At 61.4% G+C, this 121,896-nt stretch overlaps 2 protein-coding genes across 2 annotated transcripts; one reads left to right on the forward strand and one right to left on the reverse strand.

Annotated features, from left to right (window-relative positions):
- Positions 1-19,561: 19,561 nt before the first annotated feature.
- SOX8 (SRY-box transcription factor 8) lies at positions 19,562-22,964 on the reverse strand. Its single transcript, XM_047097962.1, has 3 exons — positions 22,543-22,964; positions 21,035-21,264; positions 19,562-20,298 (listed from the first exon to the last, which is right to left on the reverse strand). Exons 1-3 carry the CDS (start codon positions 22,962-22,964, stop codon positions 19,562-19,564), a joined length of 1,389 nt encoding a protein of 462 aa, XP_046953918.1.
- A 10,486-nt stretch (positions 22,965-33,450) lies between these two features.
- Positions 33,451-121,530, forward strand: LMF1 (lipase maturation factor 1). The gene is made up of 11 exons (XM_047097961.1): positions 33,451-33,622; positions 47,424-47,733; positions 54,260-54,270; positions 82,838-82,986; positions 97,781-97,846; positions 108,450-108,617; positions 119,303-119,486; positions 119,692-119,845; positions 120,161-120,344; positions 120,875-120,987; positions 121,306-121,530. Exons 1-11 carry the CDS (start codon positions 33,451-33,453, stop codon positions 121,478-121,480), a joined length of 1,686 nt encoding a protein of 561 aa, XP_046953917.1. The 3' UTR covers positions 121,481-121,530.
- The last annotated feature ends 366 nt before the right edge of the window (positions 121,531-121,896 follow it).

Below are 121,896 nucleotides of genomic sequence, written 5' to 3' on the forward strand. Positions count from 1 at the left end.
CTGGAGGAGGATGTGGAGGCCCGGGGGAGGGGGGCTGCCCCCCCAGCTTTGCGCCCGGGCCAGAGGGGTGTCCCCGGGCCAGGCTCTGGTTACCTGGCCTGGCACCCATGCTCGCGGCTACCGGCGCGTCCGTCCTGCTGGCGTCCACACCCTCCTCCCGCTGCTGGACGCCCCGAGAGTTATTTCAGGCGCCTGCCGGAGACTCGGCCCGTCTGGCCAGACAGGGGCACGGCCCCCGCCCACCGGGCCCTCCCTGCCAGGCCACCCTGGCCCTGCCTGCCCGTGATGACTCACGCCCTTGTGGGGCCGCTGGCCGCCTCAGTGCAGGGCAGCCCCCGGGGACTCTGCTCCCCCAGCCCCTGTGGCGAGGAGGCTCTGCCCTACGGAGAGCAGGTCGGGGCCAGGCCTTGGGGGAGCCTCCTCCAGCCCCATAGCAGCCCCCCCTGACGCCCCACCTAAGCATCATCACACGTCTGTTCCCCGCTAGGCGTGAGACCCCACCAGGAAGGTCCCCTGGAGGCCCGGGGCGTGATGTGGTGGCTCAGCCCCCCGACCTCTCTGGCCTCCCGGGCCCAGGCTGCTGCCCGGGCACCATGGCGTGTCCCCACTCGGATGGGGGAGATCACAGTGGCACCAGTCCCCCTGGCTGGCCCCCTCGGGGTCTCTACCACCCTCCCCTCTTGGTCCATGCCATCTGCTCTGGGCCACGGTCTCAAAGTCCCCTTATGACTGGTGATTGAGCAAAGGGCCCAGGGAGCTTTGGGGAACCACCCCGCCAAGTCTAGAATGCCGGGACAGCCCAGGGGGACGTTTTCTGTGTAGATGGGGACAGGAGTGGCCAGCTCAGGAGGCGACTCACGTCCTGCCCGGGGAGGCCGGCCACTCTTGCCACAGGGACAAGAACACCATCCAAGGTCCTGTGTCACTTGGGCGGGGGCATGTTCGCATCAGGAGTCCCGGGACCCGGGCCCTCCGCAGGCACCCGGGGCTGGGCAGTGGGTGCGGGAAGCCGCTCCCTGGCCACCCTACACGCCAAGCCCTTCGCGCCACCCGTGCCTGCGCCCTTCAGGGTGACCCCACACCCAGCTAGAGCCCCATCCATCCCGTATGTGGTTCACCAATGCCCCCCATTCCCATGGAGGGCAGGGGTCAGGTCAGCCGGGCTCACCGGGCAGTGGGCTGGGCACAGACCCCCCCCCCCAGGGCCACCCCCTTCCCTCCCCACACCGTCTTCCAAAAATTCAAATCAGCACAGAATCAAGAAAATAAAAGTACCACTGCCCATTTCAACTAGCAATTCCCAGCCTACCCTCTGATTTACTGGTTACTGGAAAGTAAGTTTTACAAACGGGTTTCTGTAAAGGACTTGTTTTTGGCGAGTTTATATAGCTACCTTTGTTCCATAAAAATCTGGAAGCCGCCTTCTGCGTGCTGGGCCCCTGCCTCCTCCAACACTTAAGGGAGGTATTTCTGCATGAAATACGTCTCCTTCGGCAGGGCCCCGCCGAAGCAGAAGCCAGCGCAGTAAATTCTGAGGAGGGATTTGTTTAACCTTTCACCCCGAGGCAGTAAGTGCGTCGATGAGCGCTCTGGCGCTCGGCTGTATTTTTATAACACTTGGCAGGGCCACTTTGGAGACGAGAAAATCCGCCAATAGGAGTTGCCGCAGGGGTGGGCTCGATCGCCGGCTGGCCCCCTCTCAGAAGACATTGTGAAGCCTCTCGGGTCTCCGCAGCAAACCCATTCATTCATTCATTCATTCGTTCACTCGATCATTCGAGGCTGACTTCCCTCTCTAACCAGGGGTGGTTGCTTCTGCACTAGACCACGAAAGATACTGCCCCGAGCCCCCAGCCCTGCCCCTGCCACCAGCCCTCAGCCTCCAGCCCCTGCCCCCAGCCCCTGTCCCCAGCCCCCCGCCCCTGCCTCCAGACCCTGCCCCATTCTCAGCCCCTGCCCCCAGCCCCTGCCTCCGGCCCCCAGCTCCAGCCCCTGCCCCTGCCCCCAGCCCCAGCACCTGCCCCCAGCCCTGCCCCTGCCCCTGCCCCCAGCCCCTGCCTCCAGACCCTCCCCCCAGACCCTGCCCCATTCCCAGCCCCTGCCCCCAGCCCCTGCCTCCAGCCCCCAGCTCCAGCCCCTGCCCCTGTCCCCAGCCCCAGCACCTGCCCCCAGCCCTGCCCCTGCCCCCAGCCCCTGTCTCCAGACCCCAGCTCCAGCCCCTGCCCCTGTCCCCAGCCCCAGCACCTGCCCCCAGCCCTGCCCCTGCCCCCAGCCCCTGTCTCCAGACCCCAGCTCCAGCCCCTGCCCCTGTCCCCAGCCCCAGCACCTGCCGCCAGCCCTGCCCCAGTCCCAGCCCCTGCCCCCAGCCCCTGCCTCCAGCCCCCAGCCCCAGCCCCTGCCCCTGTCCCCAGTCCCAGCCCCTGCCCCCCAGCCCCTGCCCACCATGGCACTGCGGGCAGGCGAAGGAGAGTGGGGGGCTTTGTAACACGCTCAGCTCCGTTGCCCCCAGAAAGCAGGAGGAAGGAAGGTGGGAACAGACACTTTGCCTCACTTCAGGCCATCCTACTAAGCTTGGGCCACCCTCACAGGGAGCAAGCCCTCCGTCTCCATAAGTAAGCAAGGGGAACTGAGAAGCTGTTGGGTTCAGGAGGCCCCAGGGAGCAGGGGGAGCCGGGTGAACCTGGGGCCTCTCCAGGAGGCACTCCTCCCCCTGCTCTGAGACGCCTGGGTCTGCAGCCTCGGGCCACGGCCCGCCGCCTCCCGCCCATGGCAAAGATGTGCAAGCAGGAGGTGGAGAGACCCAGGAAGCTGGGAACTTGACCGGACACACACGTCCACCCTGAAGACCCAGCGCCCACCCGGAGGCCCGGCCGGCCACCCCACGACCCTGGGTTGTAACTGATTTCTCAGCTCCAACGCACACTTCGGGCCCGGATGACCACCCCCTAGAGAGGCCGTCCCTCCACAGCCGTCAGGGGCTGCTGCAGGGGCAGGGTCCGGACCAGCGGGGCACCCTTCGGGCTGGGCCCCTGGAGGCAGCGGGGAGGAGGCCACCCTCCGCTTACACACCTGAAAAGCATATTCTACAAACTGAGCCTTAGGCAAATAAGGTAGGAAAATTCTCCCCCCTTGACTTTGGCAAAACCAGGTGTGGGGGGCGGCAGGGCGCTCACCCAGGCCCCCCAGCCTTACTTCTGCCTGCGGTTCCCACCGCAGCCCCCACCTCTGCCCTCAGCCCCCACCTCTGGCCTCAGCCCCCACCTCTGCCCCCAGCCCCCCCTCTGCCCCCAGCCTCTACTCTGCCCCCAGCCCCCACCTCTGCCCCAGCCCCCACCTCTGCCCCCAGCCCCCCTCTACCCCCAGCCCCCACCCCTGCCCCCAGCCCCCACCTCTGCCCCAGCCCCCACCTCTGCCCCCAGCCCCCCTCTACCCCCAGCCCCCACCCCTGCCCCCAGCCCCCACCTCTGCCCTCAGCCCCCACCTCTGCCCCCAGGCTCCACCTCTGCCCTCAGCCCCCACCTCTGCCCCAGCCCCCACCTCTGCCCTCAGCCCCCACCCCTGCCCCCAGCCCCCACCTCTGCCCCCAACCCCCTCTACCCCCAGCCCCCACCTCTGCCCTCATCCCCCCCTCTGCCCTCAGCCCCCACCTCTGCCTCCAGGCCCCCCCCGGCCCCAGCCCCCCTCTACCCCCAGCTCCCACCTCTGCCCCCAGCCCCCACCTCTGCCCTCAGCCCCCACCTCTGCCCCAGTCCCCACCTGTGCCCCCAGCCCTCACCTCTGCCTCCAGCCCCCCCTCTGCCCCCAGCCTCTACTCTGCCCCCAGCCCCCACCCCTGCACCCAGCCCCTCCTCTGCCCCCAGCCCCCCTCTACCCCCAGCTCCCACCCCTGCCCCCAGCCCCCACCTCTGCCCCAGCCCCCCTCTACCCCCAGCCCCCACCCCTGCCCCCAGCCCCCACCTCTGCCCTCAACCTCCACCTCTGCCCCCAGCCCCCCCTCTGCCCCAGCCCCCCCTCTGTCCCCAGCCCCCACCCCTGCCCCCAGCCCCCACCTCTGCCCCAGCCCCCCTCTACCCCCAGCCCCCACCCCTGCCCCCAGCCCCCACCTCTGCCCCAGCCCCCCTCTGCCCCCAGCCCCCACCTCTGCCCCAGCCCCCCTCTGCCCCCAGCCCCCACCCCTGCCCCCAGCCCCCCCTCTGCCCCCAGCCCCCACCCCTGCCCCAGCCTGAGAGCTCTGTCCAGCCCAGGTGCCAGAGCCTCTAGCAGCAGCCCTGGGGTAGCTCCGCACGCTCCTTACTCGTGGCCTGGCGCCACCTTTGCTCTGCATCGATATTGACCCAGCCTGGGGGGCAGGGGCCTGCTGGCCCGCAGGGGGCTTGCAGTGTTGTTCACACACGCCTGCCGCACTCCCGGGCCCCTGAGATGTTTGTGGAGGGCTGTGAGCCACCCTGGAGCCCACGCAGAGCGGCCACATTTACATGGGGAAAAATAATGGGGCCTTTCTCCGTGAAACGTCCATTCATGGCTTCTGGGGGGGAGAGAAGCCTTGGGACCAAAACCTCCCAGGAGTGTGAAACTCACCTTGTGCTCGCCTCGCTGCCGGGCAGGCGCGGAGCCAAAGGCGGAACATTCCGGGGCCACCTCTCCCTGGCGGCTCCTCCTCCCCGCGGCCGTTCGCCCGGGGTTCCCGTGCCAAGGCCTGGACTGGGGGAGGGCCGGTCGTGGGACCGGCCACTGTGTATGTCCACGCTGTGCTCCGTGTAGACGGCGGTGTGGAGCCCTGATGGGCCACCCCCCCCCCGGCCCCACCCCGGGAAGGGGCTACTGGGTAGACATCCAGGGACACAGAAGCTTCTGGAATCTCTCCCGGAGCAGGGCCACGGGCTGCCTTAAGTCACACTGCACTTGACCTGCAAATATGTTAATAAAATATTTAGTGGCTTCTGTCTGCTCAGGCAGCCAGACAAAGCACTACAGACGAGGGGCTTAAATAACAACCAATGTATTTCCCTACTCTTCTGGAGGCGGGGAGTCCGAGATCCAGGTGTGGGCAGGGCCGGCTCCTTCCGAGTCCCTGCGTGGTCTTCCCTGTGTGCCTGTCCCCGAATCTCCTACAGACACCCCAGTGACCTCTTTTACCTTACTTGCCCCTTTAAAGGCCCTGTCTTCAAATGCAGTTCTGTTCGAGGAACCCTAACTAGGGGTTAGGGATTCTACATGGGGTTTGGGGGACACACTCGACCCATGAGAGCGCCTAGTCCCTGACCATCACCCCGAGGTGTTGTGGGAATAATAATCACCCCCTGGGTGCTAGAGCTTTGCAATTGGCAAACACCTCCAGATCCATTACCCCTTTGCCCTGATTTTCTCCCCCTGTCCCCAGGCCCAGAGATGGGGCAGGCAGATGGGACCTGGGACCTCCTGTCTGTTTGAATGCTGGGTTGCGGGGGGGGGGGGGGGTGGGGGGGGGAATGCATGCAAGATGCAGAGACGAGTTTTTAAAATTTTTTTTTAATGTTTATTTATGTTTGAAAGAGAGACACAGAGTGTGAGCAGGGGAGGGGCAGAGAGGGAGGGAGACACAGAATCTGAAGCAGCTCCAGGCTCCGAGCTGTCAGCACAGAGCCTGACATGGGGCTCAAACTCACGAACCGTGAGATCATGACCTGAGCCAAAGTCGGATGCTTAACCGACTGAGCCACCCAGGCGCCCCTAGAGAGATGATTCTTAACTCTTTCCACCGCACAGGAGTCCTGATGCAGCACCTCTCTGAGCCTCAGTTTCCCCACCTATAAAATGGACTCGACCAGAGTCCCCGCCTGGAGATCAGAAGCCTGTGCCTGAGCAGAATGAGTGTCCTTCCTGTGGGTGGCCGCTGTCATCAGTGCCTGCAAGGTGACAGGGCGAGAAATCACACCCAGGGAGCAAAGGCGAGCAGAGGCTGTGTGGCCCCCGCCAGAGGCAGCCCCCCTCCACCGCGAGAGGCCTGAGTGACCAGTGCCGTCCCCTCGCCCCCCGCGAGCTTCTTCTCCTCCCCCGCCTTCCCCCTCAAGGGCCCACCCTGTGCCTGCCGGGCCCCCAGTCCCAGACACTCACCCGGGGAAAGCTGGGGACGGGGAAGCCTGCCTGAGACACCACGGCCTCCCAGGGCACCAGGGGCTGCTGCTCAGGCTGGCGCCTTGCTGGGGAACCGCGGACTCCCCACTCCCCCTGGGGATCCACCAGCCTCTGGAGAAATGGCCCTCGGTCGGCTGCTGGTTAACGAGGCGCGATCGCCAAGGAAGAGTGAAAAGGGATATTATGTGGGTGGACTTTCCAGAGGCTGTTTCCCTTGTGAGGCGTCCAGGTGTTGCTGTCTGGGGCGTGTGAGACTCTGGGTGACCGGCGGGCACGCCAGCCCCTTCTGGGGGCTGTGTCTGGGCTCCCGGCCCCGCCTGGCCCCTCCCAGACTCTGGCCCTGGACACGCTTTCTTTCCATGGAGCCTGGAAAATCTCTCCGGGGCCTGCCCCTTGCTCGCAGAGTGGTAAGTGATTCTGGGGGGAGGAACGAACCCCTGGGCCACACAGGCCACCGTGGGGGAGTGTGGGGGCGTGTCTGCACTGCTCACACAGTGCACGGGGCCCTAGAGTGAGGGCGAAGGGTCCCCAGGACGCCCACTGGGCTGTCACCCATGTCCCCAGGGAGGCCACCTGGCCTCCCACCGCCTCTTCTCCAAGCCAGCTTCTCCAGGAAAGGAGAGGGCCGTCCCCGCTCCTCACCGTGCACCCCCAGCATGGTCCAGGCCCTTGGACTCCACCTGCCGGGACTTGACAACGGCCTTTGTTTCTCCAAACCCAAAGCGCCCCCCCCTCCCCGACCCAGCAGGGTGAGCCGGCCTCCACCGCTCGGCAGAGGGAGGGTCTGAGCTTCAGGCCCTTCTCTGCCCTCACACGAAGTCTGCCTGCAGCCCTCCGGGGCCCTTGGGACCTCACTCTGGCCTTTCCACTTTCTGGAAAAGGTCAGATTTGTCTTCAAGTGACCACCATGCAAACGGTCTGGATGAGTCACCCCAAACCGGAGTCATCTGCTGCGAACCGTTCTATTTTGATTCCTTTTCTTCGTGGAGGTGAGATCCGCCGTTTTCAAGTGAGTGGTGCTGTGGCAGTTAGTACTTTCACAGTGTCTGTGGCCATCGGGTGCATCAGGTTCCGGGACGTTTTCATCCCCCCTAAATACGACTCCGCCCCCATCCTCAGTCACCGGCCCACCCCTCCGCACCCGCGGCAGCTGGAAATCTGCTCTCTGTCTCCAGTCGCACACCGTGTGGCCTTTGGGGACTGGCCTCTGTCACCGAGCACGGTGTTGTCGAGGTGTATCCAGGCTCTCCCACCCCTGAGGTCCAGGTGACAGCGCCTCGCCCTATTCTGAGTGCGTGTGGCCAAGCCCCGTCCCTCTGTGTGGATGGGCCACACGCCTTCACCCCCCAGCCTGACCTCCGTCACCCTGCTCTCCCAGGACCACACACGAGCGAGCCCGCGCCAGCCTCCACACTTGGCCCCGGCCCACACGTGGCCACCTCACACCCGGCCGTCGATCTCGTAGTGGTTCGTCGTGGAGGCATCGCCGGGCAGCCACGGCGGGGGTGATATCTGAGGACTGTGTGTATTTTACTAATTTTTAACAGCCCAGGTGTGGGGTGTCACAGGGTCCTGGGGAGGCTGTACCGGCTCTGTCCAGGGACCCTGATTTCCCATCCAGGGAGGTTGGCCCACATCTGTTGTCCTTCCCTTTGACGGGCACCGTCCCCCCTCGTCCCCCGTCACTCCGGAAGCTGGCTGAGCCGGGTGCGAAGGGGCCGTCTGTGTCCCCTCACCGAATTCGTCCAGGGCCCCGCGCGCGGGTGACGCACAGCCACCGGCCAGTGGCACGGAGAGGTGCGCCCAAGGCTTCGTGGAGGTGGGCAGAGCCAGGGAGGCCGTGCCCCCGGCCGGCTCCAGGGCCCAAGCCCGGTCTCTGCGTCCCCTCCCCCGCCACCCCTCACTCCACTTGAAGCTGATGTTTCTGCCGGCATTCCAGGGAAAATCAAATCCTCCCGGGTAGAAACGGCATCTGTCCAAATGAGTTTTCTGAGTCTGCTTTGACACACTTTGGGAAGCTCCAGGACAGAAAATATGGTTTTGATTTCGTGGAGCCGGCGCAGACCCCCGAAACCTGGCCCACGTGGTCCGAGAGCTGGTCTCTCAGATTCTCCCCCAGACACGGCGCGTCGCAGAGCGCGGCCCAGAGAGAGCTGAGCGGGAGCGTGCTGACAAGGGGCCTCTCTCCAGGGCCTGGAGCTCCTGTCGGAGGGCACTGCCCACTCTGGTCCCGGCCTCGGAGAGAGTCAGCCCTCTGAACGTGCACAGGCACTTGTCAAGGTCACGAGAAACTTGGGTGGGGTGGGGTGGGCACCCCGGCCAGTGCAGCTCCCTTCTCTCAAACCCCACAGCCTGGCAGCAGGCTGGGCCTGGGACTGCCCGTGAGACGGGGAGCTCCCTGGGTAAGAAGGCTTCCAGGGAGGAACAGGGATGGAAGTGAGGCCCTCATGAGCACCTGGGCTTGTTTCTTGTCTGGCCCGAGGTCAGAGGTGTGGGTCATGCCCACCCGCGGTTGGGGGTCCCAAGCCGACCGGCAGGGAGAGTCTGGCCGTGGTGAGAGGTCACCTGCTGGTGGGAGGCTCCTGCTGACCGTCCCAGGCTGGGTTCTCGGAAGCCTGGGGCGGCACACGTGGGGAGGCCCGCCAGCCTCCCAGCTCTGGGGGTGTGGGGAAAAGGCCCTCCTGGAGGTCCCTGGACGTCTACACAGCTCCCTGGACCCCACGTTGGCAGACGACAACGTGAGAGGCCTCACCAGTCTCTGAAGCCTTGTGACCCAGGAGACCCCGGCTCCCCAGCGGCAGAACAGGAGCGACCCCTGCCCGGGCACGGGATCGGGGAGATACCACATGCGCAGCTTGGGGAGTGAGGCCCCCCATTCCTCTGTTTGCTTGAAGCCCCTCGGCTGCTCACAGCTGCTGATGGGCAGCTCCATGCGCCTGGCAAGAGGCGCTGGGGTCAGCAGGAACAAGAACGAACCCGCTGCTGCTCTCGTGGGACTTGCGATGTGCAGGTGGGGCGACCGGGCCCCATGTGGTCCCGCCTGTTGTGGTGATCGCCGACAGAGACCTGAGCTGCAGAGGAAATAATCCGATGGGTTCGTCGTTTGGGGCAGTCGAGGAAGGCTTCTCGAAGGAGGTGGCAAGTGAGCTGAGGATGAGAGGTGCTGGCCGGGGAGTGGCAGAGAAGCTTTGGACCCCCGGGCCCAAGGGGCAGGGTCTCCAGGCAATGGCTGGGAGCGTGGCGGGCCCACGGGGCACACGTGTCCTTCATTTCACGGGCGTCTTCCGGGGGCCGCCCCGCCTCAGAGCGGGCCACCAGCACTCATCACTCTAGCTTGCCTGCCCTTGGCTGCAAGGGACAGCGTTTTAATCCCTCTCCTCCGGCTCTCCTGGGTCCAAGCCTCTCCTCACTCAGGCAGACCCCCTGGCCGCCCGCCCTGCACCTCCTTCCCTGTTGGCGCCCTTATCCTCGAGGGCCCAGACAGGCAGCACACGAGTGCCTGTTTCTCAGGTGGGTAAACTGAGTCTGTGCCTTCCCTGATGCACCCAGCCGGGGGCAGCCAGCAGGGACCACGGAAGCTGCTTCTAGCTGGGGCCCTTCCATCCCTCTGACCCGGCGTCCAGGAGCGGCAGGCTGCGTCTTGCAAACCCGAGCTTCAGAAACTCGAAATCAAGGAGGATCTGGCTGGGGACTCTTGGGGGCTCCGTGGGCTGTTTTGTAACGACAGAGGGAGCGCCTCGCCCACACTCCGGATCTGCCGCGCCCGCTGCCGCCCACGGACCCTGCGGAATTAGCTCGCAAATGGGAGGAACAGGTGACGGGCGCCTGCTCTGGGGACGTCAGCCCTCCCATCTCACACCCGAGGTGTGTGAAGCAGGAGGCGGGGGCGAGGGCCCCGAGACCCCATTGCAAATTAAGATGTACTGTGTCTCCTTTCCAAAGGCACCGAGCTGGCCGCGTCCCCGCTTTGCAAGAAAATGACTTCCCTGCCAGATGGGAGCAGGACGCCCACCTCCCCGCAGCTCCGGCGACAGAGCCCGCAGGATCCCACACGGCATGCATTCCTGAAGCGGTGAGAGCCCCCCTCAGCCTCGGCTGCCTGCAGCAGCGGGCCTGTGACATCCATTTCCCTGGGCGGGCAGGCGGGGCTGGGGCTGGGCCTGGGGCTGGGGAAGGAAATACTCCCGCCAGCACTTCCTGCTCAGGTCGCCTGGCGTCCCTGCAGCTCCCGCGGGGCCAGGCGATCACGGTGGCAGGGGCTGGGCCAGCCGTGGTGTTCAGCAGCCCCCCGCCCCCCGCCCCCTGCACCCTAAGGGGGCCTGCGGGCCCTTCCCGGCCTCGGGGCTGCCCTGGGCGTCCCAGTGCGCCCTCTGCCCTCCCAGGGGGTCCAGCAGGAGTCCAGAGCCTCAGGTGCAGTCAACCTCAGGAACAGCCAAGAATGCTTCCTCTGTGGGCACGGCCAGTGTGCTCTTGCGGGCTGGCCACTGGCGGATGGGACCACTGGGGAGACAGAGCCCGGGAGGAAGTTCCCTTCCGGTCGGCGGACACGGCAAGGGTCCCTTCTCCTTCCCAGAGAGAGCCAGACCCTGCGCCGTGCAGAGGGCGGACAGGTGTGGGGCGCCCCGGTTACTGCAGCGGAGCCCCCAGCCCATCTCGCCGCCCGGGGCCTTGCCCTGCCCTGTCCTCTTCCCGGGGCTCGGCCTGGGGTCTCAGCCAGCAGGGGCACTGTGGAGAAAGCACAGACCTGTCAGGCCGTGTCCCCTCATGTATTAAATAGGGCAAAGACTGGCGCCAGCCCAGCAAGCCTCCGAGCCCTTGCTGAGATCACGGCGGCTGGGCAGGGGCCCGGCCGGAAGCCCTCCGTGCTCGGCTCGGCACCGAGGTCAGCCCGGCCCCAGCCCCCCGCACACCTGTCTGCCCCCAGCCCAGACGCTGGGGTGCTCATGGCCTCCGGAGGAGTGGATGACTTTCCAGCTCCTGGAGGATCTGGGGGCAGCCGCGAGTGGGTCCGTCTCCCTGTCCCCTCCTCCCCCTCAGGGGACGACAAGCGCTCCCGGTGCCCCAGGAATTAACAGAAGGCCATCGTCGCTGCCGTGCACCTGCTTCAGGACGTTTTCTTCCCGTGTGCTGAATAGAGAGGGACATTCCAGAATGTGAAACCCGGGGCACCTGGACCTCAAGTCTGTGGAGAGACATTCTAGGGACGCAGCTTTCCACGTGGCAGATCCGCATAACTCCGGACCGATTCGGGGAGAAATCTCCCAGAAGCGTTTTTCTCACTGCCCTGCCTTAAAAAACAAAATCAAAACCCGAACAAAACTTTACGACTTCCCGTAAACGGAGTCTCGAAACGTCCTGTGTCTACGGGAGCCTCCACGTTGCCTCCACTCTCCTCACTGCTGAGTCGGATCCCGATGCGTGAGAGGTCATAGTTCGTCGATTTCACTTGAAGGGCAGTCTACAAGGAACGTTCCAGTTCTGCCCATTTTGGATGAGTGTATACACGCCCGGGAGGAACCTGCAGCTTATAGGGCACCTGCGTGCCAGCCCGTTTGGAAACTGCCCTGAAGGGCGAGGCCCACGTCCTCTGCAGAGCTCCACACTCTCCCTCCCCCTCTCAGCTCTGGCGACCCTAGCAGGTACCGCACCTTGTGCGGGAGAGTTCGACAAACACCTCAGCTGCTTCTTGGTACCTGGAGGTCACGTTCGTCAGCGTTAGCCACTGCCGCCTGACGGGGACGTCATAACCCCGAGCTTCCTGCCACGCGGCTGCTCTGCCCGCCTCTGTCTGTGTGGTTCTAGTTCTTTGAGAGGAGCGGCGCTGGACCCCATCTGGAGCACGCACACCGTGGCGGCGCCTTCGTGCGCTCACGGGTTTGCTCATCCAGCAAACACTCACCGAGTGCCTGGCTGTGTCCAGGATGGCCCAGGTCGTGGATGCAAGTTAGGTCCAGCCACGGCCCTGACTTGGGGGGCACGCTGCCCATGTGGGGATGGGGTTGCCCTCCACTGGCTCCCCACCCACACCACAGACAGGCGCGAACCGTGTGGAACGTTCCACGCCCGTTTACCAGGTGACTACCGTCCCGGCTCTCTGTGACTGCCGGGGCCAGAACTGGAAACGCCCGGGCAAATTTTGTGTCAGTTGGGCACACTGCTCGCCAAGCCCTGGGACCCAGAGCTGTGAGGGGCTGCACCCGGGTCCAAGCCCACCAGCTCTGCCTGCCCGGCGCATGGCTCAGACCTGCCCTTGCGGCCCCTCGGTGCTGCCGCTCGCTCAGGACCAGAGAGAAAGGAACTGGCCCCAGGGGTCCAGATGGATCCTGGGGACTGAATGAAGAGCAAAGGATGATGCCGTTTGCCAGGACCGACACTGGACGAGGGCCGAGGTCACAGGCCGCTGCTCAAGGACAAGCCTCTGTGGGAACATCTCACGAGACGCAGCTTCCACCGGAAGCCTCCCTGGCGGCCCGCAGAGCAGGCTGGGTCCCTGTATGGATTCCCAGTCTCTGCACTTGTCCTACGTGACCCTTTATTGCTCTCCAGGTCAGTCTCCCTCTCCTTTGAACCCTGTGCCTGCTGTATGGTGATCACTGGGCGGATGAAAGGATGGACGGACAGATGAATAGACTGATGGATGGATGGAGGATAGACGGATGGGTGCATGGATAGATGGGTGGATGGATGGATGGATGGAAGGACAGATAGAGCTGGTTGTCGTGGCTGGCAGGCCAACTCCCTGCAGAAGTGTGAGCCCTATCGGTTTAGCTCAACGTCAGTGTTGGGTGATGTGCTACATACACCCGTGTGCATCCCCTGTCTCCCTGAGCACCGTTTCTGGGGAGGTGGGCGTTCTTCTTCTCATTTTACAGATGGACCACGGAGGCCGGAGAGGCCAGTAACCTGCCCAAAGCTGAGCATCCCGGGAAGCCCAGGCTCCAGGCATCAGGCAGCGTGCGTCAGGGTAAACTTTGACTCTGCCTTGACCCTCTGTCCCCGTTGGGAAAAGGTGGGAGACTCGGGCTTCTAGAGCCAGAGTCACCCAGGCCCTCTGGCCACCGGCATCTCTCCCCCATTAGTGAATGGGTTCCTCAAAGGACTTGAGTGGCCTCAGGAAGTGGGTAGGAGGGGGGGGCTCCCCTCTTCAGGGGTGATGCCCGTGGCATCCTGCCCCGCCCAGGCTCACTCACAAGTTTGAGAGGGGACATCAGGCGGTGAGTTGCAAAGACAGTGACAGTGCTTCCCAGTGGTGAAGACAGACACTTGTCACCTGGAAACCAGTGTGGCCTCTGCTCCATGCAGCCTGACTTGGGGTAGAGCCCCCTCCACCCAGGGACGCCCAGCACTTGCCCTCTGCTGCCCGAGAGGCTGTCCTCTGGTCTCAGCGGCCCAGGGACAGCACTGGGACCCAGCCTGGCCGCCCAACCCTATGTTCAAGTCCTGGAACAAGGGACTCATCTGTCAGTCGGGCCCCTCCAGGATGTCGTGCGGGCCAGAGGAGAGGATGCGGGCACAGCCCTGCTGAAGGCACTCCAGGTGTCGCGGCCCCGTCCTTTCACATCCCGCACGGGAAGGGTTGCTGACCGACTCAGCGACAAACGTTGCTTTTTCTCTGACGTTCTCATCACCCCTGGGGCGAGGGAGACCTCTCCCCACCTGTCTGGGATTTCTACCCCCCCACCCCCATCCATCCCGCGAGGACCCTGAGACCACAACCGAAGGGGGTCAGACGAGCTGCAAAGCAGCAGGAAACCAGGGAGGGGGCTCCGGCCGGTTTTCGAATCCAGCCCCCACCCCGTGGGCCAGGCGTTGTGGGCAGCGGGAGCCCCGATGAACTCCTACTTCACCGTCGCTCCTCTCTTGCCCTCCACCCGCCGAGGAACCCAGTTTTTCGGGGGGGGGGGGAGAGCCGGATCTGTGGGTGGTACTTTTCTCCTGGTGACGTCTGAATAACCATGACAGCAGCTAAGTGTGGCTGAGCCTGGCTCCGGGAAGAGCTTCTTCTGGGTCTCCCCCTCTTTCCTCTCCCATTCCTCTCCTCCCCCCACCCCTGCCTTCTGCGTCTCTGGTCTCACAGTGTGGGGAGCACCCCCTGCCACCCTCCACCCCCGCCCCCCGAGCCAGGAAGGAAGTAGGGTCTGAGGAGCAGAACACCCATCCCCAAGTCCCCGCGCATCCAAATATTTACCGCTGTGTCTGCCCACAAAAATTAATACGGCAATTTTGTCGTAGGTTCCCACTGCCCGCTTCGCCTCTGGGGACTCGGGCCGGCCCGGCCCGCCCCGTGGGCCACAATGGCAGCGCCCACAATGCCCGCACAGGGGCCGGCTGGTCGCGCATACAAAGCACCCGGCCCGGCCATTATCATTCCGGAGCCGAAGTCCACCCCAGCCCGCACCTCATCGGTCATTCAGCAGCCCTTAATGACTTGTCAGTTCCTTGCCCTGCCATTTTCTGTCTAATTAATTCTTTTATTGTGCACCGGATAAAGAAAGACAAAGGCCTCCCCGGCAATAATGATTCATTAAAATGCAGCGCCTTCGCCCGCTGCTCTTGGCCGCGCACCAGCCCGGCTGCTCTGCCCGGCCCGCAGGCGCTACCGCCGCACTCCCACCGGGCCGCGCGCCCCTTAACCCTTTGCAGGGACCGGCGGGCCTGGCGACCGGCCGGGCGTGTGGCCCCGCCTCGGCTTTGGGGGACCTGGTGAGCGGGGCTCCCGCAGCCGCCCAGGCTGTTCCCGCTCCTGTCCTGTCGGGGAGCCTCTCGGAAAGGCCTCGGGGAGTGTCCTGCGCTTTCCCACGGCAGCCAGCCTCGGCGGGACTGAATTCTGGCCCCGGCCCCTCTGGGAAGGCTGGGGCTGGTGGGGGTGCTGGTGGGGGGGTGCGCACGGGCCCCCCCCCCACAGGGCAGCCCAGCGTGGGTGGGGGAGGCAGGGGGGCTGCGCTAGGGGCAGCCAAGGCAACAGGTCACCGCGAGGGAAGGGAGCGAGGACCCCAGGGCTCCAGGGACAAGCCCGCCAGCAGGACGGGGCAGGGAGGGACCTGTCACGTGTCTGTGTGCTGGCCACGGCCATGCCAGCTTCATCCTCGGCACCTCGGCGAGGCCGTCACTGTCACATGGTCACGGGAGGAGGCACGTAGACATCAGTGGCGAGTGGCAGAACCTCCAGCCACTGGGTCACAGCCAGGTCCTGACCTCACGGAGCGCCCCCAAACACCGCCGGGCAGCCAGGACCCCCCAGGCCAGCAGGGAACGCAGGAGACGGGGAAACCCTCAGGGCCCCGATCCCCACTCTTCCTGGGACAGAAATGGGCTGGGGGTGGGCAGTGCTGAGCTCGCAGCTCCAGGAGGACCCTCACCTGAAGGCAGGGCCACGCCTCGCGTGTCTCCCCCTTTTGCTCCTTCCCTTCCCAACTTTTCTCCTCGGAAGGCTCCTGCGGCCCCCGGGGCGCCCCAGGGCCTCTATGGCCCCGTCCTGGGAGGACTTGGTCTGCACATCTGCTGTCTCCAGGATGTAGGACGCCAAACGCAGGCACGCTTTGGCCCAGAGGGAGACAGAAGAGCAGACACCGGGGTGGTTATACACTGCCCTCCCGTGGGAATGGGTCCTTACCGAGTCCCGGGGCGCAGCAGCTCTGACCCCCAGCCTTGGGGTGTGCACCTGGGGTCTCCCTAGGGGTGGGAGGAGGGGATCCTGCAGCACCGGCTCATGGTCAGCCCCAGTTTTCCATGAAGCCTGGTGGAATGTATCCCAGACGGGTGTCCACACAGGGTGCTAAAGACTTTAGCGTCCAGTGGCCTGGAAACAAATCGGTTCAGCCCTGCCGTGTGGCCCACGGCTCCTGCAGCCCTGGTCAGCCAGAGACGAGGTCCATAAAGGTCCTCTGTCCAGGGCTGACCTGGAGGCCCTGGGCCAGACATTGGAGGGGGAAAGATCGGGGTCCATGCACCAGGCCACGACCCTGAGTCTCACACCTGCCCTGGGGTGCTGTCCCCTAAATGCGAAGCAGGCAGGGTGGGTGTGGAAACTGCCCCCCTCTCCCCTGGGCAGGCCTGAGGAGGGGGGCCCCGGGTCTCCCCCAGGCAGCGGCTCAGAGACACAGGCCTCCCCGGAGCTGACAGCCACGCCGGCCGTGAACTCACATCCAAACAGAAAGTCTGCTCCTGAAAGCCGATCCGTCGTCCCAGGAAGAGCAATTATACGCGGAACCAGGAGGGGCTTTCCCAATCTATCAGAGCAGGGTCTGGGTCATAAACGCCCTTTCCCCTTTGTCTCTGAATAGGGCATTCTGTTCAGCTGAGGTCAGAGGCAACGCACTCAGCTCTGGGGAAGGAAATGAAAAATGAGGAACTTTTCCCGCCAGCTCGTCCCCAGGATGGGCCGACGGAGCGCGCTCAGTGGGAACTGGGCTCTGGACAAGCTTGGACTTGGGGCCCGGAGGGGTGAGGCCAGCCTTGTGAACAGTGTTGTCTGGGGGGAGCTGGCTGGAAAAACCCTCACGAGCCTGCGGACCAGGGCAGTCCCAGGGACCCCTCCCAGCTGCCCTGACCCCCCCGGGGGTGTCCGCCTCACCACCTCCTCACAAGGCCACTGGGGACCCGGATTTTGGGGAGCCGGGGCCCCGTGACCCCCAGAACGCTTGGCTGTGGGCTCAGCCTCCAACGTCTGAGAGTGCTGTGGAGGGGAGGCCACCAGCCTGGCCCCCGGGGAGGGGTGGGGCGTCTGGAGAGGAGAGGACAGGTGGTGGCTGTCACGGTGAGCTCAGACTCAGGGAACCCCCAGGGAGGCTTGCCTGGGGCACAGGGGCCAAAAGGGCCCTCGCACCATCAGGTTGGTGGGAAGAGGGGCCGGGCCTCTGGGGAGTTAACACGCAGGAGCCCCTCCGAGTCCAAACAAACCTGGCGGGACCCCAGCCCTCGGGAACCTGGCAGGGCCCGAGCCAACCCCAGAGCGGCAACGGGGCGGCCTCACTCCCTCCATCAGGGAGCCGGCTGCAGGGGCTTTCCTTGGTTTGGGGTGTCCACGTGAGAGCCTGGAGGCCCATATGGACCCGGACGGCCCTTGGCTGGATGCAGGATGTGCTGGACTGGCTCCACAGGGGCATCCGTGAGCCTGGCTTGCAGCCCCCTCCCAGACCCCGCCTCGCCCCGGAGGCTTGGCACGCCCCAGACCTCACGAACCCTCGTAAATCCGGGCAGCTCTTCCCAAACACTACTCTTGGCAGGCCCCGGACGTGGCTCTCCAGCGCGGGGTGAGGGACGCGCCCTGGATCGCAGCCACGCGGGCGGCTGGCAGACGAGGGGACGGGGAAGGGCGCCCCCCTACCCGGACCACCCCGTTAAAATCACAGAGGGAGTTGCTTCAAGTAGCTGGCTTCTCGCGAGAAGTGTGAGCTTCCTCTCGGGCCCGGAGATGCCCCAGAAGCACCTGCAGGGCCTGGAGGTGGGTGCCCCCAGCCCCACGCAGCCCCTGAACCAGCTGCGGGGAGGCCCGGCCAAGGGGTGAGGCTGCCCCCTTGCTTGCGGTTGCCCCCCACAACCATCCCTCCCTGCAGACACTCGGCCAACCAGACGGCCCTGCCTGGTTCTCGCAGGACAGCTTTCACCCAGCTCCCAGCTTGGCTCCGCGCCAGCGCCCGAAAAATGCCGCCAGCCACCCAGAAACCCGCTCTGGGATTCGCCTGGGAGGAAACCATGGCCCCGAATCTGGACCCGCTTTGCCTACTGAATAGGCCCCTGGGGAAAGAAGACACTGGCGGCATGGCCGGCTTCCTGGGGCCTCTGAGATCCGTTCAAATCCAGACACAGCCCCTGCAGGGGGCGGCGGGGGGGGGGGGGGCCTGGCTGTGCCCCAGGGTTGAAGCGTTGTCTCTGCCTTCCATGGGGCTCCGGATGCCCACATCCTCTGAGGAGGGCTCGGGGTAGACTGCACTCCTGCCTCCGCCAAGGCCCTCGAACCAGACCCCGTTCTCTCGGAGCCCCCGTCCGCCAGGCTTACGGAAAAGCAACACACAAAACGCAGCCTGAGTAGATAAAAAGCTTTTTTTTTTTTTTTTTAATTTTATCAAATTGGTCTGTACAAAAGTTAGCGTTGCTTGGTCAGAAAGTAGCCGAACACAGCAGGTAAGTGACAGCGGAAGCCCAAACTCCACGCGGAACAACGGATTTTGCATAAAAATGAGTTTGCTGTAGTTCCCTGCCCCCACCCCCAGAAAGAGATATGCAAAACAAATTCTTTTTTTTTTTTTCTAGAAAAAGGTAGGAAAAAGTAGAAAAAGTAAAAAGAAGCAACTTCTCGGATGTCTTCAAATGTACAAAGTTTTAAAGGCACAAGTTTCCATGAAGTAGGCGATTACCGTTGGTCGGCACGCAGCGGAAGCAGGTACGCGTCAATTGGGTATTATTCGTCTAAAGCTAAGACTCTAAACACTTAGTGGAGAAGGTTTTAGTTTCACAGCTTGTAGGTGGCGTCTGGGTCCTAAGAGCCGAGATTCATGTGCCTCTCCAGCCACCCCGTCCCCGGCTTGGCACCGTTGTGAGCAGGGGGTGGAGCCCGGGGACACCCATGCCCTCTAAGCCTCGACCTCACACGGGTGCCACGGCACCCCCAACCCGGACACAGACACGACGAGGCAATCCCTTCTCCCCGCTCAGGGTCCCGGCCACCTCCCCGGGGCCTGGAGCCCCAGGGCCCCCACCCCACGCGTCCTCCTGGCCCTGGAGCTCAGCAACCCGGCCTCCGTTTTGTCTGAAATCCTACTTTCTGCACAAATTACTTAATTAAAGATAAAATAATACAGAACATAAATACGTTTCAACAGCTTCCAAAACAAATCGAACGTGTTTAAGCTTCAAAAACAAAACTTAAAAAATAAAATAAAATAAAACGAGGGAAGCGTTAGTCCCAGCCAAACCTCGCTGGGTAGAGCCTGCGTTGTGGGAGCCCCTCGGAGCTGACGGGCTGGTCCCGAGAGGTGCTCCCACAGACGCATTCTCGCCAGGCTGCGGATGCCGCTGGTCCCGTGGGCTCCCGGCGCGAGGCTGGCGGGGACCCCGGGAGACGGGCGGCCGGAGCCCCCGCGCCTCGTCCCTCCTTTTTGTTTTGTGCTGTGGCTGCCTCGGGTCCACTGAGATGCAAAACCAAGGGGCTGCTGTCTGCAGGGAAGAGGGCCCGACGGCCGTCCCCCGCGCAGTCACCAGTCACCGCCAAGAGCGAGCGACAAGGAAAAGAGGGCTTTGTTGGCCGAAGGGAGCGGGGAGATCTGGAAGCAACGGGGCGTCGGGCTCCAAGCGTGGCTGCCCGCAGACGTCAGCAGGCCCTTGCCCGGAGCCGCCGTCTCCTCTCCCTCTGCCTCTGCACCCCTTCCGGAAGACCCGAGGCTCTGTCTTTGCTGAGATAAAGGTTCTCCCTCTCCGACGCCAGTCCCCCCCACGGGCCACGGCGCCCTCAGGGTCTGCTCAGGGTAGTATACACAGGCTGGTCCCAGTTGCCGGGCGGGCTGTGGGCGGGCGGCACGGAGAGGCCGCTGAGCAGGGGCGAGGCGTAGGGCCGACGGGAAGGGTGGAAGTAGGGGCACTGGTAGAGGCTGGACGGGCAGCCGGGGTACGGGCTGTAGTAGCTGGGGGCCTGCAGGTCGGCGTAGTCGCACTGCGAGCTGGCGAAGGAGCTGGCGGCCGCGGCCGGGGCCGCCGTGGTGACGCTGGCCTGGCCACTGTAGGAGCCGTAGTCGGCGCGGCCCGGGGAACCGTGCGACTGGTCGCCGTAGTGGCTGGGGCTCAGCTGCTCCGTCTTGATGTGCGGCCGCGGGGGGCCCGTCTCGGTGGGCGACGCCGAGGCCGACGGGGCTCCCTTGTGGGCCCACACAGGGGACGCCCCGAGGCCGGCTGCCCCCGAGTGTGAGTAGGAGGCGCCCCCGTAGGAGCCGGCGGCTGGCTGGCCGGGCTCCGCGGGCAGGGCCGAGTGGCCGTTGAGGGGCAGGTACTGGTCGAACTCGTGCACGTCGAAGGTGTCCATGTTGCCGATGACCTCGCTGCTCAGCTCTGAGATGTCCACGTTGCTGAAGTCGATGTTCTGGCGCCCGCTGTCTGCCAGACGGCGGCCTTCCGGCTTCAGCTCCGGCTTGCCCCCGTGGTGCAGGTCCGTCTTGGGGGTGGTGGGCGGGGTGGGCGGCCCGTGGGTCTGCCCTGGGGACAGAGCACATTTCAGGCATGAATGCCCCTTCTGTGGGGGGCCGGCCGGCTGGCGACGCACACCCAGGAGGAAAACCAGCCCGCTGACTGCCGCAGGTAGAAATCAACGGCTTTTTGTTTCCGTACGTTTCCCAGAAATTCCAGCAGAGCCAGACCCAGACCTCACTGCTCGGCCGAGGAAATTCCGTTAAGCGCTGTTCTGCAGGAAGAGCTGGGCCACGGAGGCCCCCACGCCTACCCCAGAAGACCAAGATGGGGGAAAGGAGAGGAAGTGCCCGGCCCCTTGCACGTGACCACAAGGCCACGCACACAAAGCTCACTCTCCCCCAGGCTCACGGCGGTCGCCAGCTTCCCGGGGACTGCTCTGCTGGCCGGGGCTCCCCCCCCAGCCCGTCTTGATCTTGAGGCTGGGCTGCTGACCACCGCACAGGGGACACGAGTGAGTGCTGGGTCAGCACCCGCAGAAAGGCCAGGGGAAGCAGAAACGCCTCCAGGCGGAGCAGAAACGCCCACGTCACGCGGCACCCGACCAGGGAAAAGTTGCGAGGACGTCAGGGCTCAGAGGGGGCTAAGCAGACCCCCGTGTGCACGGGGGACCTTGGGGCGACGCGGACACCAGCCCTGGGAGCGAGCCCCTGCTCCCCACCCCACTGCTCATCTCACAGCGGATGCCAGACCCCCCACTTCTCCTGCTGGGGCAGGCAAATGCTGTGGGGCCCCAGGCGCCCACCTGTGTGGTCGCCGTGGTGGTGCGCGTCACCGAGGCCCGCGTCCGCCTTGTACACGGCACCGCTGGGATGGGGGCCCAGCTCGGCTCCGGAGTCAGAGTCGCCCTGGCCTGCTTTCACGCTCTTCCTGCGGCGCGGCTGGTACTTGTAATCCGGATGGTCCTTCTTGTGCTGGACCCGTAGCCGCTCCGCCTCCTCCACGAAGGGGCGCTTCTCACTTTCGCTCAGCAAGCTGCAGCACCAAGGGCAGAGGTGGCACGGTGAGGGCACCCACGCCGGCCCCCCCCCGACGCCCACAGGGAGGCCTGTGTGTGCTCCCGCACCTCAGCAGGCACCAGGCGGGCGCCCCCCTTTCTGAGGACGGGGGGCTCCGGCCAGCGAGGACTTCCGGTGAGGGTCAAAGGAACGTGCTGGAACGAAACCCAAAGCTTTCCATCTCCATCATCTTCTTACTTCCCTCTGCCCCCAGACTGTGTAAGTCCCCTCCCTTTGGGGCTTTCTAAGGCAGGCGGGGGAGGAGGCAGAACCCAGCTGAGAACACACGGTGGATCAAACGAGGCTTCCCAGGAACGAGCAACGAGCGGGGAGGGACTCCGTGGGCATCTGGGCTTCCCAGACCTCCGGGAACACTGGCTAAACCGGTGGTCCTCGCTGAGGCTCACAACGCACGCCGGGCCCCTCAAACCCTTCCAGGAGCTCACCTCCAACTGCCTGTGGGACAGGGCACAGAGGACATCCGTGCAAACTCCCGGGGCCCGCTCACGAGGAGAGGGGCAGGAGACGGGAACCGGCGCCCGGAACCCAAAGCCATCCATGTGAACCCAAGGAGACCCCCCCCCTTGGTGGGGACGGGCTGCTCTGAGCAGCAAGCAGCCCTGCTGTGGCCCCACTTTCTGCACAAGCGTCCGGTTCCACCATGCCCAAGTGAGCACAAAGCATGCTTGTGCCCGACCACTCTTGCATCCCCAGGCTCTCCTTGCCGAGGGGCGCAGCGCGGGCAGACGATGGAGCAGCTGTCGGGAAGGTGCCCGCGGGGCAGACGTGCACCCCCTCCGTCTGCCTTGACTTCTTGCACACGGCGGTCAGAGTGGAGGGGAGCCCTTTAGAAAGAGGGGCGCCTCCAGCCAGCACCACCTCGCCTGATACCGTGTCCCGCTTCTGGACAGAAGCCACCTTTCCTCAGGGAGGCACAGGCCTCGGACTTGGGGGCCAATCCCAGGTGGGGTCCCCCTCTCGCAGGCTGTTGGCGGGAGGGAGTGCGCTAGGGCTGGCGTGCTCGCCCTGCAGCCCTCTGTGGCCCCGACCACCTGCGTACCCCGGGGGGACAGTCAACGCGGCCGGAGGGCGGTTGTCCGCTGGAACTCGCCCTGGGAACAGCCACTGGGAGCAGAGCCGAGGCCGGGCGCGGGGCCACCTCCAGAGCCCCTGCGAACCCCAGGACCCCCTCCGGCCCGCCCGCGCGGCTGGGGCTCCCGTCCCCGCCCCCGGGGCCTGGGGACCGCGCACTCACCGCCACAGCTTGCCCAGCGTCTTGCTGAGCTCCGCGTTGTGCAGGTGCGGGTACTGATCGGCCAGCTTGCGGCGCGCCGCCTGCGCCCACACCATGAATGCGTTCATGGGCCGCTTCACGTGAGGCTTGGCCTTCAGCGCGCCGCCGCCACCGCCGCGCACCGGCATGGGCACCAGGCTCCAGTCGTAGCCCTTGAGCACCTGCGACACGGCGTCGCGGATGCAGGCCGGGAAGCGTTCGTCCGCCGCCTCGGCCGCGTCGCCCCGGCCGCCGCCCCCCGCGCCCACCGCGCGGCCCAGGCCCTCGGAACCGGCAGGCGACGGCGGCGCATCGGAGTCCGAGTCCTCCACGTGCGACATGGAGCTGGCGGTGCCGGACGGGCTGCAGGGCGGCTGGGCACGGGCCTCGCTCATGTCCAGCATCGGGGCCGCGCGCGGAGGGGCGCGCACCGGGACCCGCGGGGCCGCTGCTCGGACTGCGCTGCGGCCGCTCTGGGACCCGAGGTCGCCGCGCGGTGGCCCGACCTGCGTGCCCCCTCCGCCGCCGCCGCCGCCGCCGCCGCCGCCACAGCCCGACCCCGGCCCCTCCGCTGCCGCCGCCGCCGCCGCCGCCGCCGAAGCTCCGTCCCGGCGGAGGACCCGCAACAAGTTTCTTTAAGTGGCGGCCGCGAGGCTCCGCCCCCTGCCCGGGTCCCCATTGGCCCGCGCGCGCCCCGCTGCCCCCGGGGGGCGGAGCCCGGCTGCCCGCCCCTCCCCCACACGAAGAAAGTGCCGCGGTTCCCTCTGCGCCCCCGCGCGCCCCTCCCGGCACCGCCCCGCGCCGCGGGCCCCCTTTCCAGCAGGGGCGGGGAGGGAAAGGGGTCTGGGACCCGGAACGGCGGGGCGCTCCGGGTGCCTCTGCCGGGCGCGCGGCGGCTCCTGCGCGTCCCGCCCTCGGCCCCCTCGCCCAGCCCGAGAAAGCCCGCTCCGCGGGGAGGCGGGTCCGCCAGCGCCTCGCCACAGCCGGTCCTGAGCCCCGACGTCTCGCCCGCAAACCCGAGGCGCCGGGGTCAACTGCCGCCAGCCCGCGGCCCCGGGCAGGGTTGGCTCGGCCGCGTAGCTTCAAAGCCCGGGCTTCCCGCCCGCAGGGCCGGCGCGCCGGACAGGATCCTCCAGCGCGCCCTGAGTTTGCGCGCCGCGCACGTCCAGGTAAAGCGCGCCCGAAGGCCGCGCCCCGAAGCTGGGCGATCCCTGGTCCCCCGCCCTGTCCGGGTGTGAGCGGAGAAGGCGCGGGCGGGGGCGCGGCCCCAGGAACCAGGCAGCGGAGGGGGGGGGCGGGAGCGATGGGCAGGGACTGGGCTGACCCTAGCTGTGAGTCCCTGGGGCCGCCGGGCGGATGGCGTGGCCGGACGCGGGGGCCTCGGGCCTTCCGGGCGTGACCCGGAGCGGGGGGAGTGGGGGGTGGGTGCGCAGCGCCGAGGCCGTCGGGCGGGCGGCCCTGGGTGGTCTGGAGAAGTGAGGGCCGCCTCGGGCGCCTGCAGTGGAGGAGATGGGAGCGCCAGCCAGAAGGGAAGGGGGTGGGCTGTGCCGCCCGGCTTGGGGCGGCGGGGTCGGAGAGGGGACATTTCTCCGGACGCTAGCGCCGGGCCGCGGCTCCGAGTCCCCGCCCGAGGCCGCCCCCGCGAGTTGGCCTTGGGCCTGCCAGTCCCCGAGGGCGGCTCAGTTTTTTTCGCCAAACCCGCCGGGAGACGAAGGACCGACCGCCCAGAGCTTCGCCACAGGCCCTCGGGTGGCCGAGTGGGAACACGTGCGGCTGCGAGCTTGTGGCCCGCGCGCCCTCAGTGACCCTAGGAAAGGGAGCCGGGTCCCCCAGGCGCGCGCCCCTCTTCGGAGTTGTGGATGCCTGGGCCAATGGCGTCCGCAGCGGAGGAATAAGGCCGGCTCCCCGTCTCCCCCGCAGCAGAAGGCGCTGGTCTGTTACCCGAAAACTCCGAGTCGAAAGCTAGTGCGTGGGTCGGGCTGAAGCATCTCTCTTGTGCACCTTTTCCAACTCAGGGGCCGCCATCGCGCCTCTGACCGCGTCCCTTTTCATTCCCCCCCCCCAGACACCCTCCCCCCCCAGCCCCTGCCCCCCTGGGTTGCAGATTCTTCAGAGAAGAAGAGGTTTCATACTTGGGCCTTGGAGCCCTGTCCATCTCAGCTGCCCATCTAGGGACGTAGGTTTCGCCTCACGGGCCCTGGGGCTGCCCAGGGACCCCGCAGGCCTGCATCTAAAACATGCAGGTACCAGTGTGGGGACACCTCAGGGCCTAAGAGGGAGGGGGGTGCCTGCCTGCCCAGATTTTTTGCCACTTGCAGGTGACCCCAAGGCGCTCCTTTTTTTTTTTTCTCAGTGGGCTTTGCTGCCCAGGGAACCTGATCTCCTGCCTTACGGGAAAGTGCCATTGGGGGTGTTGCATCTAAGGTGAACAGCCCTGGGGGTGGCGGGGGGGGGCACCTGATGGCAGAGGCAGAGCCTCTGGGAGTGGCCTGTCCTCTTGCCTCCTGTCCTGTGTCTGCTCTCCTTTTGCTCTGTCACCTGCCAGGGAACACCCTTACCTGCTGGCCTGTGCTGGCTTCCCCTCAGAGGTCCTGCCCTCCACTTGGGGTCCCCACTGTGCAGCTGGAGGACTCAGGGAGGGCCCAAGGGGAGGTTTCCTGGGGGTACTCGCCGAACTTGAACTTACTGCCCCCTGCCAGTGCAAGCAGGAGTTTCATGGAGTGTCGAGGCTGGCGGACCTGGCCCAGACTCTCCTTCTCTCCCCCCTCCACGCCCCCCCCACCCCATCCCTCCTTGCACCCAGTGTGACATTGGGCACCATGTCTGGGTTTTCATGAAGAGCCCTGCTTTTCCAAGGACGATGAAACCCGGGGCTGCCCTGGGGACACCAGGTAAGGTAGCCTCTCCCTGCTTCCTGCCGGCCCACAGAGAGTCACGGACAGGTGGCCACTGGGATCCTCGGAGGGTAGAGGCCGGGCTGGGGGAGTGCCAAACCCAGGTCACACATTGGTGCGGGGTGTGTGGTCCTAGGACCCACCCTCACGTCCCCTGGGCTGCACTGAGCACCCTGGGGGTTGGGAGGGGTGCCGGTGAGCGCCTGTCATTTACGTGCAGCCCACAGCTCCCGCAGAATGGTTGGGGAGGCGCCTGTCCTGCCAGGCCTTGACCCCCCGGCTGGCCGAGAGCATACGTGTGCACTTCCCCACAAGGCGGCACCCAGGTGCCAGCTCGTCAGCCCAGGGCCGGCCGCACACACATGGGGTGGCCTCCAGGAGTGCCCCACAGCCTCCTGGCCTTCTGGAAGGCCTGTAATACTTGCCGGTGTGCTTTCCAGACTCATCCTTCGTTAGTGCTGCCCTCAGTTCATGTCCTCAGCTGGTAGGCAGGCCCTGGGTGGGTCCCAGGGTGTGGCTGTGGTTGGTTCCTGTCCTCACCAGGATTGATGAAGCACCTGCTTTGTGCCAGGGGATTTTGTGGGCAAACACCATGGAGCTGAGACACTCACCATGCTGGGGGGTGGGGGGTCCCGGAAGGCACCTTTGAGGAGGTGACGTTAAGCTGAGACCTGAAGGTTCCAACTGCTTGAAGAGGAAAGGCCACTCCCTCGTGGTGGGGGTAGTGGGGGACAACATGTACAAAGGCCCTGAGACCCTAGAGCACGGGATGGCTGATGTAGGTGAAGATTCTAGACCTAGGCCCCGGCAGAGGCTCCAAGGGCACCTGGGAAGCAGGAAGTGTAGGCTGATGTGCACCCTGAGAGCCTACAAGACCTGGCCAGTCTGGGCCTGGAGGGCCCCGGGGACACCTCTTCCAGGCAAAGGGCCCCCAACTTCCCCAGCCCTTGGCTTCTAGGGGTGCATAGGAAGTCTGTGTGTGTGTGTGTGTGTGTGCACCTGCGTGTGTGCACGCGTGTGTGTGCATGTGTGGCGCTGGAGAGGCTGAATGGGAAGGAAGGGCTGCTGAGGAGGCCACCATGGAGGACGGTATCCCGCTCTCGTTCCTTGCGTTACCCTCTGCCTACCCTCAGCCTGGCCCGCATCTTGGACAGCCAGGGAGGCCACGTCCACAGTTTGTGCAGACTTTCAGAGAAAGGCACCGGGCGCGGGCCACACGGGCCCGTGAGCCCCAGGGACGGCGTGTCCCCTGTGTGTCTGCAGCCATGACCTGGGCCTCTCAGCGAGCCAGCCTGAAGCAGTTGGCATCACATCCTGGGAACCCCAGCTCGGTCTCAGAGATTAATTGGTGCTTTTAATTACTGGCTGGTCTGCAGAAACCAAACATCCAGGACAAAGATGAGCGATCAGCTCTGAGCAGTGGCTCCGCAAAGACAGCCCCGTCCTGCCCTGCTGGGTCTCGGAGCGAGAGGCGAGGGGGCTCACAGGGGCGCCAGGAGTCCAGTGGCCCCCAGTAACAGACTCCCAGGGCTCCGGGCCAAGCTTTTTGTTGAAACACCCCTCCCGACGTAGTTTGCCAGCTGGCGTGGACCTTCTGGTTTGGGTCAGAGCCCTTCCTCGGTTGGGCTGATGTCCACTTGGAAGCTGGCTGTGTCTGCCCCTCGCCTTCTGTGTGTGCAGAGGCCGCCGGGAGATCGTGCCCAGATTCCCCCCTCCCCTGCCTGCAGGACCAGGGTGTTCTGGGCCAGCCCGTGGGGGGTGCTGGTCCTCAGGACACCTCCCGACCGCTGGGTTGGGGTGAATGTGCTCCAGGCTGCACCTTGTCACCGGCTCTGAGGCCGATCAGGAAAGCCACCCTGCCCAGGGGTGGCCGGGGACAGGACAGGGCAGTGGGACCCCCTCCTGTGGCGGTTCTTTGAGAAGATCGGGGGAGAGGGCAATGCTTAGCCCGGAGGGCTGAGCCCGGCGCACGCTGTCTGCCCAGTGACATGTGCTGTGCAGATGTGTCGGGAACAGCTGTGGGCTCTGCTCTGGCTTTCACTCACCCCCTGCTGGACGCGACCCCCCGGCCTCCGGCTGTGCCCATCCATCTCTCCTCTCCCCGTCCTGGGCCTGGGGGCCTGACTCCACCGGCGACGTTCGGGTCTCAGTGTGTATCTTTGATGGCAAGCAGAGACTGCTTCCGCAGCCCAAACCATCCTCAGGCAGGGTCCTGGGGTATGCAGAGCCCTCCTTGGGTAGAGGTGAGTGCCAGGCGTCTAGGCCAGGCACCAGCATACCACCTGCGGGGAAACTGAGTCCGCTGAGGTGTTAGAGGCTTGGGGTCTGCCTGGGCCTTCCTCTGGACGTTTCCATCCCGTAAGCCTCGTCTGTGCAGACGGGCATTGTGTGATACCAGGCTCCTAGATCCCCGGACCCCAGACCCCACCCTCCTCCTGGACCCTCATTCCCCTGGGCCCCAGACCTTACCCTCATTCTGGACCGTGGGCCCCCTGGCTCCTATGGGCTCTTGCCCCTCGACCTCAGTCCCTAGGCCCCCTGCCCTTCCCCACCACCTGGGCCCCAGCCCCAACCCCGGTGCACCAAGCGCCTCTGGGTTCTGGTCCCTGGGCTCCTCTGAGAGGCAGTGGGGCCGGGAGAGGGCTTCTCAACCCCCATGCAGGAGGGGAGCCAGGACGTTGAAGGTGACTCCAGAAAACCAGCTTTCGAGCCCAAATAGGCTGCCGGGAGCTATGCTTGTCCTTCCGAACTTAACTTCCAGATTTAATGAGGCTTCTGGTTCAAGATGTCGAAGCCGGGACCCCTCGGAAGCAGAGCCCTGTGTCCGTTATGACCGGCAAAGGCCAATGCTAGCTTGAAATGAAAATATCAGAGAGAAAAATCCTCTTTCGGAGCGAGGGGCCCCGGATGGCTCTGCCACCGCGGAAGGTTCCAGAGACGCAGCGGTGCCAGAGGCAAATTAAAACACACCCTGTCAAAAGAGTTCCGCTGTGTCCCAAGTATTTATTTTTCTGAACTTGGCGAAGGAGGGTTGAATTAAGACACTCTCGGGCGGGAGCCTTGAGCAAAGTGGGAGAGCTGGTGGTTGTTTGGAGCCCACCAGGGAGACTCAGAGCAGGACTGGCAGAGGTCTGCCCCCTGAAGCTCGGGGTTAGGGGCAGTTTGTGGAGCTGCTCTGCCTCAGTCCCTCGGGGCCTGGCACTCTGGCTGGCACAGACCCGGCCCACTTCCTTGGCTGCAAACCCGCAAGGACCCCTGCTGGCCAAGCGTTCTAGCAAAGCGTGAAAGCTGGCCGCCCGCCCCGGCCTCCTGTCCTCAGGGTGTGGAAGGGGGTAGGAGGGAGCTGCAGGGATCTCCCCGAGAAGGCCCTGGAGTTCTGGAAAGGAGAGCGTTCTAGGTCACGGGACCTGATGACGTCCCCCGTGGCCCTTTGACTTCGGGTGAGTTCCGGGGTTGCTCTGGGCAGCAGAGGGGTCCGGGATGCCTGTGGGGTCAGCGGGGTCAGCGTGGCCCCTGCATGAGCTGAGTTGCACGGGTGCTGGGGCTTGTGGTAGCCAGCGCCTCGTGTTTATTGTTTCTCCGTTTGTGACCCCTCATCACTCCACGCTAGCAACTTTCAGAGCCCGTCCCCACCGCTGGGCCTACCTCCCCTCTTCAGCGAGAATGCCACCCATCCTGTTCAGAAATGAAGTGTTTGCTTTAATCACTGGCTGAGAGCCATAGCAAGGTGAGACCCAGCGATGGACGGTGTTGGGGACAAGCCCCCCCAGCCCAGCCCTCAGTCTCACCTACGAACTAAGGTTGGGACCAAACTGGGGGCCTTGGACGTGGGTCCCTTCTGGAGCCCGATCGGGAGGGGAGCGTCGAATCTGCTGTGGGTGAGGCTGTAAGGAGTCCTACGGCCCGTGAGTGGCTGGAAAGAGGCCCCGGTCATCCCGAGGGCCGGCCAGGGACCCGCTGACCGCAGATGCACACCTGAGCCCCGCTCGACGGGCAGCACCTCCGGCCAACACAACAGCTTCAAGGCTGTTTGCTACGCGGCGTTATTGTGGTGACTGGTGACTGACAGAGCTCTGGGAGCAGAATTCGGCCTGCAGGCCTCCTGTTTGTGACCCCTGGCCCGGGCGGTTTCCAAAACTTCTTCCTCGTCAGGACCCCACTCTGAGAGAAAACACTTCGCGCCACATTCTCTGGCCCCATAGGGCTCTACGGCCACGGAATGTAACGACACCGGGGTGTTTTGCTGTCCTCTCGCCTCGCGGTCGTGGCGCACCAGCGTGCAGGGCCACGCGGGGCCACCTCTCCCCCTGGGATGCAGGCATGAGAGTGCTCGTGGCCCGGAGCTGAGGGTGCCAGGAGAGGAGACGGGCGAGCCAAGCGGAACAGCCGTCCGTGAGTCACAGTTCCAGAAAACCAGCAAATGGCCCAGCACCTGCTCACCCACCCCCACCTGCACCTGCCAGCATCACCCGGGGTCTTGGCCGCTGCACAGTCAGGGTGGGACCCCGCCCAAACTGACCACCCCTCCAGGAGAAAGTGACAGATGTTTGCGCCCGTGGGTTCTGTTCCCCCATCAACAGATGTCGGGACATGAAAAATTGGGGTAAATGAAGGGTGGGTGATTCGGTCGGGCCCAAGCTGGGTCCTCGTGGGTGCCAGAGACAGCTGCAGATGCACGTCGGGGACAATTGCCCCGACGCAGCGGGGGCTGCCAAGCCAGGGTGCCTGGGGACAGCTGGACGAGGTGCCGACGCGGGGCTCATTCCTCCGTGAAGCCGCCCGCAGCTGCTGGGAGTCCGGCCAGCCCGTGGGCCTGTGTGCGCCTCGGCTCTGGGCTGTACCGGAGGAGCCGCGGATGGGCCCCCCCCAGGACGGGCCCCCCTGCAGGATTCTGGCTTGTCCGCGGGTCTCTCTGACACCAGCCCCGGTCTTGAGCTGACGGATCCTCTCAGGGAAGCCTCCCTGTCTCCCGTCTCGTCTTTTTCTGGGCTCTTCCTCTCTGGCTCTGGCCACACGGGGCTCCGTACCCGTCCCTCTGTAACCAGCTTGACTTTTTCTTGTATAGTTTTTGGCTTGCAAATGTAGGCGTAGGAGCCCGGTGCCCCGGGTTCCTGGTGTGGGTGAAGGGTTGTTCTGGAGAGACCCTCGTGTGCCGGAGCCATCCTGTGCCTCCCCAGCACGAGCCTCAAGGTTTACAAAACAAGATGTGTTTTTGAGTGGAGTGCCTCCTTGGACCATCAGATGCACCCACATCTAAATATGCGAAAGCCGTAAGATGCCCCCTAATCTAGCTGAAGAGGTAAGTTTGCTGTAAATGACAGGACTTACTCCAAAATGTAAAAAGGGTGCCTTCTAGGAGATTCTGATACAACGTAGCGTTTATTATTATTATTATTATTATTATTATTATTATTATTGAAACGAAATTCACATGGCCTCACATTTAAGCATTTTTAAATGTACGGGTCAGTGGCACTCAGCGCGTTCGCAATGCTGAGCCTTCATCACTTCTGTCTAGCTCTAGAATATTTTCGTCATCAAACAAGGGAACCGTGCACAGATTAACAGTCGTTCCCTTTGCCCCCCTGCCCCCTGCCTCCAGCCCCCAGCCCCAGACAACCACTGATCTACTTTCTGTCTCCAGATTTGCTTGCCCCGGACATTTCGTGTAAGTGGCCTCAGACAACACGTGGCCTTGTGTGTTTGGTACTCTCACTAAGCATGATATATTTTTTTACTTCTTTTTAACGTTTATTCATTTTTGAGAGAGACAGAGACAGAGTGCGAGCAGGGGAGGGGCAGAGAGAGAGGGAGACGCAGAATCTGAAGCAGGCTCCAGGCTCCCAGCTGTCAGCACGGAGCCCGACGTGGGGCTCGAACCCACGAACTGTGAGATCATGACCTGAGCCGAAGTCGGACGTTTAACCAACTGAGCCACCCAGGCGCCCCTTAGCATGGTGTTTTTGAGGTTCATCTAGATTGCAGTAGATGCCGAATAATACACTTGTGCGCTTTTGATTAAATTCAGGCAGAAACAGGCAGGCACGGAGCCCCGCTCTGTGAGGTCCGCTCTCACGTGGGTTCTGGCCCCTCAGACTCGCTGGACTTCTGCAGTCAGCTCCCAGCAAGGCGGGTCCCGGAGGAAATAGAACATGAGCTCCCAGAAGACCTCTCTGATGGCCTCGCCCACCCTGGGTAAACCCGGAGAGGGAGCCTGGAGCCCAGGGAGCTGGCTGCTGGACAAGGGCCCTTTTCTGCTCTGCACAATGCCCCATTGTGCCCTTCTCTGGGGAGAACAATGCAACTCGGCCGGGGGAAGCTGAGGACAAAGGGCCTTTTGTGAGGCCTGTCCCCACCTGAAAGCAGCACCCAGGGTCACACCTGATGGCAGGGCTGTCCTTCCGTGCCTTCCGTCCCCTGAGCACCTCCCGCACCCGGGGAATGCCTGGACACTCGAGCGGGCTCAGGGTGAGGGGCGCTAGACTCTCCCTGCTCTCCCAGACAGCTGTGCTGGCCCATCCCAAGTGCAGGACCTGGATGCTGGAGAGGAGAGGTGCATTGTGGGTTCGCCTGGAAGGACCTGGAATAACTGTCCCTCTGATCCCCGAGGATGGGAGCTCTGGGGCACACGCCTCTCCCCTGAGGGCTTGCCAGGATGCAGAAGGTGTTTGTCCCCACCCCCACCCCCGGCCAATCTGTTACATGTCCCACTTCACCCTTAAGCTCCGAAGGAAGGGTTTTTCATGGCAAGAAAAAAAAAGTGGAGGGCACTTTTTAAAAACCTCACACTATATGATGCATGTATGTGCTATTACCCCAACAATGCAGGTGGGGGACAGCTAGCTGGAGGCTGAAGAAGGGTTCATGGAGCTCACCTTGAATACGGTAAAGATCTAATTAAACAAGCAAGAAAGACTGATGATTTGACCACACAAGTATCAGTAATTTATATTTCAAAACACTCGGAACGAGAAGTCAAAACAGAAACCCAGGACAAACATTTGCAATCTACACACAAGAATAGGGTCTTTAATATGTACAGAGCTGCAGAGAATGAAAAACCCACGCGTACCTTAATGCTTTGCTTCCAAGCACCTCACAGTTTGCCCATTAGCCCCTGAAGGTCTAATGCATCCCCTGCCCTGCACACCCTCTGTCTCCTAAGGGGGACCCAGGAGTCCACGCACTCGGCACATCTCTCTTGCGGAGTGCCTGGGCTGCTCTATCCCCATAAGCTGGAGTCGCTGGTGGCCTCACCAGGGTTCCGCTTGGGTCACTGGTGGGTAAGCTCCTCTTTCCCCAGTGGCTGGAGGTCCGGTCTTGAGAGCTGGTAGGAGTGTGTTGCAGCATAAGGGGGTTTTGCTGACCTGAGCTCGAGGATCCGGCCGGATTTCAGGACGCAGCCGCTTCCTGTGCCGCCCCTCGCTAGCTGTGTGCCTGTCATCCCAACATCCTCCTCGGAGAGTGGAGATGAGGGGCTGGGAAAGGGACACCTGTGGGACACCTGACCACACACCCTGAGCAGTGGCAGCCAGGAGCCCTGGGGTGAAACCACCCCTCCAACCGTTCCTCTGCCGGCATACGACTCCATACACCGCGGGGACGCGCCGAGGGAGCGCGGGACCCACGAGGGGCCTCTGCCGCTCACAGGGACGCTGACCAGGCCCACCCTGGGCCTGGCCAGACCCAAGCTTTCCAACACCCCCAGAGTGACGTCCCATGAGGGCAGTCGCCCAGGTCCGGAAAGTGCACCGGACTGATGAATGAGGGACTGCTCAGCCCCTTTCCAGGAGGAGTACACTCAGGTGGTCCCGGGTACCCACCCCGGGCCGCGCCCTCTCCGCCGCAGCGCTCCGTGCGCCCTGTGGGGCGCGCGCGCGCGCCCGGATCTGGAGCGCGCACCCCGCCCCTAAGCGCGGCCAGCTGCGGCCTCCCAGTGTGGGCGGGGCGTCCGGGCCCGAGGGGCTCCCCGCGCACGCGCACTGGCGGCCCCGCGATGGCGGCGCCCGAGGAGACGCTGAGGAGGCGGAAGGCGGGGAACTCGGGCCCCGAGCCTGAGACTCCGCCGGAGTCAGGGCGCGACCCCACGGGCTGCCCGGCCCGCCTCCGCACGGGCACTTTCTGGCTGACCAGGATCGTGCTCCTGAGGGCCCTCGCTTTCATTTACTGTGAGTCCGCGGAGCTCGGGGCTGCGGTCACTGTTGCCCCTGTGCGCACGCGCCTACACCTCCACCGCCCCAGGACGCCCCCGGCCTCGGGACGGTGCCCCCCGCTTCCCTCCCCCCGGGTCGGCCCTCCCCTGACGCCCCTCCCCCCGGCGCAACCCTCCCCCGGGACGGCCCTCCCCTGACACCCTTCCCCCGGCCTGCCTTCCCTGGACACCCCTCCCCCCGGGGCACCCCTCCCCCGGGACGGCCCTCCCCTCACACCCCACCCCTGGGCCGCCTTCCCTGGACACCCCTCACCCCCCTCCGGGACACCCCTCACCCCCCACCCCCCACCCCGACACCCTTTCCCCGAGATGTCCCTCCCCTGAAGCCCCTGCCCTGAAACCCCTCCCCCACGGGACGCTCCTTCCCTGACGCCCCCCCCCCCCCCCCCGGGGCTGCCTTCCCTTGACACCCCTCTGCCTGGGACACTCCTCCCCTCGGGACGCTCCTCCCCTGACACCCCTCCCTCCCGGACACCCCTCCCGCGAGAAGCCCCTCCCCTGAGACGTCCCTCCCTTGATACCCCTCCTGTCTGGGACACCTCTCCCCAGAGATGTGCCTTCCCTGACACCCCTCTGCCTGGGACACCCTTCCCCACAGGACGCTCCTTACCCAGACCGCCTTCCCTTGACACCCCTCCCCTGACACTCTTGCCTCCTCCGGGACACCCTTCCTCCCCTGACACCCCTCCCCTCCCACACCCCTCCCCTGGGTCACCCCCTCCTCCAGGACGCTCCTCCCCTGACACCCTTTCCTCTGACACTCTTCACCCCAGGACGGTTCCCCCCCACCCCGATGCCTTACTCCTCTGGGACACCTCTCCCCACGGGAGGCTCTTCCCCCGACACCCCTCTCCCTGGGACGCTCCCCAGGCCCCCAGGACGCTCCTCTCCCCACGCAGCTCCCACAGGCATCCCTTCACACGGAGCTCCCCCTCCGCACCCCTCCTCCCAGCCGGGTTGGGTGAGGTCCGATGGGGTGGTGTTGGAGGAGCAAGAGTGCTGGCAAGTGAGTTCTCACCTGGTCCCCCTTGACCTCTATCCGCACCGGGAGCTGGGTTCCCCAGTTAGCCTGGGCAGTGTGGGGGGGCGCCCACTCCCAGGAGATGGGCCGAGGGGTGCCCCCGCAGAGCTCCCGCCCACTAGCTGTGCCGGCCCAGTCGCCTGACCTCAGTGTTTCCCATGCTGTGCCCCCCACTCAGGAGCCGCACCTAGGCCCCAGGCAGCCCCTGCACAGCCGAGGAGGTCGTGCTGGGCCCGAGGCCTCACTTCTGCTCCCGTGGCTTCGGGGAGGCCTCTGTACCGTGGCAGGTGAAGCCTGAGCCTCCGCCTCACCTGCGGGGTTTGGGAAGAGCCACATTTGACCGGGCCCAGAACTGCCCAGCCCTCAGCAGCCCCGCCCCAGGCGCCGAGCACACCTCCCTGCCCCTGTCCCCATACCCAGAAGGGGCACAAGCCATCTGAGCCTGCGGGCAGTGGAGGAGTCTACACGGGGAGATAGATGCAGGATGAGCCCACACTCAGATTCTCAAACCAGTGTGGGTGTGGGGGGAGAACGGTGGAGACGGGGAGTCCCAGACTGAGATGGCCCGGCTGAGCAGACCGGCTCTCTTCCAGGGGGATCCAGAGGGTGCTGGTCCCTGGCCTGGCCCGCCTCCGCTGCGCCGCGGGCTCTGAGCATCTCGCTCTTCCTTCCCCCGGAAGGAACGCTGGGGAGTGGGGTGCGCCCTAGGAGGACGAGTCTGGGTTTCCCGTCTCTCGGGGCACAGTGGTGACCCAACACCCTGGGGCGATTTGTGGGCCGCGGGGTCGCCAGTGTGCGCGTTCAGCCACGCCTTCCTCTCTTTTAAGTTACTATAAAAATAGTTCTTGCTGGCGCTGCTTTATCCTCTACAGGATTAAACAGTCCTTCTGTGTGTTCGAGCTGTCACTTAGCACGAAGTGGAGACGCTGTTACCCGAGGAAGCTTTAATAGACGTTTAAAAGGGGGCCTGTAACGGTGGGAAAACCCTGGTGGCTTCGCTGGCAGGGAGCACAGCTTGAGAGCACCAGGCTCAGGCTCTCAGAGGAGCGGGGCTGCCTTTGATCTCCGCTGGCAGGTCTGTCTTGCAGCGCGAGCGAGGCGGTTCCGAGCTACTGGGTCAGGCCGGCGTTTTAAGCCCGGTGCCGAGCACACACCCTCTGGCTTTGACAGAGGCATTTCCCCCCGTCTTTTCTCTTATTTGGGGTAGGATCAGTGTTTTTCAGCCGTATGAAGGAACTGGTTTCCCATCTTCCAGGGACGAGGTTCCGTGGCTGAAATGGCCCCGGACAAGCGGGCACCCATCCCGCACTGGTCTTTTTCCAGAAGGTTTCGGTAAAGTTTCCGAAGTCCCAGGGTTTTTCACGATGCCGGTTGCCATGGGGGGCTGTCCACACACTTCACTTGACGCTGAGTTTTATAATAGCTCTTGGGGACCGCTGACCGGCCACAAGGCTAAGTGACTGACCCCTGTCCTGCGCTTCACCCTCTGCACGTTGACGAGAGTGCGTACCGCAGGTCGTTAGGCCACCTGTGAGCTTGCGGGAAGGACACTGTTTTGTTTCTCCTTCTATCCTGTTTCACAGGATTTCCTTGACTCTTTGCCGATTGTCTCTGTCATTGCTTTTTGTCCCCGTGGGATATTTTTCCAGCCGTGTCCCCCTCCCTTCCCCCCATCCCCCGCCGCTTCCAGCCCCTTGGTGTGGACACTCAGGATACCAGCCGCCCACCCAAGAGGCCCCCGACTCTCTCCTGGTTGTGTTCCCAATTTTTCAGATCTCACGTCACCGTCTTTTTTCTTTTCAGTCTCTCTTTTTTGCCGGAATTTACCCCAAACTTTTCAAGAAAGGATTTGGAGGTGAACTTTCTGTGTTTTTTGTACACCCATGGGAATTACTCATTTGCCCGGCTCTGTGATTCCCAGTCAAAGCAAGTTTTCTCAGAACTTTTTGGATTGATGATGAGAAGTCTTCACATAGTCTGACCCCTGCTCTTTCCCAGATGCCTAACGGGAAACACTTTCATTCTTTCTCCTGACACGCTTCTGGGCTCGAGTGCGTGGGGGTTTTCCCTCACAAGCAGTTCTGACACGCTCTCACCCGGCATTATGCAGACCCCCGGGCTGAGGGCCCAGTCCCACGAGACCACCCCCACTTCCGATGCCAGTCACAAATCCAAGCTGTCACCTGTGCTTCTGATCCACCAGCTCTAAGTCGGGGTTCTCACCGCCCCCCCCCTTCTCAGCCTCCATAATTTGCTAGAACGGCTCACAGAACTCAGGGAAACCCTCACTCATGTTTACTGGTCCATCGTCAAGGTTACGACTCTCGGGAACAGGGCTGGAAGAGACACACAGGGCAGGGGGTGGGGAAGGGGCTCGGAGCCTCCAGGCCCTGCGGGGGGGAGGGGGGCACCACCCTCCCGGCACCTCCGTGTGTCCTTTCACCTGCCCGGAGGCTCCCGAGCCCCTTCCCTTGGGGGTCTTTGTGGCGGCCCCGTGACACAGGTGTGGTTGATGAGATCATCGGTCCTGGGTGCTCAGCTCGGTCTCCCACCTGCTAATCACAGGTTGGGTCCCCCGAACACCAGCCCCCAAGCCCCAAGGGTCACCTGGTTGGTGGGAACCCAGGTCAGGTTGAAAGGGGCCTGTCATACACAACAGCAGACGCTCCTCTCGGCCCCCGCACTTGGAAAGTTCCCGACCCCAGGACCAAGGCCAAATCAGCATCTGTTCCTCCCCGGCAGCATCTGAGTAACTTGTGTTTTCCTCTGGAAGTTTTTAGAGTCTCTGCTGCCTTGCCATCTTCACTCTGCGTCCTTGTGACTTATCGGCGTATCTGCATGAGTGTCCCTTGCTCATTCCTTCTCAGGGGACTCTGTGCTCATTCGTTCTGAGACTCCTGCCCTAGTTCTGGGCTGGTCCTCTGACCCTGCCCAGTCTGCTGCCTCTAGGCCCGCATCTGTCTGAACATCCCAGTGGGTCTCAAACGTGCCCCGTTCAGGGACCCCTGCCCCATGAAGCCTCCCCACTTGGCTGGAGAAGCTGCTTCACGAAGCTACGTGAGGGTGTAACGGAGAAGATGTGAACGCCCTGGCCGGCTGAGCGTCCAGAGGGGGCTCTGAGTGCCGGGCACAGGGGACTGTCACTTGTGAGCAGACAGCACACCTCCTTAGTTCCACACGCTTACCGGGGAGTCCCTGGAATGACATGTCTTTGAAAATCCTGCTTCTAAAGGGTCTCAAGGCTGGTTTTGGTCCAACTCCAATTCCTGCTTTTGCTTTACCCACTTCATGCTTGTCGTGAACGTGTGGGCACTTGCTTTGTCGGCTTCCCTTACTTCGGTTACATGAGGTAGATCTGTCCTCTTGCCCCGGAACAACTCCTTGAGTACCGTGAGGCGCGTCGGAACTGCACTTTCTAAAACCAGTAGCGGGGCGCCTGGCAGACCTGGTCGGTTGAGCCTACGACTCTTGATTTCGCCTCCGGTCGTGGTCCCAGGGCCATGGGATGGAGCCCCACATCCGGCTCCACACTGATCAGAGAGCCTGCTTGGGATCCTCTCGCTCTCTCTGCCCCTCCCCCGCTCACACTCTCTCTTTAAAACAAGAAATAAATAGGGGCGCCTGGGTGGCACAGTCGGTTAAGCGTCCGACTTCAGCCAGGTCACGATCTCGCGGTCCGTGGGTTCGGGCCCCGCATCGGGCTCTGGGCTGATGGCTCAGAGCCTGGAGCCTGTTTCCGATTCTGTGTCTCCCTCTCTCTCTGCCCCTCCCCCGTTCATGCTCTGTCTCTCTCTGTCCCAAAAATAAATAAACGTTGAAAAAAAAATTTTTTTTAAATAAGAAATAAATAAAGGCAGTAGCTTGTTGCGCTCCTTATCGGGATGCTTGAGGCCTCACCTGGGCTCTAGCAGCACGGCCGGCGCCCGGGAGTGGGCTGGATGGAGGCAGCGAGGCCGGCACGTGCATCGTGTTTCCAGAACTCTTAGCTGTTCTTTGGAAATTTCGAGGAAGGAAAACGGAACCAAAAGAAATCCCTCATCATTTTGTGTTGTTCCAAGATTTCACTCTTTCTGAGAGATCACGGAAACGAGCTCTTCTCTGTCCTCCAGGCTGCTCAGATTCTAACGAGATGCTCCCTTGACTTTACAAGGTTCTCTGTGAAACGCCTCCAGGTTGTTTCAGACGCAGGTACCGCCACCGCTTCTGAGCTGTCTACGGCTCCCGCCTGTCAAGAAAAAGCCCTGGGTGTTCCTGTGCCAAGACCCGCAGTGTGACCACGGTGATTAAGAACCAGCCAGCGGAGAATGGCGTTTTGGGGGATGGTTCTGCTATAATCTTCTAGAGATTCATCTGAATGGCAGAAAAAATTTTTTCTTTTTGTTTTTTAAAGAAAACATTTGAAGACATCCTTGATAATGCATATTTAGGTAGTCTGGTCACTTCTAGATCATTCTCTTGGTTACCCTCCCCACCCTAGGGGATGGGGGGCTGTCTTCTGCCTTCCTGGGTTGGGGGTGGGAGGCTGACTCCTGCCTTCCTGGGCTGCAGTGGGGGTTGACTAAGCCTTTCTAGGTTCACTTGGTTGGTTTAGCTTTGAGATGTTATGGTATTTTGAAATTTTAGCTTCTTTCTCCTTAGCCATTTCTGTAACAGGAGCGGAAATTGAAATAGGTTTCCTTTTCTGAAATATTGATCCAAGTTATCTTCATTGTTTCCTGGTAGGTAAGGTAGGAATTTTCCAATGCTTCTTGCTTAGAATTGCTTTTTAAAACTAATTGGTGAGACCAGGGGCACCTGGTGGCTCAGTCGATACAGCATCTGACTCTTGGTGTTGGGGTTGTGAATTTGAGCCCCACGTTGGGCATGAAGATTACTTAAAAAAAAAGAAAAGAAATTCTAAAGCTCATTGGTGAGCCCAAATTGTTTTCCTTCGTGGCAGTGGAGTGTGAATTGTGGCTCCTGGGAGGAAGCATGTGCCTCTGCTAATTAGGCCCCTCTGTAGGGGAGCCCCAGTGTTCTGGAACGGGCCGGGGAAGAGATGGGGGGGGAGCAGGGGCCCGGGCTCCACCTGGGGGAGCATCGGTGAATGTGGCCTCGAGGGTCCGGGGCGTGTGGACTGGGCGGCTCCTGCCCTGGGTGGAGGCAGGTGAGGGAGAAGAGAGCTGGTGTGCTCTCTGTGGCTGGGGGCGGCGGGCCTTTGTCCTCAGGTGACTTTGGCCCCTTCCACCACCAGCGCCCCGCCCCACGCCCCCGGCTCCCATCCTGTCAGGGGTCAGGACTCCCTTCTTTTCCCACCGCGGTGAGCCACATAGAGCTGGTTTTCAAGACAATTAAAGAAAAACAACTATTAAGGCTACTCCAGACTTTATTGGGGTTTCCCACCAGAGCCCTCCAGTCCCAGGGCCCCTCCTGGGCCACACTGCACACCCCGCCTCGTCTGCTTTGTCCCCTGGGGTCTGTGGCAGTCTCCCGGCCTTTCCTGACTTTTCGTGGCCTTGACAGTTCTGAGCAGTTCTGGTCACTTATTTGGTAGTGTCCCTCACGCTGGGTTGATCTGGTGTTTCTCGTGATGAGACGGGTCATGGGAGGGAGGTGCCCTTCTCGTCACCAGATCGGGTGTCTGAGTCCTCACGACTCCCCGCAGGTGATGCTGACCTGGATCGCCTGGTGAAGGTGTGTTTCCGGGTGTGTCCTGTGTCGGGTGCATTTTCCCGTCCCTTCTCTGTCCTCTGGAAGCCGGTCTCTGGGCCAGGCGACCCCAGGGGAGGGAGACCCCAGCCCCCCCAGCAGCCCCGCCAGCGCCTGTCCATGTATCATTTGGAGCTCCTACATTGGGAAGGATTCTGTCTCCTCTCCTCACGTTAGGTGCGCTTCGGGTTATGGGCGCAGGCTGTTCCTGATCGCGGCTTCGGGTTGTCTGGCTCTGGCGGCGCCGACGGTCCTGCGTGCCTCACGTGTGTCCCTGTGCCCCGTTCCCGGTGCGCCGGGACCGGCCGCCGCTGCCACACACTGCTGCCGGCCCCTATCTGTTTCCGGCCGACAACCAGCCGCTTCTCCAGTTGTGGTTTCTTCACCGGAGAGTGGCGTTGGGAGCCGGGAGTGCTGTCACTAGAGCGGTGCTGCTGCTTCCGGAAGGATCGGGTCAGGTGTGCACGTGCTCACGCGCATCCGGCCGGTTCCTTGCGCGTGCGTGCGTCTCAATCCCCGCGGAGGGTGACGTGTATCGGCGCCGGGGGCTCCAATGCCGGCCCGGTTCGGTTCGCGGGGCCCGGGCGCCCCTGCTTCCTCACTCCTCCGAGCTTCCTTGTCCCCTGCTGTGAGGTCTGGGCCACCACCCGCCTGGCGGATCTGTTTTCTCAGCTCCGCGCACCTGCAAAGCGGTTTCGCAATTGCTCTCCTCCGTGAGAAAAACCGACCAGACGCCGGTGTTCACAGACCGTTCCTTTGCCTTCTGTCCCCACGGTTTTTGCTCAGCACCTTTTCCAGAGTTCCTTAGGGCAGCCTTCCTCCCCCCCCCCCCCTCCTCCCGCCGTGCACTCAGCGTCGCGGAGTCCCGGTCATTTGGCACGGTCTGCGTTCCGTCCTGGCGTCCCCTGACCTCCAGGTCGTCTCGTTTCGCTAGTTTGTAAACATTAAAGTTCATTTTCTGTGACACGCGGTTCTCTGGGTTTTGACAAATGCACGCTTATCCGTCACCCCGGGCCTGGACGTTCGTCTCCCCCTGACGCCCCTGTGCGCGCAGACCGCTGCCTCGGCCACCGGCCCCTGGGGCATCGCTGTCGTCCGCGGTCTGCCCTGCAGTTCTGCCTCTGCTAGAGTCCGCGGGATCCCGCGGGATGTGGCCCTGGGCTCTGGATTCCGGTACTTTGCAAAGGGCGCTTCCGCTCCGCCCGAGCGGCTGGGGGAGCCGGCGGCTCCCCGTCTTCCCTCCCGTAGCACACGGGACTCGCACACGGGACGTGCCGCACCCGTTCCCGCGTTCCGACGCCGGGGGTGGGGGGTCTCCGCTCTTTCCCACGGCGGCAGTTACGAACCCAGCTCCTGTGTGCTCCGCCGGGGTGCGGGTTTTGTGTCGACAGATGTCTTTAGTTCACGTGGCCGAGCACGTAAGGATATAATTCCTGGGTCCTGTGCTCTGTCCGGCTTTATAAGAAACTGCCAGCGTCGCCCAGAGTGGCTGCACCCAGTCTCCCTTCTCCCCAGCAGCCGACGTCCGTTGTTCTGCATGCTCCGGAGCATTTGGCACTTTCAGTGTTTGGGCTTTGGCTGTCCCGGTGGGTGAGGGGTGACGTTGCGTTGTGGCTTTAACGGGCGTTTCCCCCAACAAATGATACTGAGCATCTTTTCTGTGTTTATTTACCATCTGTGTATCTTATTTGTGTGAAACGGGTGACTTCAGTGTCCACATTCTTTGCCCAGTTTAAAAATTGGGCTGTTTGTTTCCATATTGTTGAGTTTCAACGGTACTTTAAATATTCTGGATACAAGTCCTTTATCAGGTGCTTTATGCACTTTGTAAATGTTTTCCCAACCTGTGGCCTGTCTTTTCGTTCTCTTTACAGTATCATTTACAGAGTGGAAGGTTTTCATTTGACAAGGTAGCGTACCTGCGGTTTCCTTTCATGGGTCACGCTTCTGGTGTTGTGTCCGAAACCCCCTTGCCACACCCAAGCCACAGATTACATCTAGTCTGGGGTCTTTTGTGAGTGGATTTTTGTTCCAAGCGTGAGACGTGCGTCCAGGTTCGTGCTCTTGCGCGTGGTCAAGCATTCATTCCAGCACCATCTGTCGAAAAGACCGTCTCTCTCCATTAAACACTCTTTGCCCCTTCGTCAAAAATCAGCCGGCTGTATCTGTGTGGGTCTGTGCCTGGACCCCCGGTCCTGTTCCGTTGACTCTGTGTCTCTCCTTTCGCTAGTACCACGCTGTCTTGGCTGCTGTAGCTTTGCAGTAACTCTTGAAATTGGGTACTAGGAGTCCTCCAATGTTGCACTTTCTCAGAACTCTTCTGGGAATTCCAGGTCCTTTGCTTTTCCGTATTCATTTGAGAATCAGCTCGTCAGTATCCACAGAAGAGCTTGCTGGGTATTCTGACTGCGAGTGCACTGAATCTGAGATCGGGCTGGAGACAAGTGGCATCCTCGTAATGCTGAATCTTTCAATCCACGAACATGATGTCTCCCTCCATTTTTTTAAACTTTGATTCCTTTCATCAATTTTTGTTTGAATCTGTATACAGATTCTGCATGTATTTCGTTAGAGTTATAGCTGTGCACTTTTTTAGGGTCCCTTGCTATTCATTGTAACTAAAAAAATTCAGATTACGGTTCACTGCTGACATATGGGAATACACCTGACTTTTATGTATGGTCCTTGTATACTGTGACTCTGATAAACTCATCCATTAGGTCCAAGAGGGTTTTTTTTGGTATATTTTTTGAAATCTTCTGGGGCGCCTGGGTGGCTCAGCTGGTTGGGCTACTGACTTCAGCTTGGGTCATGATCTCGCGGTTTGTGAGTTTGAGCCCTGCGTCGGGCTCTGTGCTGACAGCTCAGAGTCTGAAGCCTGCTTCGAATTCTGTGTCTCCCCCTCTCTCTACCCCTCCCCTGCTCACGCTCTTTGTCTGTCTCTCAATAATAAATAAACATTAAAAAAAAATCTTCTACGTAGACAATCATATCAAGCATTAATGGAGACAGTTTTATTTCTTTCTTTCCAGTCTACGACTTTGACTTCTTTTCCTTGCCTCACCGTATGAACTAGGACTTCCTCCACACCATTGAGCAGGGTAGTGAGATATCCTTGTTTTGTTCCAGACCCTCAGGGGAAAGCAGTGAAGCACCCGTCGCCAAGTCTGGTTTTGGCCGTCGGTTTGTCGTAGCCGCTGTGTAGGCTGATGAGGTTCCCTTCTGTTCCTGCTGTGCTCCAAGTTTCTATCATGAGTGGATGCTGAATTTTGTCACGTGCTTTTTTGTGTGTCTGTTGATATTACCGGTAAGCGTGGTTTTTCTTCTTTAGTCTGTTAGTGCAGGGACTCACACTGATTGATTTCTGAGTGTTGAACTCGTGTTGCATTTCTGGCCTGCAGTTGTGATTTAGAACCCGTGTTTCTTCTGTTGTGAGTTTTGGTAGTTTGTGTCTTTCCAGTAATTGGTCTGTCTTATCTAAGTTGCTGAATTTATGGTCCTCAAGAGATTGTAATATTCCTGTATTATCTTTGCAACATGTGTGGGACCAGTAGCAATGTTCCCTTCTTTGTTCCTGATACTGCTTCTCTCTTTTTCTTCATTAGTCTGGCTAGAGGTCTATCAATTATGTTCATCTTTTCGAAGAACCAGCTTTTGTTTTACTGACTGTCTCTATTTTTTTCTTGTTTTCAATTTCATTGATCTCCACTCTTAGGTGTTTAAAGATTTCTTTCTTCCTGCTTGTTTTGTGTATAATTTGCTTTTTTTTTTTTTTGATAAAGTAGAACTTTAGATTTGAGACCTATCTTTCTTTTTTCTTTTTTTTTTTAATTTATTATTTATTTTGAGACAGAGCGTGTGTGTGTACATACACGTGTGCAGGAGAGGGACAGAGAGAGAGCAAGAGAGAGAGTCCCAAACATGCTCTGCGCTGTCAGCACAGAGCCTGACACGGGGCTCGATCCCACCAACTGCGAGATCAAGACCTGAGCTGAGATCAAGAGTCGGACACGTAACTGACCGTGCCACCCAGGTGCCCCAAGACTTTCTGTCTTTCTGACATGAGCACTTAACTGTAAATCTTCCTTGAAGTGGTGCTTTCAGAGCATCCTGCAAGTTTTTATATGTTGTCTTTTCAAATTTCATTCAATTAAAAAATCTTATAATTTTTGGGAATGCAAGCTGGTGCAGCCACTCTGGAAAACAGTGTGGAGGCTCCTCAAAAAACTAAAAATAGAACTACCCTGTGACCCAGCAATGGCACTGCTAGGCGTTTATCCAAGGGATACAGGTGTGCTGTTTCGAAGGGACACGTGCACCCCCATGTTTATAGCAGCACGATCGACAACAGCCAAAGTATGGAAAGATCCCAAATGTCCATCGATGGATGAATGGATAAAGAAGATGTGGAATATATATACACAATGGAGTATTACTCAGCAATCAAAAAGAATGAAATCTTGCCATTTGCAACTACGTGGATGGAACTGGAGGGTATTATGCTCAGTGAAATTAGTCAGAGAGAGACAAAAATCATAGGACTTCACTCCTATGAGGACTTTAAGAGACAAAACAGAGGAACATAAGGGAAGGGAAACAAAAATCATATAAAAACAGGGAGGGGGACAAAACAAAAGGGGGGACAAAACTCATAAATATGGAGAACAAACAGAGGGTTCCTGGAGGGGCTATGGGAAGGGGGATGGGCTAAATGGGGAAGGGGCACTAAGGAATCTACTCCTGAAATCACTGTTGCACTATATGCTAATTTGGATGTAAATTTAAAAAAATAAAATAAATCTTATAATTTTGCTTGTGTGTGTGTTTTTTTTAATGTTTATTTTTGAAGGAGAGAGAGACAGAGTGTGAGTGGGGGAGAGTCAGAGAGAGGGAGGCACAGAATCTGAAACAGTCCCCAGGCTCTGAGCTGTCAGCTCAGAGCTCGACACGGGGCTCAAACTCATGAACCGTGAGATCATAACCTGAGCCAAAGTCAGATGCTCAACCAACTGAGCCACCCAGGTGCCCCTTGCTTGTGCTTTTAAAACCTCCGTTTAGAGGTGTGTGGTATAATATCCAAAGATTTGGGTGTGTTTCCAGATAACATCCTGTGGCTGACTGCTAGTTTAATTCTGTCTGTGCTGGAAACATGTTTTTTAGAGTTTAGCTCTTTTCTTTATGTTTTATCTGCTTCATGGCTCACAGCGTGGAGTGTCTTAGTCAATGTTCCACATATACTTGAAAATAATACCTATTTTGCTGTTGGGTAGAGTGTTCTAAAGATGTCACATTGGCGTGTCTTGCTTTTTTATATATATAGCGATCAGTATGTGTTAGGTCAAGTCAATGAATACGTGTATAGAGTATATACTTGTATGTAGTAAGTAAGGGCAGTTTAAGCACGTAAGTTTTGTTGGTAGGTTCACGCACATCTAATCCTGTTGTGTCCACGTGTTGATCCTTTATCATCTGCAATGTCCTTTTTTGTCCCTCGTATTATTGTTTTTACGTTTCTTATCTGATGTTAATACAGCCATGAGCTCTCTTTTGGTTAATGTTTTTGTGATGTATCTTTTTTGTGCTTTTACTTTTAAACTACGTACGTGTTTATATTGAAAGTGGATTTCTTGGAGGAGCCTGGGTGGCTCGGTCGGTCGGTTAAGCGTCCGACTTCGGCTCAGGTCGTGATCTGGTGGCTCTCAGGAGCCCTGTGTCAGGTTCCGTGCTGACAGTGGGGAGCCTGCTTCCGATTCTGCGTCTCCCCCTCTCTCATTCTGTCTCTCTCTCTCTCTCTCAAAAATAAACACTTAAAAAAAATTAAAGTGGATTTCTTGTAGATAGCATAGATTTAGGTCCTGCTTTTTTCTCCAGTCTGACAATTTCTGTCTTTACTGCTGAGTTTAGAATACTCTCATTTAGAGTGACAGATTAAAATCTACCGTGGGGCTAGTTGTTTTCTATTTGTTTCTTCTGTTGTTTCTTTTTTTTTTTCTCATTTCCTGCCTTCTCTTTGGTTAATTGAGCATCTTCTAGGATTCCATTTTTGTATCTGTACTGACTCATTATGTAGATTTGTTTACAATTTTGTTTGCCGTCCCACGGGACTTAATCTGAGTCTCCCTCCACGTACTAGAATACCACTTTCTGTGTGGCGCACGTCCCTGCGAGTGCGCTCCCGGGGTCTCCTGGCCTTCGTGCTGTTTCCTCCTTACTTCCCTTCAGACGCTTTAGCTGATTGCTGCTGGTTTTGCCGTAGACTAGGGTCGCACGCGGTCCCAACCTGAACGTGACACCGGGAGCCTTAGCCAGCGTGTGCAAAACCGGCAACTAAGCCACCGCCACCGCCGTGCTCCGTTCTCCCCCTCGGTCTCACCCCTGCCCCGTGACGCGGTGGTCCTCACCCTGGACATTCAGCACTGTGGAGCTTTTTACAGAGTGCAGCTCGTGTCGGGGGTCCACGGGTCCCATGGTGTCTGCGTGGAACTGCTCTGTGGCCACCTGTGACCCGGCTCTCTCCCCTTCGCCTTCCCGTGTGCAGGCGGGGGTGCCGTGCTCTCTCCCCCTTCCCGTGGCGTCTCCGTGCAGACGCTCGAGTCCAGAGGATGCGAACGTGCTCTTGTAGGAGCGGGGCTTGTCAGAAACCAGCGGTTTGAACACGGTGCTCGTGACTTACACGTGAGCCGTAGCGTGAGCTCCAGGCCCAGGGTGGTCCGGACGTGTGTGATGACGACACACGCGGAGTGTGGTCTGGGGCCGCTAACCGGCCACTCGCCTGGGGCGTGTCTCGTGCACACGCGTACCACAGGTGCAAGGAGACGCAGCCCGCGTGCGCTTGCGTACGTTTCGCGCGTTCCGTGGCTTCTCCAGACCGGACCTTCCGGCATGGCCCCCGGGATTGTGAGAAACGCTCAGACCCCTCGCATCCCTGCTTTGATCCCAAGCCGCTGCCCAGACCCGGCCTCGTCTTCCCGCCCGGCCGCGCCCCCTCCCTCGGGTGTCCACACGCAGCCGTGCTCCTGCTCACGGTCCTTCGCCCTCTTCCTTCCAGTCGTGGCGTTCCTGGTGGCTCTGCACCAGAACAAGCAGCTGATCGGCGACCGCGGCCTGCTGCCCTGCCGGGCGTACCTGGAGAGCGTCCGGCGGTACTTCCAGGGCCGGGGAGGCTGGGACGCCGTGAGCTACGCGCCCACCGTGCTCTGGCTGCTGGACTGGTCGCACATGAACGCCAACCTGGACGCCCTCGCCCTCCTCGGATTGGGCGTCTCGTCTTTCGTCCTGGTCACCGGCTGTGCCAACGTGGTGCTCATGGCCACTCTCTGGGTCCTCTACATGTCCCTGGTCAACGTGGGACAGATCTGGTAAGTCAGAAGCCCTGGAGTCCCGCCGGCCAGCCGTGCCGCAGCGCGGCGTCCTGGGGATGTCAGGGGCCGCGGAGCGAGCCAGCCTCCCGGCAGCTGGGGAGACGGAGCAAGGTTTCTTCTCACATGAGTGCAGGGGAGCATCACCATTCCAATTAGGCGGGAGCAGAGACTGCTGTTGCCAGTCAGTCACATTCCCAGGGCCTTTCTTCTCTGGGAATAATCACGAGTCTGTTGGGAGTGGCACGGCCACCCCAGAGACCCTGATGTCAGCCTCCTGCGGCCGGGCATCCTGTGGATGGAGGGAGGGTCTCCGTGTGGGCTTCTGGGAGTGCTCTGGGGGCGGGGGGGGGGGGGGTGGGTCTTGACCTGGAAGCTGTTTCTTTTCCTGCTCTTCCAGCTTCTTCCTTGTTCAGGAGGAACCATTAGCAGCTAGTGCCAGGAACCACAATGAGGCTGGCCCCGCTGAGGGGTCGGGGGAGCGGGCTCCCGGGCCAAGCGGTCGGAGGGGCAGCGGAGCTCCACAGAGGCGGGAAGGCTGGGGAGGGCCTGCGGGAACCGAGAGGCCGTGTCCCAGGGCGGCCCGTGGTCCGGGAAAGGCTGACTGAAGTTGAGTGGCCCCAGGGCACCGAGGGGTGTCTGAGCAGGTCAGAGGGATCCCCCTCGTCTTTCCGGTGCTGGGCCTGAGAGGAAGGGAAGACTCGCCTAGCAGAGGAAAACCAGAGCTTTCTGAGAAGTGCCAGGGCAGAGCGTCGGTGTCTGTGTGCACGCGTGAGAGAGAGGGAGGGTATCGGTGCAGACGTACAGGAAGCAGACACGGAGCGTTGGTGTCTGTGTAGACCTGCCTGAATTAGACGTGGACATCCGCGTCTGTGTGGACATGGAGGGGGTGAAGCGCTTCTGGGGCGTCTGTTGCGGTGTTCTGACCGAGGAGTCGTCTGTCCTCTGGGCGAAGAGTGTATCCAGTGGCCCAGCCATCTTTGCGGCGCTGGCCCAGGATGGAAAAGTTTGTGCGGTCTTCCCAGGGTTCGGTTCTAACCCAGACAGTCTGTTCCTGTGCCCGTGGACCTGACCTTCAGTGCTGTCTCGCAGGTGGATTTCGAACGGTCACCCCAGGGCTGTGGCAGTTGCCCGGGGTCTGTCCGGCGGGCCCCTCGCAGCTCCCTGTGGGCAGGTGCGCACCTCTTGGAGTGGAGTCTGGGCTGGACTTTTGCCCGGCCCGTTCCTGGCTGTGGGTGACCCCGCTTAGCACTGCACCGGGTCGGGCAGGGATGGGTAGCACTTAGTGTGCATGCGGGAGGCCATTCCTGCAAATCCGGGCTGCGGGGAAGAAGGCCACGCATCTCGGTCACCCTGCACACCCACCCCCGGGGCCCTCCTGATGACGTGTTACCCGCTGACACCGCGCGGGGTCCGGGGGACCGTCCCGCGTGCCTCCTGCTTCAAGCAGCTGCAAAGCGGCTGTGCGGCGTGAGGTGTCCTTCTCGCCCGTCTGCTCCTCCCCTTGTGGGATTCCCGGAGGTCCGACGCCCCCGGGGCCTCCCTCCTGCCCCCGGTCTCCTGGCCGGGGGTGTTTACCAACAGAGGGGCGCTCTCTGGCTTTTCCTGCGACGTCTTCAGAGGCCGCTGTGTTTTGAGACGTGTGATTTTAAACCACACCTGAGAAGGGAGCGTTCTGGGCCCCTCTGTCCCATCCTAGCGGTTGGAGTTCCACACCGCGAGCGCCCGCTGCAGAGACCGGAGAGGGCGACACGCTTCCTCTGGGACACGTGGCTTGGGGCGTGCCTTCTTGTGCCTGGCAAGCAGAGAAAGTTGAACTGTGAAAAGTATTTCCTAGTCATGGCGTAGAATGTGGCCAAGGAGGATCAACCCCATGTTTAAATTTCTGAAAACCACTCTGGGTACGTGTGGACAAAAATAGTCCTGTATTTTTCTCATTGGAAAAGCTATTTTGTTCTCCTTCCCTTGGACGTGTAAAAAAAAAAAATGTGCAAAATAAAATAAAACTACATTTTCTCAGAAATGGTGCATGAGACGTTTTAGGTGAAAAGTGAAAAAGAAAACAAAATCTGTCAGCGGAGACCAGTGGTTTACCTACCATGCCCGTGATGCCAGTGTCCACGGCCGAGCCGCACGCTGCTGTGGCACAGATGTGGGGCCTCGTGGGGCTCACGGGCACCTGCACCCAGGCGAGGTGGCTGGCGGGACTCGGGCGCCCTCCGCCTCCGAGGTATTTCCAGCTCCACCCTTGGCTCGGGTTTCCCTGACGGATGATAGTTTGGGGATCAGAGTGACATTGAAAACTTACCGAGTGAGGACCCCACACGGGGGGAACAGGCTTTCTTTTTTGTGACACCCCAAATGACGGTTAGACACAGACCGTTCTTTGCATGTCCCATTTATTTAAAGTTGGGGAAAAAGAGTATTTCTTTGAGGTGAGATACGCAGATCATGGACGCTGTTGGCAAAACGTCTTGCAGGCGTCCAGCTGGCGCCCGGTGGTGGGGACGGGAAGCCCCTCCCCCCAAGGCAGGGCGGTGCCGGCAGGTGCACTAGGTGCCTCTCCACAGGCACCACGGCCCCGTGCCTGCCCACGTTTGCTCCTGCCCGGTGGCACGTGGAGTCCCCCAAGGTGGCTGTCGTGGGGCGGAGCCAGGTAGCCTCACGCGGCACCCGGCATGTTCTGGAACCGTGACTGCCCTTTGCCCGCTCTCCCGACTTCGTTCCCGACACCGCGTGTCAGGTGGGAGCTGCTGAATCCACTTTGTGGTGGCAGCGACCGGAGATCTCGTCGTAGGGAGAGTGGCTCCCTTCCAGGCGGTCAGTGTTCTGCAGATCAGTGGCCCGTGCCCTCGGGTTCGGGGAGTGGAGGACCGATCGTGTGAAGTCCTTATGTTGTGGCCGCAGGAGGCGTAGTGGGAGGGGGACTGGGGACGCGGGGGCAGGAATGAGGGACCGGGGCGCAGGCGAGCTGGTGGCATGCCCCTTGCCGTGGGGTCCGTGCTCCGGGGCGCCCTCTCCCAGAGCTCCAGGTCCTGCATCCGCGTGGCCTGTGGTCAGGCGTGGGGCGGGCTGTGGGCTGAGGCGGCGCTGCCACGCGGGATGCTCAGCCACCGTACAGGACCCGGGCAGACCCGGGCCTCTGACTCTCCCCACGTCCCCCATGTTTTACCAAACTCCACATCCTCATGATTTTACCTGCAAGTGTTTCTAGAAACTTCCTGTGCCGTCAGCACCCAGCGTGGCCCCGTGTTCATGACAGCCTTCGGGGCTGTGCTTCCCGCACAGCAGGGTGTTTTGTCAAGGGCACGGGGCTGCTTCGTTTTGGGTCTCCACTGCTCCAGTTCCGGGCAGTTAAGAGATGCTGTTTTCACATGTTGGGCAAATCTAAGGTGAGGAGTCGTGATATCTCCATCTACCCGGCCGCCCCCTCCCCCCCAGCCTCGCGGTGAAGACCTGGGCTGGCGCCAATGGGTTTCTTGGGCCCTGGGGGCCAGGATTTGCGGCCCCTGATAGGGAAGGGGAGCCCCAAGCCCCAGGAAGGTGGGCCTGGGAGCCACTGGGCTGCGGCGGGCAGCAGCAGGGGGCGTGACTCCCTCCACTTTTTTGGAGTGTTGCTGGCCGGCAGGCAGGTAAAGCGGGAGCTCCCGTGTTTCTGTGCCTCCACTGAGTAGAGGGAGGGACGCGGCAGGTGCCCGGCGGGCCTTCCTAGTGCGCGAAAGGTGACTGGGCCCAGGACTGTGTTCTTTCTGCGGGAGGAACTAGGGAAGCGGTTCAGCACCAGGGGCCCCATGCCCCTGCAGGGCTCGCCAGCAGTCAGGGCGTCCCTAGGCCGGCAGGCCCCCGATAGGGATGCAGGACCAGCCCGTGTGGGGGCTCAGGCTTTCGAAGGACACACGTGCAGGGGTGCTGAGTGGCTGTGGAGGCCCCCTCTCCATCACCAGCCATCGAGTGTGGCCAGAGCAGGTTTTGATTTCCTGGTGCTCTGGGACAGGAGCGGTGTGAGGGTGTCCCCGCCCCTGAGACTGTGTGGTTAGGGGCAGAGATGACCTCTCGGTTCTGTTTGTTTAACCAGGTACAGCATCATCTGTCGGGGAGAGACAGGAGGTGGTGCCCTGGGAGTGGATGGAGCTAGAAGGGGCCTCAGATTAGGTGGCTGGCAGGCAGCCCCCGCCCCACCCCCACCCCCACCCCCCACTGCCAAGCTGGTCCTGAGACGCCTGGGCCTTGGTGAGCACGTCTGAGCCCACCGTGCGCCCGTGCCGTCCTTGCTGAGAACTTGAGTTTGTGTGCCTCGAACAGTGCCCAGGGCCCCAGAGGTTCTGTCCAGTGGAAGGAAGCCGTGTGGTCCCTCCCAGGGCCCGGCCTACGGCTGCCGCACGCGGTTTTGTTCGCTGCTGAGGACCCAGTGAGGCCGGATGCGGCTCTCCTGGCTGACGGGCACAGATTGGGTTTCTGCCTAGCTACTTCAGCTTTTCCTGTTAATGTGATAAGCTCCATCTTTGGAACAACTATAGGTTTACAGAATGCAGAACAGTACGGGGAGCTCCTGGGCACCCTACACCCAGTTTCGTGTATTGTCAACCTCTTCCTTGTCAGACTGATACTGACCTCTTTTGTCCCAGGATCCCCCTCCCCCAGGAGCCACAGGACATTTGGGCGTCATATCCCCTTAGGCTCCTCTGGGCCGGGACAGTGTCTCTGACCCCCCAGCTTACAGGACTGGTCAGGGATTCTGTGGGTCGGGACCCATCTGACGCTCTTGTCGCGACTGGGCTGGGTTGTGGGTTCGGGGAGAAGGCCGTGGAGATCGCGCACCCTTCTCGTCACGTCACGTCACACGGGTGGTCATTGCCACTGACGAGCCTCATCTGTGCCGCTGCTGACCCTCCCCGCCCGGTGAGGTCCCTTGGGTGACCTTGTCCGCGGTGAAGTCGGTTTGTCCGAGTCCGGGCGCACAGCCCAGGTGTGGGGCGGGGAGCCGGGTACTGGGAGGCTTCTGCAGGGGAGGCGGGTCTCCCGGTCACATCAGTGGGGACTTTGGGTGTCTGCCCTCTTGCTCTTGGGGCTTCACCATCCCGGGAACCGGCGACGTGTGACAAGACAGCTAGAGTTCAGCAGCCGCTATTGCATGAGTTTAAGTGGTTTTACAGACGGGTCTCGCTGCCGCGGCTCTTTCTGTCTCGGACGCTGGAACCTGCTAGAACCCTGGGAGCCCCGACCGTGACTTCACTCCAGCTGCCCCCCAGCATCAACTTTCCACAACGTCGGCTTTCCGATCCTTTTATCTGCGCTTTACTTTGGCAGTACTCCTCAAGGGCCCTTTGTAGCGAGTCAGGATGGCTGGGCAGCCGTCCCTTTCTCTCCCCACCTTCCTGGCCCCCAGAGAAGAAAGGATTATCTCCAAAAACTTGGACCGGCATCGGGGAGGCTCAGGGGGTCCTTCCTGCGGAGGAAGCCGCCTCTGCCACGTCCCTTGGAGAGAGAGGACAGAGCCTGCACTTCAAAGAGCGCCCAGAGCAGATGCCAGAGGGCCGTGGGGGGTGCGGGGGTCACGGTTGGTGCCACGGGGCGCGCTGCGTGGCCGCTCCCTCCGGACGGTGGACGATGCAAGCCTCGTTTTGTCCTAAACGCAGCAGCCCCCCCGCAGGGCCCGCCACCAGCCGCCCTGGCTGCGCCCCGCCACCCACGTCCGCCTTGAACGTTGCCTGGGGCCCAGATGCGTTGACGGAGCACTGACTGAAAAGAGAGCTGATGCACAGACACGGACTCCTGCCTCTGTTCTGGGAGGTTCAGGGAGCGGAATGGGGCCATTTCCGTTCCGTGGGGGCAGCAGCCTGCGCCTGGGCACGCACTCCACAGTGAAGGCCGCCCTTCCTTGTAGGGACCCCTTTCTGATAATCTGTGCTCAGGGTACTGGGTGCCCTTCAAACTTTCTGATTCTAGGGTATGACATTCCATGGTGTTTGACTATGTACAGAAATTTACTGCCAGATATCCACTATTACATTTCCTTTTTCCAAGAGATTTATTTTTTACTTTTATTTATTTTTGAGAGAAAGACAAAGAGACAGACATGAGTCGGGGAGGGGCAGAGAGAGGGAGACACAGAATCCGAAGCAGCTCCAGGCTCTGAGCTGTCAGCCCAGAGCCCGACGCGGGGCTCGAACTCACGAACCGTGAGATCACGACCTGAGCCGAAGTCGGACGCTTAACCGACCGAGCCACCCAAGTGCCCCCCTAAAAGATTTCTTGATTGGCTTGCTGTGAGCATGGGCTGGGACCCCGCATGTGGGGCAGGGCCTGGGCAGACAGGGCTTCTGGCCACACACGTAGCACCTAGGGGGTCCCCCTTATGCCCACCTTCCCCACATTTAGTGCCCATGGGGTCTGTGACCTGACCCACGGTGTCCTGGGGTCACTGAAGTGGGCTTTACTTAGCTGGGTAGCAGGATGCTTTAGTCTTGTAAGTTTTTTGACAAAGCAAGGCAAAATTTTAATACACGTTTCTTCTTCTGTTTTTCAGGTATTCGTTTGGTAAGTGGAAATCAGAAAGCGACGCCGTGGGAGTTTGGCATGTGTGTGGGGTATGTACCCGTGCGCTTTTTCTGCCTCTCGCCTCGCCTGAGAGTCTGTCACCACATTGGCCGATGTCTGTGATCGAAGCTGGAGTCCTGGCCCACGCCGGCTTCCGTGCCCGGAGCGCCGGCCCGGTGCAGACCTGGGGACTCATGACATTGGGGTGTGCTGTGGGTAGAAGGCAGCGTCAGATGGCTGTTCGAGTGGCCCCACCGCAGTGAGCGCAGTGTCCTCACGGATCAACACTGTTCCTTGGGTGAAGGCCAGGCCGTCCTGCAGGCCAACCCTTCTCCCCCCCGGGCCGCGCTGAGTGCCCGGGACACCCCTGGGCAGAGGAGGAGCTCACCCAGGGCTGAGGGTGGTGGGACAGCCCGCGGCAGCCCGATTTCTTTGCTCGGTAAGGGGAGGACGTCGGGCAGTGATTCCATGCCGTGCGGGTAGTGCTGCACCCACTGTGAGCGCATGGGTAGCGTTTGTTCAGAGGCAAGGGGGCCCCCGGTGGATAGGGCCCAGCACAGCCCACCTGTGGGTCTCACCTTCTCACCTGCTGATACACGGACACGTCAGCACGCTCCAAGGGGACGTGAGGAGCCACACACCCCACACCGTGCCACCCTCGGCGCCCCACCACGATCCCCAACCACACGAGGAGCACCGGGCCAGGATGGCAGGCCCGTCCTGGAGGGAAACGATCGTCAACAGAGGCCATCCTCAGACCAGCCCAGTGCAGCCGTGGGGACTGGTGACTGCACTGAGGCCCTGAAGAATGAGAAGAAGAGCTCTCAGGAGAGAAACCGACGAGATGAGAAAAGAAGCAGACGGAAAGTCGAGAACTGAAAAATACGGTGTGTGAAATGAAGGACTTCTCAGAGGGGCTGGGTGACGGTGGCACAGAGCAGGGCCTAGAGCCCCCCTAGGCTGCGCAGAGCTCAGGCACCCAGGGGAGAGCTCGGAGGCTGGCGGCATGCGTGCGGAGCCCCGGCACGAGGGGCAGGTGTCGACGTCCCCACGTTGGTTGGAGACACGACCGTACAGATGCGAGAAGCCCGGGGAAGTCCACACAGCGTGCGCGGGAAGGAAACTGTGTCTCCCGCGCCATTGGGTGGTGCCGACCGAGGGAAAGGGAGAGTCCTGAGAGCGGTAGGTGGGTCTGGACGCGGCCCTGAGGGCTCAGGGCCGGTGAGCAGGCGCCTCAAATGGAAGCCGGGAGCCAGGGCCCTGTGTCGGGGACTGGGTGCCGCCGAGGCGCGCTCCCTGCCCCGGGTGGCCGGGAGGGACGGGAGGGAAGACCCAGCCTCCGGGAGGCGTGTGGAGCCCAGAGCGGAGTCCGCGGGTCAGCGTGAAAGACCGCTTCCTGTTCTTACTTCGTCTGCGGCACGCCTGACTGTTTAAAGCAAAACAAGTCGTTTGCCTTCTGAGACCCGTGACGCTCCCAGAGCGGACGCACGCGACGGGCCTGACGGGGCTCGCAGGGCGGCAGGTGGACCCGCGCGGTCGTGGGTTTCCACGCTGCGAGTGGAGCCGCACACCCCGAGGAGAGTGCAGGAGGGTTCAGGGTGCGTGTTGTGACCCCTCGAGCAGTCACCGGAAACACGTGGAGATGCGGGTAAAATGCTGGACAGAGTGGTGTTCTGAGAAATCCAAGTGATCTGGAAAGACAGAGGGGGGCAGAGGGACAGGAAGCGTAGCCCTAAAGAGCACGTCGGCGATGGCATCGGCGTCACAGACTCACGTTCCAGCTGGAAGAGGAGATCGACAGAACGCCCTGATGCCATCGGACACACGGAGGCCTGGCCGGACGGTGGGGGGAGCACGGCCGAGACAAGGGCCAGAGGCCGGGGGCTGTGCTCATGCCAGCACAGACAGAGGTGAGGAGCCGGCACTGCCAGGACACGGGGGACGTGTCCTCGTTCCTGAGAGCACGCGACGCGAGAGCGGCAGTTGGCGGGGACGCGGGCCGTCCCCCGCGGGACCACGAGTGACGCAGGAGGGGTGCTGGCGAGGATGGCCTGAGGGGGCTGCCGGGTGTCTGGCTGAAGGTCCGGCAGGAAGCGGCCCGCCCCGGGGATCGCGTATGTCCTGTTCAGGCCCCCTGGGACACCCACAAGCACACCAGCCGCGTCCTGGCCATCTGCAAGCAGGACGCTGAGGAGGAGACAGCCTCCCCGACAGCCGTCCCTCCCGTCCCACGGGGAGCGGGGGCTGGGTGCTGTGCGAGACCGCCTCGTGGCCTGACCCACGCGAGCCCCGTCAGTGGAGCAGCTGCAGGGTCTGAACCCCCAGCGCCCGCTCGGGAGCGTGGGGCCGTGACTGGTTTCACCTTTGAGCCCGAGAGCCGGGGGGGTTGGCAAGGAGAGGCCCCCGCAACTGTCCCAGACGTGGCAGCTCCGAGCTCCAGTCTGCGGGCCTCCCTGGGCACGCGAGAAGGCCTGGGGCAGGCAGGGCAGGAAGCCGAAGAGGGTCTCCCTGGTGGCCCGTGCTGGAGGGAACAGACTGCCCTGGGGCAGGGACATCAAGCCCCGAGGCCCCGGGGAGGGGGGTTGAAGCAGAGGCCGTGTCCTGGGGAGGGGGCACAATTGTGCTGCCACTCAGCTGCCCAGTGGGCTGGAGGGGGTCAGGAGGAGGCTGGGAAGGGCCCTCCTCTGCCGACGGGTGGGCAAGGGCCATGGGGAGAGGCTGCCCCCAGGCCCCGTGCTGGGGTCGCTCACAGAGCACAGTCGGTTTTCCGGCCAGATGACCCCGTCCCGCCGACCCTCCCTGCCGGACCACAGCCTCACTGCAGACGCTCACTTCTGGGTAATCACTTCCCCTCCGGACCCACCGTTTCTCTACACAGCGTTTGACCTAAACAAGAATTTCTAGATGTACACACGCAGGGGGAAAAGGAGCCTGCAGGCAGCAGGGGTGACCCCGATATTGGAGCCGTCGGGGAAGGAAGGGGTGGGTCTGTCTGCCCCAGCAGGAGCCACGACGGTGCCCACGCACAGACGCACCGCCCCGCCCGGCCGACAGAGCAGCAGACAGGGCCGGCAGGGGCGCTGGGCACAGGGTGTCCTTGCTGGCCGTGCAGTGGGGCGGGGCGCACGCCAGCGGGGACAGCAGGCAGAAGAACGTTGAAGGAATAAAAGCCGAGGACTGTCCAGACCCGAATGAAAGGCGCGTGCCACCGACCCTCCCACACACATCGTGGTCAGACGGGTGAGGACCAAAGAGGACCAGAGAAGCTTCCTTGCGGCCAGCGGTGCCACAGGCACATCACTGCAGCACGCCTGTCAGTGCCAGAGAGGAGGGAGGACCCCCCGGCCGGCCACACCGCGTCCTCAACAGGAAGGCACGTGCGGGCTCTCCCCGCTGCTCTGCCGGGGCTGCTGAGGGGTTCTGCAGGCAAAGACGCTTGAGGTCACAGAAATGGGCACCAACTCGAAGGAAGAGCGTCAGATTCTGGCAAGAGGAACAGGAACACGGACTGTTTCTCCGATCTTCAATTACCCTAAAAGGTGGGTGACAAAGCCGGAGTCGAAATTTAAAATCGAAAGTGAGGCTCTGCGTCTGCCCTGGGCCCGTGTCCCTCACCACCTTCTCAGCCGGCCGGGCGCCCTCGGTGTCAGGGGCGGCCAGCGTGGTCGTGGTCATGGTCGTGGTCAGCTGCGTCCGCGTGCGGCCTTCCTTCTCGGGCTTGTGTCTTTAACTTTTAGGCCAGAAGAGAGCAGGGATGGTTCCCCGTCCCCCTTGCCCGTGGAGCGCTTCTTAACCGTAAGAGCGAGCTAGTACCCTGCCAGCCTCATGCGGTTGGGAGCAGGGGAGGCTGGAAGTCTGGGCGTGAAGTTCGCCGTCGGCGAGAGCGTTAGGGTCCACGTGACCGCGAGACACTCCTCCAAGAAACCTCCCTTCTCCCTCTCGTCTTGCTAAAATCTGCTTGATTTACCTGCGGCTGCAGGAGTATTGTCGTTTTCAGTTGTGACTGAGACCCGGCAGACCCTAACTCCTTTTCCAGGTGGGAAAAGCGCCCGTGCCCTGAATCCGGGGCGGTTACCATAGCTACCATAAAATCGGGGGTCGTGAAGCCAGAGGACGCGCTCGCCTGTGGCGGTGAAGCGGCAGGTGTGGTGGCCGAGGTTCGCGGGCCTGCCTCCCCCGAGGCGACGAGGCTTCGGGAGACCCGTGCCGGCCCCTCTGCCAAAGCCCCCGCGCTTAGGAGAGCTGCGTGGGGAGGGGGCCGCACGAGGCCTCACGTGGGAAATGGAGGCAGAGACCAGAGCCCCAGCCCCTCCGGTCCCCGGGGTTGGCGGTGCCTGAGCCTTGCGGGCATCTTTGAGGCTGCGAGGGCGTCCTCGGCGGGAACACTGGCGTCGGGAGACTCGGGCAAACAGCCTCCGTTTTGCTCCGAGTTTAAACAAGTCTGTCCCCCACCTGTGCATCCGTGGGCGCTACCTGGCGCTCGTGAGCCCCAGCTGCGTCGCCGGGAGCCGGTGGCGCTACTGACACGTCTCCCGTGGAAGCAGGCCCCCGAGGAAGAAGGCGGCGTGTGGGGTGCGCTTGGTGCGGCCCCTCGGCGTCCCGGGCTGCTCTCCCCCTCGCTAATCTTACAGGACGACAGCCACCGGCCCGGCCACCAAGCCCCAGAGCCACCAAACGGAAAGGACTCAGGCCTCCGGGCGGGGGCCCATCGGCCTCACCTGGGGCTGCCCGCAGGAACTCGGTTCTTACGAGGAGCAGGCCCTCTGGGCTTGTGTGTCCGCGCCGTTCTGGGTTCGTTTTAGTTACATTTATCGTGTCTCTATTCTGCAAAGTGGACTTTGACGAGGCCGCGCCCGCACTGGGTCTCGCGCCGAGCGCTAAGCTGCATGGGGTACACGTTCCCGGAGAACTCGGGCCCCGGCCCGCGGACCCCGGAGCTGCTCCGTCACCAGCCGTCGCGGGGCGGCTTGATGAGAGTCAGGTGAGACCAGGTGCGGCTCCTTAGCCACACCTGCGCCACGGCAAGCGCCCGGCAGCCACGTTGGGCACGCACGGCACAGCCCGCTTCCGCCCCTGTGGGAGTTCTGTGCGCTCGCCGGCCAGGCCGTGAGTGGGCACGGCTGTTTACCTCTGCGGACTCAAGCTGCCGCCTTCTCTGACCCTGTAAGGACGCGGTGGGTGAGCATAACTCCCTTCGGTTTGGGAGGAGGGCCGCGGGGCCGCATCCTCTTTCTAGCGCCTTCCCCTTGTTCAGAACGACCACACGTTTCTCAGGATGTCCAAGTGTGGGGAACATTTTCCACGGTCCTGAGGGCCCGCTCCCCATTGTGAGTGGCACCTGCTGCTGTCCCGGGACCGGGCTCTCGAGTGCCTGTTTGCAGCCGGCTGGGACTCCGGCTAAGGTGACGGTCGTGGCAGCAGGGCTGTTTGCTCCGGGACACAGGAAGGCCACTGTCGACCGGGTGCTAGGAGGCTGCTTTGCCGCTTGTTTCTCTGCCGAGGCTCTCGGTGTGGCTGTGCCTTGAAGGCCACTGGGTCGGTAACTCTTACTTCAAAGAGTGGGTGTAAAGGTAATTAATTCAGGTCCCCTGTAAGTGCTGTTTCCTGCTCCCCAGCGGAAAGTGCTCTTTGATGATCATGAGCTCAGGGTGGGGCCCTTGCGCCGTCCTTGAGAGCCGTGTAGCAACCAGCAGGCCGGGCCGGCTGGTATTTCCGGTCTTTTCTGCCCAGAAGGGGCTGCTCTTGGCCCACAGCCTCCCAATGTGGCCTGAGGCCTGATGGCCACCTGTTTTGGGTGAGGTGGGGACCCAGGAAGGGCCCCCTGTCCTCGGGACTGAGTCGTGCGGCTTCCCCCCCAGTGTTGGAGCCGATGCAGGGCTCCACCCCTCCAGGCCTAGGCCGGCCGCGGGCACCAGGGGAGGCCGGCTGGCGGCTGCAGAGGGGACAGGCCCCGTGACCAGGAGCTGAGCCATCACAGGGCCCTTGCGCCCAGACACACACATGATGAGACCTCTCTGCTGTTCGAGGCCCTGAGGCTTCTGGAGTGTCTCCGGCCCTAGAAAGGATCCGATAACTTGGCCCTAGAAAGGATCCGATTTTAGCTTGAGGGACCCCAGCATGTGCTGGTGTTGGCCTCCAGGCGGTCTCCCAGGCAGGTCTGGGTCCCCACGTCCCCCGACACTGATCTTCTATCAGGAGCTTCGGGAACCTTGGTGTTCACGTGGGCATGCACTCCCTGAGCGTGCCTGGTTTACGCCATAGTCTTCTTTCAAGGGGGTGGTATTTCCATAGCTTTTCGTCATTCTGCCTGTGGCCGCACGGGCTGTGTTTTTTGTGTTTTGGTGCCATCGTGGTTAAGGTCCTTTGTTGAGGGGCGTGGAGATGTGGCCCCTTCCTTCCGAGGCTCAGCAGCCCAGCTGGGGCGGGAAACTGCAGGTAGAAACTGATACAAGCCCCTCAGGCCGCGTGAACGCTCAGACGTTCGTTAGTGCCGTTAGCGCTGCCGGGACAGTGGGCAGCTGCGGTCCCAGGCCTGCTTCGTTTCCTCAGGTGCGGCTCGCGGCTTGAAACCTCACGCGGTGCTTGGACACGGGAAGCAAGTCAGCAGCACGCGTCCTCCTGCGTCAGACCGCCCAGGCACCCGTCCCTGGGGCGCGAGGGGTCTGAGAGAAGGATTCCGGCGGGCTCCCCGGCTCGGGACGTTCCTTTGTAGGAAAAGAGCGTTCTGTTTTCACTGCAGGCCCGTCTAGCCGAGAGCAAGATGCGTCAGCGACGCTTGGTTTCAGAAAGCGGCTCAGTGGATGAGCTATTCATTTATCCTGGTGTGCTGAACGCCGGGTGTAGTCCTCACCGGCAGGGCCGGCCGCGGGCCACGGGGCCAGGAAGCAGGACCCTGGAGGAGATTGGGGGCCGACCGCCATCTCCCGAGGCCAGGAGGGCCGGATGGCAGCGGGAGGTCCGTGGGTGGGCTGTGGGGACGGGCGGGCGGGTGCCGGTCCTGCACTCAGAGGTGCCGGCGGGGCGCACACGTGCCGTGCGGGGCGTCAGGGGCGAGCGAGTCCCCGCAGGCCGTGGCTGTGCTCAGAGGAGCAGCCCCCCGGGATTTGGCACTCTCCTCCGGTCGCTGCTGCCTCGTTAGGTGCGCTTTTCAGGCAGGCCCTGTGCTGGCATCGGTGCGAGTGTGGCCTGGACCCTTGAACTCCGGTGTCCGTCCCAGCAGCACCTCCCACCAGCCGTTGTGAATTAAATGCTGCTTGTGACCCCTTACCCTTGCTGCTCTTAAATTCGTGCTTTAAAAACAGCTTAATGAGGGGTTTACTGGTCCAATTGGAAGTTTTTATTAAAACCTATTAGTGCTGGAGTGGAGCTCGCCTGCAGGAAGCGATGAGACCGCCTCCGAGGGCCGGGCGGACTCCGTGACAGCAGATCCCACCAAACCGTCTCCAGACCCTTGTGTCCCAGCTCTGCGCTTTGCCCGGATCTCATATCCTCTGCTCTAATTGATGGTTCGTCTAATTCCCTTCCCAGCCCCCAAGCCCGAGAAAGCAGTTTCTCGTAATCGCATTACCCCCATAATCAGAGGCAGCCTCTCCTGGCCTGGCCTGTGAGCTCGCCGGGCTGTGCAGCCTCTCGGGGGTGTCTTTCCCTGTGGTTTCCGGGGTGCTGGGGCTTGACACAGCCACTCTCCTCGCATGGCCCCGTGGGTGTCCGCTCTCCCTCTCCTTGCTCCCCGCCAGTGACACTGGCCGCTCAGCATTGTTTGGATTTGGTCTCTTGTCCGCTCGGGTCCTTAGGAGGGACAGAGAAGTCTGTGCCAGGTGGTCTTTAGAGCTCCCGTGTGACCTGCGTGGGCTGGGAAGCATCTCAACTAGCAGGCATAGCCCTTTCCAGAGTGAGAGGCACCGTCTTGAATGGCTTCTGCCCCTTACCCACCGTGAGCAGCCCTGGCTGGCCACGACCGCCTGAGAGACAGGCCCAGAGACCTCCTGTTGTCGGCCTGTGTTGGGTGTTCTCCGTAGTGACCCGGGCTGCCTGGAATTTCTGGTGCTCTCTCCGTCAGGGTCTTGGGGCCGGTCCTGATCCAGGAGGAGCATTCTTTTCTTTTTTTTTTAATTAAAAAAAATTTTTTTTAATCTTTGTTTATTTTTGACAGAGAGCGTGTGAGCAGGGGAGGAGCAAAGAGAGAGGGAGACACAGAATCCGAGGCAGGCTCCAGGCTGACGTGGGGCTCGAACCCACGAACTGTGAGATCATGGCCTGAGCCGAAGTCGGACGCTCAACCGACTGAGCCACCCGGGTGCCAGGGGGAGTATTCTTGCCTCATTTCCGCCCCCACCGGCCCCGCCATCCTCTCTTTGCCCTGCTGGCTCTGTCGGCACACCACTGTCCCCTTCTCCGGTCCCTGGGGTCACCAGTGCAGGGAGACTATGCTCCTGGAGAGAAGGAGCCGTCCTGAGGGGCTGCGGCCCCGGGCGTCACTGAAGGCGCTCCTGGCTGTGACCCACGTGGCACAGTTGTCCCCCGGGGTGTGCAGTGTTCAGCCCAGTGTGTTGAAAGGGGAAAGTCAGGTCTGGGGTGCCGGGGCCCCTTTGGGCAAGTCTCTCAAGGTGCTGGGTTCTCCTCCCTCGTGTGCACACGCGGTAGGTACATGGTGCTGTTTTCCAGTGTGGTCTTTTGCATCTACGGTCTGCTCCTTCCCCCCGGTAACCCCTATCTTACCGTATTCTCTTACCCTGATGCCTCCTCAGATCTGTGTGCGAACACATGTGCACACACGCTCAGGTGAAGGTCACCGCACACCCAGATGGGACTGATGATGGGCCATTCTCTTCACTTAGGACTATCTGGTGAGAATTACTAAGACCTAGAAGAAAATCCGTTTTAAAGACCTTTCTTCCTTACGTGACCATTAACATTTTGCTTATTCTCCATTTTCCCTATCACATCTAGCTACCCATTTCTATTTCTGAAACTTGCTTATCTCCTTAATATGCAGAACCCTAGAATAGAAAAGAAGCATTTTGTTGCTTTTAGTCACACTTCTAGTTCTGAATCCATGTGGGTGGCTTTTGTCTGAAATGCCTCTAAATTGCCTTTTATTTTTATTAAATTGTGTAGATGTGGATGTTTGACTCGCATTTGCTTTTGGGGGGCTTTTGGATTTATTTCCAATGATTTGGAATAGAAATCTGGAAAAGGGTTTGTATCCAACTTAAGACTTTAGGACAGGAAAGTTGTTATAGATTAAATGCGGCGGAGCCATGTGCTTTGGAATTAATACAGTGTCTCCTGTCAGCCCATGTTTGTGATGGTGACATCACGTTTGGTGAACTGTTGAGTCTCCGATGCTGGTCCCCTGGGGGTTGAGAACCATGGTTTTGTCACCACCCTGTTTTCTGGAGACTTGCTGAAGTCCCTGCGGCCAGGGTCTGTCCGACTGCCACACACTCGTCCCCCACACCCTCCTGCTGTTACCATTATGGCTGCATGCTATTCGAAGTGGCCTTTGCACCCCTACCCCCAGCTGTAGTTCCAGCTCAGCTCCTGGGCACTACTGAGTGCTTGTCTGTTCCCTCCTTTATCCCTGTGGCCAAAACAGCCTTAGGCTGTCTCCGTGGTGGGTCTTTTCAAATACCTGGTTTTATCTGATTTTTTAAAAAATGTGTTCTAGCTCATTAATTTTTACTTTTTATAGGTTGTTTCCTCTTTCTGGGAGGAAAGGGTTTATTATTTCCTAAGATCTTGAGTTGATTGTTTAACTCATTAATTTTCCATCTCTTCTTACCTGCTAATGAAAGCATAGAGGCAGGTGACCACTCCCCTCTGTGTCTCTGGCCACCCACCCTGCCTGTTTGAGAGTCCAGTGTCTTCCCGATAATGGCACACAGTATACTTTTTTATAATTGTCAGTGCTGATGTCTCTTTGGTCCAAGTGCTGTTTAGAGAAGAGCTTCCAAAGTCCCAAGCCCTCAGGGTTTTGTAGGGTACCTTTCGTTGACCAGTTTCTGATTTTATTACACTGTGAGCAGATAATTGGGTCTTGATTGTTCTTCTAATTCTAAGAAACATTAGAAATGTGCATGGACTAGGAAGAAATTGTATGTCACAGCTTATAACAAAAACAGCAGTGTCTTTTACCTCTGCTCACCCCCATTCTGCTTCCTGGAGCAACTCCTTTACTTTTTTACCATTGCTGGTATTTATCTCCATATTTCTGAATAATACATTTATGGAGACTATTCTTGGTGTATCACTTAAGCTTTTTTCTATATTCTTCCTATTATGAATGATAAGGATTACTCTCCCTCCCATATCCTTCTCCTTCCCTCATCTCAGTACAAGTGTGTCACAAATATAGTAGATGAAATTCATATTCAGTCTTTACATTGTGTAAATGTCATCTGCTGAGCCAACAGTAAATTGTGCTCACTTGTTTCTAGTAACTCGTTGTTTTCCCTGGAGTTAATAGTTGCCTCTTCTTTTTTGGTTTGCTTTGTTTTTCGTCTCTGATCATGCTTTAACATTTCATTCCAAATTCACCAACACAACTCTTTGACTTCTTCCAATACTATTTTTACCGAATCAAACATATTAGATAATCTGTCACTTCCTTTCCCTATTCCCCACCCCCTTCATAGAGATTTTTTCTTGGGAACTATTACCACCTGGAGTGGATGCTTTATAGGTCTCTGGATTTGGAGACTGCGGGGCAGGTTAACTCTTTGCCAGATTGGGTACCACTGACCTATTTGTCCTTCTTCCCATCTTAGAGATCTTTATAGTTCAAGAGACAGGTACCTGCAGTTGTGCTGGGGTAAGGCTCAGAGACACAGCCACTTGTCCACAGCCTTCTTCCCCATGTATATTCCAGAGCATTATTCTTCCTCAGGAAGAATCATTTTTAAGCCCATGTTTTGATCACATTTTTTTTTTTTTGTCACATTTGATCTCATTTGGTCATAGCTAAAAGCAACTGGTGAGATGGGTCCTTCCCTTTACTTCTGCAGCATTAGCAGTCGCCTGAGGCAAGAGGAACCATTGCCCCCATGCTCCTTCCCTGCCAGGTAAACGCTGATGTGTCCTGAATCACAGTGAACAGCTGGGAGGCCAGAGAATGGCTTTGGTCTCCTCAGACACCATTGCAGCCACTGGCTGGCCTGGAACCTCCAGAGTCTGGCGTGTGTCCCTGGAGCTTCCTGGCTCCGATGCCCCATTGTTGGATGCAAGAGGAACACAGCATCGGCAAGCCTGACCTTTGCCAACGCCACTAACAGGGAGAGGCATTGTTAGGTTAGCCCTGGAGTAGCAGCTGTGTGCCAGTTTCTTTTGTAAATGCTTTGATATTTTAAAACAGAAATTTTAAGCGAGGAAGCCATGCTTTGTTGCTGTTACAATAGCAGCTCTTGTCTGTGTGGATTCATTGAATGGAGACACTGATACCGGTGCAGTTTTAGTGCCGTTAATAGTTCCTAAGTGTGTACAACGCATCTCTTCTTAATGGCTTGTGTCCTCTTACTGAGAATTTTATACCTCTTTTAAAGCACGATCCCTGTACTTATTATGGGCATGTGGTGGGTCTCATATTTAAATACCTCTGGGGGCGCCTGGGTGGCTCCGTCGGTTGAGCGTCCGGCTTCGGCTCAGGTCATGATCTCGCAGTCCGTGAGTTTGAGCCCCGCGTCGGGCTCTGTGCTGACGGCTCGGAGCCTGGAGCCTGCTTCCGATCCTGTGTCTCCGTCTCTCTCTGCCCCTCCCCCACTCACATTCTGTCTCTCTCAAAAATAAATAAACATTAAATACCTTTGACAAGGAAGAGCATTGCTGGTTTTCCATTTGGTATTAGCCTTGATGAGTAGCTTTTGAACATTTGGGAGACTGACGTGCGGACAGGATTGTGATTAATTTTTGTACCACGTCCATTCGCACCTGCCTCCACAGTGGCTGCTCCCACTGTGGGACAGTAGCCCCCAGGGCCGCGTGCCTCTCTCCAGTCCACCTCCTGCACCTGCACAGCCGTGCTTCCCGGCCCCGGGCCCGGTTTCATTTCTCTCCAACCCCCCACCCTCGGACGTGGGTCTTTGCGTTATCTGTCGGCTTATCATCTCTCTACCTGCCTTCCTCTCACCCGAGAGTCCGCGCGGGAGGGCTGGGGCTTCACGGGGTCCCCACCACCACCACCACAGCACATGGGACGGGGAGGGGCTCGATCACAGCGTGGCTGGTCCCTGGTGAGCCTGTGCACGGGTCCACACTCGGATGCCGCGAGGAGGCAAGCGGTCTGGGTTTTTCTAGGCTGGCACATTCTTTTTTTTTTTTAATTTTTTTTTCAATGTTTTTTATTTATTTTTGGGACAGAGAGAGACAGAGCATGAACGGGGGAGGGGCAGAGTGAGAGGGAGGCACAGAATCGGAAACAGGCTCCAGGCTCCGAGCCATCAGCCCAGAGCCTGACGCGGGGCTCGAACTCACGGACCGCGAGATCGTGACCTGGCTGAAGTCGGACGCTTAACCGACTGCGCCACCCAGGCGCCCCTAGGGTGGCACATTCTTACGTTGTCACTCTTCTCAAGGCCGCTGGCAGCTCAGGGCCCTATGCTCGGTGGAGGGTGTGACTTGGTGTATGGAGAAAGCGCATTGGCTTTTTTTTCGCTGACGTGTCTCCGGAACTCAGACCGCCAGCAGAGCCGTGGCCTGCGTTCTGGCGCTTCTGAGAGATGGCTGCGTTGGGGCACGTGCGGCCGTCGTCCGCGCGTGGCCGGCCCGGCAGCGTGGCAGCCTCGGGTCTGGGCACACAGCACCTCCTCCTGCTCGGCCCTGAACTGGGCACAGAAGCGCCGAGCAAGAGGACCACAGTCCGTCGGCTGAACGCAACCGGAGGCAAAGCTCAAAATGGAAGCCTAACGGTGGAGCCAGAGGCAGCCCCCGAGGCGCCGTCTGAGGTCCGTGCCCCTCGGTAAGAGCCAGGGTGGGTTCGGGGTTAGCGGTGGCACGGCCACACTTTGGTCCCGGGTTTCCAGGCTGAGGGGGGCTCCCGTGCAAGGCAGAGCCCCCGAGACCCTGTCCTCTTCATGACGGCCAGGCGCGTGCCCGCCCTGGGGCGGGGCCCAGCCGGGCGCTGACCCGAGGCTGTGGCTTGTCCCTGGCGAAATGGTGCCAACAGGACCTCTGAAAAGGTGGTCCTGACATAGTTTCTGACTCAGAAGTGTTGCAGAGTCCCCGTCAGCCTCCGCCCTGCGTCCCCGCAGGTGGCACGTAACTGGTGGAACAGAGACGTCAGCACTGGCGGGACGGTCAGCTCGACGAGACCGTGGTTGGGTGTCTCTAGCTTTCCCACCAGTGCCCCCCAGTCCCGGGCCCCTCCTGGGCCACACTGCACATGCCGCCTCGTCCGCTTTGCCCCCTGGGGTCTCTGCCAGCCTCCCGGACTCTCCTGACTTTGACAGTTCTGAGCAGTTCTGGTCACCTACTTGGTTCAGCGTCCCTCACGCGGCGTTTACCTGGTGTTTCTCGTGACGAGACGGGTCACGGGGGTTGGGGGGGGGAGGTGCCCTTCTCGTCACCAGATCGGGTGTCTGAGTCCTCACGACTCCCCACAGGTGATGCTGACCTGGATCGCCTGGTGAAGGTGTGTTTCCGGGTGTGTCCTGTGTCGGGTGCATTTTCCCGTCCCTCCTCTGTCCTCTGGAAGTCGATCTCTGGGCCCCGCGACCCCAGGGGAGGGAGGACTCAGTGACACCCTCAAATGACTTGTGTATGTACACTAAAGCCACACAGTCGCTGTTGAAAATTGGGGGAGTTTCTTGAAGTTATGCGATTACCCTGTTTTTCCTTCAGGGTTTATCCCCTGACTTTAGGCTTCCTTGTGGCCGTCATTACTGTGACGTCCTGGCGGTGATTTTCCTGTTTCCGTCATCCCTTCTGTTGTGAATTGCAGTTCCCCTATGAGGAGGAGCTACCCTCTCTCCCCTATTTCTTTACTAAATACTTGTTTATGTCGCTGTGGCTCCTCATTCTATTGTCATAGACTAGGATCCAGCACCACGAGGACCTGCTTTGGTGCTCATCGCCCAGCCTTGGGTGCGGGGAGCCCCGAGGCTGGCTGCCACACCCTTATTGAGCCCCCCCCCCACCGACTTCCCAGCCCTACGGGAGCTGCAGGCCCTTCCGGTGATTTCCCTTCTGTAGTCCTCGATTCAGCTCTTTCCCCAGGGGCCTTGCTTCTCTTTCACGGAGAACGGTGTCAGACACCCAGATCCGGGTGCTGGGTGTGCTCGTGGCTGACGGGGTGGCACTGCTTCTCTGCCCCACGCCGGACAGAGCCAGGAAGGGTGTGAATGCTTACAGCGCACCACTGACCAGCAGCGAACCACTATCGGGACCTCCGTGAGCGTCAGAGGCCTGACGCCGCGTGAGAGGAGCCCATCTCAGGGGCCGCCCACAGCGCGATCCTGGCTGGGTGCTGGGGAGGGGGCCGCCTACACGCAGATGGTGATGGGGGTCTCTCAGGTCTACGCCTGGGTCAACACCACGGAACCCGGGGCAAGGAGTCTACGGGAACGGTGCGAGGCTCATCAGTTTACTCTGAACCTACAACTGCTGTAAAAGTAAGAGTTTAAAAGTACACAGCACAAAGGGTAAGTGTTAGCACGTTAAATCTTTAAAAAGCCATGTAGGATGTGTGGGGAAGCCAAATATGAACTATAACAAATGAACCTGTTGATAAACATGCAGCGTTTACACACACGTGTGTGCATGTTCTCCATAACACGTCTTCTACATTACATGTTGTGTTTCTGTTATGACGTGTGCGTAGGCATCTGCTAAGTAACTGCACTGAGGGGTTGAGGAAGGCGTTTTCACGGCGTGCCCGGGTCTGGTACGCAGACGCGTGAGACGGCGTGGATGTCACGGCTCTTATCATCAGGAGGGGTTTTTGAGAACAAACTACTACGCCACTGTGAACAGTGAGCAGTTTGCTGAGCGGTTTTACGTAGCTAAGCACGTAAAATAATTCAGCCCAGTGGTGACGAGAGACGGTTGTCAAGCCAATAACCAACCGCTGTATCCAACAGTGGGCATTTGGAAGGACTGTCTATGGCAGCGCTGGGGCCGGTGGGGCAAGTGGGCACTGCCGGGAGCACAGGACTTGGCGCAGCCTCCCTGGAGGACGTGTGGCTGCCCGGTTACACATGTGCCTGCCGGTCACCAGCCTCACTTCAGGATGTTCTGCGGCAGGATCAGGATGTGCGGACAAACTGCGAGGGGCTCAGCACCATGTTCGTGGCAGGAGAAAATGGAAATACACGTGAAGGTTCAGCTGTGGAGAATTAGTTAAAATTACATCTCTGCATTACTAAACACCACGATGTAATGACACACAAAGATACTTAAGATATGTTAAAATGGGTTTTAAATGGTATATACTACATCCCATTTTTAAAAATATTTTATTTTTATTTATTTTTGAGAGAGACAGCGTGCGAGCAGGGGAGGGGCAGAGAGAGGGAGACACAGAATCCGAAGCAGCTCCAGGCTCCGGGCCGTCAGCACAGAGCCCGACGCGGGGCTGGAACTCACGAACCGCGAGATCGTGACCCGAGCCGAAGTCGGATGCTCAACCGACTGAGCCACCCAGGCGCCCCTAAAATATTTTAAGTCATCCCTAAGCACAGCATGGCGCTTGAAATCAGCCCCGGGATCCAGAGTCACGTGCTCTTCCGACTGAGCCACCCAGGCGCCCCTGCAATTTGCTTCTACAAAAGTCTTCCAAAACTATTTTGAAGTATATGATCGGGGAATTAGTAAGATTTACCTCTGGGTGGTCAGACTGCTTTTCTCCTTAGTTCCAGTTTATCTTCAGTGAACATCTCTGCTTTTGATTAAGGAATAATACATTTGTCTTCATATTTACTGAGTCGCTTCTAATAAAAGGAGATCAGTGGTGAATCAGATGTGGGCAGATGTGAGCTGGGCACAGGACTGGAGGAGCCCGGGTGGGGGCGGCCAGAGGAGGAGAGGGAGCCAGCGAAGCTTCGCCTGAGGGGCGCAGTGAGGTCCGCTCCCAGCCGGGTGCCCTTGGCCGGGTGAGAAGTCCTTTGCTCTCCTGGGACCGGGTGCTTCACGGTGCTCGTGGCTGGAGGCGGGACAGGGGTGGGGGTCGGGGGCCGGTTCTGAGCACGGGGACTGCGGTGGCCTGCCGGTGCTGGGGGCTTGGGAGGAGTGCAGGTTTTCGGAGGACCGCGGGGTGTTGAGACCAGGAAGGGACCCTCGGATCGGTCTCCTGTCTGGACAGGTCCGAGCTTGCCCTGTGCTCTGGGCTGCTGCTGGCAGGAGACGCTGGAGGCAGGCGGTGCCTGGAGGGTCCGGGGAGGGGTCAGGGAGTCCTGGGCGTCGACTAGGCGGGGAGGGGCTGGCAAGGCCGGAGAGACGGTGGTCTCCGTCGAGCCACGGATGAGGGCCAGTGTGGGCGTGGGAGTCCGGGTGCGTCCGTGTGAGGAAAGCAGGACAGCGAAGTACTTCCTGACCTATATTTAGTGCTGCGGGTGCTCTGGAGTTGGTCCCCAGAGCCGGGGGAGGCGGGGAGGGGACGCGCTGCGTGGCGCCCGGTGCCTCCGCCGGCCGGGTGAGGTCACTGCCCTCCTGTCCACTCATTCTGTGCCGTGTCTCAGGTTTTGTGTGTTTGGGCGGCAAGAAACCTCCTCCTATCTGAGTGAGAGCTGTGCGATGTGCCTCAAAAAAGGCCAGGGCTTGGGGATGAAGCGACTCAGGAGACAGGAAGCCGTGCTTCTCGCCACGCCAGGTGGCGTTCTCTGGGCCTCAGAAGTCTCCGGACTCCCCGCGGCTCGGGCCCTTCCCACATTCTAAGCACGTATGTGGTTCTGTTGCGAGACTCGCGCGAAGGTCCCGCCTCGGCACGGCGCCCGTTCAGAACGCACACCACGGCGCAGCCCGCGGGGGAAGGCTCGCGCCCGCCGCCCCATCACGCGGCTTCGGGACCTGGTCCGGGATACTTGGCTCAGCATCAGCAAACGGACAACTCTCTGGCTTTTTCCCCCTTTTGATCGTGCCAAAGTCAGCAGTTACATAATCCCCGAGGAAAACGACAACTGAGAAAATAACAGGTGGGCCCGAGCCCGGGGCGGGTGTGAGCCCCAGGGGGCTTTGCACGTGCAGGCCCTGCGCTTTGGGGAGCACGGTGCCGCCTCTCACGTGGCCACTGGACTGGAGCAGAGTCCTCAGTCTTCTTGGGCGACGTGGCTGTCGTGCACCAGGTTCCTGGAACGTCCCCTTCCTTCCCTCGGGCCCCATGTGACACCCCGCGTGCGCTTCTGTGCAGAGAACACGCTCCTGCCCTTTTCCTGCTCCCACGCCGGGCCGCCCAGGGGCGGCCGTGACAGCTGGCGCACCACCAGCCGCGTCTCCCCACCCTTCGGCCCCCTTCGGAGCCTTTGCCTCCTTACAGAAGCCAGTCCCTCTGAACATGGGTCTCCTGTCTCGGAAAGAGAAGTTCTTTTCCGAGCTGCACCTGAGCGGTCTGGGTAGCAGAGGCCCCCTCCTCCCACACCGTGGCTTTCCGCTGCCCTCCTGGCTCCTCCTCCGGGAAACGCGTGCTCGTGCTGCTGGCCTGCACGAGACTCGAGCATGTCCCTCGATGACGTGGGATTTTCTCCGCGAGGCTTTTAAATATCTTCTTAACAGACTTAGTCCCATAGTCGCTGTAAGTTTGGCTTCTGGGACAAGCGGCAGTTTAAAACATCGCAGTTCAGTGTGTGGCGATTCACGAGCCTGCCGGCAGTCCGTCCTGGATGTCCCCGTAGATGCCGATTCCTTGCTCTGTTTTTCTTCAACTTTTGATTATGAAAACCCTCCAGCACACACACACCATCTCCGTGTTGACGGTGACCCTGAACAGGCAGCGGCCCGGGCTTTGCTTACCGCCTCCCTTCCTGCTCGGCCGGCCGTGACGCAGATCCCACGCGCTGCTGTTCCACCTGGACGCGCTTCATCACGTGCCGCCCCGGGTGGGGTCTGTGACCATGCACCGCCAGCACACCCGGGACACTGGGGGGGGGGGGGGGGAGGGCGGGGACAGCTCCCACCTTTAGTCCGTGTTAGGGGACGGCCGGCTAAGCAAGCGCCTTTCCTACGGCCCCCGTGTCCAAGTGCGCACCGACACGCCCGATGGGTGCCCCCTGCGGCCTCTCCACGCCCCTCCCCCTCTGTGCTCCAGACAGGACTTGTGTAGTCCTGCACAGAGCAGACGGCTCTCCAGGCCCGGTGGGCCAGCCACAGGGCTCCCGGCTACTCCAGAGTCGGCCTCGATTTGGGCAGGGACGTTTTGTGGGTGCCGGGACTTCGGTCGCTGCCGGTCAGAAAGCTCGGGCCACCTTTCCCCTCTCTCTGCGACGGTGAGATTGCTGAGGCCACCTGTCACCAGCCTGACCTGTCCTTTAGCAAGTTCTCCGTCAGCAGCAGTGAAGGGCCGGTAGCCTTGGTGGCCAGTCTGGAGCTCACGTTCTTGTTTGTTTGTGTTTTTTTTAATGGTTATTTACTTTTGAGAGACAGAGAGAGAGAGAGAGAGAGAGTGCTCACAAGAGAGGTCACGTGCAAGTTGGGGAGAGGCCGAGAGGAGTTTTGCAGAGGGGCAGATGGAGGATCCGAAGCGGGTCTGTGCCCGCGGAGAGCAGCGAGCCCGATGCAGGGCCCGAACTCTTGAACCACGAGATCATGACCTGAGCCGACTGAGCCACCCCGCGCCCCCGGAGGGTGTGCTCTATGCTCAAGTTCCGTCACTCTGCTTTTATCAGAGTTTTGCTCGGTTGGTTGGTTGGTTGATTTTTCTAAAAGTAACTTTCCTTCATCAACGGTTTGGTTGCTCTAAATCTTGTGCCTCTGAAAAACTCAAGACAAACATGTGTTCCTTTCCCTCTTCAGCGTTTGTGACAATCACTTGGTCCCTAAGCACCTACAGGAGTCCTTCTAAGGCCATTTGCAGTGCTGCTGATGCCGTTTGATACTTGAACTCATTTTCTGTATTTTTTTTTAAACTTTCCATGTAGGAGATCATGTTTTTTTCTACTTTAGGTCTTAGAACTTTTTATTATTTTCACAGTGGCTAAGGATAAGTGTGATTAGGACTCTTAAAATCGTGTCATTATGGGGGCACCTCAGTCTGGCAAGCATCCAATTCCTGACTTCGGCCCAGGTCATGGGCTCCTAGTTCGTGCGACCGCGCCCCATGCCAGGCTCCATGCTGACAGTGCAGAACCTGCTTGGGATTCGCTCTCTGCTTCTTCCCGTCCGTGCGTGTGCTCTATCTCTCTCTAAGTAAATAAACCTTAAAAATAAATAAAAAACAGATAGCTAAAAAACAATAAAAATAAAAATAAATAAAAAATAAATAGCTGCCATGTTTAAAAAAATCAAATCACATGACTCTGAAAAATTTCCAGCATACCAAAAAAATAAAAATAAAGGATTATATAGTAAAAACCCATACACGGACCATCTAACTTCTACAGGTTGTTATCTTACTTGATTTTTTTTTCTGTGATTTAGCTAATCTACTCACCTCTCCGTCCGTCCACCAACCCGTCGTATATTTTGATGCGTTTCAGAGTTAATGCCACATGGGTTCATTGACTGAGCTCTAGTTAAACTGTGAACTGCAGTGTTTTAAACTGCCGTTTGTCCTAGAAGCCACGCTTAGAGTGAATATGGGAATGAGTCCTTTAAAAAATATTTAAACGCTTTGTGGAGAATCAAACGTTATAGAGGGACACGTGAGAGTTTTAAACACGCCAGCAGGACGGCTCTTTGAGCTGTTCGGGTTGTTTCCCGCGACAAAGAACTCCCACACAATGAGATGCGAAGATCTTAAGCACACGCTTTGAGAGTCTGACAGACCTATACCCCTGTGTAATCCAAATTCCCATGAAGATACAGAAAATTAGCATCACGACCGTTTATGCAAAGGTAGCGTTCTATCTCAGACTGAGTCTGTAAGAATTTCCAGGAGGGACGCCCGGGTGGCTCAGCTGCTTAAGCGCCTGGCTCTTGGTTTGGGCTCAGGTCATGATCTCGCGGTTTGCGGGACTGACCCCCGCGCTGGGCTCTGCATTGGCAGCATTGATCCCGCTTGGGATTCTGTCTCTGCCCCTCCTCTGCTCCCGCTCTCTCTCTCTAAATAAACAGTAAAAAGAAAAAACTTCCCGGACCGTTTGCACAATGCTCCCCACGAGGAGGGAAGGTTTGCTTCTTGCCCGGCTTCCCAGCTAACTTTCCAGAAGTCCTACTCAGCTGACACCTCTCTGCAGACAGCTGTGTCCCGTCCCTTCCACACTAGGGACCCTTGGTCTCAGGGGTCTGTGGGGAAGGGCCAGAGTTAACTGTGAAGGACAGCTGGAGGACTCACCTGTCTGAGAAGATGAAGTCGCAATGCCCCAAATGAAGCAGGTTTTATGTGGCTAATACTAGGGAAAGTTCTGCTTTCTCATAGGCTGCGGGGTTTTTATAATGATGTCTGGTGTTTCCCATTTCTTTGCTGCTAACAGAAGGCTCTGAGGTCACAGTCTTACCGCTCTGATTTACGTCCAAAGGAAAACGGCTTGTAGTCTTTTTAAGCACGGGCTATGACGGCGAAGAACTTTCTGTCTAGTGCTGCTTAGACAGACGAGCCTTATCCGTGCTGCTGACGGAGGCTGGTGGTTTTTCCCTTCACACGTGTGCTGGGGTTGTTCCACTTCCTCTCTAGGTCTTTCTCTCAGCATCTTCTCTGCGCACATGATTTGGGTGCCTCGCTGTTGGCAAAGCTTGTGGATTCCTGGTTCTAATCTCAGAACGGAGAGTCCGGGAGGCGCAAGAGTCCACATCTGGTTCGGTGTCTCCTCACCTCCGTCGCTCCTGACGAGTTGCTGCCATTCACCCTGTCCCTTCTCCACACGTCGTAATGTCTCACTGTCCTCTGCTGGGGTCCTGCCTTTGGTTTACAGCAGTTAGGCCGTGTTGCGCCTCTGTGCACGTTTTTTCGATCCTGTCTTATGATTCCCTGAGGAATCTGTAACTTGTGTCTTTTACCAAGTTTGGATAATTTTTGCCACTATCTTCTCCGTTTTTTCCTGCCCGTCGCTCTCGTCTTCTCCTAGGATTCCACCCGTGTGTATATGTAGGGCCTTCTGACGATGTGTGTTCTCCATGCTGTTTTGTTCTCCAGGCTTTACAGAGTCTGGTCTGCGGCCTGCGTAACTTCAGTCGAGCTGTTTTCACTTGGTCCTGTCCTCTCGACGGCTCTTAGGTTCATCTGGTAAAACTGTAATTTGAGACGCTTTCTTTTTCAGCTCTCGAACTCGCTTGGTTCTTTCTTGCCCAGCTTTGTTTCTCTGCCGAGTGGCCCCATCTGTACGTGCCTCGTGGGCAGGTCTTCCTTTATCGGCTTGAACACTCTTCGCCTGGTCTCTGCGGAGCAGGGTAGCCCAGGGAGACGCGCGGTCCGTGGCACCGTGTGTGTTGGGCGGGCCGTGCAGGGATGGGCTGAGGCCTGGTTGTAAACGTTACGTCCAGGGAAGGCCCTCCCTGAGAAGGGTGGCCTCCAAGCAGAGAGCTGGCCGACGGGCCGGAGAAGGGGGCGTTGGTGGCAGGGACCTGAGGCGGGCCTGGGCCTCCAGCCTGGGAGGAGAGCCCAGGGTGGAGGGGAGGGGAGGCGAGGCGAGGTGGTCAGTGGCGTGCCGGTTAGCTGTACCCTCTCCCCGCGGGCCGCTCGTGTGGGGTCTTCCTGATGGCTCATGTCAGCGGACTTAACGGAAACCTAGTCCTCACTCACTGCGCACTGACCTAAAAGAAAGCCCTTCTGGAGACTTCTCCTGATGGCATCACAGACGTGGTGCCTGAGGATATCAGTGCCCCTTCCCATCACCAAGCCACCACCCCAGGCTTCTTTGTGCACAAGGTCCGGGCAGTACCGGCTGCCGACAGCGCCCCCCGGGGTCCTGGTTCCGTGACCGCTGCCCGCCTGTCCACTTCCTGTCTCGCCCAGAGCAGGTGTGTGGGGCGGGCCGCGCCTCACGGGGTGAGATAACTGGACACGCGGGCCCCTCCCGTCAACCAGGCCCTGCCCTCCTTCAGGTGACAAGGGTGTGCCTCTTAGCAGCATCGAGGACAGCAGAAAGTGTTCGAGGAGTGTGTGGAAGATCTAGAAAAGCAGGTCATTCTTCAGGACCGTGTGGGGCGAGGGTGACCCCACTTCCGCGGGCACGGGGCTCAGCCGCAGTGCTGGAACGAGGCCCGCGCCGCGCAGAGCCTCCCAGCAGACCTGCCTCCCAGTGTTGTCAGAGAGCGGGGGGGCAGGGGGGGGGAGGGTCCCCCCCCCTGCCCCCCGCCGCACCGTGAGCCCAAGCGGCGCAAGCCTGCAGGGCAGGTCCAGGGTGACCTGGACACCGGGCAGCATCTTTGGGATTGCGGCAGGCCACTCCAAGACAAGCTCCTGGCTAATTTTCATGCCCGGCAAACAAAAGGCAGAGACACGGTAGCACATCGTGCCCTTCAGCCTGATGTATGTTAAATATTTGGAATATATTAATCCTAAGAAATCTCTGTTGCTAGATCTAATTTCCGTTGACAGGAAGCATTTTCATATTTATCCAAAACCAGTAAAGCCAGTGAAGGTCATTGCTCTGAATTTTGCTCTTGGGCTAGCTGGTGACACCTGCACGGTCGTGAGCAACAGGGGACACCTGGGGCTAGGAAGTCTGGTTGCTGTGGTAACCGAGCATTACTCTACGCCGGTGGACAGAGGGGGAGGGTCGCGGTGTGGGTGTGGGTCACACAGGTCACTTCCTGCTCCCTGCAGTGCCCAAGGACAGCCTTACGACACAAGATTCGCAATTTTCTAAACGATTCATAATTGGGAGCGTGCAGTTTTAAAGCGAGTTTATTTGAAGCCTGAAACCTTTAACCAGCTCTTTCAAACCTATCTACGTACCAGAAAACTCACTCCTGTTTACAATCTGATTAGACTTAAATCCCGCATCTGAAGCGTGAGGCCCGCTTCCTTCAGAGGCCGGGTCTCCCCTCGCGGGCTGTCCAACAGCAAGGTCGGCGGCCCCCCACGTGCCACGGTTGCCCCGCTCAGGGTGGTTCCGGAGGATTCTGGGGCAGATCCGGAGCAGACTGGGGGGGGGGGGGGGGCAGGAGTGTGGCCCATCTCTGGGGTGGGGCTGGAATCAGTACCGCCCAGCCCTAGTCTGTCTCCTTGGGGCAAGAGTGGCTACACAAGCCAACCTTGTGGCTGAAAGGGGTCGCCTAGGCCAGGCCCCTCTCCGTGCCCTTCCCTGCAGGCACACGGGTGATGCCTCCTGGCTGCAGCTGGTTGCCATGGCGACAGTGCCTGCAGGGGGACAGAAGGTGCCGGTTGGTACCTGTGAGGGGCAGGGTCACCCCAGAGCCGTGCCTGTGGGACGCTCCCACCCTCAACGACACAAGGGCCCCTGGAGTTTGCGTAGCCAGCAGCCCCCTTGGGCCCCGTCGGTGACTGCGCAGAGCACACTCTGGCGTGCTGCTTCGTAACTTCCCGTCCTGAGATGGAACCTGGGAAGACGAAGAAAGTGACTTTCCAGGGCTCCGAGCACTCTGCAGGTGCCGAGGGTGGGGCCGCTCCTCTCGAATGACAGCCCGTCTGGAGGGAGGCGTCTTTCTCCTTTTTCCCTGTTTTTAACCCGAAGCTAATGGGTTTCCCGCTTCTCATGCGGACGGTGGCTGTCACTCTTGAAGGATCCATAGGTGCAACGCTTCATTATTCTTTCTAAGTAACTGTAATAGTTTTGGGGAAGGTAACGAGACCTCGGTTGGTACTGCCTCTCTGGAGTGGCCGTCTGCACGCCTCCCGCCTCTGAAGCCTTGGTTTAGGTTGTGTTTTTCTCCCAGGTCACAAGTGGCTTAATTTGTGCCGGGTGGCCCTGGACTCCGGGTGACTTCCACGCAGGCGTCGTGCGCGCCTCGCTCGCCAGGCGGGTCTGCTTCCCGTCCCAGGCGAAGGGATCGCCGCGGAGCGGCCAGGCCGCCGCCACCATCCCGCGCGGTTCTCCTGAAGGCGCCAGGCACGGGTCCGGCCTCTCAGTGCTGAATTTCCTGGATCTTGAACAGAAGAGCATCTTCGCTCTCCTCATGTCCCTAAGTCCACAGGGAAGGTTTGATTTAGTGAGCAGGTGCCCCGAGCTGAGCCAGAGGGGCAAGGGACCCCCCACCACTGACAGGTGAGGTCGGGAGACCCAGGCCCCGTGCGCTTCTCTTGTCGGAATACACGGAGGGCCCAAATTCAGCGTGTTTTACGGGGTCTTTCCTCGGAAGTCACCTGCGGCTGCCCTGGCAGACACGGGCCACACGTCACACACCGTGCAGTTTTAGATGCTGGTTCGGGAGCGCCGGCCAAGAGAGCATCCCCTCTCCGACCACACAGGCTGTCCGCCGACGGCAGGGCACAGGGCTGTGGCCGCCCAGGGACCCGGAGGACGTGGACGTGTCCCATCGACACCTCCGTGAGAGCGGCCTGCCCCACCCCCACTGCCCGTCTCCTCCTCAGAAGGGCAAACAGAGCTTGGGAGCCGCCCCGCTACCCGACAGCTGCTGGGGCGGTCACCGTCCAAGCGTCCGGTCCCGAGCACCGACCCCTCGTCTCTCACAGCTGGGGGCCTTCCCTCCGGTTTCGCAGGAAGCTTCCCAAACGCGGCCTGTTCAGCACTTGTCAGCGTTACTGGAAACAAGCCAGGAGCCACAGAAGTCAAGGTTCCAGAAACAGGTAGCTGCATGGGCCTCGTGCTTCGTGGCTCCCTAGTGGGCGTTTGCGACCCCTGCCCCAAAGCTACGGGCAGGGGCAGCACGTGGGCGTCATCCCCAAGGAGCATCCATCGGGGCGGAGCCTTCCGGGGGACCCCGTGGAGCTGCGGTGCTCCCGTGGCACTCGCACACCAGTGAAGGGGCCAGAGTGCCCCGTCCCCTCTGCAAGAGGATACGTGTGAGCGCAGGTTGGAAAGGCACAGGCGCCCTCTCGAGTGGGACTCGTCACTGAGGTCGGGCCCCCGGCGGGACCCGCCAGTTGTGTCTGGGTCGCCCCAGCGCCCTGCCGCCCGGCCTGCGGTGGTGCCCCCGCGGCGCCCTGGCCGTCCTCATCGCGACCTCGGGGCTGCGGGAAGCCGTCCGGCTGCACCCCTGGGCATTTGTTTTCCGGGGCCGCCTTCCCGCCACGCCGCCCGAGAACAATGGTGTCTTTGTGTGGGTGTGTGTGGCGCAGCTGCTCCACCCGATGAGATCCAGGCGAGGGAAGCAGCAGCAGGTGGGTCTGTGGGCCACCCTTTCCTCCCCGGCGGTGTCGCGAGCGCTGATGGCCCGAGGGCCGGCGGCCGGGGAGGTGGCAGCTCCAGCCAGATCGGGGGAGCGGAGGTGGGGGGGCAGAGGCGGCTCTGCTCTCCCTGAGCACCCGGGCAAGGTAGGGAACGTTCCAGTAGGTTCGCAAGGAGGCAGGAGGGCAGGTGACCTTCTGCCAGTACACGTGAGTCCCTAGGGCGGCAGGGCGCCCCTTGCCCACCCCATCGCCTGCTTGGCGGCACTTAGGTGGGTCTCTGGGCCCTGCCATTTGCACATCACTTTGATTGGTGTCATTCAAGCTGCATATTAAAATTCCGCTCGTCACATCTGTGCAAAGTGAGGTGGCAATTAGAGAAGGCGGGCCTGGCACTCTGGGGAACGCCGTGCACCCACGTGAGCGTCACAGGCTACGAGGCCTTTCCGGTGAGTGCTGGCAGACGTCCCCGTGCCTGCGGTGTTCGGGGTGGACACTCCACCTTGCAGCCTCCGGGGCTTGCCTGGCTCTGCCCAGAACGCCCTGGACCCACCTGCCCGCTCGTGCTGCTGCGCGGCGGCACGGGCCTCCCGCCTCCTACACGTTCTCGCCACACGGGGGGCGGGATCGGCCCAGTGGCAGGACGACAGGTACTTTGTCAGAAAGCAGAGGGGCCCGTCGATGAGCGCACGGCAGCGGTCAGCCACTTCCAGGTTCCACGGCACGCTTGGGTCATGAAGTGACACCCCAAGAGGAGGAGTCCAAATTCAAGGACTGTTCTCTCACAATAAAACTAGAGCGGTTGTCATAAAAGGAACGACGTCTGGTTTTTTCTGGTCGAGACAAGAATGGGGGTTTGAAGTAAACTATAAAGCAAAGGGCCTCCATCACCGTGAAGGGGAAGAGCACCTTGAGTCGAGATACACGCTCAGTCCGCGTCTGGAATTTCCTAAGACAGACCGAGTGCAAACACTTCCTGCATTTTTCCCCCTTCTCCCGGGAGAAGTCAGGGTTCTCAGCTCTGGGCACGTGCAGGCGGGTGCTGGGGAGCCAGGCTGAGCCCCCGTGGCTATCCCACACGCTAAGTCCCCCGCACACGGGTGGTACCAATGCCCCTTCCCGGCCTCGCCAGAGCACCTTGTAGGACCATCTTGCCCGTGACTAGCGTGGGCCTGGCCACAGCTCGCCTCGCTTCCCCCCTCCTGAGGGCACCCCTCCCCGGCATCCTAGGCCTCTTTCTGCATCTGGACTTTTCTCTGGGTGGTGCAGGGTGTGCTCTGGTGGCCCCAGTGTCCCCAGCACAGGTGCACGTGGCTCAGCCGGGACAGCCCACGGATGCCACGCTGGCCGGTATAGGGCGGGACTCGCTGCCCCTCTGGGTAGGGGCCAGTTTGCCCGCCAGCCTCGGTGTGGGGCACTGCCTCACAGCAAGCGGACCCCATCCTAATACCCAACTGACCTGGAACCGGGGCTTCAGAAATGCACAGAACATACGAGAGCAAATGGGTCCCCCCCATTTTATTATGAAAAACGTCAAACCACAGACGAGTGTCCAACGGGCACAGTGAGAACCCACACACCTGCCACCGAGACTGAGCAGGCCGTTCGTGGGCGTCATCATGTCCCCCGTCTCCACCTCCAGTGCATCTCAGAGTAAGTTGTAGGCATCGAGCCATCCGTGTAGCCCTAAAATCTCGGGTTCAGGACTCAGTTAGGGTTGTCTCTTTGCAGTGGTTTTGTTTTAGAAAGAAATTTACAATGAAATACACAGACCTTCAGGTGCCTCTGACTCACACCCTGAGGGGGTGTCACCCCCCAGGTGTTTTCCCCTGTATCGGTTCCCATTGTTTACCCCTGTATCAGTTTTGCTCCTTCCAGAACCTTCTGTGAATGGAACCATAGTATATGGACCCTTGTCCAGAGTATTTTTCGTGTGCGTAGTTTCACAGGTTCATCAAAATGAGACAAAAAAGAATGTGTGTAGGGGCGCCCGGGGGATCAGTGGGTTAAGTGTCTGCTGACTCTTGACTTGGGCTCAGGTCATGATCTCGGGGTTCATGGGTTCAAGCCTGTGTTGGGCTCCGTGCTGACAGCACAGAGCCCGCTTGGGATTCTTTCCCTCTCTCTGCTCCTCCCCTGCTTGTGCACACATGCGTTCCCTCTCTCTCTCTCGAGGTAAATTAAACTTTTTTTTAAAAAGCATGTGCAACATGCAGAATGCCACGTAGCCTCTTGTGAAAGGCCGAGTGACAGCAGCCGGGAAGCTGTCAAGGTCTCACGTTTCCACGACAGGCCAACTCAGTGTCCACGGGTGCACGGAACACCCGCCCCCACTGTGCCCACGCTGCTCACCGCACTGGTCAGCTGGGTCCCAGCTATTGCCGTCACAGCCTGTGGTGGAGTTGCTGGCTGCCCCAGGCCAAGCCCTTACAGGGCTGACAGGAGGCCGTTTCATTTAGAGCCCCTGTCGCCTGTACCCGCATCTCCCCCAGGCCTCCCCGCTCACCTGGGACCACGTCGCCTGTACCCGCGTCTCCCCCAGGCCTCCCCGCTCACCTGGGACCACGTCGCCTGTACCCGCGTCTCCCCCAGGCCTCCCCGCTCACCTGGGACCACGTCGCCTGTACCCGCGTCTCCCCCAGGCCTCCCCGCTCACCTGGGACCACGTCGCCTGTACCCGCGTCTCCCCCAGGCCTCCCCGCTCACCTGGGACCACGTCGCCTGTACCCGCGTCTCCCCCAGGCCTCCCCGCTCACCTGGGACCACGTCGCCTGTACCCGCGTCTCCCCCAGGCCTCCCCGCTCACCTGGGACCACGTCGCCTGTACCCGCGTCTCCCCCAGGCCTCCCCGCTCATCTGGGATAGACTGGGGCCCTCATGTCCAGGTCAGGCCATCTGACCTCGTACACTCTGTTCTGGTGAGGTGCTCTCAGGGAAGAACCCACAAAGCTCTGCTCCCGTGTTCAAAACTACTGAATTGAAAAGGCTTCCACAAACCCACAGGCGGTGCGTGCTGGGTGTGGGGCCCGTGTCAGGTCTGTGCTGTGCCCTGCAGAGAGCCTGGCTTGGGGTGCTGTGGCCGTCCCACTGCCCTCTCTGACATGTGCCCCGGCCTGGGGGTGAGACGGGTCCCTGGGCCACACCACCTGTCCTGGTTGAAGCATCACTGAAGTTAAGCTGAGTTTGGAAAATGTCTGGCTGTTGTTAACGTGGCCTTTTGTGTCCTTACTGTCATTCCAGGATGGGAGTCCCAGCTTCTGGAAACAGGATTCCTGGGAATCTTCCTGTGCCCTCTTTGGACTCTGTCTCGACTGCCCACAGGGACCCCCCCGTCCCAGATCGTTCTGTGGGGCTTTCGGTGGCTGATTTTCAGAATCATGCTTGGAGCGGTAAGCGGAACCTTCAGTGGCTAGGCTTCAGGAAGCGTGCCGCAAAGGAGCCACGCCTCGCTGCCTGCTGGCTGGGCTGTGCCCGCGGGGCCCCTTCTGCTGCTTTCCGTGTTCGGGGGCCTGTTTCTGAGTCCTAGGAGTGCCCCCGGCCCCCAGTCCTGTGCACAAGCACTTCCTGTGGGGCCTATCTCGACTCTGAGCCCGCTCCACAGGGAGACTCACGGGCAGAGTCCCTCCTGGGGATTTCTGGAAGGTCTGAAATGTTTTACGTGGTTTAAATCGGGAAGGGTGGCAGCGGGTCAAGGACACACAGTCCCCTGTGACTGTCACCCCAGAGAAGCCGTGCAGAGTCCTTCCCGTGGGCACCTGGCTTGTTGGCCCTGAGAAGCGTCTCCCAAAAGCCAGGCGTGCTGGCGGCCGCCTCGCTCCGGCGTGGCCGGTCGATGCCGTGGCCCGCGTGCTGCCCGCCTGGCGTCCTCCCGGCTCGCGCCCTCCTGGGCCCTGGCGACCAGGGTTCCCCGGCCGCAGACTCCCACGGGGCCCGTGCAGGGGCGCGTCGGCTTCCACTCCCCCTCCCGTCCCCCTCAGGTGTCTCGGGAACATCATCCGAACCTTCCAGTCAGGAGGGACTTGGTTCCTTTCGGCCTGACTAGCGTCCGCTCTCTTGGGCTTCTCACTCTCCGCCGATACGATCTTGCTGCTTATGCCGGAGCACTGACTTCCTTTACGTCGGGAGCCCCGGCCCCCGGGTGTGCTGAGCCACCTGTCTGCTTTGAGGTTTCGCAGGTGCGGGCGCGCACGAGCTCACAGAGAGCACGCTTCTGCCGCACACAGCGGTGGCTCTGCCCGCGTCCCCTTCAGTCCAGACGGCCCGCCGTCTCCTGTCCCCCGCGCCCTGGCACCGGCCGTCTGGCGTGCCCTGCGCCCCTGGCAGGAGGCCCTTGTCGCTCTCAGCCTGGGACAGCATCCGTGTGTCCCATCCCTGACTGGGGCAGGCCCTGCCGGATCTCTGTGGGGCTGCTTTCCGTCCCTGTGCAATCGGTGAGTGTTTTGTGGCCGGGTCCCATAGAGTTCCGTGGCTGCCGCGTCGTCGTCAGATGTCCTCCCCGCCTCCCGGCACCGGTCTGCCCCTCCGTGGCTGGCGTTAATTCGATGCCCTTCGTCCCCATTACCCGTCTGGCCTGTGGGAGCCCGTCTTCGTGCCCTGTCGCCTCAAATCCTGAGTGGCGCCAGCCTTTAACTGGGAGTCGGAGGTCCCTGAGCAGGACAGGCTGCCCCAGGTCCGTCCTTCCTGCCGGAAGCCCGCGCTCCCACGCTTCAGACGCCCTCCTGGGCATTCGAGCCCCTCATCCCCGTGTGACGACCGTCCGCGGCCTGGTTACTGCCGCATCTGGGGCTGTGTGGCGGGTGGGGGCGGGGCACCAGAAGCAGCCGCAGTGTGGGAGGTGGACGTGGTTGGTGAGCAGCACCCAGGCTGCCAGCGAGGGGAGCCTCGGGGGCCCGCGTGTGGCCCCGACGTGGCCCGCAGGGCTCGCGACCCCGGGCGGTGCGCGTCGCTGCAGGTCCCGGGAGCTGGCGTGCGGGGCGAGCGCGTGGCCAGACCCCGCCACAAAGACTCCTCGTCCGGCGGTCAGACGGCGGGCCTGACGTCCGCGGCTCCTTCTCCTGACACACGGAAGTTATTTGCTGTGATTGGCGGGCGTGGTTGCGTGTCCGTCTGGGACTTCGGTTTGGAGTTTTTCTTCAACTACTTTTGAAAATCCAAGGTGTCTGCTGTTCGAGTCCCTCACCGGGGACCGGCCTGGGACCGCAGGCTCCCGAGGCAGGAGAGCGGCGGGGGAGGGGCGCCCACGGAGCCTGACAGCGCTCAGGCGCCTCTCGTGGCACTTTGATTGACTGTTCGCACCAGCTGGGTGAAAACTCATCAGGTGCGCTAAAAGGGGTAATTACTCGATTGCGTCTGTGTTGGGTGCCGCTCCTCCCCCTCGGCTGGAGAGCGGCAGCGGGGAGCAGGCCCGGGAAAGGACAGCGCCTGTCGCTTACGCGGGGAGAGGGCCGCACGGGCCCGCCGAGGACTGAGCTGCCTGCAGGTGCGGCCCCGGCCTGACCTGCGCCTGCTCACGACCGGCGCCGCGGACGCAGAAGCCCCCCGGCCGCCGTCTGCTGTGGTCCCGGCGCGCTGGGCAGTGACCGCCCCCCCCCCCCCCGAGGGGGCTCAGCATGGCCTCCCCACACACACGGCCCCCGGGCCTCCTGGGCCCCCGAGGCGGGTCAGCGTGGCCTCCCCAGCGTGGAGCCGGCTCTGCCTGTGAACAGCTGGAAAGTAGGCCTGGCACGTGACGCATGCTGGACGGCAGACAGCGGGGGCGGGGGGCCAGCGGGACACGTGGCGGGTGCCTGGCCGTCTACGAGGGGGCAGGGGCGGGCGGAGGGAGGCCCAGAGTTCCCTCGGCCCGCATCCTGCTAGAATTCGAGGGGCGAGGTACAGAGAGGAGGACCTGGGCCCAGAAGGAGCCCCGAGAAGGACACAGCGCCCCTGCCGACCTGCAGAGGCGCGTGGCTCCCATCTAATCCCGACAGACAGACACTTAACTGACGCGGCCGCCCCGGTGCCCGGTCCGGATAGTTGTATAAATTGAGATCATCAAACCAAATAAGAAGCACCTTCCACTGAGAAAACTCCAGGCCCAGAAGAGACTTTACTGATCAGTCTGTAAAACGTTTAGGGAAGGAAGTGAATCCTGTCCACACGCATCCGCGACACAGAGGAACCCCTTCTGGGCTTATTTTTGTGAGGTCAGTGAGGACGAGGACGTTTCAAGAAAAGGAAATTACATAGCAGTCTGTTCAAGGGCACCGGGAAACACTCTTGAATTATTAGCGAACGAACCCAGCAGCGCCTGAGCCGCATGATAGACGGGCTTTCCGCGGGATATCGAGTGGACGTAAACGAACCGATGCAATTCACCAAATGACCAGGTAAGAAGCAAGTTGACAAATGCCGTGGTCATCTTAACTGACATAGGAGGAGAAGCATGAGAATTAAACACTCATTCACAGCCGACGAATCTCTGGCGCCCTGAGAATAGGTGTCCTCCGCCCAATACGTGAGGCACCCACTCGATGCCGCGCTCACCTGAGGACACCGCGCGTGTCTGCCGAGGCGGAGCGCGAGGCGGAGCGCGTGCCGGGCACCCACTTATCCCGTCTACCTGGTGTCGTACTGAAGATTGTAGCTCGCGCAGAAAAGCAAGGAAAAGCAACAAAAGCCCCGAATGCGGGAAGGGAGGAAGTGAAGGCACCTGTCTTCGCGGTGGAGGGGTCACGAGGTCCTCAGGACCAGCGTGTGCAGTTAGCCAGGTGTGGGATTCACGCTCAGGGCACACGGATCAGGCCAGCAGAAGCCGACAGGGAGTGAATTTGTGGGGTCGTCACTGTCGTGCCGTCCGAGCTCCTGTCTCCCCGCCCGCGGCGCCCCGGGGGCCCCACAGAACCACTACCCAGCCACCCGCGAAGGCGCCGGGCCCAGTGGGGGTGTCGCCTGGAGCCCTGCGGGCAAGATGCCACAGCAGGAGCCAGTGACCCCCACAAGGTCTGGTGACAAAGGAACTTCTACCTTCCCCGAATCAACCTTTTCACATGCGTGGGAATCATCCCCGGAGCGGCGGGCACAGCGTGTGAAAACCTGAGGTACGAGCCCTCCCCAGAGCCCCCCAGTGCCTACGACTCGCCCACGGGGGGCGTTCCTCACGGTCTGCCGCTACCCAGACGTGGACACCCACGGTGACATCTGCCTGGACACCGTCAAGGATGTGTGGTCTGTGTGTGTGACATCAGGGCCACCCTGCTGTCCATCCAGACCCTGCTAGGAGAATCCAGCACCCATAGCCCTTTGAGCACACACGCTGTGTGAATAGCCCGGAGAAACCTCACAGCCTTTAAGAAGTACCTGCAAGAGGGGCGCCCGGGTTGGGTCAGTCCGTTGAGCGTCCGACTCCGGCCCAGGTCCTGCTCTCACAGTCTGTGAGTTCGAGCCCCCACGTCGGGCTCCGTGCTGACGGATCAGGGCCTGGAGCCTGCTTCGGATTCTGTGTGTCCCTCTCTCTGTGTCCCTCCCCCACTCTGTCTCTGTCTCCCAAAAGCAAACAAACATTAAAAAAAATTTTTTTAAAAGACATGTCTGCAAGAAACCTGCTCGAAGCTGGTCTCTCGCCAAGAACCCGGACTGTGTAGCCTCTCTCCTTGTGTTCTCTTTTTATCTTCTCCTTAGATCGTCTGCCCTTTCTTTCGTTTTTGTCTAGGACTCTGTATCTTAAGCTGTGGTGTCATTTTTGTTTCGTTTCTGTTTTTTAAATGAAGTCTCTGGTTGAGCCTTTATGAATACGTTAAATAAATACAGTGGTTTGTTTTTTACCTGCCTCCCCCCCCCGAAAAAAAGAAAAGAAAAAGAAAATGTAAAATATGTCATTAATAACCTCCAAAACCATAAAATACTCGGGAAATTTTAACAGAAGTCTAACACTGTTCTCTGAAAGCTACCATCGTTGCTGAGAGAAATGAGAAAGGCTTAAAGAGACAGACACACTTGTGTGAGTCAGAAGCCTCAACACTGCTCAACTGTCCAGCTCTCCCCAGATCGATTTATAGATGCCGTGCAACCCAAACGTAATTCCAGAAGGATTTTCTTTCTAGAAGTTGGTGAACCGATTCTTAGATTTGTTTGGAAACGCCAAGGACCTAGAATAGCCAGAAAATCTCGCCTAAGAGGCACACCCTTGTTCCAGGGTTTCCCAGGAGTCGCAGTTGGTGAGACGGGCAGTGGGGGCACAAGGACAGACAGCCAAACCCTTAGGAGGGTCAGCGAATCCAGAAATAGCCCCACACCAAAATCACCGTGACGCACGCTTTGGACAACTGACCGAGTCGGTGCCACCAAGAAAGACAAGGTGCTTCTCTGACGTGCAGCGCTCGGGCGTCTGGTTACCCACAGAGGCCGTGAGCCCCAGCCCGCCACTGCGCGCGGGAATTCGTTCGAGGCGGGTTCCAAACGTGAAAGTGGAAATCTCAACACTTCTTGAAGGTAACGGGATGTTTTTGAATCAGAATCTTCTCTTCCCGACAGACACGAGCGATAGACGGCACCCACAATTCCTCTGCCCCGCACGGGAGCCCGTGTCTGGGCCCGTAAAGGACGCAAGAAACCCAGCGGTCACGACGATCAGCGTGAAAGGGGGAAGCTTCAGCAGATACCCCTGCAAACACTTGAAAACTGCCCAGCTTTCCCAGCCGTTAGGGAAATGCCTGCCAGTCCACGCGCAATGGGATGGCGTGTGCGCCCACAGGACCTGCCGAACCCACAGAGGGCAGGACCACACTGCAGCGAGCGTCCTGGCTCGGGCCGCACCAATCACCGCAGACCGAGTGGCTTGAGCGGTGCTTCCTTCCTCCCGGCATGAGGCCGGCGGTGTCCCAGCGCCTCCCATCCCCGGTGAGGACTCTTCCCGTGTCCTCATAGGGGTGCGGGGGGACAGCAGCCCCGGTGTCTCTGATGGGTGCGCTCGTCCGGTATGCTCAGGACCCTGCCCCCATGGCCCCACGGACACTTAATTACTTCCTCAGTCTAAATGCGGCTGCGGGGAGGGCCTGGGGAGGACACGGCACCGGCCCTTCACGGCAGGGGAGTGAACCAGAGAGGGACTGGCCTGTGGTGCTCTCCTGCGGTCGTGAGAAATGGTGTGCAGTTCACGGAAGGCGCGACGCAGTTACCTACAAAGTTAACCTACTCCACCCCGTCATGCTTCTGTCCTCAGGATGCCTGGGAATGCACTCCCCAAAACCCTCCCCCGGCACCAGGAGCTGGAGACCAACCACGGTCCATCGGCAAGAAGATGGGGACCAACCGAGCTAAGTCCCCGGAATGGAGGCACCCGGCACAACAGGGGCACGAGTCCCGACACGCAGCAGACCCTGTGACCTCGCAGACGGCGCGTCAGGCTCCTCGTGCGGGGGCTTCCGGAACCGGTGGGGCCAGCGTGTGGCCAGGATCCGGGGTGGGGACTGACTGGGGGGGCATACTGGAACGTGGGGGGCCGGGGAAGGGTCCCCCATGCTGGCGGGGGAGGCACCCAGGCGTGCCCGTGCACAAAGCTCCTTGGCCACACGCTTCGGGCCTGGATGTAAATCATTTTTTTAAACCCGACGAGGCAAGCCGCCGGGGGCCTCCAGGGAGGTGGCCGATCGGCCCCTGTGTCGCACAGACAGCTATCTCTGTGGGCAGGGCTGGAGACCGGCACGCTGGCAGGTTTTCCTGGGGCTTCTCCGTCGCGCAGCAGAGAAGACCGCGTGCCCGCGAGCCCTGGAAAGATGGTCAGCCTGGCCGGATCTGCGGCCTGAGCTAGAGCCGCGCGACGCAGCCTCCTGGCCAGGCTCCCCGCGCCAGCTGCGGGGACGGCGGGCGGCCACGTGGCGCGACCACCCCGTCGGACTCCCTCCCTTGGGGCAGAGGCGCGGGTGTACCCTCCCGCTGGAGTGGCACAGGCCCACCCGGTGCTTCTCTGCAAGAGTCAGGAGCCCTTCTCCCAGGTTTCAACTCAGTCTTCGGCTTTAAAGGCACAGATTCCAAACACATTAGTGGGGAGAGGCTTTCCATCTGCAGAAAATGGCAAACGGCGTGGGTGTCTGAGTCAGTGTTTAATAGGTTGCCTTTCATCATGCTTTAAAAAATTTTCACTTTGTTCTCAAATCTCAACTTCTGTAAAGACAGACACAGGTACGTGTGTCTGTGGCCGAGTCGGCGCTGGCCGGGTTCGTCCTGGAGACGCTGCCTGTCACCGAAGCCTGAGCCCTTTGCTCCTGGAGCTTCCGCTCCCCGAGTCGGACCACACGGTGGCTTCTCCACAGGCCTTGGCGCCACAGCTGTCCTGATCGGTCCTGGGCCGGCCGGACGGCCTGCGCCAGGCCGAAGCCCGAGGTCTCGGGTGCCCCGAGTTCTGGGAGCCGGGGCAGAATCCCTGCCGCCGGGGACTCTTCGCGCTGGACGGCACCAGGGGGAGGCACACGCTTGGCCTCGGCCTGGACGACCGGACAACCGAAAGCATCTCCTTTGCCTACCTCCCTACCCCCCCCCCCCCCCGCCGGCCTCCCTGCGCGTGCGGGAGGCCCCTCCTCCGTGAGAACCTGCCGTGACGTGAGCGGTGTGGTCGCTGGCCCACGAGGAGGAGCGTGTGCACGCCGGGCCGCGGGGGTCAGGAGTCGGTCTGATGACCGTTAGATTTCACTGCCGGGATGCGGCTGCTTCTCTTGGCTCTCGTTTTGTCAGCGCACCTTTAATTTTTCCACGTATTCTTTCCGTAGTTCCTCCGACACCATGTGCTAAATTCTTTCATTACTGGTTCACCTCGTGGGAGTTTCATAAAAAACTTCCCCACTTCTTACTGACCAAATGCAGCCGAAACAAGCCACTTTCATCGGGAGCCGTGTCTCTGCGGTGGCCGGCGCGGGTCGTTGGCAGGTTCGCCGAGCGCAGGGTGCGGCAGGAGGGGAGGCCGGGCGCCGGAGCCCCCAGGCACCTCTCAGAGGCTGGCAAGGCACGAACTTTGCTGTTCTGTACGTGCAGGTGACCCCCCAGGGACCTGAAGGAGAGAGATGCCAGCGTGTTTCCCACAGGCCGTCCTCAGCAGGTGCCTGACGACCGAGCACCGGTGCCTCTCACGCTGGGTGCTCCCACTCGTGGCTGTGTCTCACAGCAGCTGTGGCACCCGAGGCGGGACCCTTCCGGTGCTCGTCGTGGGCACACTGCCCTGCTATCCTGTTAACACAAGAGAAAAAGCCGTATGTTAGCCACCAGAGCGAGGCCTGTGGTCCTGCATTTTTCAGGTCACTTTGGCAGACCCGGGGGCCACGGCCAGGCTGCGATCATCCGTACTGTGAGAAGACGCTTTGCTCAGACGCAGTACGAGTCACCTGGGATGAACTCGACAGCGTAGACGGAACAGAACGGACGCGTTCCTTCCCAAATGCAGCTTCCCAAAGCTGAGGGGGACGGGAGACCTAAACGGCTCTGTGTCTATTAAATACACGGAATGCGTCACCAGAACCCGTTCCAGGGAGAAAAGCGCGGACCCAGATGGCTTCCCTGGTGGAATCTACCAGACGCTTCAGGAAGAAACGATGGCAGGCTCTCTTGGAAAGCAGGGGGGGGGACACTTCCCAGGTTGTTTTACATGACTGAAACAACGAAACAAAGCCTGATGAGGATATCACAGAAAGGAACAAAAGAGACCAGTACCCCCAGGAGCAAAGACCCAGAAACCCTTAGCAAAACACCCGTCAGTTTGATTCTGGCAATGACAACGCCTGGTTTCTCTCAGGAACGCGGGGTGGTTTAACATTTGAAAATCAACGGACACGGTTCCCTACAGTAACAGCGTAAAGCAGCAGCTGTGAGAAAAGCACGCGACACAAACTGACACTGGCTCGTGGCAGCGGGGGGACGTCCTGGGGGGACAGCGTCTGAGACCGAGCCAGCGGTCCTTGCTCGAGAGGAACGGGAGCCTTCACACCCAGCTAGCGTCTCTTCTCGCCGCCGCTCTCAGCGTCACGTTGGAAGTCTTGGTGCAGGAAGACAGGAAAAAGAAAAGGCATAAAGAGTGGAAGAAAAGAAAGGAAGGTGTTGTTCACACCCCTTGATTCAACGGGCTGAAAACCCAGTGGAATCTAAAAACCGACTAGCAAAATGAACACGTGAACTCAGTGAGGACGCGGGAAGCAAGGTCCGTGCGAAGCCCAAGTCGTATTCCGCGTACTAGGAAGAGACCGTTAGAAAAGCAAGTTGTGAAAATACCGTCTACAGCTGCATCAAGCAAACCTCCAATACGTGGTCACAAACCCGATGGAAGATGCCTAAGACGTGTGTGTGGCAGGTGCAGGGTGTCCGTGGCGGGTGACGTGCGCTTGGACCCGCGCTCACAGGTCGGAAGACTGCTTCACCCGAATGTGTGTGCAGATTCAGGGCATTTCCTGTCAAGGTCCCACTGGGCTTTCTGGAGAGGTTAACATGCTGATTGTAAGTTTTATATGTAAATAAAGAGAATCTTGAAAAAGAAAAACAAAGCTGGGACACCTGCTTCCTGATTTTACAGCTTACTTTGAAACTGAAGCGTGGTGTTGTCTAAGCTAGAAAAGTGGACCCAGTGAAGAGGGTCCAGAAATGGACCACATCTCCCCTATTCGGCTGATATTCAGCCAGGGTACGGAGTCAAGTCAATGGAAAAAGGAAAGCCCCTCTTTACAAAAGGTGCCGAAGTCACGGGAAATCTGCAGAGGAACGAAAATGAGCTTGGACAGGATTTCGTTTGCACCAGACCCTACTTTGAGGTGGACCACGGACCTAAATTTAAGAGCGACACTGGCAAGTTCCTAGAAGGGCACACGGAGGAGTACCTCTCGGGAACGTGCCCGCACAGGTGCAGTCGACCGATTTCCAACCCAGTCACTCCCTGGGGCAACCACAGAATTTGTTTTGCAAACATAAAAGCCAGGAAAACAAAGCTTTCCGAAGATAACACAGTTATCTTGGGGAAGGCATAGACTGCTCCGATGGCACAAAAAAACAGTAACCATTGAAAAAACTTTTTTGCTAAATGTACTTGACTGATATGAGAAACCTCCATCGGCAAAACCACACGAAGAAAACGAATAGGTAAGCTAAGACTAGGAAAAATATCTGCAGCGTGTACAGGCCCAAGCAACAATTAACCCACAGAATACTCAAACCACGGGAGAAACGCAGGCACGCGGCTCGAACACACTGGGAGGAAGCAGATCTGAGAAGGGCCGGGAGCCCGGGAAGCGGGGCCCGGAGCGCCCCCCGCACTGCCCGCTACTTCGGGTCAGGGATGCAGCCTCGTGGCACAGCCGTTAGCAGGTCCCACCCGGCGAGACGCGCACCTGCCCCGGCGAGCCAGCCTTCCTCTCCTGCGCCGTGCCGGGACAGGGGACGACCTGCGTCCACACGGAGGCCGCACACGCCCGCACGCCGCAGGTCAGCCCTGTTCAGAACGGCCAGACCCGGGAACAACCCAGGGTCCGTCAACAGGGGTCAACGGCGGTGCGCTCCTATGAGGGGCCACGCTCCGCCGTAAAAGGGAGCCCGCTCCAAAGGCGGCAACACGGATAAACCCCACAACGCGCGGAGCACAGCCTGGTAAGTCCGCGGGGGTGAGATCCCGGGGAGGCCGAGCCGGCGCTGGCCGCCGTTCCGTCCAGGCGGGCGGGGCCCGGACCAGCTTGGAAAGGGTCACAGAGAACGTTCTCCAGGATGGACATCCGCTTGCTATTTGGGGTGGGGGTACCTCATTGTGTGCAATCGTCAGAACACGCTGAACTTGAGACTTCGGATGTGTTTCGTTCCATGTAAGTCGTAGCTTCCACCCTCTGACTTGAGGGTATCGTGGGGTTTTACACACGGCCCCTGCGGCGAGATGCGGCCCCGATACACTCCGCACACCCGGGGACGATGAGCGAGTGCAGCGTAACCGCGCAGCCACCCCCGGCCCTAGGGGACCCCCGCCGCAGAGAGCGAGGGCGGCCCCCAGACTCGTCCACGGAAGCCACGTGTGGGGCGCGGGGTCGGGAGCAAGCAGGGGCCGCTCTCCACGTCCAGACCTGTGCGCGGCTGTGACACTCGCTGGCAGGGGGACAGTAGCTTCCCGTGAGCACGCGGAGCACACGTGTCTCGATCTCCTCCGGAGCCGAGCCGCCTGCCGCCTCCGTGTCCCAACCGCACCTGGGCCTCTTCCTCCGGAGGCTCCGTCACTTCTGTGGGAGGGAACGTTCTCGGCTGCGAGGAGGCCACAACTGGGTAGCTCCTCCATTTGCATTTGGATTGCTTCTCTCCCCCCCTCCCCCCCCACCCCCCACCAGGCCAGTGGCTGCCCTGAGGGAGCAAACTGGAATCATCCAGACCTCCAAGTGGGTGGGGGGGGGGAGGTCGGAGCAGGGAGCTTCTGAGCTGGGGGAGGACAGAGACTTTGAAGTCTGGCCCTCCTTGGAGTCAGAGGCCTCCAGTAAGACTGCGTCAAATGTAATTAAATGGGGTGCAGCGCGCCACCCCATGACGGCCGAGCCCAGGCCGATGTCGCCAGTTCCTCGACACCGAGTCCTGGGATCCCCGCTCGGAAAGGAGAGCGGTTATTCCCACCTGCTCCAGCGAATTAATGCGGGCGGAGGAAGGGGTTTTCCCGTGAGGCTGCACTGTCCTTCCCAAGAGCGCCTAGGGGGCCAGACCTCAGACTCCGGCTCAAGAGGCGCCGTGGGGGTTTCTGGAAAGTGCTTTCTGCGGTATTCTGACCTCTGGTCCCAGCTTCAGCCCCAGCTCGTGTCCCTGAGCCTGGCCCCTCGGCCCCCCTCTGCCTCCATCTCCAGACGCTCGCCTCCAAACGACCCAGGGCCTAACGGGCATCGAGTCCTACAGCTCACGGGGCCCGTGGTGTTCCCTTGCGTCCTGTGCAGCCCGTCACACAGCCTGCCGCAGGAGGACCCCACACGGAGGCCCGGCCGTTCTCCAAGACCTCTCGGGCCCAGGGGGCAGGGCGGAGGGAAAGCAGCGTTAGTCCCCCACCCCCGGGTTTCAGGCCAGCGCCAGCTCACTGGATTCAGCAGGTGGTCTCTGTGTAACTGTCCCTTGGTCTTGGAGGGTGCTGGCGGGGCCCTGCGGGCGTGGAGACGGGGCAGTCCCGAGAGGCCCCGCCGTGTGCCTGAGCCCCCGGCACCACGTAGGGGGCACATGACTGTGAACCCCAAACGCACCTGAGACACACAGATTCCCCCCACCTCGCCTGCTGAGGGGCACACGGGGTCCTGCGGGCCCAGCTCCGCCCCCAGAGGAGAGGGGTGGCGGGAAGCCCGAGTGGCATCCCAGACCACCAGGCTGCTCTCGGGAGGGGCAGTGCCTCCTCCCGAACCCGCAACCTCGTTAGTATGGGTGGCCCCAGGGTCACCGAGGCCTCTCCCGAGGGAAGGAGCCGGCGTGGCCCCTGCGTGTGCAGGTGGAGGCAGCGACCCGTCGGTGAGAGAGTGGGGTGCCGTGTGCGCGCAGGATGAGGCTGCCGCAGAGGGCTCCCCGGGTGTGGGCGCCCCCTGGAGGAGGCGGCCCACTGCCCGGGTGCAGCTCAGGCCCGGGAGCCCCTTCTGGCCCTCGGGTAGGAGTGAAGGCCGCAGCATGGAGAAGCCCATGTCCTTCCTGTGGGAAGGCCTTGCACCTGGCCTCTCCAGACGGGGGGTTCAGAAGCACGTTCTCAGGCCCGTGACCGTCCGGAGAGGCCCATCTGCATCCCGGGTGCCTCCCCCCGTGCCCCTGCCTCCTCCTGACTCCAGAGAGCGAGCCCGGAATGTTCTTGTGCCTTGCACTCTCCCTTCCCTGGAGAGCAAGGGTGGACGGCTGTGGGTCACTCGGCTCTCTTTGGATCTGGCCTGGCACTGGCTTGTCTGAGCCTTTTTTTTTTTTCCCCCAGAATTAATTTGGGGCTGAAAAAGGCTGACAGAAGTCTTTGTTCCTTTGACGCTCACTCAGGAAGGAAAAAATCCGTGGAAAATCTGACATCTGCACTATAGGGAGAAGTCAGCGGATGAGGAGGAATATAATTATTCTCTGCTCCCGGAAGAATGTTTCAGATTTTTAAGTGTCTCATATCAACTTAGAATTTGAATGACATTTTAATTATTTTGTTTTTTTCTTCTTTGCCTGGTTTGAATCTCCAAAGAGACCCGCTCTTGGATTCCAAGGGGTGCGGGGAGCAGAGCTGTGCTCACGGGGCTGTCGCGTGACGGCGGCTGCTCTCCTGCCCCGCGGCAGGCACGCGATCCCCGGGAGCTCGTGGCCGTCCGCGTCACCGGGACAGGCTCGTTCGGGTCTGGCCAGCAGGCGCGCGGGACTTCTCAGAACTCGGTTTTCCTGCGGACACAAATGTGCCACAGAGCTCTGCCCAGGGGGTGTGTCTCTGGCATTTGTGTGACCTAAGCAAAACTAGTTTCCAAAAGATGGGGACTCCGGTCTTCAAATAGCACACCCGGGTGCCTAGAGCTCATCTCCACGTGGGTGGAAGGTGCCGCCGAGAGGCTGGGTTGCCAGGGTGGCCGAGGGCCGGGTGTGTGCGCGACCTCCCCCCCCCAGCCCAGCACCCCATCAGAGACGGCAGTGGGTCGGGGCTTAGGACAGCAGAGCGCTAGGAGCCCTTGGGGACAGATGTGCAAGCTGACCATCTGTAAACCAAGCCCGCGTGCACGGCAGGAGCAATGCTAACTCGGTCTGTCAGGAAGCCTGAAGGGCCACCCCGTGTCGCTGGGACTCCCGTGTCGCCTCTCATCCCTGCTCCTTTGGGTGTTACCGTGTCCTTGCCGCCCGCCAGCCCGAAGTCTCGGCTGCTCCCCATGCCGCACCCATCCTGTGGGCTCCGTGTTCCAGACACATCCCAACCCGGATGGTCCTTCTGCCTGGACAGCCGCGGAGGCCCCTCGTCACCGATATCGTGTCCCTCTCTGGCCCACTCCGTCCCCACCCGAACCTGAATGACCCCAAGGCCAAGGGGACCCTGGGAGTTCCCGAACACAGCCTTTCCCGGTCTGCTCAGCTCCAGACCTGCCGGCCCGGGTTCCCTCACACCGCTGCCTGGCATTTCTGCCCCTCACTCCTCCTGCGGCTTGTCCCGGCCTCTCCAGGGCCGCCCACCTTCCTGCTCCAGGGCCCGGGTTCTCTTCTCGGCACCCTCCACGTGCCTGCCCCACCGCAGCCAGAGAAGGCCTCTTCTGCGCCAGGCTTGACCTGTTGAGTTCTATGTGCTGACTACGCGGGTGGGAAGGCGGGCGGGCGGGTGGAAGGGAGGTAGGCGGGAGGGTGAAGCTGGTAGGACTCGGCCCAGAACTGTTGCAGCTGTAAAAACCACGGTCACGAGGGAAAGCGGAGCCGCAACCCACGCCCGCTTTCTGTCGGTGCGGCTTCTCCCCTTCTAACCGAGCTGTTATGTAAGAGACGTCGCAGCAGAATCTCTGGGACCCAAGCGGGGTCTCCAGGGCCGGCAGCGGACAGCCCCCTCCTAGGAAGGGACCGCAGGGAGCTGCGAGTTCCCAAGAGAAAGCGGGGCTGGAGGCATCCGACCGACAGACGAGCCGCTGTGGTCCCCGAGGCTGCAGACGGGCAGCCCTCCCTGCACGGCCTCTCCCCTGCGTGCCCGGCAGCTGAGCCGCTCCCTGGGCACGCTTCAGACCTGCTGTTCGTGGGGGCGGTGGGGACGTCCCCTCCTGCCCAGCTTCCTCTGCGTCCATAGAAGCGTATGCAGATCCGGGGCCTGTGGCTTTTCCAACCCGTCCGTTTTTAAAGCCTCCCAACCGCGTTCCTGCAGTCATGCTCAGAAAACCTGTTTTCAGGGTGCCTGGCCGGCTCAGTTGGAGGAGCCTGGGCCTTTTGATCTCTGGGTTGGAGTTCAAGCCCCATGTTGGGTGTAGAGATTACTTAAAAAATAAAAAATCTAAAAAAAGCAAAGGAGAGCTGAGTCTTGCATGAAGCACAGAAGGAACTGCCTTTGTAGGAGGAAGCCGGTGTTTTCTACACGTTAACACGGGACTTAGTCACAGAAAAGCCCCAAGCGGGCCTTTCGTACAGCTTCGTTCATGTCTTCTCTGGTCCGTGTTTCAGGTGTGAGAGAAGTTCTGTCCCTCAAAGCTTCCTTTGGGCGGCCCCACCGTGGCGGGTTCGCGTGTCGTCGGGAGCGGCTCACGTCCTTCTGTCTTGTCTTGGCAGGGCCTCATCAAGATCCGGGGGGACCGGTGCTGGCGGGACCTCACTTGCATGGACTTCCACTATGAGGTGAGCCCCACACAGGGGACCCGCCCGCCGTGCCACAGGGGCGGCCTCTTGGAGGCCACGGCTCGGCTCACAGGGCTGCCCCCTCCTGCTTTTTTTCTCGGGAGGGGTGGGGGGTGATGGGTAGGTCACGAGGTGGCTTGCAGTGCCCCAGCACGTGGGGAGGGCTCCGTCCCGGAGGACGGGGCTCCGGTGCCCGTGGCTGCGGGCCCGGCGGTCCCTTGGGCACCGGTCCCTCCACCGCTGTCCACGGTCCTGCCCGGGCACCCTCTCCGGGCAGGTGGGCTGGCCCCGCGCCACCCCAGGCTGGGAGGTGCTCCACTGTGCGCCCTGCCCCCCAGCCGTGGCAGACGGACGTGGGGGCAGGCCCCAGTCCCACTGTGCCCACGTTTCCAAGGCTCCCACACCCCGTTCCCCACCCCTCCCTGGAACCCCACCCAGGTCCAAGCCCTTCTGGACGTTCGTGTCCCTTCTGACCGCTCATGTTTGTGGGGGGCGGGGACCGCACTGGCCCATGAATGAATTAGCCCGAGAGCATTCGGTGTGTGTGCACAGAGAAGCCCTCCCGGGTGCCACGTCCCTCTTGGTGACACTCCTGGCGCGCGCCTGTCGGGACATTTCCTTCCGCGTTTCCCGCTCCCGGCTTGCGGCTCCAGTACGGGAAAGGCAACGTGCTCTGCCCTTCTTACGAGGCGCTTGCTTGCAGCCCTCCGCCCCTTGGGGGTTTTCAGTCCTGACGTGTTGAGTAGATGCCGACTCTGAGTCCCAGGCACGTTCGGCTTCGCGTCCCCTGTCAACCAGCCCGGGGCAGGGACGTCCCCACGTGTGCCGCATTTCATGGGGGTAGGAGACCGTCCTCGGGGCACATGCGCCACAGACTCCCCTCCCCTCCTGCCCACGGGCCCACGGGTCCATCCCTGGGTCCTGCAGCCACCTTGCCACAAAGTTCCAGACAGTAAATGTTCCTGGCTCTGAGGAGGGAGGCGGCGTGGGGCCCCTTGGGCTGAGCCAGGACCCCTGGGGCCACCCAGCCAGTCCGGCCGCGTCCCCGCGACTGCCCGCTGTGTGCAGAGGAAGGGAGTCAGAGCAGGAGGAACAGGTGGCATGTGCCAGAGTCCCCGCGGCACCACCTGCCGTCGCGTGCCCGCAGGTCTTGACCAGAGTGGAGGCGGGACCCGGGACTCCAGTCTCTATGTCAGCAGGAACCTCGGCCAGCAGGGAGGGGCCGGACGAGCCTGCACGCGGGGTGGGCGAGGTGTCCCAGCCTCGTGCATCCTCAGAAGGGCTGGAGGCAGGTGCAGGGAGGCAGAGTTCCTGCATGTCTCCGGCCCCGCAAGGGGTCTGGGCAGACCGGGGGCGTGTGACCCACGTCTTGAGGAAGGGGCCAGCCAGCCGTGATGTCGGTGTGAGGCCAAGGCCGCTGGGAGTCCGTCTTCTAGGACAGGCCAAGTCTTGGCTCAGCGATCGTAGTGGAATCCAGGGTGTAAGGGAGCGGCTGCCCTGGGGCCCTGGTTGCAGTGCCGCTGTCGCAGACCGGGAGCCTGTGCCCCCAGGTCAGGTCTCTTGCAGGGACAGAAGCATCCCCACTGTCTAGGAGAAGCTTTTGCCTAGTGGATCGTGTTCCCCCACGCTCTGGAAGCTAGGTGGAGTGAGGGCACCCGACACAGGTCGGGGGGGGGGGGGCTGGGACCCCTCGTGCTATCTGCCGCCCGCAGAGCCCCGTCAGGTTGTCTGTGTGCCTGGAGCAAGGATGGGGGCCACACGGCCTGTCCTCGGTGACCTGGACTCCCCAGTCGGTGGCAGGTGGCAGTGGGATGAGAGAGGGCAGCTCGTTCACTGTCACGGCGCTGCTGGCGGGAGGCTCACAGGAGGGACCCTCAGGGGACAGCCAGGGAACCGGCAGGGGTGGGGGGACAGGCACGCAGGTGAAGGGGAGGGAGGGGCCTCCGGCTAAGACAAGAACCTGGAGTGCCGTCAGCATGGGGGCTGAGCCTCTGCCTCCCCAGACCGGGCAGTGAGCCGGAGGCCAGCGGGGGCGGGGGGTGGGTGGTCGGCAGACCTCCTGCCAGCCCCAAGCGCCGACAGGAGAGGCCCGCACCCGACACCACAGCCTCGGCCCGCGGTGTCCCGTCTACGTCCTCCCGTGACCTGGGCGCAGCTCCTGGTGGACTCAGAGCACAGGAGGGCCCAGGCAGGGCCCCTGCGTGTGTGTCATCAGCCTCGGTAGAGGAAAGAGCGGGTGACCTCCATGGACGCTTCCAGGGTGAGCCACGGTCCCTGCGGGTCTCACGGTGGCCCTGAGCAGCCACGGCAAAGCCAGCCGTCCCTCAGAAGGTACCCGGGGCCCTGGCCCCCGCGCTCACGGGCTCTTACACGGTGAAACCGTCCACGAGAAAGGCCCCGGGATGGCCTCCCTGCCAGGCGCTCAGCGAGGGAGGAAAGGAAGATGCTGTCTATCTGCCGACACCTCTGTTCCCTGTCGGGGTGGCCGCGAGGTACGGTGGCACCCCACGCGGAGCAGCACGACTTCAGGTAGTGGCCCCCCGTGACCTCTCTGCCCAGAACAAACGAGTCGGGATCTGAACTCGTAACCTTTACGATGCTTTAGTTCCCGGACGTACCCTGGACGTGCGCACGCCTGAGCGGGCCCCTGCCCGCAGCTGCGGGGACGGGCGTGCGGTGTGGTCTCTGAGCAGCCACCCGCCAGGTTCCACCTGCAGCGCTTCTGGGGTCGGATCTGTGCCCCACCTCAGGCCGCGGGAGGCAGTTGGTAGATGCCGGCACCGGTTTCGTTCTAAAGTCCTTCATGCAGAGGTGACTTTCCGCCTGGGACACAAATCACGTGCGGCTCCCGCGACTGTGAGGTCCTACGGTCCCTGGCGCGTCCGAGGGGCCTGTCACGTCCACTGTGCTTCCAGGCGCGACTTCCACGCCTGGGCGGGACGGCTGGCTTGAGGGCATCTGCGGGGTCCGCCTCAGAGCCTCGATGCCTGAGCAGACCCTTCAGGAGGCGGGTCCGTGCCACGCGGGGGCCCCCCGGCCTCTACCCCTCCGAGTGCGCGTGAGGCCGTCCACAAGAGCACTGCCTCGTCGGTGTTCGCTCCCGGGGCCCCGGGGCCCCGAGCACCAGCCCAGCCCAGCGGGGACTGCCTGCCCGCTGCTCCCTGAGCCTAAGCCAGCTTTTGTTTGTCTGTTTGTTTGTTTATTTTTGAGCGAAGGAGAGAGACAGAGTGTGAGTGGGGGAGGGGCAGAGAGAGAGGGAGACACACAATCCCCAGCAGGCTCCAGGCTCCGAGCTGTCAGCACAGAGCCCGACGCGGGGCTCGAATTCACGGACCGTGAGATCATGACAAGCTGAAGTCGGACACTTAACCGACTGAGCCACCCAGGAGACTTTTTTTTAATTTTTTAATTTTTTTTAATGTTTATTTACGGTCATTCTTGGCTCTCGGCCTCCCGGGTCCACACCAGGTGCTCCTTCCCGGGTGCCAGTGACCTCGGCCATGCCAGGATGCTCTCAGGGGTGACTGAGGCAGGCTGGGCCCCAGGGATGGACAGCAGTGCCGGTGGGAGCCTCCGGCCCCTCCCAGGCAGCCAGGCGTCCTCCCGGGGCTGGGCGGTGTCATGGGGGGCTGCTCACTAAACCCTGGGCATCGTGTCCTCCCTCCCTGGGCGAGCTTCGGTCATCTGCGCGTGTGAATGCCGGCCCGCCGAGCGGTGACCAGCGTCTTTCACGGCCCACACGCCCTTTCTGGCTGTGCCCGTCGGCCTCGGGTACAGCCGAGGGCACAGCTGGGGCCGCTCTACCAACGCCCCCACCAAGCACAGCAGGACCTTCCTCCTGCATCGCACACCGGCCCCAGCATAGGAGACTTCTGTTTGGGTCTCGGGCCAGTGGGTCCTGTCTGTAACTGCCACCTGGGGACCTGGGTTACCAGCTGTTCATACCATAATTTGATGGGGGTCACCAAACGCCCTTAAATACAGGGGTCCGTAAATCTGGAAGGAACCAGACTCCAGACTGACATTACTGTGAAAGCTACAAATGTTAACATGATGGAAGTGGGGGCTGAGTTAGCTCCCGTGGGTTGGGAGTCGAGGCTTTGTCCCCCCGCAGCATTCCTGATTTCACAGGAAGGAAGTGTATTTTGTGCGTACTGGGGACAGGAGGGGAACACCGCCTGGCTGGGTGCTTGTGGTGGCCCACGCCCTGGGGGCACCCAAAGGGCGAGCTCTGCCAGACCAAGTCCGTGAGAGGCAGGGGTGCAGCCTTAGGGTCAGCGAAGGTCATGGCTGCGCCTTCTTCGTATAGACCCATGCCGCGTGCCCTCGGGGCTGCTTCTGACCCGTGTGCGCCTCGAGGCTTGACCCTGTCTTCCCAAGTTGAAGCTGGTAACAACCCCAAGGTTTTCATCAGATCAGTGACACGCATACTGGAGTGTCAACTCTGTGAGGCCAGTTAGTATAACCGAGTTCCCGCGTAGGTGAGAACTTTGCAAGTGTCCTTGTTACTGATTTCTAGTTCCGTTTGTTATTGTCAGAGATCATATATTATGTGATTTCAATCTTTTCAAATGTATTCAGACTTGTTTTGTGGCCCAGAATACCATCTTCGTGAATGTTCCGTATGAGCCTAAAGCAGGAGTGTCTGTCCCGTATTCGCTGAGTGCTCGTGAAATCCAGCTGGATAGTAGGGGTTTCGTCCCCTGTGTCCCCGTGTTTTGTCTACTTGTCCCGTCAAGTATTGAGAGAGGAGCTGAACCGTGAAACCACAATCGTGGACTTGCGGACACGTGGGCCGGAAGAAATGACCCTCCCTCGTAGGCCGGTCCGATGCTCCCCCGGCCAGCGGCGTTCGCGCGGCCTGCATCTTCCACGCTGTGATTGTCAGCCCACGTGCGTCCTCGCGTGAGAAGTGTGTGGCGTTGGGCCCTGTTGCACCACCTGGTCAGACTGCCTTCCGGTTGTGTGTTCGTCACCGTCCCCGAGCGCGGCGGTCTCGTGGCTGCTGCTGGTTTGCTGTTCCGCCCAGCTGTCCTTTACATCTTCTTGTGTCTTTTTCTGCTTCCTCTGGATTTCTTGGATGTTTCTTACAACCCCTTTCCAGCTCTTTTCTCAGCTCATTAGCTACAATCGTTTTGTTTCTGTTTCCGTGGTAATTTGAGGGCTTGCCGTGGGAGTCTGTCGTACGTCACAGCTAGGACCGGGACAGTGACGCGCTCGCTCTCTCCCCGAGCCTCCCGCTGCTGCTGTCGCACGCGTCCTGTTACAGGAGCCACGGGCCACGTCGTTACTGTTGTCCAGTCAAATCGGCCTTTAGAGATCGCACGTTATATCGGAAAGACAGCCTCGTGTGGCTGTCCGAGCCCTCAGCATCTCCAGGGCTCCCCTCCGATCACCACCTGCTTTCCCTCCACCGGGCGGCCGCCCCTCACACCCCGTGGTGCGGGTTTGCTGCCGCGGGGCTCTTGATCCGAAGGCCTCTCTCCCCCTTGTCGGCGAAAGACGTCTTCGACAGACTTGTTCCGGTCCTTGAGGGACGTGGCTCCAGCGCCCTCTTGCTGGGACCCGGGCTCGGGCGGGATGAAAGCCCCCAGCTCTTGCGGAGCCGCCACAGCCACCCCCGGTGTCTCGTGCTCTTCTACCCGGTGCCAGGACGGTCCCGGACCCGTGTGCGCAGCTCGCTTTGTTTCCTTCTCCGCCCCCGTCATCGGGGCGGGAAGCAGAGGCGGCCTCAGGGGGTCTGAGCTCCCAAGATGAGCACACACGTGGCACCCGTGTCCGCCTTAGCGTCACCAGGGACGGAGCCTTCAGCCCTGACGTCGGGGCCCGCAGCAGGCCAGCCGCCAGCTGTGTGAGAGAACACGGTACATCTCCCGGTGTCACCGAGACCATCTCCTGACAGGCGCGAGCGACGTCCATTCCCCGCCACCAGGGAGGCGCCCACAGGGAGACGCCTCCGTGTCCCCAGGGGACACACCTCCACCCCGCAAACAGATGCAAACTTGAGACCGCGGGGCGGACACCTCACCTCCCGGGCTCGCGAGCCGCACGCGTCCCGGGTTGGCAGTGATGGTGCGACCGGGGTTTTCTGTTGAACCAGAGTACGTGCAGCTCGAGGGTTTTCAAAACTTGTTCTTGAGACAAGGATTACGCACGTTCCTCTTCTCATTAAAACCTCACGCACATAATTCGTAGTCCCTAAAATGGGAAAAGGGCTGAAAAAGCCGTTTCTGTCCTCACGCTTCTCACTGAGGGCCTGGAGAGGAGGGCGTTGGAACCGACAGGAAGGAACGTCGCTTTCCCCAAATCCTGAAACTGTTTTTTCATCACCCTTCGTGTTGTCCTCACGTTTTTCCTTTTTAAAAGTGTCTTTTTGGGGGGCACCTGGGTGGCTCAGTCGGTTGGACGTCCGACTCCGGCTCAGGTCAGGACCTCACAGTTCGTGGGTTCGAGCCCCGCATCAGGCTCTGTGCTGACAGCTCGGAGCCCGGAGCTGCTTCGGATTCTGCGTCTCCCTCTCTCTCCGCCCCTCTGCCACGTGCACTCTCATTCTCTCAAAAATGAATATACGTTAAAAAAAATTTATCTTTTTAAGGGACCCAGCTGTAAAATGACCCACGGGTCCCCCGGCTGACCATCCCCCGGCCCGCAAGCTGGGCCGAGCTCAGGACACTCGGCCACGATTCTCTAACGAGCTGCGGCTGCGGTGGTGAGCACAGCAGGCCCTCCTGCCACTACTTTATGGGGTGCGACGTTCCAGCCACCTCCAGGGTTTACAACCGGATTTTATGACATAGTGGTCTTTTCCAGCATCAGTGCAAACAAAAATAAAACTCTGTCTCCGCCTTGCAGAAGGGAGACCTCGGGACCCTCCCAGCCCCTAGGCCCAGACACAGCCACCCACGGGAGGAGCGTGAGCCTTAGGCCAGCGGTGTGGGGCCTTGGGAAACGGAGCCATCCTCTCAAGGACTTGTCGTGGGAGGTGTCGGACACCCGTCACAGTACTTGTTCTCATTTCTGTGTGGCAGAGAAGCCAGGTGGAGGGCACGGGGCCCACTCTGTGGCTCACACCTGCAGACTTGGGGCCCCGTCCCCCCACCAACCCGCTGCCCCCTGCCGCGCCAAGCGGCAGATGATTCTACTGAGCGTGTGTCTCTGCTTCTCGATAAGTAAGGTCACAGAAACTCGAAGGAACGGGAATAGGCAACAGCTGTCCAAGTTTATTACAAATTTAGGTCACAACCTTCTCAAAACCCCAACAGGGTCCCTGACCACTGTCCTGTCGAGGCTCCCGCTGCCGCGGGCATGACCCAGAGGTGGCGTCGGTGGGCTGCCAGCTGGGGAGGCCCCAAGCTCAGCCCTCCCGAGAAGACGAGTCTTGCCTGACCTCTGCTGAGAACACGCAATTACTCACAAAACCCCAGGAAACAGTCCCTTGTCCCAGAGATGCGGTTCCCAGAAATCTGCCCCAACCAGAGACAAACACGAAGTTCAAGAAATGAAAACTGGCAAAGAACGTGGCGCCCCAACTGGGGGCAGCCCCGCCCTGGGCGCCCCCTGCCAGGAACACAATGAGCCTGCCTTGGGCGGCTGACGGTGGCCTGGCCGCTGCAGGGCCTGGAGGCGGGGCCTTGGGGGGCTGGCCAGCCTCACCCCCGACCCAGACAGTTTGTTTCTGCTGGGAAACACTTTAGCGACCACCGCCCGCGCCTCGGTCTCACTCCCACCTGCACGTCGAGGGAAGGAACAGATGAGACGCTCAGCGCCTCTCCCTGCAGCATGACTCCGTGAGGAACTTGGCCTCTCTCCCCCATCTCCCCAGGAGCAGGGGGTCCCAGAAGGCGGACAGCTGTCGCCGGGACCTCTGCAGATCGCAGGAGGGCCCACACCTCCGGAGAAGCAGATGTGACCCCCTGGTGCGGTGACTTCTGAAGGACTGACCTCTCTGAAGGCCAAGTAGAAACACGTCTCCGTGTCCTGTCACCAGCTGGAGGCCGTGAGCGAGGCTTGTCTGGAAGGGCCCAGCAGAAGAGACTTCCTTGTGCTTGTTGCTCAGTGCTGGACGGTCCACTGTGAAGGACAAGGGGCCGGGGGCGGCCTGTCCGCGGGGCCCCGTGGGCCGTAAACCCCAGATGATCGTGAAGAGGAAGGCGCATCCTGGGCACACGTGCTGTACTCGCTCAGGGGCCCAGGGAGCCCCACCCACACGCCTGCCACCGCGTGTCTGGGCCACGGAGGGTCCGAGTCGGCCGCACCCGGGGTTGAGGGCCGGGGGACCTGGAGAAAGAAACAAGGCCCCGAGGCCGTGCGGGCAGGTGCGCCCTTCTTGTTCACAGGTGGGAACACGTGTCACGTGCTGAGAGCCCCTGGGACAGACGGGGAGAGGCCCGCGGGGTGCTGCCCCAGGCTGCAGACGTCTGCTCGGAACACGCATAGACGCAGAGCTGTGAGCTAGACGGGTGTGGACGGAGCCACACTCGGTTTTCCCGCTGGGCCCACCGAAGGGCCCAGAGCCCGTGACACGCGTGCCCAGGCCGGGCTCCCATCGAAGGGAACGTACCTGAACCAGGGGCGGCAGCGTCTTCAGGGCCAGAAGGTAAGGAGCGTCTCTGCAGTAAGTGACGGCGAAGGACCCGCGTGCCCGCACAGCACAGGCAGCTGGGCCGGAGAGACAGGTCTCCCTTGCGGTGGAACACCAACTGACCAATGAGGAGGAACGGCGGACCCAGAAGTCATGGCTCAGAGGCCAAGAGAGCCACGGATTCTGGCAAGAACCCGCAAAGGATGCTGGAATGCAGGCGGGGGTGGGGAACTCCACGGCCCCAAAGTGCTGGGCACGGCGCGGCCGACACCCCCTAACCGGGTCCAGGTGGAAACGGCCATGCTAAGGCACATGGTCCCCTCAGGCCCCCGGGGACAGGCCCGTCCCCTCCTCGGCCTCCTGCCCGAAGTGCAAGCCCCACATCTACCGTGAGGGACACCCTGCAGATGCGCTAGTCTGTGTCTAAGATTCACACGAGGGTCTAGAGAGTCTGGGGGCTGGGTCGCCTTTTGTTAAACACATCCTGCCGGGCAACAGGAGGAACCTGAGTCAACCGTCCCTGGTTGTGACCGAGACAGCTCACCCTTCACGCTCAAGCACTGAGGGGGCCAAGCACACGAGGTGGGGAAGAGTGCCGTTCAGGGCGTCTCTTTCCTATTCTACCGACTTTTCTCTGAGCCAGAAAGTGTGTCCAATGGAAAGCAAGAAAAGTGTTCCCAGATGGGACGGTGGCCCTTCCCCGGCAGTTGTCCGGCCAGGAGCTGCCCCCAGCCTGAGCCAGGGGGCGGGGCGGCCGAGGGCCGCTGTGTTCGTGACCCACTCCCGCGGCCTCTCATCCCATCCCGCCACCCTGCGTGTCCAGGGCAGCATGCGGCCGGCGTCCTTGGACCAGCAGTCCCCACCTCTGCCCACTCACGACAGACAGAGGGACAGGAACTGGTGTCCACACCACACAGGTGCCACGCCAGGGCACCTCGTGACTGGGGAGCAGGTGGGCGCGGGGTCCCGGCAGCAGCTACGGACGAATACTTCCTCCTCTGGCCTAAATCACCTGTGACGAGTAAGTCCTTTAGTGTCAGAAGCATCTTCAGAGTTTCAAAGCTGGAACTGCAACGGCCCCGCCGCTCTCGTCCGTCTGTCCCTTTGGCCCCAGCCTCCCCCTCTGATGGTGACGTCCTCGTGTGAGGTGTGCGTGCAGGGAGTGTAAGCGCGAATCTTCGAGAGAGAGAGAGAGAGAGAGAGAGTGTTGGCACACGGCCTGCGCACGCCCAGCGGCAGCAAGGGAAGGAGCAAGGCTCCTCGCCTGGGCCGGGCTCCCCCACACCCGCTCCATCGTGGGCCACACACCCTTCCTGGAATCCGAGGGCTCCGGTTGGTGTTCGAACCTGTGGAGCTTGGGCGGGTGTGTGAGGAGGGCACACAGCCTTCCGCGTGGCCTGCTCCCAGCCTCCTCTCCTGCCAGGGGTCTGAGGGAAGACGGGGCCCCTGAGGTCAGGGGCGCAGGGCCTGTGAGCCGGGCCCTGGGGCGGCCAGCACCGCGGCTGAGTCAACACACAGGCCTCGTGGGATGTGCACACCCGCCCCCCTCACACGTGTGCGGAGGCCATTCCCGGGAACACACACAGGGCCGGAACGCCCACCCCCGGCAGCCTCGGAGCAGAAACCTCCCGTGTGCGAGCGCTGGCCCGAAACATGGGCTCCCCCGGTGCCCCGTCCCTTTGGCCAGGACAGACCTGAGCTCCTAGGTCACCAGGACCGTCAGGGCACCACGATGGGTCAGCGTCAGAAGCTACAGGAGACCAGGCAGGGGATGGCGATGCACACCCTGAGCAGTCGCTGGTCCTCAGTACCGCCGCCCCCCCCCGCCAGCACGTGAGCCGCTGGAGAAAGGGCCACAGGACCGGCCTCCCCTGTGCCCTTGCCGGCCAGGATGTTCCCAGACCTCTCCCTCCCCTAAAAACCCCCTTGTGCTTCTGGGCCCGCCGGTGGGTGCTGCGTGGGCAGGGGTCCCCTGTGGGCAGAGCTCCAGACTTGGCTGACGGGCCTGCTTCTGTTCCCCAGACGCAGCCGGTGCCCAACCCCATGGCCTACCTCCTGCACCAGTCCCCCTGGTGGGCCCACCGCTTTGAGACGCTCAGCAACCACTTCCTGGAGCTCGTGGTGCCTTTCTTCATCTTCCTTGGACGGCGGCTGTGCATCCTCCACGGGGCCTTACAGATCCTGTTCCAGGTGAGCCCACGGCCGACGTCACCCCTGTAACTGTCCCCGAGATCGCGGGCTCTGCTGGGGGAACGAGGCACGTGGCCCAGGACGTGCGACCGGGAAGCCCTCCGTGGTGCCTTCTATGGGGTTCCTTTCACGTGCGAGCTGCACGTCGGGTCTCCAAGGAAAGGGCTGGTGGTGGTCTACTTCCACGCGGACAGCTGTTCTCAACCCCCGGCTCCGGGGCCCCTCCGCGGTGGGCAGGGGCTCCACCACCTGCCTCCCCTGGGGCGCTGACCATCCGGGGCCTCTCCTTTCCCTAAACGTGGGCATCTACCTGTCGATCCCCAGGAAAAACACTGTGGGGACTTCCAATTCCTACGTCGTATTTATTGTCCTCGCGGACAACGACCGGTCCCGTGTGTGTGCCACGTGAGAGTGCTCCTGGGAACACCTATCCAGACGGAGGGGCGCGGGGCCTGGCCGTCCTGCTCCAGACCCTGGGGTCCGCCGTGGTGGCGGTGTGCTTTGGGCTGTGCTCCCTCGGTTACTGAGTGTGTCCCACGGTGCGGACGTCCTGCAGCTGTACCATCCGGGGTGTTTCCAGGTTTTCACCGTCACAGACAAATGGGAGTCCGTGTCCCAGGGGGGTGCGACGTCACGCGGGACGCGTCCTCTCCTCTCCCTCCGGCACGTGAGCCCGCTCGTCCCGCCTCCTTGCCAACTCTGCTCCGGTCGGTCTTTCCGTTGGCCGTTCTGGTGGGTGAGGATCCGACGGGGGGAGTGGGATCCGACGGCAAGAGCCGCCACCTTCACGAAGGCCCTGCCTTCCGGCGCCTGCGGTGCGGGTCGTCCACAGCAGAGTGTCTCATACCCACCGGGGTGGCTTCCTGCCGGACGCATCACTCGAGTTGATCCTGTCGGCACAAGTTTTCTCAGTCGTGTTGCTCTCTGCTGCTGGGGTGCAGACACAGCGCTGACTTGCACGTATCGGCCACGTCCGACTGCCCCTGCGCTCGTCGCCTGTCCCTCTGCTCGCCTGTCCCTCTGCTCGCTCACCCCTTGAGGCAGTACGCGCTCCGGCTGCTTTTGTTCTGGGTTTTACGGGTCCCGAGTGGATGCTGAATTTCAGCAAGCGGTTTTTTGTCCAGCAGCTGGGAGAGGGCCTCCCCTCCCGTAAGCTGTAACACGGGGAGTCGCACGAAGGCCGCGAACGCTGAGCCAGTCTCACATCCTCGGTGAACGCGGCTCTGCCACACGTGTACTTCGACACGTCCCTGGGAATAACTTGCCGGTATCCGTGTGCATCTGGCGTGGCCGCAGGGAATGACGTCCGTCGCCAGTGGCGGCCCGTCCGGGCCCCGCTCACGGCGCTTCCGCCCCCCACGCGGCTCCGCGAGGGCAGGCGGCCACGGGGCAGAGGCGGCACCTGGGGGGGCTGCTGGACAGGCCGGGTTTGCATTTGTCCCGAAGGCAGATTTAGCAGCAAACGTTTTCCTGGGAATTGGGCCATTGGTCACAGCAGAGAGGTTTCTTCCCGAGCGGAGGCAAGACACGCTCTCAAGTCACAAGTGCACGTATCTCAACTGGTGTTTTTGGACTTGTTTTTGCGTCTTTGGGTTTCCTTTTGTTCCTTTCAGCCTTCTTGAACTATTTTTGTTGTTCCATTATTTCTCTCTGAGTTACGCACGTGGCTTCTTTGCACGGACTGAAAAGTCTGAATTTCCTCCCTGTTTCGCTGCCACGGCCGCCAGGCTCCGCTCCGGCCTCCAGGGCTTCGGTGGCTCTGCTTTTTTAATTAATACGCTTTTTTAGAATGGTTTTGGACTTACAGAAAAGCTGAGTGCGGAGGGTCCCCTTGTCCGTGAACTTGTTGCATTCATGTGACACCGCGGTCACAGTGAGCGTGGCCGGGCCCGTGACCCCCGCTCCCCCACCCTCTGATGAGGGACGCGCCCAGGCCGGCAGGGGCGCTGCGCGTCACGCCTGCCCACGCGCACTTGAGCCCCGTGGTCCCACGGCCCCAAGTCAGCAGGAGGCGGCCTCGGGCAGAGGCTGGGGCATCCCTGAGAGCGTCCGCCAGTGTGGGCGCCACCTCGTGCTGGACCCTCCTCCGCTGTCCAAGGATGCCCGGCCCGTGGGCTCCCCTGTCCCCTCCCACAGGAGACCTTCCCCCTCCCCATTCCAAGGCGACTCAGAGGACCCTGGCCAGCACAGCCCGCTTGGCGTCAGGGTTACCATGGTGCCGGAGAACCGCTCGGCGTTGTGGGGCCTTAATTAGCCACCGCCTCGGCTGCTCTTCCGGGCTGTGGACCACGGGACCCTCTCCAGGCTGTAAACCTGCCTGGGCCCGCGAGACCAGCTTGCACCTACTGCTTTCTCTCCAAAACCCCGAAGCCAGGGTTTGACGAGTGGAAGAGGAAAGCACACTGTCCCGTTACTTGACCGGATGAGGGTGGGAGGTTTGCGCTAGTAGAACGGACGGAGGGGCTTTGGTGCCTTGAGAGCGGGATTTGAGAGATCCTCACTTGCCCGCAGAACCAGGGCCCTCGAAGTGCCCTTGTCCGTTCACGGAGTGCTTGGCGGGAGTCCTGCGTCAGGACCGGCGCCAGCTTGCCGGACCCGGCCGGGCCGCAAGTCCGAGTCCTGGCCTGGGGCACCAGCGTCTCCACTGCAAGCAGAGGGTCTCAGGCCACGTGGCCGGTCTCGACCCTGTTCTCGGCTCTGCCGCCTGCATGCGTAACGGCACACGGCGATGGCGCAGGAACGCGGGGCAGGGGAGGCCAGGGCCGGACCTTCCCGACCTGCAGTTCTGGGCATTATTCTACAAGACCAGCCCTTCTGCTTGTAGTCCGGGCAGGTCCCCAGTGTCCCCCCTTCTAGTGCCATGCCGTGCGCCAGACAAGGCAGCATAACGCTAGCACGGCGGCTCTCCTCCGAGGCACGGTCTGATGTCCCCACGGGGCCGGGCCCCAGCTCCTTGGAGCAGGGAGGATGGATGGCCAGCTGGTCCAGCCGCGACGTGTCCGGCCCCCTCCTAGGCAGCGTGGGGTCTCAGGCTGGGGGGCCGCAGGGCGCAGTCTCGGGGCAGGAGCGGGTGTGCCGGTCACCCCAGCGAGCGGTACGCTGTGGGCACGCCCACCCGAAGGTTTCCGCGTTGTCCTGACGGGGGCCACGCTCCCGTTTCTGCACCCGACACACTGAGGGGCGTCTCTGGTTCTGTTTGTTTCCGTTCATTCCTTCGGGGAAGGGTTGAGGATGTGAGCATGCTCACCTCCTCCCACGCTCAGTTTACACAGCTGTTCCGGAGGGTTCTGCAACGCCACCGGTCCGCTGTCTCCTTGGAGAGGTGCACGTGAGAGGCGACAGGAGAGCTGAACTGCGCGGTCCCGGACCCCCCCCCATTCTGCCACCTCAAGCCTCAGGGAGAGACCCTGGCAGGGGGGCACCCCTCCTAGCGTGGGAGTGGGGGTTTGCCACGCAAGTGGCTCCTGGTCAGTACAGAGACCAGTCGTTCACCCCACACCCGTCTCTTCCGCCTCCCACGGTGTCCTGCTCCTTCCGGTCTCTAGGACTTTGGGCAGAATCGGGAACGTGTCACACTGGGGGCCTTCACCAGGGATGCGGGCGCAGAGAGCTGCCTCCCCCAGCCCCTGAGCCAGAGTTGGGGTCCTGGCCACAGCAAGTCACCTACAAGCACGGGTGTCCTCTCTGAGACTGGGAGCTGAGAGCCCGGCACGGGAGTTCCAGAAACCCCTTTCCTTTGATGTCTGTTGCATCAGCGGACCGCCTGCTCAGCGTCTCCTGAGCCCAGGATCCCATGCGCACGGCTCAGCATCCTGAGTGTTCTCCGGGGCTTCCCTCTGGCCCCCGGGGGGGCAGCACGCGGGGCTGCCGGCCCAGGTCTGGTCTCCCGCAGCCCACAAGGTGACCTGCAGGCATGTTTCAGGCTCTGCTGCCGCCGTGAACACAGTGTGATCCGTTCACTGTCCCTTAGGAGAGGCTGCAGCAGCGGTGTCCCCTCAGCACACTGGGGCCACGTACGCCAAATTCCCTTTTTCTTATTAAAAGTAACCATCCCGATGGATGGGAGGAGGGACGAGGGGAGTGAGCCAGGATCGTGCGTTTCTGCAGCCTCAGGGCTCCTGCTGCTTTGTCAGAAGCAGACTTCATACCCAACGTCGCGCTCTGTGGCACCCTAGCTCTCCGGGTCAGGACACCCCAGGTGGGCTCCCAGGAGGGTGACCAGCACGGGGCGGGGGGGGGGGGCACAGGTAGGTGAGAAACAGGTTTGTGCCACTGCCCTACTCAGACCCACCAAGATAGGAACCAAGGGACAGCCAGGCCTCTGGTCACTTTGGGCCTGTTGCCAGCCTTTCAGCACATCCTCCCCAGCTCTGACCCAGACAAAATTGTCAGAAGCCTGTGGGGCCGGAACATTCTGGATAATGGACTTGTGGGCCTCTTCCTGACATTTCCTCCTCTCCATGGCCTGCGCGGGAGGGGGGTGGCCCATGGGGAAGCATCAGGGCAGAGCCTCCCCACGCCCCATCCCGACTCCAAAGGCGGGGGTGGGCTGGGAGCCCAAGGGCCAGGAGGTGGCGCCAGGGGTGGGATGGCTGGCCACCGACCGTGACCCGCAGCGGAGCCGCTTGGTTCCCCGCAAGCTGTTCAGCAGTGGCCCTCCCCGGGGCAGGTCCCACGCAGCCCCTGTTCTCACATGTGGCTGGAGACGCTGGTCACCAGGCAGAGGACCGGGTCTGGGCTGACAGGACCCGTGTCCCCAGATGCAGACTCAGAGCCCCCAGCTGCCAAAGTTAACGGTGCCACACAGGGGCACCAGCGAGCCTCAGAAGGCGGCCGGCGTCTCAAGCCTCAGGCAAGGCCTCGGGGCCTCTGGGGATCACACGCGAGGGGGCAGCTGGCTGCAAACGTCCCCCTCTTCGGGGAGTCTGCAGCAGGAGCGAGGGCCCCACAGGAGATGGCCCGGCCTGTGCTGAGCAGCTGGGGAGGGAGGGTCTGCCCGGGCGTGGCCACCAAACCCCAGTTCACTCTGGGCGGATGGGGTTGTGGGCCCCCGTGGCCTGAGCCGTCTGCCCCTCCAGGAAGCCTCAGGTTAGGGCACGGCGAGGGAGTGGCCAGCAAAGCCTCTTGATGGCACTCAAGTGGAAAACACCGGCGATCTGGCACAGAAGCGGGAAGAGCAGGGTCCGTCACACCCCCGGCAGCCACCCGCAGGTTTCCCACCCCGGGCACTGCAGCTGCGGCCGGCGGCCCGTCGCCACTGCGGGCCAGCAGCCCTCCCTTCGGCAGGCACGCCACGGTCCAGGGTCGTTTGTTGCCCGAACGATTCTCCTTTAAGGAAATTTAAGACATATTTAATAATTCACGCACGTATGGCCGTTGCGGACTCTGCCCCCCCCCCCCCCCCCCCCCCCCCAGGGCACAGACCCAGGTCTCCCGGGAGCTGTGCTGCTGGAACGGTGCTCCGACAGGCCGCGGCCGGCTCTGGACTCCGGCCACCTTCCAGGACTGCTCTGTCACGTGGGCGTTTGAGCCCGACACACGACGCCCAGGGGTCTCCACTATGGACTCGCACCGCTGCAACCCCGGCTCCTGCTCGCGTCGTGAGCCTGCTGGTGAGGCTCCCACAAGCGAAGCGCGCCTGTGTTTCCTCGGGCTCCTCTCACCTGTGCGCTCAGCACTGTCGTCAAATTAGAATGTTTGCACCTGCCTTCCTGATATTCTTACTGCCACACCTCCCCGGGTGTGACAGACCCGAGCCCCTGGGGGCTGCACTTTGGTCGGTGGTGGTCTGGGCCTCAGTTCACAAGGCGGCCCCTGCTCTGTTCCAGCAGTTCGGCGGACTTTTATCGTGTCCGTTGGTCCGAAGTCCTTGCGGTAAATTCTCCATCTCTCATGTGACCTCTTAAACTCTCAAAGTGCGTTTGGTTCTTTTACGTAGTTTTCCTAGTTCTCCTAATCATGACGACGTTTTCTCATCAATTCCTTACTTTACCCACAGTAGCTGCTTCAACGCTCTTACCTCCCCGTTGCAGATTTTCTCATGTGATCCTACTCCCATTCCATCCCAGGGGTGGCAGCGTGTCTGCAGAGGTGACCGGACGCCGGCCACCACGGGCCGTGCTAGTGAGCGTCCTCTCGGTGCTGAGTTCTCTCTCCTGACGAGCGGCTAACTGTTCACGGGTCCGTTTCTCCGTCCCGGGCAGGTGGGACATACCCTTCGCTGCGAGGCTGGTCTGGCCCTCACAGGGCCTGCGCCTCGCCAGGGTCTCTGCTCGGCGCCTGGCTTCTTTTCCCCGCGTGACTCAGTGGCGGCAGGCCCGAGGGCACCCGGGCCATCCCTGCAGCGCTCGTGTGGCGAGCGCCCGACACCTCGACCTCCCCGGAGTCAGGCTTGCGCTCCTGGGGTTCCCTCCCTGTGCTGAGGCCGCCCAAGTGCCTCCGGGGAGAGCAGAGGCCGGAGCCGTGCCGCGGCACTGGCCGCCATGGCTTGCGGGACCGCCGCCTCACCTGCTCTGTCCCCGCCGTCCCGCTGCCGCACTATATCCGCCCCTCGGGCCCTTAGCCCGGAGAAGCCCGTCGCCCAGATGCCACTGGGGCTGCCGAGCGATGATAAGGCAGGACGGCTGTGGCCTTGGGCCCCAGAGGCTGACCCCACTTTTCCAGGATGAGGAGGCCGTGGCGGGATGCCAGCTACCATTCCTCTGCCTCAGCCCGTCCCCGTCAGGCTCTACTCGGTGGAGACAGGAGGAAGGGCGTGCGATCGGATTGTTCCGGGGAGGCAGACAGGACGGGGCGTCCCCGTCCTTGGTCTGGGTGTTTACAGAGGGAACTCGGGGAGGACAGCGGGCCACGTGGTTCTGCCCAGTTCTCAGCTCTGGGGCCAGACCCCATGGCTGCGCCCTGGTGATCTGCCTCCCACGTGCCAAGTGCTGTCGAGAAACCGTGCGACCACCCTGCTCCCCCAACCTCTGTTCCGACGTGGTGAGTGGGCGAGCCCCGTGCCACTCCGACTCCAGCCTGCCACTCCACACGCCACCTGTCCTGCCGCGTGTTTGACATCTTTCAGTCTAAACGCTTACACGATCTTTACTGCTAATTCAGCCTGGGACACGAGAGCCCGCCAGAGCCCCGTGAGCCTGTGCCTTGCTCCACTGGGGTGTCCCGGCCCCCTTTCACTCTGACACACGGGTCTCCTTCCCCTTTGGGGGGTTTCTGGAAAGTCCAGCAGGAAGCCCCCGATGCTGCTCAGCCCGTCTCCCTTCCCTCGAGGGTTTGTCAAGTTGCCTTCTGAAGCACCACTCAGATCTCAGCAGAATCCCCCTGCCTTTCCCCTGGTGTTTTTATTCTCCTTGACACACTGGAGAACGTCAACGTTCTCTGCCAGTGAGGCTCCTTTAAGATTAGCAGCTTTGGACTGGGTTTCTCTGGGATCTCAGAGACGGCCGTGAGGGGCCAGAGGGGAGACTGTGCCTCGGTACCTGTGCAGGTTCCACCAATTACGCCTGGAGGGGAGCCCCTGGGCCATGTCCCCGGGCACTACGAGGGTCAGCGCCGTGTCTGTAGGCAGAGGTGGGTGCTGGCGGCCAGCAGTGAGAGGGCGGCTGCCGGGCTCTGCAGGGCAGGGGTGCAAACGCCCCACCTAGCCACCCCAGGTGGGCCCCGGTGTCCTGCCTGGGCCAGAGAGGACTTTGGGAACGCACCCCAGTGCGGTGGGGGGGAGAAGGCAGGGCTCACCGTCTCGGCGGCAGCCGAGCCATAGGGAGCAGCGGAGGGAGCTTCCGCTGGCACCGCGGCCCCGGAGCTGCACCGAGCCCGCCAGCCCCGCGGGGTCCCGACAGAGCGGACCCCCAGTCGACGGCACGGAAAACACGACTTTTGTCAGAAGACGCAGGCAGCTGCCAACGGCCAAGACGGCAGAGAGGAGGCACGGCTTCCCCTCGAGTCACCTGCTGATGCGGCTGGGAGAGCGTCCGGGGCCCCGGGCCCAGGGAGACCAGCACCAGAGGTCAGGCGCCTGGAGGAGGGGGACCAGGATGCCGTGTGCGGCACACTGCGGGGGGAGCCCAGTGTGCCCAGGGCACCTGCCAGCTGGGACCAAGGCCCGGGGGAGAAATCACCTAGGGGCTCGGAACCAAGAATTCCTCCTGGGAGAGCCGTGAGTCCCTGCCTCTCACGTCCCACCTCGTGATGTGCCCTCATCCTTAAAGCTGCTGAGACTCGCTGGAAGCACGGCTCCTCCTGCCAGAGCCTCCTGAGGCTGGCGGCTGTGACCCCACCTTCCTCCCCAGTCGCCAGCACCAGGACCGGCTGCAACCACAACTCGGGAAGTAAGGGGCTGGGGCGTCAGCTGGGACTCGCCCGCCACAGAGAAGAGCAGAGGCAGAGTGGCCCCCAGCGCCCACGGGCCACGCGGGGAGACCTGACCTCGACGCCCCGCTCCGGGCCGTCCCACGGTGAGGTCGCTGCACGGGGAGACGGCCTGCTCGGCTTGGTGACGGCCACTGGCTCGTCCAGGCCGTAGTCGCTGCCGAGGTCTGACCGTCTGCTCACGTGTGCGGATGACCGGCTCGGATTCTTCTCGCCTCTGGGCCGAGTCTGCTGCTTTCTGGCTTCCTCTTTTTCTCAAAGTCCCTCCTAGAGCAGGTCCGTCTGGCCACTCCCATCCTCACGTCTCCTGTGAACGTGTCAACTCCTGCCCCGTCCTGCCTCCCTGCCCCCCCTTTCCCCCCGGCCCCAGACTTGCGGGCCGCGGCCATCCCAGGGCAGGTCCCGGGTGCGAGTGGGGCCGCCGGCCGACAACGGGGTCTGGGTGCAGAGGAGTCCCCAGCCTCACCCCACATGCGAGAAGCTAATTCGCAACTAAACACGTGCCGTTTACACCCGGGTGGCCCCAGAGTAACCAAGCGTCTCTCGGGACGTGTCTCAGGACACACAGAGCACTGCTTGTAAAGCCTCTAAAAAACTAGTCACTTGTAATTTTGTGAAAATGTCAACTGCAACCCGATACCCCGACAGAAGCAGTCTGCTGGCTGGAAACGACTGGAACGCACGAACGTCTAACAGGCCCCACAGGGACACCCCAGCACTGCTCCCGCGGGGCACACCGAGACCCTGCGGGCTTTGCTGGGCCCCGCACGCCCGAGCCCCACTGCACACGTGGTGGCCGCGGGTCTCGGGACACCGAGGTTTCGTGCCTGCCACGTTCGGGGACAGGCAGAGTGACAGAAGGCAGAGGTCAGCTCACAGGTCATAGGGTGGGGGGGCGGACGACACAGGCACCAGGGGACTATCTGGAGTGGAACTTTCTAGGTTTTATGGTGATTTACACGAGAGTCAGCGTTTGTCAAGAGCCTGAACTATACGCCTTTATCATCTGTGTCAAGAGAACGGACTTAGAAAGTAAGGACGCACGTTTGCCAGAAGCTCACGGCTGCTGCTGCCCTCGCCACCTGCTCCTGCCGGGTTCCCGAGTCCGAGCCGCTCTGAGGGCACCCGTCCATCCCCAGGGAGCGGCAGCCCAGGGCATCGGCGCCTCCTTGGAGGACCGGCCTCACAGGACCCTCCCCGCTCGGGTCGGGCGCGTCTGGCTGAGCCGTGCGCCCAGGGCGGCGTGGGTCTCTGAGGCCGGATTCGCGGCCCCATGTCCGTGAACGGGGTGCGGGCCCAGCAGCCTCCCCACCCCTCCCCCTCCAGTGCCCACTGACAGGGCTGTAATCGGGCCTGATGATTTTCAAGTCACTAAAACAACTTAAACACGTGCAGCTGCCAGAAGGAACTTTCCCCGTTTCTGGCTGGGATGCAGCCGTGACAGCCAGCATCTCGCCGGGAAACAGGCTGGGTGTGCGGGAAAACCCCAGGCTGTTGGCACTCCGTCGGCTCAGAGACTCTGTGACCTTACTTCTCACAGCCAAGGTGCTAAGTCGCTTTTAGGGATGAGCCCTATCGGCAAACTGCCACAGCCTGGGTAGTGGGAAGTCGGCAGACAAGTGGTAAAGCCGGTGGCGGTTTCTCCCCAAGCACATCTGGACTTCCTAGACCCCGGGTCCCCCCAGACCCTGCAGCAGAACCAGCCTCTCGGGATGGACGGGGGCCAGCCCCGGCTCAGGCTGAGAGCGTGCCGGCGGTCCAGCCCCACTGAAGCCGAACCCGAGTGGAGGCCGGCCACGCTATCCCAGCAGGCGCCCCGGGCCCCGGCCGGCCTTGTACGTGGTCACTCAGGACGTGCCTCGGGGACCGCTGGCTGCGGAGGATGGGGTGGCCGCACAGGCGCCCCCCACCCCTAACTTCCGGGTAAGCAGCCAGAGCCTCGTCCCCCTCCCGCGTGACTTGGGCACAGGTCCCCAGGGGCTGCCGCGGGCCTGTACTCGTCGACGGTCACCACAGCAATTGCCCCGACGCAAACTATGGCATCAAACAGCGCAAGGAGACCAGCTGGCGGTCCCGTGGGTGGGAACCGGGCAGCCCCGGAGGCCGGGTTCCGCTCAAAGCTCTGGGAAGAACCCGCCTCCGAGATCAGCTGGGGCGTGGACACCCTGATGAGGGAGAGGGGTCCAGACCTCGCACACCCCATGTTTCTCCAAGGGCCACCCACGCTAGGCTGCCTCGTCCCGGGCAGAGCGTGCCACGGTCGAGGTCCTCGATGAGCACCCCTGCCCTGGGCTCAGGTGCTGCCCCGCCCCCTCCAGGTGGTCCTCGTCATCAGCGGGAACCTGAGCTTCCTGAACTGGCTGACCATGGTGCCCAGCGTCGCCTGCTTCGATGACGCCACTCTGGGGTTCTTGTTTCCCTCCGGGCCTGGGGGCCTCAAGGACCGAGTCCGGAAGATGCAGGAAGAGGCGGCCCGAGGGGCCCGGCCCACCCTCAGATACGGTGAGTGGACACCCCCGCCGTGGACAGGAGCCCTTCGTCCCCAGGATGGGAACGACCAGCCCATCAGAGAGCGCGCTGGCTCGGGCGTCCAGGCTGCTCCAGGCCCTTCCCTCGGCTCCTGTGAGCCCACAGGCGCCCCTCCCTGGCGGGCAGCTGGCCTGGAGTGAGGCTCACGCCGCCATCCCCCTCCCTGCCCGCCCCCCAGGCTGCGTGGTGCGGCAGGCAGTGCACGTGGCACTAGGCATCCTGGTGGCCTGGCTCAGTGTCCCCGTGGTCCTCAACCTGCTGAGTCCCACGCAGGTCATGAACACCTCCTTCAACTCCCTGAGGATCGTCAACACATACGGCGCCTTCGGAAGGTACGTGCGAGGTCTCTCCTCGCCCCGTCTGCCGTGTGCGCACGTGCGACCCGAGGTCCCTCACGGAGACCCACCCCAACCTTCCAAGGGGGCAGCCTCGGTCTAGGGCAGGGTCGTGGGGAGGTGGGTGGGAACCGGGCAGCCCCGGAGGCCGGGTTCCACTCAAAGCTCTGGGAAGGACCTGCTTCCGAGATCAGCTGGGGCGTGGACACCCCAGTCTCAGCCGGGTCTGCTCAGGAGAGAAGCCACGGGGGCAGAGGCACAGCAGCCGCCACCATCGTGCGCCCAAAGCCCCCCGCCTCGGTCTCCGCACAGCATCACCAAGGAGCGCACGGAGGTCATCCTGCAGGGCACGGCCAGCCCCAACGCCAGCGCGCCGGATGCCGTGTGGGAGGACTATGGGTTCAAGTGCAAGCCGGGTGACCCGGGGCGGCGGCCGTGCCTCATCTCTCCGTACCACTACCGCCTGGACTGGCTCATGTGGTTCGCGGCCTTCCAGGTAAGGGCCTCTCCTGCTCCCGGCGCGTTCCCAAGGCCACGACGCCCTTAGTGGGGGTGAGCCCTTGCCTCACACGGCCCCCCTGGGAGAGGACGCGACCGAGAAAGCCAGCGTCAGGGTGTCAGCGGGGGCCTCGTTCACTCAAGGACAGCCTCAGGAAGACGCCTCACACGAGACCCCGGGGCCGGCAGGTGACAACACTGACAGGCCCGTGCCCACTCCGTCCGAGGACAGGACAGTATGACGGGAGCTGGGCCCTGAGAGGAACGGTCCACGGGCACCTGCCCCACGGCCAAGAGCAGGGAGTGAGCAGCCCTTCCAGAGAGGAACCCAGACGGAGAAAGTGGGAGGGTGGGCCCGGCCCCCAGGAGAGACTAACCCCGACCACGCTTGGGGGGAGGGGGCGGTGAGGAAGCAGCAAGCTGAGGGCCCCGGGGACCACGGCTTAACGGTTCTGGCCCATCCAGGGGGCCCCCCACGTGCCCGGCTCTGTGCCCACAGCCAGCACCCCACTCCTTTCTCACCCCCAGACCTACGAGCACAACGAGTGGATCATTCACCTGGCAGGCAAGCTCCTGGCCAACGACAGAGAGGCTCTGTCCCTACTGGCCTTCAACCCTTTCAAGGACAGGGCCCCCCCCAGGTAAGAACCCTTTCCTGGACAGCCCAGCGTGCCCTCAGCACTCTCTCAGCGCTGCTCCTACAAATGCGGGCACCCCCAGCCATGCCCCAAACACCTGAAAACATGCCTGAGTGCCAACGTCCCCACGCTCTGGACCCCCCACCTTGATCGGCACTGCTCGCCTGCGTCAGAGGGCAGGGTGTGGCACCGAGTGTCGAGCCCTTCCTTTTCCAGGGGTCACCTGCCCCCCCCCACCCCACCCCCGCAGCCTCTCCTTCCAAGGGGCAGCCGCTCGGCAGGCAGGGGGCCAGGCTGCCCGACACAAGTCTTCCCTTGCAGGTGGGTCCGGGGAGAGCACTACAGGTACAAGTTCAGCCGCCTGGGGGGCCGGCACGCTGCGGCAGGCAGGTGGTGGGTCCGGAAGAGGATCGGCCCCTACTTCCCCCCACTCAGCCTGCGAGACCTGGAGGGCTACTTCCGGTCCCGGGACTGGCCGCTCCCGGAGCTGGAGTAGAGCCGGTCCCGGGCCAGTGCGCGGAGGAATAAAGCAGGAAGGCCCGGCTACCTGGGTGAGGTCTCGTGCGCCCGGGGAACCGCCACCCACTCCCACAGAGGAGGGGGTCCCAGGGCGACTCGTGCTGGCCTCCAGAGTCAGTCCCTGGGCCACCACATCCCCTTCCTTACAGATGGAGTTCTCTGCGGAGAGCCCGCCCCCGGTCCCCTTGCCGGTCACCAGTACCGCTCTGATCCCACCGTGTCCACCAGCACCAGGGCGCTGGGTCCACACAGGCCCCCGGCCCCGGGGCACCCGAACCCCATCACGTGCCTGGCGGGGCCACAGGGAAGCTGCCACTCCCGACCTGTATTCTTAGCAGCCCCTGGTGCTGCCCCCACGCCCAGGAGGTGCCCGGGAGAGGGAGACGCCACGGC

The sequence above is a fragment of the Lynx rufus genome, unplaced genomic scaffold (genome assembly GCF_022079265.1).
Source record: "Lynx rufus isolate CCGP_SWC_20201006 ecotype Redwood Valley unplaced genomic scaffold, mLynRuf1.p SCAF_43, whole genome shotgun sequence".
In the NCBI taxonomy this organism is placed as follows: domain Eukaryota; kingdom Metazoa; phylum Chordata; class Mammalia; order Carnivora; family Felidae; genus Lynx; species Lynx rufus.

Bases quoted from the DNA above. Each gene is read 5' to 3' on its own strand.
- SOX8 (XM_047097962.1), bottom strand. From the start codon at position 22,964: ATGCTGGACATGAGCGAGGCCCGTGCCCAGCCGCCCTGCAGCCCGTCC. The intron at 21,265-22,542 runs GTGAGTGCGCGG...TTGGTGCTGCAG, and splicing joins ACGCTGGGCAAGCTGTGGCG to CTTGCTGAGCGAAAGTGAGA. The intron at 20,299-21,034 runs GTGGGCGCCTGG...CTCTGTCCCCAG, and splicing joins CCACCACGGCGACCACACAG to GGCAGACCCACGGGCCGCCC.
- LMF1 (XM_047097961.1), top strand. From the start codon at position 33,451: ATGGCGGCGCCCGAGGAGACGCTGAGGAGGCGGAAGGCGGGGAACTCG. The intron at 97,847-108,449 runs GTGAGCCCCACA...TCTGTTCCCCAG, and splicing joins GCATGGACTTCCACTATGAG to ACGCAGCCGGTGCCCAACCC. The intron at 119,846-120,160 runs GTACGTGCGAGG...GTCTCCGCACAG, and splicing joins ACATACGGCGCCTTCGGAAG to CATCACCAAGGAGCGCACGG.